This window comes from Salvelinus namaycush, chromosome 23 (assembly GCF_016432855.1).
Source record: "Salvelinus namaycush isolate Seneca chromosome 23, SaNama_1.0, whole genome shotgun sequence".
Taxonomy (NCBI): Eukaryota; Metazoa; Chordata; class Actinopteri; order Salmoniformes; family Salmonidae; genus Salvelinus; species Salvelinus namaycush.
Genome location: NC_052329.1, coordinates 22,984,942 through 23,107,128, shown reverse-complemented (window position 1 = coordinate 23,107,128; position 122,187 = coordinate 22,984,942). Strand labels below are relative to the sequence as shown.

Genomic DNA, 122,187 nt, shown 5'->3' with positions numbered 1-122,187 from the left:
TCCCTCCTTTTAGCCTATTTGGTTCCTAGTGAACCCATGCCTTTTACATTCAGCCCTGTGTGTACATGTCACACATGTGTCAATTACAAGCCCCCGCATACAGTACAAAGCAAATACTAAGTGGTTGAATTCATTAGTTCAATGTCTCAACATGCCTTCAAAACAACAGTGGCTTTCCCTGTCATTTTATGAAGACTATATGTAATTAGGGATTTGGAGGAATGCATAAAAGTTATGAAGATGCATATGTAGGATATAAAGCATGATGCTGTTGCAGACCCTGTGTAATGTGGGGATTTGATAGATAAATAGTTCAAGGGTATGGGCACTCAAACCTGAAACATACTTACAGATCTTGATCCATAGAACTTGAACTAAAGCACAACACCCCCACTCTCGTCCTCCTTTCATACAATAACCTTCACAAGGTGAAGGGGAAATTCCTGAATGGTATAAAATGCCAAGATTGTATACACAAGGCAGGCCTACATGGAAGCCCCAACCTTAAATACAATTGCACACACCTGCTGTTGACAGGGTGTGTGCAATTTCACTTGTATTGATAATGCTATTGTAGTTAAAACAGCCAGTGCCATTCTCTCTTAGACCCATTATGTTATCATTAGCCCTTACAATCTTGGAATTCAAGACCTTAGTACACTGGCACCCTAATTAAGCCAAAATGTGGTTGTGTCTAGTCTCCATGTTATTTTGGTATGTTGCTCATTCCCAGAGATTCAAAGTTCAACATGGACACATGAAAACTAAGTCTAGGGTTGAGTGGAGAAAATGTGACAATGAGTCCCTTAAACTAGGATTGAAACTAGGGTTGAATATTGACAGAAATAAATCTGCCACATATCAGTTTGCAAACAATGAATAAAAAAAAAAATGAGTTAAAAAAGCTGCATACAATCATGGTTTCTTTTTACTTTCTTGAGTAAGGCAGCTCCAAAATGCAGGTGTTTCAGCCTAGCTCAGCGCTTTCTGTGGTGGTGGGGCAGCCAGCGGAAAATACGGAGCGTAGCGGTTGGTAATGTTCTCTAGTTGTGCCGTGATTGGGTCAGTGTTCTGTCACTCACGAGGACACTAAGTCACTGCAAAATCTATGGGTAAAGCTTGAAAATCCAAGCCCCTTGGGGGCTGCCATAGAGTTACATTAGAAGTGCCCATCCAAGAAGGCTCAAGGTCATTGGCCACAGATAAAATGACGTTAAATCCCGTTATATCTACCGTAGCTTTGATTGGACTGATCATGCCAACATCATACTTTCAAAATCTTAGCTAGCAAGCTAGCAGTCATCATCATGAATCAAGTTGACAATCTACTTGCAAATCCTTTTCAATATGAAGAGAAATTAGATAAAAACGTATCGGTGCTCATCGGCCATTGGACATAAACATTACACAACAAGTTGGAAATCGCAAATTCAACTATGAGTGGTTTGGAAGGAATCAGCGTCTAACTGCAAGCGTTGCAAAGCAATCATTAACCTGCTATTCAGTGGAATGGGTGTGTGGTCCAAGTCTGGGTTTAAGGGTCTCTTTTCCAAGCTTAAAAGGATAAACATTCAACACGATGGGCCAGAAAAGGTTGAATACATTGGCCATGTTGTCAATCCAGCATGACTTCTGTCGTGTTCAAGACAACTGGGAACTCAGGAAAAAAAGAGCTACGACTGGGAAAATATGTTTTGAACAGTCATCAAACTCAGAATTCCAAGTCGGGAACTCGGGCCTCTTTAGAGCTCCTACCTGAAGATCACTGACGTCATGATTCAACATTGTTTTTTTCTCTCGAGTTCCCAGTTGCCTTGAAAGCACCATAAATACAGAGAATGCCAGACTTTGATGACAAAGTTAGATGACAAAATTTGCCGACGAAGGACTGAGGCGCCACCTTCCTGTTCAAGTGAGCACAGCACAACAAGGTGAGTCCAAAAATGTCTTGTATGCTGCTGCATAAATTATATACAGTGCATTTGGAAAGTAGATACAGTGCATTCGGAAAGTATTCAGCCCCTTGACTTTTTCCACATTATGTGACGTTACAGCATTATTCTAAAATGGATTAAATAAATACAAATCCTCATCAATCTACACACAATACCCCATAATGACAAAGTGAAAACAGGTTTTTAGAAATACCTTATTTACGTAAGTATTCAGACCCTGTGCTATGAGACTCGAAATTGAGCTCAGGTGCATCCCGTTTCCATTGATCATCCTTGAGATGTTTCTACAACTTGATTGGCGTCCACCTGTGGTAAATGAAATTGATTGGACATGATTTGGAAAGGCACATACCTGTCTATATAAGGTCCCACAGTTGACAGTGTTTGTCAGAGCAAAAACCAAGCCATGAGGTCGAAGGAATTGTTTTGTAGAGCGCCGAGACAGGATTGTGTCGAGGCACAGATCTGTGGAAGGGTACCAAAAAATGTCTGTAGCATTGAAGATCCCCAAGAACACAGTGGCCTCCACCATTCTTAAATTGAAGAAGTTTGGAACCACCAAGACTCTTCCTAGAGCTAGCCGCCCGGCCAAACTGAGCAATTGGGGGAGAAGGACCTTGGTCAGGGAGGTGACCAAAAACCCGATGGTAACTCTGACAGAGCTCCAGAGTTCCTCTGTGGAGATGGGAGAACCTTCCAGAAGGACAAACATCTCTGCAGCAATCCACCAATCAGGCCAGAAGCCACTCCTCAGTAAAAGGCACATGACAGCCAGCTTGGAGTTTGCCAAAAGGAACCTAAAGGCTCTCAGATCATGAGAAACAAGATTCTCTGGTCTGATGAAACCAAGATTGAACTCTTTAGCCTGAATGCCAAGTTTCACATCTGAAGGAAACCTGGCACCATCCCTACGGTGAAGCATGGTGGTGGCAGCATCATGCTGTGGGGATGTTTTCAATGGCAGGGACTGAGAGACTAGTCAGGATCAAGGGAAAGATGAAAGGAGCAAAGTACAGAGAGATCCTTTATGAAAACCTGCTCCAGAGCGCTCAGGACCTCAGACTGGGGCGAAGGTTCACCTTCCAACAGCACAACGACCCAAAGCACATAGCCAAGATAACTCATGAGTGGCTTTGGGACAGATCTCTGAATGTCCTTGAGTGGCCCAGCCAGAGTCCGCCTTGAACCTGATTGAACATCTCTGGAGAGACCTGAAAAAAGCTGTGCAGTGATGCTCCCCATCCAACCTGACAGAGCTTGAGAGGATCTGCAGAGAAGAATGGGAGATACTCCCCAAATACAGGTGTGCCAAGCTTGCAGCGTCATACCAAAGAAAAAACTTCAGGCTGTAATCGCTGCCAAAGGTGCTTCAACAAAGTATTGAGCAAAGGGTCTGAATACTTATGTAAATGTGATATTTCAGTTTTATTTTTAATACATTTGCAAACATTTCAAAAAAACTATTTTTGCTTTCTTGTTATGGGGTATTGTGTGTAGATGGATGAGGAAAAAAACAATGTAATCAATTTTAGAATAAGGCTGTAACGTAACAAAATGTGGAAAATACTGTAAGAACGGCTCATGTTCTGAATTCCGTCGCTGTTCATTTCAAATGTGCTGAACAAATAGTTATATTGACTACATCCGTCCTAGCTCGCTCACTAATGTCTTAATCAAAATTACGTATTGCCTCTTATCCGCGCGTCATCCCCTTATGCCATAGTTTGTACATCTCAATTGTCAGTAGAAACCACATTTGTTTAAACAAATCAGCCATAACAGCTATGTTTTTTTTAAAGGCTGTTTCGCTGTTAGACAAGGCTCTGCTGATAGCCAGGTGTAGCAGTGGTAAGGATTCACTGAAAAGAAAGCTCTGCTGTTGGGATAGCTTTATGTATCAAATCAAATCAAATGCTATTGGTCACATACACATATTTAGCAGATGTTATTGCGGGTGTAGCGAAATGCTTGTGTTTCTAGCTCCAACAGTGCAGCAGTATCTAGAAATGATTCACAACAATGCACACAAATCTAAAAGTAAAATAATGGAATTAAGAAAAGTATAAATATTAGATTGAGCAATGTTGGAGTGGCATTGACTAAAATACAGTAGAATAGAATACAGTACATACATATGAGATGAGTAATGCAAAATATGTAAACATTATTAAAGTGATTAGTGTTCCATTATTAAAGTGGCCAGTGATTCCAAGTCTATGTATATTGGGCAACAGCCTCTAAGGTGCAGGGTTGCGTAACCGGGTGGAAGTCAGCTATTGATGGCTATTTAACAGTCTGATGGCCTTAAGATAGAAGCCGTTTTTCAGTCTCTCTGTCCCAGCTTTGATGCACCTGTACTGACCTCACCTTCTGGATGATAGTGAACAGGCCATGGCTCGGGTGGTTGATGTCATTGATGATCTTTTTGGCCTTCCTGTAACATCGGGTGCTGTAGGTGTCCTGGAGGGCAGGTAGTGACGCGTTGGGCAGACCACACTATCCTCTGGAGAGCTCTGCGGTTGCGGGCAGTGCAGTAGCCATACCAGGCGGTGATACAGCCCGACAGGGTGCTCTCAATTGTGCATCTGTAAAAGTTTGTGAGGGTTTTAGGGGCCAAGCCAAATTTCTTCAGCCTCCTGAGTTTGAGGAGGCATGGGACTCGCAATCAGGGCCAGTTGTGATACAGCCTGGATTCGAACAAGGGTGTCTGTAGTGACGCCTCAAGCACTGAGATGCAATGCCTTAGACCGCTGCACCACTCGGGAGCCCAAAATGATCTAAGTCTTACCAAATGTTGCTTCTTTCTGAAGCTAGCGAAGCAGAGTGCTAGTTAGCAGGATCGGTTGCATTTTCTTTTTACTATACAAGTGGCTCTCGCCTAGCCACGCTAGCTTGCCCTCATGTGGGTGCTAACAAGCTAGCAAGTAAGCTAAGTAGTGCTAGCTATCAACAGCCATCGTAAGACAATCCAGTAAGGGCTGGAAGCTATTGTGAGCTTCGAATGGTCACTCATGTCGCTATATTATAGAGGATTTGCCTAAAGTTAATCTTTCCCCAACTTTCGTTCCGCCGTGTTCTGCCCCTGCCCACTCCGTTTCTCTTCGATTTCCTTCCATTGAATTTTAATTGCTTCCGATGTTTCACCGCACGATGCCGTGCTATATTAACACAAGCCGTTAGCTAAAGTTAGCGAATGATCGCAGCTAATACAAAGCAAATGGAATGTGTTGGCTAACATTTACAAACTATTTCCCTTGTTGAACGCACCTCTGCCCTAATTTTTAATACTGTAGGCCTACACAAGTTTAATATCGTTACGAAGCTTAGACTCTGTTCTTTATTCATTTTTAAAAATTAATTCTGATAATTTGTCTACTGTTTATCATTTTTTTCTAATAAAATAATGTTAGTGTGTGAGGAAAGAGCCGAAGCCCCTAGAGCTCAGAGGACCCTTGCCTCACGTGGCTTGCGGTGGCGTGTCCTACGCATCACAGAAACAAACATACACATTCACACACAGATACAGAAGCTGATGTATTCTGACTGGGCTGAGGCATCTCATGATGACAGAGTCCGATCACCGTTTACAGCAGGGCTCTTGCCTCCAGACACTATGCAATTTATCAGGCCTCAGAATAGCCTGAGAACTCCATTATAGCTCAGTCACAACTGAAAAGGAACATGAAAATTGATCTGTTCATCTTTGTTTTCAATCTTGTGTGTGTGTGTGTGTGTGTGTGTGTGTGTGTGTGTGTGTGTGTGTGTGTGTGTGTGTGTGTGTGTGTGTGTGTGTGTGTGTGATAGAGAAATCCAAGTTTACACCATTAGGACCTTAAAAATACATCATGTGAAGAATATTTAATTGAGATTAGTAGGCCGCACCGATACAGTTTAACATACGGTACCAGTAAAAGTTTGGAGACACCTACTCATTCAAGGGTTTTTTCTTTATTTTTACTATTTTCTACATTTTAGAATAATAGTGAAGACATCAAAACTATGAAATAACACATATGAAATCATGTAGTAACCAAAAAAAGTGTAATCTGATGCAGCACTCCATCACTTTCCTTCTTGGTCAAATAGCCCTTACACAGCTTGGAGGTGTGTTTTGTGTCATTGTCCTGTTGAAAACAAATTATAGTCCCACTAAGCGCAAACCATATGGGAAGGCGTATTGCTGCAGAATGCTGTGGTGGCCATGCTGGTTAAGTGTGCCTTGAATTCTAAATAAATCACAGACAGTGTCATCAGCAAAGCACCCCCACACCTCCTCCTTCATGCTTCACGGTGGGAACCACACATGCGGAGATCATCCGCTCACCTACTCTGCGTCTCACAAAGACATGGCGGTTGGAACCAAAAATCTAAAATTTGGACTCATCAGACCGAAGAACAGATTTCCACCGGTCTAATGTCCATTGCTCGTGTTTCTTGGCCCAAGCAAGTCTCTTCTTATTATTGGTATCCTTTTAGTAGTGGTTTCTTTGCAGCAATTCGACCATGAAGGCCTGACTCACGCAAACTCCTCTGAACAGTTGATGTTGAGATGTGTCTTTTACTTGAACTTTGTGAAGCATTTATTTGGGCTGCAAACCGAGGTGCAGTTAACACTAATGAACTTATCCTCTGCAGCGGAGGTAACTCTGGGTCTTCCATTCCTGTGGCGGTCCTCATGAAAGCCAGTTTCATCATAGCGCTTGAAGGTTTTTGCGAAAGCACTTAAAGAAATGTTCAAAGATCTTGAAATGACTGACCTTCATGTCTTAAAGTAATGATGCACTGTTGTTTCTCTTTGCTTATTTGAGCTGTTCTTGCCATAATATGGACTTTGGTCTTTTTACCAAATAGGGCTATCTTCTGTATACCACCCCAACCTTGTCACAACACAACTGATTGGCACCAAGGAGGGGGAGCGGCAGAAGGTGTGACAAATGGTATCTGTTGCTTTTAAACATGTCTTACTTGTCACGGCCGTCAAAAGAAGTCGACCAAAGTGCAGCGTGGTTTTCACTTTTATTTCAAATGTCGCCAACAAAACAACAAACGAAAGAAACAACCGTGAAGCTTACAGGGCTATTGTGCCACAAACAAAGTTAACTACCCACACTGAAAGGAGGGAAAAAGGGCTACCTAAGTATGATTCCCAATCAGAGACAACGATAGACAGCTGTCCCTGATTGAGAACCATACCCGGCCAAAACATAGAAATAAAGAAACATAGAAAACAAAACATAGAATGCCCACCCCAAATCACACCCGGACCAAACCAACTAGAGAGATAAAAAGGCTCTCTAAGGTCAGGGCGTGACAGTAACCCCCCAAAGGTGCGGACTCCGGCCGCAAAACCTGAACCTATAGGGGAGGGTCTGGGTGGGCATCTATACGAGGTGGCGGCTCAGATGCGGGACGCAGACCCCACTCCACCTCTGGCTCACCCCACTTTGGTGGCACCTCTGGTGCGGGGACCCTCATCGCCGACCCCGGACTGGGGACCCTCGTTGCGGGCCCCGGACTGGGGACCCTCGTTTCGGGCCCCGGACTGGGCACCCTCGCTGCGGGCCCCGGACTGGGCACCCTCGCTGCGGGCCCCGGACTGGGGACCGTCGCTGGAGGCTCCGGACTGGAGACCGTCGCTGGAGGCTCCGGACTGGGGACCGTCGCTGTACACTACGGACTGGAGACCGTCGCTGGAGACTCCGGACTGCGGACCCTCATTGCGGGCTTCGTGCCATTACTCCTCACTGGAGGCTTCGTGCCATGGATCATCACTGGAGGCTTCGTGCCATGGATCATCACTGGAGGCTTCTTGCCGTGGATCATCACTGGAGGCTTCGTGCCATGGATCATCACTGGAGGTTCTTGCCATGAATCATCACTGGAGGCTTCTTGCCATGGATCATCACTGGAGGCTTTGTGCCATGTATCATCACTGGAGTGAGGAGACGTATGGGCAGTCTGGTACGTGGAGCTGCCACAGGGCTCACCAGGCTGGGGAGACATACAGGAGGCCTGGTTCTGGCAGCAGGCAAAGGACTCACCAGGCTGGGGAGACATACTGGAGGCTTGGTTCTTGGCGGAGGCACCGGATACATTGGGCCGTGGAGGCGCACTGGAGGTCTCGAGCGTAGAGCTTGAACAACCCGTCCTGGCTGGATGGTTATCTTCACCCTGAAAATGCGGGGCACTGGCACAGGACGCACTGAGCTGTGCAGACGCACCGGAGACACAGTGCGCAGAGCCGGCGCAGGATATCCTGGGCCGAAGAGAAGCACTGGAGATCAGGCGTGCTGAGCCGGTACCATCCGTCCTGGCTGGATGCTCACCCTAGCCCGGCAGATGCGGGGAGCTGGGATGTAGTGCCGGGCTATGAGAGCGAACTGGAGACACCGTGCGCTTTACCGCATAACACGGTGCCCGACCAGTACCACGCTCCTTCCGATAAGCACGGGGAGTTGGCTCAGGTCTATACCCTGACTCAGCCACTCTCCCCGTGTGCCCCCCGCAAAAAAATTGGGGGCTGCCTCTCGTGCTTACTCCGCTGTGCCAATTCCTCTTAGCGTCGCCGCTCTGCTTTAGCTGCCTCCAGTTCCTCTTTAGGACGGCGATATTCACCAGCCTGTGCCCAGGGTCCCTTGCCTTCCAATATCTCCTCCCATGTCCATTCCTCCAGATAGCGCTGCTCCTCCCGGCCACGCTGCTTGGTCCCTTGGTGGTGGGTAGTTCTGTCACGGCCGTCAAAAGAAGTGGACCAAAGTGCAGCGTGGTGAGCGTACATTTTCACTTTTATTTCAAATGTCGCCAACAAAACAACAAACGAAAGAAACAACCGTGAAGCTTACAGGGCTATTGTGCCACAAACAAAGTTAACTACCCACACTGAAAGGAGGGAAAAAGGGCTACCTAAGTATGATTCCCAATCAGAGACAACGATAGACAGCTGTCCCTGATTGAGAACCATACCCGGCCAAAACATAGAAATAAAGAAACATAGAAAACAAAACGCCCACCCCAAATCACACCCTGACCAAACCAACTAGAGACATAAAAAGGCTCTCTAACGTCAGGGCGTGACATTACTACTCGAAAGTCGTCTTAATTCTTGCTCAAAAAACCCCTGTGGCTTATTTTTCTAATTGTATGTTTTGTTTCTAAATGTCTGCGCAAGAGTGAATGTTTCATCGACTTGTGAGATAGTACTTTTGCACATATAACATACCGTGGCTGAGGAAAGGCACTACTCCCAATATAAGTGAACCCCAAATCAATGTAGTTCTCATCATATTTCGTTGTCCTCTTCGATGGTCCAACGTCCCTGTCTGTTGTTCAGTGCTTTCCCAGGTAAGGGGGCAGTAGCTCTTCGGCTGCATCAGATTCACAACTGTCAGTATCCATGCTAGCTGGGCTAACAGCAAATGTAGAATTACTGATCCTACCATTGGACGTGCTCGTGGAAGAAGAACAACTTGTGTCATCGACAGGTGCAGATGTAGTACTGCTGGTAGTAGCAGGTACTGCTGGTACTGCTGGTACTAGCAGGTACTGCTGGTACTGCTGGTAGTAGCAGTACTACCAGTAGAGCTGGTATGTGTCTCCATGGACACGGACCTTACTTTTTTTAACCATTTATCAATTTTCGCGCAAACGGAATGAGCAGCAGCTATGTTTGGCTACATAGGGGCCGTTAGTGGAATTCCTGCGAGAGAGTAGCGGTTAATGTGATTGGATGTTAATTATTTGACTAGGCTACCTGTATTTGACATTGTGTTGTTATTTCACTGAACACTAGATGATTTCATTTTATTTTTGACAGTGAAACGAGGCTACTCAGGCGAGAAAAAAACCTCATCCAAATGTATAGCCCTGTTGGAAAATATAAATGGACTGTTTGAAAATGTGAAGATTTTTAATATTTTTAAAGCGTTTATTTATAATTTTTTTATGTGAATCACATTTTTATTTGGCGTACCCCCGAAGGCATTGCGTGTACCCCTGGTGGTACGCATACCCCAGTTCGGGAAAACCTGATGTAGACGATCCTAACTGCACAGCACACACTTTCCCAATATTGATGGATGTCCTTTGGGTGGTGGACACTTGTTGATACACACAGGAAACTGTTGAGCGTGAAAAACCCAGCAGTGTTGTAGTTCTAGACACAAACCGGTGCGCCTGGCACCGTACCCCGTTCAAAGGCACTTTAATATTTTGTCTTGCCCATTCACCTTCCGAATGGCAAGCATACACATTACACAATCTATGTCTCAAGGTTTAAAAGTCCTTCTTTAACCTGTCTCCCCCCCCTTCATCTACACTGATTGCAGTGGATTTAACAAGTGACATCAATAAGGGGCAGTGGTGGAAAAAGTACCCAATTGTCATACTTGAGTAAAAGTAAAGATACCTTAATAGAAAATTACTCAAGTAAAAGTGAAAGTCACCCAGTAAAATACTACTTGAGGTAAAGTAAAAAAATATTTGGTCAAAAGTAAATGTAATTGCGCAAGTGTACTTAAGTATCAAAAGTAAAAGTATAAATTATTAAAAATTCTTTATATTAAGCAAAGCAGCTGACAACATTTTCTAGTTTATTTATTTATTTATTTACGGATAGCAAGGGGCACGCTCCAACTCTGCATCATTTACAAATGAAGCATGTGTTTAGTGAGTCTGCCAGATCAGAGGCAGTAGGGATGACCAGGAATGTTCTCTAGACATGTGTGGGAATTAGACAATTGTCCTGTCTTGCTAAGCATTCAAAATGTAACTAGTAATTTTGGGTGTCAGGGAAAATGTATGGAGTAAAAAGTGCATAATTTTCTTTAAGAAAGTAAACGTTGTCAAAATTATTAATAGTAAAGTACAAATACCCCCAAAAACGACTTAAGTAGTACTTGAAAGTATTTTTACTTAAGTACTTTACATCACTGATAAGGGATCATAGCTTTCACCTGGATTCACCTGGTCTGTCTATGTCATGGAAAGAGCAGGTATTCTTAATGATTTGTATGCTCAGTGTACAAGCCTGCTGAGAGGTGAATAAAATGCTGATTCTTCTCAAATGTTCAACATCCTCATGTCACTGGAGCACAAGATAGGAGGAAGAACATTAGCATCCTCTGTGATAGGCCAGTCCTGGAGGAACACATTTACTAACATCAAAGTCTTACTCTGTGTGTGCATCAGGTCTGTGTGTGCACGTGCACGTGCCTATGAGGGAGAAAGAGTGTGTTAAAAGAGATGCCATTTTTTATGAAATGTTTCCATGTACACTCAGTACACCCAATTTATTAGGTACACCCATCAAGTACTGGGTTGGATCCCCCTTTGCCTCCATAACAGCCTGAATTATTTGGGGCATGGATACATTGCTCAAATGGTATCAAAGGACCTAACGTGTGCCAGAAAAACATTGTGTATGCGGACATATCTTCCCCGTCCTCCACTGAAACAGGCTTATTTTTGCTTGTCTAAGCGCTAAACCAACTCAATAGAGCCCTCACTTCACTGCTGTGAATAGTTACACCACCATGAACACGGCAGATAAGAGCCCTGCACCTCTATCATGTAGACAAAGCTGTAGATAAAGTAGATAAATCACACATTGTCTGGGTCAGCAAGTCAACCTCATTATAGAACTGAACCACTAACGAGGCCGGCACAGACTGAGTCCTAAATGGCACCCTATACCCTACATACTGCACTGCTTTTGTCCAGAGCTATGGCCCCTGGTCAAAAGTAGAACACTATATAGGGAATAGGGTGACATTTAGAACTTAACCCCTCTCTAGTTTCCACATCTAGTAACATATTTTTGATGTGATGTGACTCTGGCTTCCACCCATTGATTCCTGGCACTTTTTGGAAGTGTCTCAAATACAGTAATGTATAGTCTACAGTAATGTATAGTCTAGATCAGCATGTGGTGTTGGAAGATGTATCTGAGAATAAGCAGAAAATGGGCTGCTTCAAATGATGAAGGCTGTGATGTTTTGCCAATGTATTACAGACCTGACAAGGCGTTTGTTATTGCCCGCATTAGAGCAGAGATGGAAGCAGAAAGAACAGGAGCCAAGCTTGGCAGCTGCCTGCTTATCTCAGCCGAGGGGAAGGCACTCCATAATTACATGCCGTCTAGACACTGTTACCTGCAGTCGTACCTAGAACAGGAGAGATAGTGTGGAGATTAACCCTCTCATTTACACACACACAGTATTACTGACGACAAAATCTAATTTAGTAAAATGATATGAATGAGCATTCAATAATACCCTACAACAAAAAAGCCTTTGAGTAACCATTAAATTGCCCAAGAAAAACAGAAGAAGCTTGCTTTCAGATCCGCGTGCTTTTTGTCCCAAGTTCTTCCCTGTAGGAGCAGGGGAAGTGTTGCCTGGAGACGACTTTCGATTTTTTTTTTTTACAGCCTTGAGCAGAGGAGATGGAGAAGTATGAGAAAATCAAAGTGGTCGGAAGAGGAGCTTTTGGGTAAACCAAAAGTTATTAACTTTGAACTTCTTGATGAAACTACATCGCTAAGGCACGGTAGCCTTATTTATACTTTTTTGTGACGTTTTATTTATCTTACTGTCAAACTTAAGTTAAAGTTAAAAACTTCGCAGCTTGTCTATTTGCCAAAATACAAAACGCATGTAAATTGGTTCAGTCGAGTACCGGAACGGCGCGCGCATCTGTTATTAAAAGGCCCGCCTTCATACAATTAGAATTAAGCGCTCATTCTACTTCTATGGTCGCCCTAATCAAAATAGTATAATACTAGTACATGATGAGTGCAAAGCTACTGTGTTGACTTTTTAGTCATAAATGTAATGTGTTATGTTATTTGCCCATTATATAAATGGTAAAACTCTAGTTCTAAGATGTTTTTCTAATGCCCACATGCGTTACATAGCACCAATATCAGTGTCAATAATGTTCAAAAGTGTACAAGCAAATATGCCCACTGTAAGGGGATAGCCTACACCAGAATGCACTTTTCCAACTCTTCCCCACACTACTCATTCTCCACTTTCCCATGTCATGTGTGACAGGATAGTGCACCTGTGTCGCCGGCGCAGTGATGGGGCTTTTGTGATCCTGAAGGAGATCCCAGTAGAGCAGATGTCCCGTGATGAACGCCTTGCTGCCCAGAACGAGTGCCAGGTGCTGAAGCTGCTCAACCACCCCAACATCATAGAGTACTATGAGAACTTCCTGGAGGACAAGGCTCTGATGATTGCTATGGAATATGCACCAGGTACTATCACATTACCCCCCCATATCACATAAGGTACTGTTACAAATCCCTTTGGCTCTACAGTCTAGGGGGGATGGCAACAAGACCCGTAACATAACTCATGCAAATTATAACAGTGAAAAAGTAACAGCGAGAACAAATAACCACAGACAACTTAAAATCTACCGTCAAACACTCATGGTTTATTTGTAAACACACGGTAATGGGGAGCGGGAAAAGGGGCTGAGCTGGACCCAAGGAAAGAAATAATAAGCATTCAAAAACACCCCTAAGCTAGTCTACCTGCTTCAACAACAGCTAGCTAACTAACCAAAAATACAGATGTGGTGGTCCGCCCAGTTCTAACTAGTGTATTTAGACAAAGTTTACCTACGGGTAGTGTATGCCCATGGGCAACTTTTCTTGGTACCCCCTTTCCCACCATCAAACAAACACCATAACCAAAACTCACAGGGTAATGGACAAAGTGACATGTAGTTGCAAACACAAGCGCTCTACAGAGAGATTGCATGACAGAGAGATTGAGCTCTAGAGAAAACAACTGAATGGGGTTTTAAACCAGGGGAAAGGGGATGTGATTGGGTAATGGAAACAGGAGGAGGTGTGTCTTCTGATTGGTGACTGATTGGGGAATGATGATTGCCACCTGTGAGGGGAGAATGAGAGAAAAGAAACACACAGGATACACACACACAGAATACCTGTATCCGTAACAGGTACATAGAAAGTCTGACACTGTAACATAGGGTGTCAAATATGTTTTGCTTGTCAGACGTTCCCCATGAGATCTTATTCAGTCTCATCAGATGTCAGTCCCTGTTGGAGCGCTTCAGGAGATATATGATAAAGGGCACAGCATTATGTTACAAAACTCTGGGTGGCCTGAGAGCATGATCTATTCTACTGTAGCTGTATTATATTCCTGCTTTCTTACTGTAGGTGGAACCCTAGCCGACTACATTCAGAAGCGCTGTAACTCCCTGCTGGATGAGGACACCATCCTGCACTTCTTTGTCCAAATTCTGCTGGCCCTGTACCACGTGCACAATAAGCTCATCCTACACCGCGACCTGAAGACCCAGAACATTCTGCTTGACAAGCATCAAATGATCGTCAAAATAGGCGACTTTGGAATCTCCAAAATCCTAGTCAGCAAGAGCAAAGCCTACACTGTGAGTGGATATGACGTAGCATTGGTCACCTGACTACATAGTAATGGCCAAATGCGTACTCTGATGAAATGCATAGTCATAGGCAGCATTGGCAGTAGAGTTTATCTTTTGTTTTTGTTTTATTTCCATTCAGGTGGTGGGGACCCCATGCTACATCTCTCCAGAGCTGTGTGAGGGGAAGCCCTACAACCAGAAGAGTGATATCTGGGCCCTGGGCTGTGTTCTATATGAGCTAGCCAGCCTCAAGAGAGCTTTCGAGGCTGCTGTACACATTCTTTTCAAATACACTTCATACATTGTCATTCCAATTTCATAACCTGTTTTTGCACTTTGGAATTATGTGTCAATAGATCCAGAAATGATTAACTTGCAATGCTATATCTCACATTACTTTGAAGCTTTTATCTTTCTATCTCCATGCAAAATGTATTCCAATTTGTGGGATGATGCCTAAAGTTTACTGGTCCAAAAGTAAACCCATAAAAAATCAACACATTAGCATAGTTTGAAAATGTAACTCCTCTCCTTGGGCTTACTCACTCTTCATTCTTTTACAGAACCTACCTGCCCTAGTGTTGAAGATCATGAGCGGTACCTTTGCCCCAATCTCAGACCGGTACAGTACAGAACTCAGGCAGCTCATCATGAACATGCTCAATCTGGACCCGTCCAAACGCCCACAGCTCAATGAGATCATGGCCCACCCTGTTTGCATCAGACCCCTGCTAAACCTCTACACTGATATAGGCAACGTCAAAATGCGCAGGTAATGAATGCCACAAAAATTTGTATCGCAAATGGAACACTATTCCCTATACATTTCACTATATAGGGAATAGGGTGCCATTTTGGACACAACCAAAGCCTGAAGCTTCTAGTCACCAGACTCATCATAAGAAAACAACATTTATCTAATGTATACATACAGTTGAAGTCAGAAGTTTACATACACCTTAGCCAAATACATTTAAACTCAGTTTTCCACAACTCCTGACATTTAATCCCAGTAAAATTCCCTGTTTTAGGTCAGTTAGGATCACTACTTAATTTTAAGAATGTGAAATGTCAGAATAATAGTAGAGAGAATGATTTATTTCAGCTTTTATTTCTTTCATCACATTCCCAGTGGGTCAGAAGTTTACATACACTCAATTAGTATTTGGTAGCGTTGCCTTTAAATTGTTTAACTTGGGTCAAATGTTTCGAGTAGCCTTCCACAAGCTTCCCACAATAAATTGGGTGAATTTTGGCCCATTCCTCCTGACAGAGCTGGTGTAACTGAGTCAGATTCGTAGGCCTCCTTGCTCGCACACGCTTTTTCAGATCTGCCCACAAGTTTTCTATAGGATTGAGGTCAGGGCTTTGTGATGGCCACTCCAATACCTTGACTTTGTTGTACTTAAGCCATTTTTCCACAACTTTGGAAGTATTCCTGTGGTCATTGTCCATTTGGAAGACCCATTTGCGACCAAGCTTTAACTTCCTGACTGATGTCTTGAGATGTTTCCTCCCTCATGATGCCATCAATTTTGTGAAGTGCACCAGACCCTCCTGCAGCAAAGCACCCTCACAACATGATGCTGCCACCCCTGTGCTTCACGGTTGGGATGGTATTCTTTGGCTTGCAAGCCTCCCCCTTTTTCCTCCAAACAGAAGGATGGTCATTATGGCCAAACAGTTCTATTTTTGTTTCATCAGACCAGAGGACATTTCTCCAAAATGTATGATATTTTTCCCCATGTGCAGTTCCAAACCATAGTCTGGCTTTTTTTATGGCTGTTTTGGAGCAGTGGCTTCTTCCTTGCTGAGCGGCCTTTCAGGCTATGTCAATATAGGACTCGTTTTACTGTGGATATAGATACTTTTGTACCTGTTTCCTCCAGCATCTTCACAAGGTCCTTTGCTGCTGTTCTGGGATTGATTTGCACTTTTCGCACCTAAGTATGTTCATCTCTAGGAGACAGAACGCATCTCCTTCCTAAGCGGTATGACGGCTGTGTGGTCCCATGGTGTTTATACTTGCGCACTATTGTTTGTGCAGACGAACGTGGTACCTTCAGGCATTTGGAAATTGCTCCCAAAGATGAACCAGACTTGTGGAGGTCTACAATTTTTTTTCTGAGGTCTTGGCTGATTTCTTTTGATTTTCCCATGATGTCAAGCAAAGAGGCACTGAGTTTGAAGGTAGACCTTGAAATACATCCACAGGTACACCTCCAATTGACTCAAATGATGTCAATTAGCCTATCAGAAGCTTCTAAAGCCATGACATAATTTTCTGGAATTTTCCAAGCTGTTTAAAGGCACAGTCAACTAAGTGTATGTAAACTTCTGACCCACTGGAATTGTGATACAGTGAAATAATCTGTCTGTAAACAATTGTTGGAAAAATTACTTGTGTCATGCACAAAGTAGATGTCCTTACTGACTTGCCAAAACTATAGTTTGTTAACAAGAAATTTGTGGAGTGGTTGAAAAACGAGTTTTAATGACTCCAACCTAAGTGTATGTAAACCTCCGGCTTCAACTGTACATGTACATTACCATTGATGGAAATGTATGTATACAATATTCAAAAGACATTTTGATTTCTGGTCCAGAATTGAGAAACCACTGTCCACCGTACAGTCAGGGGGTCATGGTAGACAAGGAGGGCGAATGACCGGCACAAGGTCCTTCAGAGGTCAGTGACATTCCACCCACATCCATGATTGAACCAGTTCTGTAATAATTAACACCTTTCGTATAATGTTCTGTCTGTACTAGATGGACGGATGGGAACAGGAAAGTTGCACTCCTTCCCCCTGTCATCAGTGTACACATGGGGCAGTGGAATCTCTGCGCCTCTGCGTCTACCCATGCTCAACACAGAGGTGCTGCAGGTGGCCCTGGGACGTACACAGAAGATGGGTGTCACCAAGTCAGGCCGACTCATCACCTGGGAGGTCAGATTGGGTTTCTTGATCCCCTTATCCCTTCTCTGTCTGAATGAGGCTTGCCAACCTCAGTTATGGCTTCATATATCAATATTTACCTTAACCAACAAGCTACTAGCTGCCTCTTTAATATCTTCAGATTATGCATTAGAATGGTTAAAGGATGATAAGATAAAGGATTTGTTTTCAAAACAATATGAGAGTCTTATCTGTATAGTCTTTAATATCACCAGTATTCACACATTTCCTAACCACGTCCTAATGGTGCTGTGCCAGGCTCCGTCAGTAGGATCTGGTGAGCCCACTCTGCCTGGTGCAGTAGAACAGATGCAGCCACAGTTCATCTCTCGCTTCCTGGAGGGCCAGTCTGGAGTCACCATCAAGTCTGTGTCCTGTGGGGATCTCTTCACCACCTGTATGACAGGTACAGGCCATAATAATGTCTCAAATGGCACCCTATTCCATATATAGTGCCCAAATCTGGAGGGCTCTGGTCAAAAGTAGTGCACTATTTAAGCAATAAGGCACAAGGGGGTGTGGTATACGACCAATATACCACGGCTAAGGGCTGTTCTTAGGCACAATGCATCGCAGAGCCCTTAGCTATATATTGGCCATATACCACAAACCCCAGAGGTGCCTTATTGCTCTTATAAACTGGTTATCAACGTAATTAGAGCAGTAAAAATAAATGTTTTGTCATACCCGTGGTATATAACACGGCTGTCAGCCAATCAGCAGTCAGGGCTCTAACCACCCAGTTTATAAATAGAGAATATGGTGCCATTTGTGATGCAGACCATCTCTCATTGTGTTTCCTGCTGGGGACAACAGCATCCGTGTCAGGTCAGCCTCAGTAGGGGAGCTTCACTATAGGAAATCAATATTTATTCACTGTGTGTTTTTGCTGCTAAGCACACACTCTGACACACACACACACACACACACACACACACACTGCAGTATAGTACTATCATAAAGCACTGGAGCAGCATAGGAATGGAAGCTGCATTTGAACGTGTGGATGTAATCACCTCTTTCACTGCACTTCTGACAAGAGAACATTCATCAGTGTTTGTTCTCCCCTACAGAATGCAATCACCACACTGCTGGCTTGGCGTTTAGGAGGTACACTTTCTCCAACCGGGATACACCATTAGTCATAGTCTTGAGGGAGCTGTCATTAGTCTAATATCAAAAGCAGATGACACAGGATTAAAGAACCTCTGAGCCCAAGCTCTATTTCCTGCTCCCTCGTCACCATTTATCACCGTGGTGGAGCAAGTTAGCATTCCCTTGTTAGGGATTAAAACTCACACGGTTGGCCCAGACTGTGATATAACCACACCCATCAACTCATCGTACCTATAATCTCCTCTATTTATTTTCAATTTGCAGACCGAGGTATTATTATGACATTTGGAAGTGGAAGCAATGGCTGTCTCGGACATGGAAATTTTAATGACGTAACACAGGTAAATGTCAATGATTTTGAGGTTTGTTATAAACATTATTGTGGTCAGTCGTTCCGGTGAAAAAAACGTTATATTATTTCTCTATGTATTAATGCCCAGCCCAAGATTGTAGAGGCCTTACTCGGATACGAGCTGGTCCAGGTGTCATGTGGTGCTTCCCATGTGCTTGCTGTGACCAATGACAGAGAAGTATTCTCCTGGGGAAGAGGAGACAATGGTAAATGAGCAAGTTTATTTTTGGGGTCATCAGTCTCTCTGTGTTTCTTGGTTTATGTCAGCAGTGTCTGTGGGAGAGCTTGGCATTCTAACAGAATGTTCTGCTTTCTTCCCCCTCTGGCAGGTCGCCTGGGGCTGGGCACCCAGGACTCCCACAACTCTCCCCAGCAGGTGTGTGTGCCAGGGAAGTTTGAGGCCCACAGGGTGCTGTGTGGAGTGGATTGCTCCATGGTTATCAGCACCCAGAACAGCATTCTGGCCTGTGGCAGCAACAGGTAAAGTTACCTTCTTTTATAGACTACTAACAACATAATTAACATGATCAGTCATTTGCATGAAAGTGCTGTGAAATTGCACAGGCATTCCACAAAGGTTACTATTAATGTGAGTGATCCTTTTCATTAACAACTCACTAAAAAGCAGAGCTCACATTAAAGGTGAAACATGCCCTTGATTTCCACTGCACCAACACCCTGCTTGCTTAAGCACTGACATACTGTAGCTCTTCATGTACATGCTTTGTTGTGTTAAACTAATGCATGGATGTATAGAGGTGGTGTATGACATTATCTTCTGGGCCAATATCCAGTGAGGCAGCATTATCTTACAGTGACAAACACTCTCTGATAGTTAACCCATCCACCAGAAATCCTTGTGGGCAGGAAGCAGGGTTCTATTACAGCAAGGGTAAGGAGAATGAGCACAGTGCTATCAGACCTGGGTTCAAATACTATTTAAAATACTTGATCTGTGCTTGATTGAGTTTTCCTGGTTTAATGGAGCAATATAATATTCTCAAAACTGAAAACCTTGCCTATCTGCCACTACAGACAGGATAAAGCGAACGCTCATAGTATTTGAAAGATTTCAAATAGTATTTGAATCCAGGTCTGAGTGCTATAGCAGGGAAGTGTATTTGTATTTATTATGGATCCACATCAGCTACTCTTCCTGGGGTCCAGCAAAATTAAGGCAGTTATACATTTTAAAAACATGACATACTGTAAGGTTCTGCTTTTCCTTTCTTAGTCAACCTTGTGTTCTTTTTCTTTGTGTTCTTGAACATAGCCCTGTTTCTTTGTGTTTTGGAACGTAGCCCTGTCTTTCATTTTTGTTCATTGTTTTCAACTGTGTTCGTTTCTCACCTGGTCTCAACTCCCTATTTACTTCAGTTCTTTCTGTTTGTATGGTTGTGAGGTATTGTTTGTTTTTGACTGCCTACCTGTGTTTGACCATTGCCTGCGACCACGATTCCTGCCAACTGCGAAGGCTTAATAAACATCTTCTGTGCGTGAATCTGCACCTTTTTCTCCCTGAGTATTCTCACCTAAATATGGAATGGATTCAGCGGAGCTACAGCGGCGCCTAACCCAGCAAGAGGAGCTTATGGAGGAAATGTTCCATCTTCTCTTCCAGCCTATCCCTACACCTCCGACACCAGGTATCGTAACCCATAGCCCTCCTTCGTTCATACCCATGCCTGGAAAATATGACGGTTCACCTGGGAAATGTCAGGGATTTCTGATGCAATGCAGAAATTACATTGAGCACAACCCCACTAACTTCGCCAATGACAAGAGCAGGGTGGATTTTGTTGTCTCTACTCACAGGCAAAGCCTTGGATTGGGCCACCGCCATATGGACTGCCAACAGCACAGAACTCGGATCCGAGACCCATTTCCACACCTTCAAAGAGGTATTCAATCACTCTCCCTCCGGTCGTCCTATAGGAGACCTCCTCATAGAACTTCAACAAGGACGCAATTCAGCTGCCGAGTATGTCCTCGAAGTTCCGCACCATGGCTGCAACGAGTGGATGTAATGAGGCTGCTTTACTTACTGTCTACCGAAGAGGGCTCAACAGGTAACATCAGGTGGAGCTGGCCTGTAGAGGTGACCTTCAGGATTTAAATCAATATATTCGTATCTCCATCGACCACCTCATCGCCGACCGCCGAAGAACTCTACCACCCAGAAACCCGAAATCTTCTCTTTCCATGATTCCGTCATCCCGTCCGAGTCTTCCAGAGCCCATGCAGTTGGGCCATGCTCCTCTCCCGTGTATCAAACGTCAAAAGCGAATCCAAGAAGGGCTCTGCCTATACTGTGGAGGGAAAGATCATCTACTCAGCCATTGACCTGTTCGCCCCCTCACGGAGAGATCCGGTTCCCCCCGCTGCCATGCAGGTAGGCATGTCCTTATTTCTAAATATCTCCCAGAAGCAATTCTCCGTCCCAGTATTGATAACCGTGAAGTGGGTTACCAAGTATGTAGAAGGCTTGATAGATTCGGGAGCAGCAGGTAATTTGATCGATCACCAGCTAGTTCAAGAGCTTGACATTGATCTAACACCTGTCACCCCTCCCTTAAGGATTAACACCCTGGACGGGGAGCCATTGGGCACAGGCTTCATCACGCACCTGACACAGAGCGTCACCCTCCACACCGAAACCATTCAACTCATGGCACTCTCATCCCCCAAACATCCACTCATTCTCGGAGACCCCTGGCTTTGTCGTCACGACCCTGCCATCTCGTGGCAACAAGGTGAACTACTGTCCTGGTCTTTTACCTGCTTCTCCAGTTGTCTCCGCCTACCCTGCAGAGCCATCACCATTGAGGACTCTGCCTTGGCAGTGCCACCCACCATACCATCTGAATACGGCCAGTACAGCAATGTCTTCAGCAAAATCAAGGCCTCCACTCTGCCACCATATCGCCCAGGAGACTGTGCTATTGACTTACTCCCTGGAGTGTCCCCACCGAAGGGCCGTGTTTACCCCCTATCTGATGAGGCAACGGAGAACTACATTGATGAATCACTCAAACGGTTTCATCCGTCCTTCTTCCCCGGCTGCATCCAGCTTCTTCTTCGTTGGAAAAAAGGATGGTGGTCTCCATCCGTGTATTGATTATCGTTCCCTGAATGACGCACGGTCAAGAACCGTTTCCCTCTTCCTCTGATCCCAGCGACCCTTGAACAAGTCGACCTGCGAAGTGCATATAACCTTGTCCGTATACGTGAAGGCGACGACTGGAAGACGACCTTTATCACCGCTAGAGGGCACTACGAATACCTGGTCGTGCTCTACGGCCTTACGAACGCCCCCGCCATCTTCCAATCCTTTATGAACAAGGTTTTCCAGGATACGATCAACCGCTTTCTCATCGTCTACATTGATGACATCCTGATTTACTACCTGAAGGAACACATACAGCATGTGCAAAAGGCTCCTTGAACATAACCTTTATGTGAAGACAAGAGTGCCTTCCATGTAACCCCTGTAAACATCCTCGGCTTTGTACTGACACCTGGAAGGGTCAGCATGGATGAGAACAAGGTCACCGCCGTCAATAACTGGCCCAAACCCACCACCGTTAAGGAACTCCAACGTTTCATTGGGTTCTCCAACTTCTATCGCCGGTTCATTCGGAACTTCAGTTCTACGGACGCTCCCATCACTGCCCTTACCAGGTAAGGTTCTGCTTTTCTTTTCTTAGTCAACCTTGTGTATTTTCTTTGTGTTCTGGAACGTAGCCCTGTCTTTCATTGTTTTCACCGGTGTTCGTTTCTCACCTGGTCTCATCAGCTCCCTATTTTCTTCAGTTCTTTCTGTTTGTATGGTTGTGAGGTATTGTTTGTTTTTTGACTGCCTACCTGTGTTTGACCATTGCCTGCGACCACGATTCCTGCCTTCTGCGAAGGCTTAATAAACATCTTCTGTGCGTGAATCCACACCTTTTTCTCAGAGTATTCATTACACATATATTCATAACAGATCTCACAACATATTAAGTGAGTTCCCTCAAGCCTCTACTCTACTAACACATGTCTACAACACAAAATCTGTGTGTATAATGCGTATGTTATTGTGTGTTTTGTATGCATGTGTTTGTGTTGCTTCACAGTCCCCACTGTTCCATAAGGTGTATTTTAATCTGTTTTTTAAAAACCGAATTTTACTACTGGCACAAGTTACTTGATGTGGAATAGAGTTCCATGTAGTCTTGGCTTTATGTAGTACTGTGCGCCTCCCATAGTCTGTTCTGGACTTGGGAACTGTGAAGAGACCTCTGACATGGTTTGTGGGGTATGCATGGGTGTCCGAGCTGGGGGCTATTAGTTCAATCAATCAATCAAGTTTATTTTATATAGCCCTTCGTACATCAGCTAATATCTCGAAGTGCTGTACAGAAACCCAGCCTAAAACCCCAAACAGCTAGTAATGCAGGTGTAGAAGCAAGGTGGCTAGGAAAAACTCCCTAGTTTAGTTCAGATCAATTAAAAAAAAAAAAAATGTCACTTGGGAACTGTGAAGAGACCTCTGACATGGTTTGTGGGGTATGCATGGGTGTCCGAGCTGGGGGCTCGGAGGGGCTCGGACACCCACACATGGTTAGCAGATGTTAATGTGTGTCACGCCCTGACCTTAGTATTCTATGTTTTCTGTATTATTTTGGTCAGGGTGTGACGAGGGTGGATATGATTGTTTTGTATTGTCTAGGTGTGTGTGTGTGTGTGTGTGTGTGTAGTCTAGGCATATGTAGGTCTATGGTGGCCTAGATTGGTTCCCAATCAGAGGCAGCTGTTTATCGTTGTCTCTGATTGGGGATCCTATTTAGGTTGCCATTTTCCAGTTTGGTTTGTGGGTTATTGTCTATGTGATGTTGCATGTCTGCACTCGTGTCATTTAGCGTTCACGTTCGTTTTGTTATTTTGTATAGTTTGTTCAGTCTTCTTCGTTATTAAAAAGAAGATTTATTATCATCACGCTGCGCCTTGGTCTCCTCACTACGACGATCGTGACAATGCGAGTGTAGCGAAATGCTTGTGCTTCATTCAGTAATATCTAACAATTTCATAACAATTACCTTATACACACAAGTGTAAAGGAATATGTACATAAAAATATATGGATGAGCGATGGCCGAACACCATAGGCAAGATGCAGTAGATGGTATCGAGTACAGTATATACAGTGTACATATGAGATGACTAATGTAGGGTATGTAAACATTATTTAAAGTGGCTAGTGATACATTTATTACATCCAATTTTTAATTATTAAAGTGGCTAGAGATGACCTCGCCTTCTTGATGATAGCGGGGTGAACAGGCAGTGGCTCGGGTGGTTGTCCTTGATGATCTTTTTGTCCTTCCTTTGACATCGGGTGGTGCAGGTCTCCTGGAGGGCAGGTAGTTTGCCCCCGGTGATGCATTGTGCAGACCTCACTACCCTCTGGAGAGCCTTACGGTTGTGGGCAGAGCAGTTGCCATACCAAGTGGTGATACAGCCCGACAGGATGCTCTCGATTGTGCATCTGTAAAAGTTTGAGTTTTTGGTGACAAGCTGAATTTCTTCAGCCTCCTGAGGTTGAAGAGGCGCTGCTGCACCTTCTTCACCACGCTGTCTGTGTGGGTGAACCATTTCAGTTTGTTCGTGATGTGTATGCCGAGGAACTTAACTTTCCACCTTCTCCATTACTGTCCCATCGATGTGGATAGGGGGCTGCTCCCTCTGCTGTTTCCTGAAGTCCACGATCATCTCCTTTGTTTTGTTGACATTGAGTGTGAGGTTATTTTCCTGACACTACACTCCGAGGGCCCTCACCTCCCTGTAGACCATCTCGTCGTTGTTGGTAATCAAGCCTACCACTGTAGTGTTGTCTGCAAACTTGATGATTGAGTTGGAGCCCTGCACCCTTGTGGGGCCCCAGTGTTGAGGATCAGCGGGGTGGAGATGTTGTTTCCAACCCTCACCACCTGGGGGCGGCCCGTCAGGAAGTCCAGGACCCAGTTGCACAGGGCGGGGTCGAGACCCAGAGTCTCGAGCTTATTGACGAGTTTAGAGGGTACTATGGTGTTAAATGCTGAGCTGTAGTCGATGAACAGCATTCTTACATAGGTATTCCTCTTGTCCAGATGGGTTAGGGCAGTGTGATTGCGTGGTCTGTGGACCTATTGGGGCGGTAAGCAAATTGGAGTGGGTCTAGGGTGTCAGGTAGGGTGGAGGTGATATGGTCCTTGACTAGTCTCTCAAAGCACTTCATGATGACGGAAGTGAGTGCTACGGGGCGATAGTCATTTAGCTCAGTTACCTTAGCTTTCTTGGGAACAGGAACAATGGTGGCCCTCTTGAAGCATGTGGGAACAGCAGACTGGGATAAGGATTGATTGAATATGTCCGTAAACACACCAGCAAACTGGTCTGCGCATGCTTTGAGGATGTGGCTGGTGATGCCGTCTGGGCCGGCACGTTTAAATGTTTTATTCACATTGGCTACAGTTAAGGAGGGCCCGCAGGTTTTGGTAGCGGGCCGTGTCAGTGGCACTGTTTTGTCCTCAAAGCGAGCAAAGAAGTTGTTTAGTTTGTCTGGGAGCAAGACATCGTGGTCCGCGATGGGGCTAGTCTTCTTTTTGTAGTCTGTGATTGACTGTAGACCAGGGGTGTCAAAGTCAAATGGACGGAGGGCCAAATAAAAAATTTAGCTACAAGCCGAGGGCCGGACTGTTCGAATGTTCATTGAAAAATTTTTAAATGACGCATATAGTCTAGTGAACCTAATTGAACCTACTGAAAACCTAACAAATATATTCCAATATGATCAGATAAATAAAGCAATATTTTCTTATGGCTCTGTCAGTAATCTTTAATTTTCAACAGACACAAAAGACAAATTTCCTTTATATAAAAATCCCCATAACATGAACATTAAATGAAAGAAACCGGTATTCAAGGCACCATCAGTAGCCTATATTTTCTATTTTAGCAAAAGTGGGCTAAATTTACTTCAAAGAAAAAAACAATAATAGCAATTTTCTATCATCCACTCAACTGAAATATTTTTAAAATATAATTGGATTGAAATACAATAAAATAAAGTGCAAAAATCTATTAATCAAAAACAACACTTTGTTTAAGGAGAAGTAACATGCAGTGAAAACAAATATTAAACTTTAACTTTTAAACTTGAACTGAGTAAAAACTCTAAATATGTGATTGCACAGTAATGTTCACTTGTTTGAGGTTGAGGGTGATACTTGGTGGTGTCCCATCTTTTCCACAAGTTCATCAATGTTCGGGGTAAGGCTCTGAGCTGAGGAAATCCTCAGAATTGAGTGGAGGTGTTCAGCAGTAAGTCGACTTCTGTGTGATGTTTTGTTCAGGTTCATCAAAGAAAACAGTTGTTCACACAGGTATGTGCTGCCAAACATAGACAACGTTTGAGCAGCCTGGATGCGCAGCTGGGGCATTGTGTCGGGGAGGAAACGGGCGAACTCCGCAGCACCCACTGCCGCATATTTTGCCCTCAGTGCATCATTGCATTGGAGGTCAATCAACTCCATTTGGAGGTTTGGTGGTGAGCTTTCCACGTCAACAGCAAATGGGTTACCGAGCAGTTCCAACCTGCTTTTTTGTGCTTCAAAGTCAGCAAATCGGCGTCGAAAGTCAGCGGCAAGCATACCTATTTTATCAGCCAACTGTGCGCTCGGGAACGCACTGGTAGAGAGCTTCTCTTTCATGGTCTGGCAGCTGGGAAAGTGGCTCAAATTTTCTTTCCGCATCTGCGTCTCCCACAGAGTCAGTTTGGTTTTAAATGCCTTCACTGTACTGTACATATCAGAGATGACATGATCCCGACCCTGCAGCTGCAAGTTCATTGCATTCAGATGACTCGTAATGTCACACAGAAAAGCCATTTCACACAGAAACATTTCGTCTCGGAGTTGTGTTGTCTTTCCCTTTGCTGTCCAAGAACAGACAAATCTCCTCACGAAGCTCGAAACATCTTTGAAGCACCTTTCCCTGGCTTAGCCATCGCACCTCTGTGTGATAAGGCAAATCACCATGCTCCGTTTCTAACTCCGTCAGAAATGCCTTGAACTGGCGGTGATTCAAACCTTTGGCTCTGATAAAGTTAACTGTGCGCGTGATGATGCTCATTACATGCTCCATTTTCAAGGCTTTACCGCACAACGCTTCCTGGTGTATGATACAATGATAAGCTGTCAGCTCACCTGTCGCGTTTTCCTCTTGCATCTTTTCCCGTATCTTCGCCACCAGTCCGCTCCTGTGTCCACACATCGCAGGTGCTCCGTCGGTTGTCAAACCCACGAGTTTTTCCCAAGGCAGCTCCATCTCATTTACACATCTTGACACCTCTTCATACAAATCATGCCCCGTAGTTGTGCCATGCATAGGACGTAAAGCCAAAAACTCCTCTGTCACGCTTAGGCTGGAGTCCACTCCGCGGATGAAAATTGACAACTGGGCAATGTCAGAAATGTCGGTGCTCTCATCCACAGCCAAGGAATATGCAATGAAATCTTTTCCCTTTTTCACAAGCTGCTCTTTTAGATTGATGGACAACTGGTCTACTCTCTCGGCAATGGTGTTTCTGCTCAGACTCACATTTAAAAAGAGTTGCCTTTTTTCTGGGCAAACTTCGTCACAAACTTTAATCATGCAGTTTTTGATGAAATCCCCCTCCGTAAATGGCCGGGCTGATTTAGCGATCTCTTCTGCCAAAATAAAACTGGCCTTGACAGCAGCCTGGCCTTGTGATTTGGCTTTTTTGAACAGAGCCTGTCGAGATTTGAGGCCTCGTTTTAATTCCTCTGCCTTTTGTAGCCTTTGTTCCATGTCCATATTCTTGTTTTTGTCCGCGTGTTTCGTTTCATAATGTCGTCTCAGATTATACTCTTTCAGTACCGCCACACTTTCTCCACACAGAAGACACACAGGTTTTCCAGCTACCTCCGTGAACATATACTCCGACTCCCACCTTGTTTGAAACCCCCGGTTCTCAGTGTCCACCTTCCGTTTTGCCATTTTTGATGGGTATCTGAAAGTTAATTTTACTGTGATGCTGACGACTGCTGTGCCAATAAATATTGAAATGAAGCAGCCTACTGCTCGGTGCGTCACCGTTGCATTGTGGGAAATGTAGTATTGGTGCGTGTAAAAGATCTGCGGGCTGCCGGCTTGCTGCGGTCTGCGGGCCGGTTCTAATAATAAATCAAGATCATCCCAGGGGCCGTAAAAAACCTTCTCGCGGGCCGGATGTGGCCCGCGGGCCTTGACTCTGACATATGTGCTGTAGACCCTGCCACATACAGTGGGGCAAAAAAGTATTTAGTCAGCCACCAATTGTGCAAGTTCTCCCACTTAAAAAGATGAGAGAGGCCTGTCGTTTTCATCATAGGTACACTTCAACTATGACAGACAAAATGAGAAAATAAAATCCAGAAAATCACATTGTAGGATTTTTTATTAATTTATTTGCAAATTATGGTGGAAAATAAGTATTTGGTCACCTACAAACAAGCAAGATTTCTGGCTCTCACAGACCTGTAACTTCTTCTTTAAGAGGCTCCTCTGTCCTCCACTCGTTACCTGTATTAATGGCACCTGTTTGAACTTGTTATCAGTATAAAAGACACCTGTCCACAACCTCAAACAGTCACACTCCAAACTCCACTATGGCCAAGACCAAAGAGCTGTCAAAGGACACCAGAAACAAAATTGTAGACCTGCACCAGGCTGGGAAGACTGAATCTGCAATAGGTAAGCAGCTTGGTTTGAAGAAATCAACTGTGGGAGCAATTATTAGGAAATGGAAGACATACAAGACCACTGATAATCTCCCTCGAACTGGGGCTCCACGCAAGATCTCACCCCGTGGGGTCAAAATGATCACAAGAACGGTGAGCAAAATCCCAGAACCACACGGGGGGACCTAGTGAATGACCTGCAGAGAGCTGGGACCAAAGTAACAAAGCCTACCATCAGTAACACACTACGCCGCCAGGGACTCAAATCCTGCAGTGCCAGACGTGTCCCCCTGCTTAAGCCAGTACATGTCCAGGCCCGTCTGAAGTTTGCTAGAGAGCATTTGGATGATCCAGAAGAAGATTGGGAGAATGTCATATGGTCAGATGAAACCAAAATAGAATTTTTTGGTAAAAACTCAACTCGTCGTGTTTGGAGGACAAAGAATGCTGAGTTGCATCCAAAGAACACCATACCTACTGTGAAGCATGGGGGTGGAAACATCATGCTTTGGGGCTGTTTTTCGGCAAAGGGACCAGTACGACTGATCCGTGTAAAGGAAAGAATGAATGGGGCCATGTATCGTGAGATTTTGAGTGAAAACCTTCTTCCATCAGCAAGGGCATTGAAGATGAAATGTGGCTGGGTCTTTCAGCATGACAATGATCCCAAACACACCGCCCGGGCAACGAAGGAGTGGCTTCGTAAGAAGCATTTCAAGGTCCTGGAGTGGCCTAGCCAGTCTCCAGATCTGAACCCCATAGAAAATCTTTGGAGGGAGTTGAAAGTCCGTGTTGCCCAGCAACAGCCCCAAAACATCACTGCTCTAGAGTATATCTGCATGGAGTAATGGGCCAAAATACCAGCAACAGTGTGTGAAAACCTTGTGAAGACTTACAGAAAACAGTTGACCTCTATCATTGCCAACAAAGGGTATATAACAAAGTATTGAGATGAACTTTTGTTATTGACCAAATACTTATTTTCCACCATAATTTGCAAATAAATTCATTAAAAATCCTACAATGTGATTTTCTGGATTTTTTTTTCTCATTTTGTCTGTCATAGTTGAAGTGTACCTATGATGAAAATTACAGGCCTCTCTCATCTTTTTAAGTGGGAGAACTTGCACAATTGGTGGCTGACTAAATACTTTTTTGCCCCACTGTACCTCTTGTGTCTGAGCCATTGAATTGTGACTCTACTTTGTCTCTATACTGACGCTTAGCTTGTTTGATTGCCTTGCGGAGGGAATAGCTACACTGTTTGTATTCGGTCATGTTTTCGGTCGCCTTGCCCTGATTAAAACTGTAGTTCGCGCCTTCAGTTTTGCGCGAATGCTGCCATCATTCCAAGGTTTCTGGTTGGGGAAGGTTTTAATAGTCGCTGTGGGTGCAACATCACCGATGCACTTGCTAATAAACTCGCTCACCAAATCAGCGTATTCATCAATGTTATTGTCCTACGCTATGCAGAACATATCTCAGTCCACGTGATCGAAGCAATCTTGAAGCGTGGAATCCGATTGGTCGGACCAGCGTTGAACAGACCTGAGCATGGGCGTTTCCTGTTTTAGTTTCTGTCTATAGGCTGGGAGAAACAAAATGGAGTCGTGGTCAGATTTTCCGAAAGTAGGGCGGGGGAGGGCTTTGTATGGGTCGCGGAAGTTAGAAGAACAATGATCCAGGGTTTTGCCAGCCCGGGTCGCGCATTCGATATGCTGATAACATTTAGGGAGCCTTGTTTTCAGATTAGCCCCCAGCTATAATAAATGCAGCCTAAGGATATGTGGTTTCCAGTTTACATAGAGTCCAATGAAGTTCTTTCAGGGCCGTCTGTGTCTGCTTGGGGTTTAATGTGATTATAATCGAAGGGAATTCTCTTGGTAGATAATGCGGTCGGCATTTGATTGTAAGGAATTCTAGTTCAGGTGAACAAAAGGACTTGAGTTCCTGTATGTTGTTATGATCACCACGTCTCGTTAGTCATAAGGCATACACCCCCGCCCTTCTTCTTACCAGAGAGATGTTTGTTTCTGTCGGCGCGATGCGTGAAGAAACCAGGTGGCTATACCGACTCTGATAAAGTATCCCGAGTGAACCATGTTTCCGTGAAACAAAGAACGTTACAATCTCTAATGTCTCACTGGAAGGCAACCTTTGCTCGGATTTCGTCTACCTTGTTGTCAAGAGACTGGCCATTGGCGAGTAGTATACTCGGTAGCGGTGCGCGATGTGCCCGTCTACGGAGCCTGACCAGACCTCTCCGTCTGCCCCTTCTGCGGCGCCGTTGTTTTGGGTCGCCGGCTGGGATCCGATCCATTGTCCTGGGTTGTGGACCAAACAGAGGATCCACTTCGGGAAAGTCGTATTCCTGGTCGTAATGTTGGTGAGTTGACGTTGCTGTTATATCTAATAGTTCCTCCCGGCTGTATGTAATGAAACTTAAGATTTCCTGGGGTAACAATGTAAGAAATAATACATAAAAAAACTAAATACTGCATAGTTTCCTAGGAACGCGAAGCGAGGCGGCCATCTCTGTCGGCGCCTTGCAGATTGTTCAGACAGCTTGTGCATTCAACATGTCAATACCTCTGACAAACAAGTAGTGATGAAGTTAATCTCTCCTCCACTTTGAGCCAGGACAGATTGACATGCATATTATTAATGTTAGCTCTCTTTGTACATCCAAGGGCCAGCCGTGCTGCCTTGTTCTAAGCCAATTGCAATTTTCCTAAGTCCCTCTTTATGGCACTTGACCACACGACTGAACACTAGTCCAGGTGCAACAAAACTAGGGCATGTAGGACCTGCCTTGTTGATAGTGCTGTTATTAAGAATGCAGAGCAGCGCTTTATTATAGACAGACTTCTCCCCATCCTAGCTACTGTTGTATCAATATGTTTTGACCATGACTGTTTACAATCCAGGGTTACTCCAAGCAGTTTAGTCTCAACTTGATTCATTACATGATTTGAATGATTTGTCCCAAATACAATGCTTTTAGTTTTTGAAATGTTTAGGACTAACTTATTCCTTGCCACCCATTCTGAAACTAACTGCAGCTCTTTGTTAAGTGTTGAAGTAATTTCAGTCACTGTGGTAGCTGACGTGTATAGTGTTGAGTCATCCGACTACATAGACACACTGGCTTTACTCAAAGCACGTCGTTAGTAAAAAAAAAAAAGTAAGGGGCCTAGACATCTGCCCTGGAGAATTCCTGATCTACCTGGATTTTATTGGCGAGGCTTCCATTAAATAACACCCTCTGTCTTCTGTTAGACAGGTAATTTTTTATCCACAATATAGTAGGGGGTGTAAAGCCATAACACATACGTTTTTCCAGCAACAGACTATGATCGATAATGTCAAAAGCCGCACTGAAGTCTAACAAAACAAGCCACACAATCTTTTTATCATCCATTTCCCTCAGCCAGTCATTTCTATCAGTGTGCTGAAAGTCTGTCAATTTGTTTATTGTAAAATAGCATTGTATCTGGTCAAACACCATTTTTTGGTTGGTAACAGGCTGATTGGTTGGCTATTTGAGCCAGTAAAGGGGGCTTTACTATTCTTAGGTAGGGGAATAGCTTTTGCTTCCCTCCAGACCCAAGGGCATACACTTTCTAGTAGGCTTAAATTGAAGATATGCCAAATTGGAGTGGCAATATCGTCCACTATTATCCTCTGTAATTTTCCATCCAAGTTGTCAGACCCAAGTTGTCAGACCTAAGTTGTCTATCATTGTTGATAGACAATTTTTTTCACCTCTTCCATACTTACTTTACGGAATTCAAAATTACAATGCTTGTCTTTCATAATTTGGTCACATATACTTGGATGTGTAGTGTCAGCGTTTGTTGCTGGCATGTCATGCCTAAGTTTGCTAATCTTGCCAATGAAAAAAATCAAGTAGTGGGCAATATCAGCGGGTTTTCAATTCAATTTCATGAATGTGTCAAGTGCTGCGTCTGGTTGCTCGCCATTACACACCACAGACCAAGAAATATTCTTCACATCAACAACATAGGAATCACTACAAAACTTATTGTATGATCTCTTATACACAATAAGAGATCGCATTGCCCAGACACATGTGGTTTAGCTACTTCCTGCCCTCTCTCTCTCTCTTACTCACTCCATACGGAATATTTATCTGCCTTGAACACAGAACAAGAAACTCCCCTTCAATTAATTCTTACAGAACATGACACAGCATTTCTTAACTTTTCTCCTTACAATTTTGTAGTGTGATATTGTATAAAACACACTTTAGCTGATAAGGTCAACTGGATCTACTTTACTTTTAAGTTATCAATGTTTCCCTTTTGATACGATTCAAACTTCCTTTAATTAAATGGCCAGAGTAGGAGATTGGCATTTTCTTATATGGCTGTGTTTACACAGGCAGCCCACTTTTGATAGTTTTCCAATAATTGGGTTTGGACCAATCAGATCTTTTGCATGCCAATAATTGGGCAAAAGATCAGAATTAGGCTGCCTGTGTAAATGCAGCACCTTTATCAATTACATTTAAGCCTATACATGTGCTGCCATGAAAACAATTGCGATTCCTATAAATGTGCTTGGTTAGGTTCAACAAGCTGGGGTTGGATAAGATTAATGCTGCAGAGGAGCCAGCCCCCTGTGACCAGATTGAAGAAGTCTACTTATTCAGTCCTGTCCAATCAGCACCTCTGAATGTGGACAAGGTTGTTTACATTGACATTGGAACAGCCCACTCTGTTGCTGTCACAGGTGAAATTATATTTTGTCTTCACCTCGTATGCCTGACATGTCACCATGCAGTTCCTGAACCCATCGTAACTAGAAACCCAAAGTTCCTATAAGCTGCAAGGACGTGACATCCCTGTGTCATGCTTACACAGTAAAACATGTAACTGTATTGTAATACCATTATGTGCTTCTATGTGTCCTGTGACAATACACAATAACAATCTTCACACATTTAATCCCCCTGTTCCATGTGTCCAGAGAAGGGTCAGTGTTTCACATTTGGCAGTAACCAGCATGGTCAGCTGGGCTGTAGCTCCCGCCGGACCAGTCGTGTGCCATACCCGGTGCCGGGCCTTCAGGGCATCACCATGGCAGCCTGTGGGGATGCATTCACTCTGGCAATTGGATCAGGTGAGTAAGAGGCATTGGCAATCAGGGAAGATGCTTTAAGCAGACATTTTCAGTTTATATAAAATATTGGAGAAACGTGATGTCCTCAGTAAACTTAGATAACGCACTTTATTAGAAGAGCTAATTGAACACTGTACCAATCTGTTTCTGTAATGTCTTTTGTAATTGTGCTTTCAGCGACTGCTTTAAGGTCCTTAATATGTTGTAACAGAGGTCTGTTAGACATTTTCCAAAGGGTAGAGTTGTGGAGAATGACACAATACATGTCAGAATGTGTCAATGATCAGCTCGACGTCCCATAGGGAGTTGGCAGGCACAGTCACCTCATTGTTCAGGGCTGTCTTTGATCAGATCTGCTCTCCCAGGGATAGATAGAGCCATTGTGCAGTCAGGAGAGGAGAGGGATAGATGGGAGGAGAAGAGAGGGCTGTCTGTTAAGGATTGTGCAGATTCATGAATCCTGGGGTGTGCTGAAGAATGTAACTATTCTGTTCTCTCTATCTTGGTGTAGAAGGGGAGGTGTATACCTGGGGAAAGGGGGCCCGTGGCCGCCTCGGAAGAAAAGAGGAGGATTCTGGGATACCGAAGGCAGTGCAGCTCGACGAGAGTCACCCGTTCACGGTGACGTCAGTGGCATGTTGTCATGGCAACACTCTGCTGGCAGTGAAACGTAATATTTTACCTACTACCTTTTTTTTAAAGAAAATTATGTGAAATTGCCAGTAGCACATACTGTATGTGGTGAAGTCAAACAGCAATCACTGGGATGAAAGTAAGGTAAAACTTGAAACAAGCTTCTTTAGATGTGGCTGACAGAGATCCATGTTTTTTCCTTGTAGAACAGAAGGTCTGAAAGAGCCTATTTGTTAATAGCTTGGTAATTAGCTAACCCCACAATGCAGATTTTCCCGTGGCTTTCTCCCAGTCAGTCAAATCAGAAGTGAACACCAAGCCCCATGTTTGGCTTTTTGTGTCTCCATTGCCTCAGGGTCTGTAGTAACAGAGGCTCATTAACGGTGGTTGAGGCAATCAGTTGTGCCTTGCTCTCCACAAGCAATAAAATGAACAACAGGGGCCTGCCTCCCTGTCATGCTTAGCTCGTTAGTCATTGGGGAGATGAGCTGGGGTTAGCTCCTTCTATAAACCTGAATGTAACAAACCAGTGTATCTGATAATAGGCATCCTCTGTGCCATGTCCACTAAACCAGGCAGAGGGTTGATTAGGTTGTATGTCTCTATTTACACCAGTAATAATTTAATCACATTTCACTATTACCTTACACTGTACATTCATAATTATTGATTTCAGGTTGTTGCATGCAGTTTATGGATCTTCATGTAATGTGAATAGTTCCCCAACCTCAATAAGATAATGTATTATCCAGCCTGTGATGAATGGTCCCTCATCAGGAATAGAGGACAAGCCAGCAATTCCTCTGCTTTAAAACAATGATGGTTTCCCAAATGGCACCCTATTCGCTTTGTAGTGCACTACTATTGACCAGAACCCAATGGGCTTTGATCAAAAGTACTGCACTATATTGGGAATAGGGTGCCAATTGTGACATAACCAATATCTATTAAAATGACGCATGGAATAAACTAAAGCAACCCTCCCATTACAAATAGATGCAGATTTAGGAAAGATTAAATTGCACTTAAAAATCTCGTCAGTAAGTAAGAGAGACGTCTCTAATCTTTGGAAGAGACCCAAGTCCTGTTGCAGTGTAACTCTGACCTGGCTATGTGGTAGTGACCTGAAATGCAAACACAGCAGCCAGAGTGCCCTCCCACAGGTCATTTCACCCACATTTGACTTCCTTTGGTTTTGTTATTTTATCAATGTATGAGTAGTACATTAATCCAGATACAGTATGACTAAATGCATGGTAGACAATGGCTGTGTGTGGGCATAAGAAACTTTATTGTGTCACCACACCTACTGCATTGTGTCTAAGTGAAGTAATCAAGATGAAAATGTGGGTGTATCGATATCTAAAATACAAGAGTGAAATAATTCAATACCTGTCCTGAAACCTTTTACAAGACTCAGGCCCCTTATAGTATGTAACTGTACACATGCATGCATTGTGTAAGATGGTATATTCTTGCCTGTCTTTAGTGCTAATGTAAGTGATACGTTGATGGCTTCTGATTACTCTTTCTCTTTCTCAGCTTTGCTTGAGGAGCCAGTCCCCAGATGATACAGCTCTGAAAACCATCCCACCACCGTCCACCCCTTCAGTAGCTGTCAGGAGAGAAACAGTGGCACAAGGTGAAGGACTGCTAGCCTCCTCTGAATAACCTCTTCCAGTGGCCTGTCGTTTACTAAGTTGTTGGAGGATTCCTGCACATCTTAGTTTCAGTTGCCCTGTCTCAAGTCAGTTTATATTTTTTAAATATTATGTTTTTCATACAGTATTATGTAAATGGTGGGGCTTTATTAATGGCACAATTTATGGAACAAATGCAAAACAATCCTATTTAGCTTCCTGAGCTTATGTAGCTGGTAGCTAATAGAATGCTTTACCAAAAGTATTGGAGTGAAATTGCAGGAATTGGGGAGCTGTCCTGCTGTAAAGTTTTGTCCTCTCTCAACAGTGAGGTTAGCATAATAAAATACACAGTTCGAGGATGTCTAACTGGTTTGGTAGCTTTATTTACCCAGTATTGAGGTAGATAAAACAATGTGTGTAAAGAAGGAAGGCTGCTCGTTTAGGACTGCCACTACCGTGTGAGCCTACTAACTGAATTGTCAGTCAAATGAAGCAAGCGAGTACGGCACTTCAAATCTTGAGCACGTTATCTGTGTGCTTTTAGGATTAGTCCTTATCAATTGGTTTAGAAAGTTTTTCATTCACAATAACAGATTGTGTGTTTAGTATCATAGTAAGGTACTTTTAGACAACACATGAACAGTGACATTTTCTTTAAGACGGTTGACTATTGTAAATGCATTTCAAGTCACATAGACCTTTCAACCCTCAAGAGTTCAAAGATTGTTTAAGATGTTGTATGTATAAGTGCCACTAACAGCATGGTACAGGTGTGAGAGACACATTAAGAGTCAATATTGGCTCTTCAGCTGTGTGTGTGTCGTAGGCATGAGCCAGTTTGATATGATGTGCTTAATTAGAACCCTTGATGCATCCCAAATGGCACCCTATTCTCTACATAGTGCACTACTTATGGGCCCTGATCAAAAATAGTGCACTATATAGGGAAAAGGGTGCTATTTGGGACGCATACACTAGTTTGATCCTACTCTGGAAAGCCTCCAAACAGGCTGGGATGGTAAGTGCTCCAGACAGAGGAAATCAATGTTATTGGCCTGCTCCTTACTATCTCTCTGTCACCCACTCTAGTATCAGTGATGTAGTGGTAAAAAATAGGTGGTTAAACTGATCACCGGTCACAGTGAAAAAGGTAACGCTCCATATACTTTCAATGCATTTTCCACCAAAATGTGGGTAAACTGTAGTGCAAAAAAAGGTGCATCACTGTCTGGTATCCAAGATGATTTCGAAGCAGATTTTTTTGTTTTCCATTTTTGGAAGAAATGTGAACATGATTCATGTTAGTGCTTTGCCTGCAGTGTTGCCAATTTGTCAGAACAATCCTCTTCATTTACCTTGTGTGGTACCACTGACACACAATTTTTTGTGAGAAAAAAAACTATCTTATTTCCCAATCATTATGTAACAAATAACAATTTATATTTGTGCTGTTATTACATAGTTACTGCCTTTGTTGTTGGTATATGAATATGCCATTTTATAAATTCTGTCAAATAAGAAGGAATGGTCTTTTCTTGTATTGTACATAATGTACCAGATAATTGATAAACACTGTATAGTATGCCTATTGTATGTAATACAATGTCCACTTTTCTTTAATATCAACCAAATTAGAAATTAATAAGGGACAAGAAATTTGAAATCGATGTTCTTTGTTTTGGTCGCTATTTCATGTCAGATTACTTTAGTCAAAACTGAGTTAAATAATTTGTAATGATTGTGAAAACAGTTTATGGAGAATTGAGGTAGCAATAAATCAGGAGTTAGAAAAAGTTGAAAACATGTATTGGTTTGTTCATGATATCTATAGCTCTACTGTGTGTGTGGTGGGTGTGTGTGTTTTATATATATATATATATATACGCAGTGCCTTCAAAGTATTCAGATCCCTTGACTTTTTCCACATTTTGTTATGTTATAGCCTTTTTCTAAAATGGATTAAATAAATAAAAAAAGTCCTCATCAATCTACACCCAATACCCCATAATGACAAAGCGAAAACAGGTTGTTATTTACATAAGTATTCAGACCCTTTGGTATGAGACTTGAAGTTGGATTCAGGTGCATCTAGTTTCCATTGATCATCCTTGAGATGTTTCTACAACTTGATTGGAGTCCACCTGTGGTAAATTCAATTGATTGGACATCATTTGGAAAGGCACACACCTGCACACATGTTTGGAACAACCAAGACTCTTCCTAGAGCTGGCCGCCTGGCCAAACTGAGCAAATGGGGGAGAAGGGCCTTGGTCAGGGAGGTGACCAAGAACCCGATTCTCACTCGGACAAAGCTCTAGAGTTCCTCTTTGGAGATTGGCGCACCTTCAAGAAGGACGACCATCTCTGCACCACTCCACCAATCAGGCCTTTATGGCAGAGTGGCTAGACGGAAGACACTCTAAAGTAAAAGGCACATGACAGCCTGCTTGGAGTTGGCAAAAGGCACCTAAAGACTCTCAGACCATGAGAAACAAGTCTCTGGTCTGATGAAACCCATATTGAACTCTTTGGCCTGAATGCCAAGCATCACGCCTGGAAGAAACCTGGTACCATCCCTACGGTGAAGTATGGCTGTGGCAGCATCATGCTGTGGGGATGTTTTTCTGTGACTGGGAGACTAGTCAGGATCGAGGGGAAAGATGAACGGAGCAAAGTACAGAGAGATCCTTGATGAAAACCTGCTCCAGAGCGCTCAGAACATCAGACTGGGGAGAAGGTTCACCTTCCAACAGGACAACGACCCTAAGCACACAGCCAACACAACGCATGAGTGTCTTCTCTAAATGTCCTTGAGTGGCCCAGCCAGAGACCGGACTTGAACCCGATTGAACATCTCTTGAGGGCCATGAAAATAGCTGTGCAGCGACACTCCCCATTCATCCTGACAGAGCTTGAGAGGATCTGCAGAGAAGAATGGGAGGAACTCCCAAAATACAGGTGTGCCATGTAGCAAATCAAATCAAGTTTATTTTATATAGCCCTTCGTACATCAGCTAATATCTCGAAGTGCTGTACAGAAACCCAGCCTAAAACCCCAAACAGCAAGCAATGCAGGTGTAGAAGCAATACATTTATTAATTTATTAATTTAGCTGACATTGGGTAGTTAATTCAGAGATTCTTACCTTTGCCTCGAGTCGGCAGTCTTGTCCAGATCATCATGACATTTGTAGTTCTTTATGATATCCACATTAGCAGCTAATTAGCATTTCATTTTGGGGGGGGTAAATACAGGCAAATTATTGATAAAAGTCACCTTGTCCTAGGGCCTCCCAGAGTGGCGCAGCGGTCTAAGGCACTACAGACCCGGGTTCGATGAGTCCCATAGGGTGGCGCACAATTGGCCCAGCATCGTCAGGGTTAGGGGAGGGTTTGGCTGGGGGGGCTTTACTTGGCTCATTGCGCTCTAGCGACTCCTTGTGGCGGGCTGGGTGCCTGCAGGCTGAACTCAGTTGTCAGTTGAACAGTGTTTTCTCTGACACATTGGTGAGGCTGGCTTCCGGGTTAAGCGGCGGGTGTTAAGAAGTGTGGTTTGGTGGGTCATGTTTCGGAGGATGCATGACTCGACCTTCGCCTCCTTAGCCCATTGGGGAGTTGCAGCATTGAGACAAGATTGGAAAAGGGGGTAAAATACAAAAAAAGTAACTTTGATTTACAGGTTATCCAAATGTAAGCCTACACAAAACACAGCCCTTATTTGAAGTGTTTCTAAAATCCCCTATGGAAAATTTTTATGGTGGAACCATTTCCCTCTGACTTGTAGGTTTTATGGGTATTATGATTCATACTGTGGTACTCTATTGATGACAGGGTCTATGATTTAGTAATACCACAATGCTGTGGCGGGTTTTTGCCATTTATTTGAAGAAAGCGCACGTGACTGCCTGTGTAATGATGTAATCCTGAAGCAACAAGGTTGGTGATGACAACCTATAGCTATTGAATAATTGTAAATGGACACAATTGTAAAGATTTTTAAGACAAGTTATTGTCCAGCCATTTTAAACCACTTCCGACAATTATCGAAGTTAATGTTTCATATCGATTATCATATTTATCTGCAACACCATGAATATCAGGCTCTTCTTTGTCAGTTTCACCACCAGAGGGCAGCTCTTCCTAATGAGTAATTAATGTGTCTACTTAGGGTCAATTCATCAATACATCTTGTTTTTTGAGCAGGCTTTAGGATATGCAAAACAATGATTTAACTTTTTTATTGAACATTAGACATATGTACCTTTAAAAAAAAAAAAATGAACATACTCCTTTCAAACGACTTATTTCAAGCCAATTAATTTGCAGGTGAAACCCTACCTTATTTCCATTCATTTTAGATTGATATCATTCAACTCATAAAAAGAGACTTGAATTAAATAGCTGACAAATAAAACAAATCAGAGGAGATATCATTGACCCAGACCATAGAAAAGCAAATAGGCTATGTTGATTTCACGTTCGACTCCTCCCGCAAGAAAAATAGTAGGCGGGGCTTTGTACCTAAACAGATGGGATGAGAGCATTGTCTTCAATCTGTCAATGTTACCTCTGCTGAGAGACATATGCCGAAGATTTTCCTGCATTTCTAGACGCAGAGGAAGATTGTCAGAAGAAGACATCGTCAGGTTTTTATGCAAAAACGTTTGTACTGTCGAGGATTCCCTTTGTTTCCATGCACTCGGTCACCCTGTTGCTGGAGAGACGGCGGAACTGAATCGGTCTATACTCGTCTCGTAAACCGATTTGTCACTGGCTGGCGAAGGGGACATGAATATCGGTGAATTTCTCTGTTGACGGCCATCAAAAGAGAGACACTGGTGACATCATACCCCAAATCACGCAGGAGGACCGGACACAGAGGCGAAGGGAGAGACATTATTCTGTAGTGTATTTCTACTAATCCTGCAGCAATGCCGGGGTTTGATTACAAGTTTCTGGAGAAACCGAAGAGACGTTTTCAATGTCCATTATGCAGTAAAGCCATGCGCGAGCCTGTTCAAGTTTCTACGTGTGGCCACCGATTTTGTGACACCTGTCTACAAGAATTCTTAAGGTAAGCTGTGTGTGTGTTCCAGATCAAACGCTATTAGCCTATTGGATTGCAATAATGAATTTGCATTTTAATGTGTTCTGTATACACAGCCTAAAAGAACACTGAAAAAACGTGTTTTCAAACTTCTCCCTGTATCGCTCTCGCTCTCTCTGTGTGTGTGTGTGTGTGTGTGGGCTGCATGTGTCTTGTCTATGGGTCACACTATAGGAACTAACCAGAAATAACAAGTTTCAGTTGGAAAGTATATATGTAAACAGACCCTGTAGGCGTGTCCTTCCTTTGTAAGGCCTTTGTACTCACAGGTGCGGCAGGGTAGCCTGGTGGTTAGAGCGTTGAACTAGTAACCGAAAGGTTCAAATCCCCGAGCTGACAAGGTACAAATCTGTCGTTCTGCCCCTGAACAGGCAGTTAACCCACTGTTCCTAGGCCGTCAGTGAAAATAAGAATTGGTTCTTAACTGACTTGCCTAGTAAAATTTAAAAAAAAATAAACAGGTGAAGCAAAATTATAGGTAAAGGAAGTGGTGGTGACTTAAATCCTTAACAAAAAATTAATAGGACATATTATTATATGGGACAATATACAAACGTTTTTGATAAAGATCATTTAAATATTTTTTATTGTATTTATTGGTTCCTTTTCATTTTGATAAGAAATTAAAAACATGAATTGAATTTGTTGATGTTGTAAAAATCGATATGTACCGGTTTTAAGGTTGTCATATTTGGGGTAGGGTGGGGTCACAATATATTATTTCCCCCAAAAAATGGAGTAGAAATTTGGTCCCCTGCTGAAAAAGGTTGAATACCACTGCCTCACCTACCCAGCCTATGGTATTGAAAATGTTTATAACATATTTCACTCATGTCAACTTTATTCCTCTAGATTAGCCAAATGTATTTATTTTGATCCAAATATGATTGTATATTTCTGAATGTAATATCCTCCGGGTAGATATGTGTGGTATATTATGATACAGTATGATGACACAACAGCCATTGGGGGTGTTGTTTATACATGCAAATCTTTCATGAATTCAGTTGCTTTATTTCCCATAACTGAATTCAAATTGGCCCAACTGGCAGAAGTCTGGCAGCTACCAATGAGAACTCAAGCTCTAAAAGGTCATAAAACAGAAGAGAAAACAATTGCTTGCTTGCATCATCATTTGGCACAATGCAATTGTATTATTGTGCATATAGGTTTCAGATAATAAGGAACAGTCAAAGATTCAATGCTGTGATGAGGAAGAAATGTTTCAGTAGTTGTTGGTTTTGCAGACTTTGCTGCCATTCTAGCTGTAGTCGCCTACCATGACACATGTAAACAATTATCTAATGTTAAGTCCTCAGGATCAGGGACAGACAGAGAGGGGAGAGGCAAGTTTGAGGTTGTCTGTTTGTGTGTGTGAGCCTGCATGGAAATATAGCTGTGTGTGTGTGCCTGTTTGTTAATGTGTGTGTGTTTTCATCCGGGCAGGCATAGGGGACCCTGGCCTATCCTCCCATCCTGTCTGTCTGTCTTTTTGCCCTGAGGCTATGCGCCTGCCTGGCTGGGTTTTGGGTCAGGGGGAGGGGGCAGGGTGGTAGGGGTGCTGGGGAAGTCAGCAGTGGCGCTGCCTTGGATGAGGGGGGGATTAGACAGATTCCTTTATTGGATTAAGGGCACAAGTGTGGTGAGAAACTGGCGGCGCATTCACTCGGAGGTCATCAAATCCAAATCACTTTAGAATCATTTTATTTGTCACATGGTTCGTAAACAGCCGGTGTAGACTGACAGTGACATGCTTATAGGCCCTTACCAACAATGCAGAGAGAAAAATAGAGAAATAATCACACAAGGAATAAATATACAATGAGCCATGTCTGAGCCCGAGAGAGGTTATGTCCCAAATGGCACTCTATCGCCTATATAGTGTACTACTTTTGACAAGGGCCGATATGGCTCTGGTCAGAAGTAGTGCACTTCAGTATATAGGGGATGTCATGGTCACATACAGTGTAAAATAGCTGCCAAAATTAAGATTTAGTTTTGAGCCACTTGAGTTCCTCATACCCCTTCACCACTACCACATCACCCCACCCCTCATTGAAAGATGACTGAAATACTTGGGGGTCTTACTTTATGTACAGTACCAGTCAACATTTTGGACACCTACTCATTCAAGGGTTTTTATTTATTTTTAAAATGTTCTACATTGTAGAATAATAGGGAAGACATCACAACTATGCAATTACACATATGGAATCATGTAGTAACCCACAAAAGTGTTAAACAAATCAAAATGTATTTGATTTCTTCAAAGTGGCCACCCTTGATGACAGCTTTGCACACTCTTGGCATTCTCTCAACCAGCTTCACCTGGAATGCTTTTCAACAGTCTTGAAGGAGTCAATTTTTGGACCAAATAAACTCAGCAAAAAAAGAAACATCCTCTCACTGTCAACTGCGTTTATTTTCAGCAAACTTAACATGTGTAAATAGTTGTATGAACATAACAAGATTCAACAACTGAGACATAAACTGAACAAGTTCCACAGACATGTGACTAACAGAAATGGAATAATGTGCCCCTGAACAAAGGGGGGGGGGGGGGGGGGTAAAAATTAAAAGTAACAGTCAGTATCTGGTGTGGCCACCAACTGCATTAAGTACTTCAGTGTATCTCCTCCTCATGGACTGCACCAGATTGGCCAGTTCTTGCTGTGAGATGTTACCCCACTCTTCCACCAAGGCACCTGCAAGTTCCTGGAAATTTCTGGGGGGAATGACCCTAGCCCTCACCCTCCGATCCAACAGGTCCCAGACGTGCTCAATGGGATTGAGATCCGGGCTCTTCGCTGGCCATGGCAGAACACTGACATTCCTGTCTTGCAGGAAATCACGCACAGAACGAGCAGTATGGCTGGTGGCATTGTCATACTGGAGGGTCATATCAGGATGAGCCTGCAGGAAGGGTACCACTTGAGGGAGGAGGATGTCTTCCCTGTAACACACAGCGTTGAGATTGCCTTTAATGACAACAAGCTAAGTCCGATGATTCTGTGACACACCTCCCCAGACCTTGACGGACCCTCCACCTCCAAATCGATTCCGCTCCAGAGTACAGGCCTCGGTGTAACGCTCATTCCTTCGACGATAAATGTGAATCCGACCATCACCCCTGGTGAGACAACCGCGACTTGTCAGTGAAGAGCACTTTTTGCCAGTCCTGTCTGGTCCAGCGACGGTGGGTTTGTGCCCATAGGCAACGTTGTTGCCGTTGATGTCTGGTGAGGACCTGCCTTACAACAGGCCTACAAGCCCTCAGTCCAGCCTCTCTCAGCCTATTGCGGACAGTCTGAGCACTGATGGAGGGAGTGTGCGTTCCTGGTGTAACTCGGGCAGTTGTTGTTGCCATCCTGTACCTGTCCCGCAGGTGTGATGTTCAGATGTACCGATCCTGTGCAGGTGTTACACATGGTCTGCCACTGCGAGGACGATCAGCTGTCCGTCCTGTCTCCCTGTAGCGCTGTCTTAGGCGTCTCACAGTACGGACATTGCGATTTATTGCCCTGGCCACATCTGCAGTTCTCATGCCTCCTTGCAACATGCCTAAGGCACGTTCACGCAGATGAGCAGGGACCCTGGGCATCTTTCTTTTGGTGTTTTTCAGAGTCGGTAGAAAGGCGTCTTTAGTGTCTTAAGTTTTCATAACTGTGACCATAATTGCTTACCGTCTGTAAGCTGTTAGTGTCTTAACGACTGTTCCACAGGTGCATGTTCATTAATTGTTTATGGTTCATCGAACAAGTATGAAAAACAGTGTTTAAACCCTTTACAATGAAGCTCTGTGAAGTTATTTGGATTTTTACGAATTATCTTTGAAATACAGGGTCCTGAAAAAGGGACGTTTCTTTTAGAGTTTAGATAGGTGTGTGCCTTTCCAATTCATGCCCAATCAGTTGCATTTACTACAGGTGGACTCAAATAAAGTTGTAGAAAAATATCAAAGATGATTAATGGAAATGCACCTGAACTCAATTTCGAGTTTCCTAGCCAAGAGTCTGAATACTGAGAGTTGAAGTCAGAAGTTTACATACACCTTAGCCAAATACATTTAAACTCAGTTTTTCACAATTCCTGACATTTGATCCTAGTAAAAAAAGCCCTGTCTTAGGTCAGTTAGGATCACCACTTTTTATTTTAAGGATGTGAAATTTCAGAATAATAGTAGAGATTTATTTCAGTTTTATTTCTTTCATCACATTCCCAGTGGGTCAGAAGTTTACATACACTCAATTAGTATTTGGTAGCATTGCCTTTAAAATGTTTAACTTGGGTAAAACGTTTCGGGTAGCCTTCCACAAGCTTCCCACAATAAGTTGGGTGAATTTTGGCCCATTCCTCCTGACAGAGCTGGTGTAACTGAGTCAGGTTTGTAGGCCTCCTTGCTCGCACACACTTTTTCAGTTCTGCCCACAAATTTTCTATAGGATTGAGGTCAGGGCTTTGTGATGGCCACTCCAATACCTTGACTTTGTTGTCCTTAAGCCAATTTGCCACAACTTTGGAAGTATGCTTGGGGTCATTGTCCATTTGGAAGACCCATTTGCAACCAAGCTTTAACTTCCTCACTGATGTCTTGAGATGTTGCTTCAATATATCCACATACTTGTTGTTCCTCATGATGCCATCTATTTTGTGATGTGCACCAGACCCTCCTGCAGCAAAGCACCCCCACAACATGATGCTGCCACCCCTGTGCTTCATGGTTGGGATGGTGTTCTTCGGCTTTCAAGCCTCCCCCTTTTTCCTCCAAACATAACGGTGGTCATTATGGCCAGTTCTATTTTTGTTTCATCAGACTAGAGAACGTTTCTCCAAAAAGTACAATCTTTGTCCCCATGTGAAGTTGCAAACCGTAGTCTGGCTTTTTTATGGCGGTTTTGAAGCAGTGGCTTCTTCCTTGCTGAGCGGCCTTTCAGGTTATGTCAATATAGGACTTGTTTTACTGTGTATATACACTGCTCAAAAAAATAAAGGGAACACTAAAATAACACATCCTAGATCTGAATTAATTAAATATTCATATTAAATACTTTTTTCTTTACATAGTTGAATGTGCTGACAACAAAATCACACACAAATTATCAATGGAAATCAAATTTATCAACCCATGGAGGTCTGGATTTGGAGTCACACTCAAAATTAAAGTGGAAATCCACACTACAGGCTGATCCAACTTTGATGTAATGTCCTTAAAACAAGTCAAAATCAGGCTCAGTAGTGTGTGTGGCCTCCACGTGCCTGTATGACCTCCCTACAACGCCTGGGCATGCTCCTGATGAGGTGGCGGATGGTCTCCTGAGGGATCTCCTCCCAGACCTGGACTAAAGCATCCACCAACTCCTGGACAGTCTGTGGTGCAACGTGGTGTTGGTGGATGGAGCGAGACATGATGTCCCAGATGTGCTCAATTGGATTCAGGTCTGGGGAACGGGCGGGCCAGTCCATAGCATCAATGCCTTCCTCTTGCAGGAACTGCTGACACACTCCAGCCACATGAGGTCTAGCATTGTCTTGCATTAGGAGGAACCCAGGGCCAACCGCACCAGCATATGGTCTCACAAGGGGTCTGAGGATCTCATCTTGGTACCTAATGGCAGTCAGGCTACCTCTGGCGAGCACATGGAGGGCTGTGCGGCCCCCCAAAGAAATGCTACCCCACACCATGACTGACCCACCGCCAAACCGGTCATGTTGGAGGATGTTGCAGGCAGCAGAACGTTGTCCACGGCGTCTCCAGACTCTGTCACGTCTGTCACATGTGCTCATGTGCTCAGTGTGAACCTGCTTTCATCTGTGAAGAGCACAGGGCGCCAGTGGCGAATTTGCCAATCTTGGTGTTCTCTGACAAATGCCAAACGTCCTGCACGGTGTGGGGCTGTAAGCACAACCTCCACCTGTGGACGTCGGGCCCTCATACCACCCTCATGGAGTCTGTTTCTGACCGTTTGAGCAGACACATGCACATTTGTGGCCTGCTGGAGGTCATTTTGCAGGGCTCTGGCAGTGCTCCTCCTTGCACAAAGGCGGAGGTAGCGGTCCTGCTGCTGGGTTGTTGCCCTCCTACGGCCTCCTCCACGTCTCCTGATGTACTGGCCTGTCTCCTGGTAGCGCCTCCATGCTCTGGACACTACGCTGAAAGACACAGCAAACCTTCTTGCCACAGCTCGCATTGATGTGCCATCCTGGATGAGCTGCACTACCTGAGCCACTTGTGTGGGTTGTAGACTCCGTCTCATGCTACCACTAGAGTGAAAGCACCGCCAGCATTCAAAAATGACCAAAACATCAGCCAGGAAGCATAGGAACTGAGAAGTGGTCTGTGGTCACCACCTGCAGAACCACTCCTTTATTGGGGGTGTCTTGCTAATTGCCTATAATTTCCACCTGTTGTCTATTCCATTTGCACAACAGCATGTGAAATTTATTGTCAATCAGTGTTGCTTCCTAAGTGGACAGTTTGATTTCACAGAAGGGTGATTGACTTGGAGTTACATTGTGTTGTTTAAGTGTTCCCTTTATTTTTTTGAGCAGTGTATATACTTTTGTACCTGTTTCCTCCAGCATCTTCACAAGGTCCTTTGCTGTTGTTCTAGCATTGATTTGCACTTTTCGCACCAAAGCACGTTCATATGTAGGAGACAGAACACGTCTCCTTCCTCAGCGGTATGATGGCTGCGTGGTCCCATGGTGTTTATACTTGCGCACTATTGTTTGTGCAGACGAACGTGGTACCTTCAGGCGTTTGGGAATTGCTCCCAAAGATGAACCAGACTTGTGGAGGTCTACAATTCTTTTTCTGAGGTCTTGGCTGATTTCCTTTGATTTCCCCATGATGTCAAGCAAAGAGGCACTGAGTTTGAAGTTAAGCCTTGAAATACATCTACAGGTACACCTCCAATTGACTCAAATGATGTCAATTAGCCGATCAGAAGCTTCTAAAGCCATGACATCATTTTCTGGAGTTTTCCAAGCTGTTTAAAGGCACAGTCAACTAAGTGTATGTAAACTTCTGACCCACTGGAATTTTGATACAATGAATTATAAGTGAAATAATCTGTCTGTAAACAATTGTTGGAAAAATGACTTGTGTCATGCACAAAGTAGATGTCCTAACCGACTTGCCAAAACTATAGTTTGTTAACAAGAAATTTGTGGAGTGGTTGAAAAACGAGTTTTAATGACTCCAACATAAGTGTATGTAAACTTCCGACTTCAACTGTAGATGTACAAATTACCTCGACTAACCTGTACCTCCACACATTGACTCGGTACCCCCTGTATACAGCCTTGTTAGTGTTACTTTTTTTAATCAACTTTTGTTTATTTAGTAAATACTTTATTAACTATTTCTTGAACTGCATTGTTGGTTAAGGGCTTGTAAGTAAGCATTTCACAGTAAGGTCTACACCTGATGTATTAGGCGCATGTGACAAATATATAAGGTATTTCAGATTTTTTATTTTTAATACATTTGCAAAAAATTCTAAACCTGTTTTTGCTTTGGCATTATGGGGTATTGTGTGTAGATTGATGGAAAAAGGCAATTTAATCAATTTTATAATAAAGCTGTAATGGAACAAAATGTGAAAAAATGTAAGTGGTCTGAATACTTTACGAATGCAATGTATAGGGAATAGGGTGGCATTTGGGACGCATGCAATGTCAGTGACTTACAATGTGAGTGACATTATTGACTTGGTAAGCTTGTTAAACTGTAGTGCCAAACATAGCCAAGAGATCGGGGCCTCTGTTTTCATAACACATTGTTTTCTCAGCCTAGAAAACATCACACTTATTCTGACTGGTATTTTATCCTCTAAAACATTTTGATGCCTCATGAGGTCTGTCCACTCCTACTTTACTTCTTTCTTCATCTGTCAGGATCCTATTGGTCCAGCTGACAGGGGGTTTAGGCTATTTGACAGCCACTTCACCTCTCCATCGATCTCACACACTTTGATCTAGTCAATTGATTAACCCAGTAAAAATCCACACATAGCGGAGTTCACTGAGTGTGTTTCCATTGGCTTAGTTAGCACACTGTGAAAACCGAGGACACAGACCATTGCACACGAAGGGATTGCACAAGGTACAGGTGAGATCATTTTGGAGGAAGCACCAGTATACCAAAGCTCTCTGAGGTCATTTTGATACATTCTGTACAGAGTAGATCCCCCTCCCAGTGAGTCCCAGCTTTAGTGTACAGTATCTGAGATCAGTCCAGGCTTGCCAGCCTGCTTTCACTTTGACACTGATAGTTCTGACAGCGTCCCTGGGACCCACCTGGATTCACCACTCTTTTGCAACAGGCCAAAAAAACAGTTTTTTTTTATGTATTTTTTATTATAATTATTTAAAATGTTTTGCCCAACCACCAACCACCTCTTCAAGGACAAAAATAAATGTTGTTTTACAGCTTTTTCTTTTGTTGTTACATGTACATTTTACATACATGGCACTTTTTATTTTTTTTTCACAGTAGTTGCATAGCAAGAATAAAGTTATTTTGATATACATTACATCTGGATAGATAATACATATGACTGAAAACACGATGTATAACTATTATAGAACATGAGCTTTTAAAAAGAGATTATTACTTTAGAGCGTGAATCACCAAATTGACACTTCCACTTATAAGTGTAAATGATCTATGGCTACATATCTCTCCTTCCCCTCTAGCCAAGTTTCATCTTAAACTTTTCCTCATGGGATCCTTTGAAATAAGTGGCCTCCACACCCTTGCTTCAGGTTTGACACTTTTCATATGCTATCGTACAATAACATTTCCCTTTTCTCTTACAGACCCACTACTTTTGACTAATACAATAATAGCTTTATTTGCTGAATCATGTCTTTGTGATGAAAAGGTTTCACTTGCCTGTCAGTCTGTCAGCATGTGATGCTAATGGGCTGTGTTTCCACCCAGGGAGAGAGAGGGAGGGAGGAATGTTTAAATACAACAGGCCAACAGGCAGAAGCCCTGGAGGCTGCCTTGCCCAGCTCTGATGTAGAGTCATGGGGTAGTAGAGCAAGCACAGACCTGAGGCTGATCACTTCTGCAATCAACTGTGAATCACATGCCTGTACCACTGTGTATGCTGGTCTTGATCTGTGTCCCAAATGGCACCCTATTCCCTACTTTTGGTCAGGGCCCATAAGGCTATGGTGAAAAGTAGTGTATTGTATAGGGAATAAGGTAGAGGTCGACCGATTAATCGGAATGGCCGATTAATTAGGGCCGATTTCAAGTTTTCATAACAATCGGTAATTTTGGGCGCCGATTTAAAAAAAATAATAATAATAATAATTTGGGTCACTTCTCTTGCGTTCATTGCACGCAGAGTCAGGGTATATGCAACAGTTTGGGTCATTTCGCTCATTGCGAACTAATTTGCCAGAATTTTACGTAATTATGACATAACATTGAAGGTTGTGCAATGTAACAAGAATATTTAGACTTAGGGATGCCACCCATTAGATAAAATACCGAACGGTTCCGTATTTCACTGAAATAATAAACGTTTTGTTTTCGAAATTATAGTTTCCGGATTTGACCATATTAATGACCAAAGGCTCGTATTTCTGTGTGTTATTATGTTATAACTAAGTCTATGATTTGATAGAGCAGTCTGACTGAGCGATGGTAGGCAGCAGCAGGCTCGTAAGCATTCATTCAAACAGCACTTTCGTGCGTTTCAAACGTCACTCGCTCTGAGACTTGGAGTAGTTATTCCCCTTGCTCTGCAAGGGCCGCGGCTTTTGTGGAGCGATGGGTAACGCTGCTTCGAGTGTGGCTGTTGTTGAGGTGTTCCTGGTTCGAGCCCAGGTAGGGGCGAGGAGAGGGACGGAAGCTATACTGTTACACTGGCAATACTATAGTGCCTATAAGAACATCCAATAGTCAAAGGTATATGAAATACAAATGGTATAGAGAGAAATAGTCCTATAAATACTATATTAACTACAACCTAAAACCTCTTACCTTGGAATATTGAAGTCTCATGTTTAATGGAACCACCAACTTTCATATGTTCTCATGTTCTGAGCAAGGAACTCAAACGTTAGCTTTTTTACATGGCACATATTGCACTTTTACATCTCCAACACTTTGTTTTTGCATTATTTGTTTCATTATTTATTTGAGGCAAAATGTATTTTTATTGATGTATTATATTAAGTTAAAATAAGTGTTCATTCAGTATTGTTGTAATTGTCATTATTACAAATACATTTTTTTAAAATCGGCCGATTTAATCGGTATCGGCTTTTTTGGGTCCTCCAATAATTGGTATCGGCATTGAAAAATCATAATCGGTCGACCTCTAGAATAGGGTGCCATTTGGGACGCAGCCTTGTTTGGCGAAGGCAAAATCCTTATCATAGGCCTTGGCAATTAGCTCAATACCTCATGAGCAAAGGAGAATAAACACTCAAACGATACAAAAAAAACTATTATCCCCATGATATAGGGCAAGAGCAGCCTTACGTGCCTAACCCATCCCATACATGGAGTCATTTATCTTGCGTTAATGTGTGTGAACCAAGGCAGTGTCACACGCACGCTACTGTGTCGTCTCTGTGGGAATGATACAGTGCTCCGGCCTGGTCTTGACAGTTGCAGTTATTGGTTTGTTCTGCCCCATAACTTATTCCAGGATATGTTTCCTCAACACTATGGTAGCCTACTGTAACTTCTTCCTGGATGGGCCTCCTCAACACTATGGTAGCCTACTGTAACTTCTTCCTGGATGGGCCTCCCCAACACTATGGTAGCCTACTGTAACTTCTTCCTGGATGGGCCTCCCCAACACTATGGTAGCCTACTGTAACTTCTGATTTCCTCTGCTGTCCCGTGGACCTTACTGTCTAATTGGTGTGTCTCCCACATGACACCCTTTTCCCTGTTAAAGTGCACTACTTTTAACCAGGGCCTATAGGGATCTCATCAACAGTAGCATACTATGTAGGGAAGAGGGTGCAATTTGGGACGTGGTGATTGCTTTGTGCTGTTTTGCTGATGCAAGCTATAGGCCTACTCATCTCTTTTTCTCTGCTCCCTGACTTTCCTTTATGGCTTTCCAATCTCCCACACATGTAATAACACTGAAGTCCCTTTGATGCAGCATCACCAGTAGGGCTGACCCCATTTAGTCGACTGGTCGATTGTTTGGTCAATAAGCTGTTGGTCGACTAAGATTTCTTAAGTCGAGCAGTCGCAAAAAAAATTTGTTCATGGTTCACAAGACACCTTTCTGATTCGCGCCAGTCTCTGTGGGCTCATCCATTGCGGAGGCCATGGGGATGACACAGTCCATCATTCTAAGACATGCTGTGATACTAAAATTGTATATGGTTATAGTATGTAAAAATAATGGTGCAACACTAATAAATCTAATTATTTTATATAATGCGCTTTCTCCCGCATTGGATACGGTCACTGTCCACGTTTCTGAAACATAATCTTCAGTGCGCTGTAGAATTGGCACCTTTCCCTATGTTGCTATGTGCATATTGCGATTGAAAACAATGCGGGGGAGGCAGATGCAGCAGAGACGAGGACACAGAACATTTAATTTGGTTTATAATCAATAGCCGAACTGTTAAATGTGCCTGGCTTTATAAATTATCCATATCTACAGAAAGAAGAGAGATCTTGCTTTTTTGCCTGTTTCAGTTTTGTTTGTTAGCCTGCTGATTCCGTGAGCACCAAGCCTCATGCAAAGGCAAAATGTCGGATAAAGCAATTTCACAGATTCGGCTGTTTTTAATCTTTACTATGCTGTAATAAAGGCCTGAATTTTTTCTCTCGTTAGAACAGTCTGGTATTGCTTAAAGTTGATTTAGTGCTGTTTACACTGTTTTAAACAGGCAGAAAAATTGCACATAAAATGCATGCAGCTCTCACTCCTATGCCCCCCTTTTTCTTGATCTCCTTATTTGTATTTTTACAATTATTATTAAGATCATCATTATAATAATCAGTGATGTCGTTATCATTAGTGGTCTTTGTATACTAGCCTTGTATAACCACCAGGCCTAAGAGTCCTGTTTACTCTTTATACCGTAACTTACTTTCAATATATAGGCTACTGTATCAATCAATAGATCATTCATTCATTCATTCATTCATGCCATTACACAGCATATGAGACATTCATGCTTTGAAATGAAATCAAGCATTTTAGTTTTTAAATTAAATAACAAAGGGCGCTTTGAATAATTAGCCTAAACAATAAATAAACTGCAATTCACAAATGTTTGCAACTGTTTTTAGTTGCTGTAATAAAGGCTTTATCTTATTTTTTTGTTAGAACACTCTTTGGTACACTTATTGAGTGTTTACACTGTTCCAAATGGACAGAAAAAATATAATATTGTAATCTAACTGCTACTCTTTGTCACACATAATACTCAGGCAACACTTGCTCCTATACCCTCCTTTTTCTAGATATCCAGTAGTCAAATGTCTTCCACAGATCTGACTTCCCCTATCCCTCCTGAGCAACCAGGAAACATTTTCCCGTTTCTAATTTATTTTTCACGTCCTCCGCATCCATTTAGCTGTCGACATTACTGTGTTGGGAGTTTGTTATAACCAATTTATTGATGTGATTATGATAGGCTATAGGTCAGGCCCTATTGGTCACATGCATGCGACACTTACATGTTTCCCGTAAAGAGAGAAAGGGTTGAGGGAATATGGAATGTTTTTCGTAGACAAATTGTGGATTTCGGTAACAGAACTTTTCAGTCAGAAACAAGTAAGAAACGAAATGGCTGAAATGATGTAGCATCTTCAGCACGGACAGCGCAACAAACACTTACTGTGGTGCCTTTTCGCTGCAGTAGGGAGTAGAGCGAAACAACGTGCGCAAATCACACAGGCACTCGCCGTAATTTCTTTTAACTGTGTGACCATCGGACTCTTGAGTCATTTGTGTCTAAATGATTTAATCAAACAGTGTGCTTAAAGTATCAGACAAGCTCTGTGCATATGTAGTTGATTTTATTCAAACACATATGGTGTGTCTGTCTATATATGGAAAAATAAGTCTAAACATTTCGATCAACTTATTGGTCAAAAGAACAGGATGACTCTTTTTTTTTTTAGTCTGGGACAGCCCTAATCACCAGCATTATCAGTGCCTCCGCTACCTCCTACTTCCCCTCTCCTTCCTCACATCCCGCTTCTTCCTTCCATCCCTTCCGCAGTCTGGGAAAGAGAGTTTGCAGCAAGGAAACAAAAAGCTTATTGCAGTGAGGAAAGCGTTTGGAGGGGGAAAAAAGGGGATACTTGATGTGGTCTGAGAGAGGGAGGGAATCTGGGTGAGCAACATTGGTCTCCATTAAAGCCAGATGAATTGACTTCTGTCCATTGTGTGTGCAGATTGATATGGGAACGCAGAATAGAGGCACTTTTGGCCAGGGAGTTATCTAGTGTCTCTTAAAGGACTAAATGGGGTCGGGGAGTACTGGTGCCCAGCTCTGTGTGTGTGAGCCAGGCCTGCTCTGGCAGCTGGGCCTTTGAAAAAGCGTGTGTGTTTGTTTGTGTGTGGGTTCAGCCGGACTAGTAATGAATGAGGATGTCCAGTCCCCAGCCCCACACGCATCCTCTAGTCGCTTCACAGAGGCCTTCATAGACCCTCACAGTTGTCCAAAGACATTTATGTATGTATGGAACACGAGGATACAGAAGGGGATGCGGAGTGAAAGGGAGTGCTTCGTCTATTGCTGAGCACAACGTACACAACGTAGTTCACTGTGCTTCGCTGAAGGGGGTTTAGTTAGCGGAGGGAAATCCCCCAGGCCTCTGCTCTGGTCTACTCTGCTCTACTCTGTTCTCTGGGTGGGTGGTGAAGACCTCTCAAAGCTGAATATTGCTGTTCCAGCTGATGAACTGGGAATGATGGAGTCTAGAATCCGGCTAGAAACACTGAGGCAGTAGTAGCCCATACAAAGGAGTGGCTCCTAGACACTGATCTTGGGTCAGTTTTGTATTTTCCTCCCACCAATGGTTCAGGTTAGGATTGATGGAGGGGAAGCTGATTTATTAGATCTGTGCCTAGGGGAAACTAGAGAAACTACCCCAGAGCTAGTACATAGAGGCAGTTCCTGATATACAGTAAAGGAGAGGCAGGGTGGACACACCCTGACATGGAAATATCCCAATGTAAGCTATCCCTATTGAGAGAAACTAAACCAGTACTTCCTCACACGTGCATGGACTTTGAAGTGATCCATTGTGTGAAAGTCCACTGATCTTTTCAAGTTTAACATGTCAGTTACACATACAGTATGAATTATAGCTATGCCCTTCAGAATGACTCCATGACCTATATGGTGCTCATTCACCCAAATCAACTGGTACAGTAGTCGTTACTGTACATGGACACACTGATTTGATGGCCTACACAGATATGGTCAATAAAAAAATACTTGGTCTGTATTCCATTAGGTTTTTCAGAATTAGGCTAACTCAGGTAACCTGGGGAATGCATTAATCCTTTGTTGTTTGTAATGGATGACCTCACTAAAACAACAAACCAACAAGGTTGTATTTTGTCAACCTGTATGGAACTTACACCACCAGGATATTTCTATTGCCCTGATAAGAGGTTTCTGTTGTGGGTGTGACTGTAAAACAACGTCTACACTTGCAAAGGTGATGATGTTTGCTTGTGTTTACGTGTGAGTGTGGCTGGGCGTGAGTGTATGTGGTTAAGAGAGTATTGTATACTCACTGAACATTTTGTGTGTCACTCACATGGCGTGATATACAGTGCATGCTGAAACCTGAAGTCACCCATCCATTTAACTTTAGGGCACCATCTTTTCTCATTCAGCTCCTTGGCAGAACATAAGCCTTACTGTTCTCCAAGCGTTTTCCCATAAGACCCCCTATACCATGAGAGGAGTGATATGGATGTGAGCCAGGACATTGCAGGATGATGACATTGTATGGGGTCTCATGGGAGGAAGCTGAGGGGCTTTAGACTTCCAGCTGTGAGGATGACATCGCTGAGAGAACGTTATCGGTCTGTTTCGCACAGCTGCAGAGTTCCTTCACACAGACTCTCTCCACATGGACTGGACGGCCCAGTTGCTATTGTCAAACTCCCTTAGTGGGAACTGGGCATAGAAAATAGTAATTTTCTATGCCTTGGTCACTGGCGTAAGGGCTTGGTGATGCTAATTGTTGGTCTAAGCTATGAAAATGTGAGTAAGTTCATGTACTTTTTTCAGGACAAAATTTCACACCTCTCAAAGAGGGAAAGTACTTAAAATTCTTGTCTAGCCTCTCCAAATGTGCTGACAACATTCCTGCATCAATGCTCTTATCTTCCCAGTTCTCTTTATCAACATTGTTGGTCTTATACAAAGTGTGCACGAAGCATCCCTAGAGCAGGTTTGGGACTTGCTGAGACTTGTCCATGGCTATAGGAGGTCTTATTCAAACAGCTCGGAATCTGGCAGCTCTTCAGGCCAAACAAAGGTGGTAGGCATTCCAGTTATGCAGCGGAGCACCTTGCCCCTCACACAGAGAGCATGCTGGGGCCAAGCTGCCAGTCCCAGCCCTGTCACTGGAGCCTGAGCAGTTGGCAGCCCTCCCAGCATGGCCAGTGCCTACATGTGCATGTAATGTGAAAGGGCTAATATAAGGTGTTTATTGTGAAACATACTAGCGCTCACGTCAGACTACGTCAGGATTAATGGACAATGTACAGCGGAGAGAGTCTGAGTTAAGATTGTGGGAACTGGGAAGTGATGAGGGCTGTTAGGAGGTGGATGGATAGGCAGATTACCCTAATGACCAATTCAAGGTTACACAGCGGACACGGGAGGGTCTGCTTGGCCATGGCACAGCTTGTGCTTAGCTGTTCGAACCCCATTCCACTCCTTGGCTACATCACCGCACTGCTCCCTGTTGAGCTAATTGACTTCCCCCAATCTATCTGTGTTGTGCAGAAGTTGCTGCACTGGCTGTAAAGCTGCCAGCCCCTCTGCAAATGAACACATGCACACACATGCTCAGACACCCACGTATATTAAGCTAGTATAATGCATTAATTAATGTATACAATTTCTTCCCCAAGAGAGGCTTCTGACTACTTTCTATTAAACCCAGTAGTCCTGAGAGCTATTGGAAGCGTGTCTGTGAGGGGTAGTTGATGTTGTGAGAGGCTCATTAGCGGCAGGCAGGCAGCTGACTGACTGACTGACTGACTGACCATTGGTTCTGGTTGCTGAGTGGACGCCCAGGCATGTGAGGAATCTGTGTCTGGGCTCTGAAAGGAGAGCAGCTGGCCAGTGGGACTGGAACGTGGGGAAGGCACCTGTCTCAGTGAAAGGGTCCACTGTAGACCAGAACAGGTGTTGGCATAGCAGTTAAGCTTTTCACTAAAAGCATACACACACATCCTGAATTATAGTCATTTATTCGGGAGAGGCCCCTTCAATGTTAAGGTCATTGCCATTCAACCCTAAGCCCTTCCGTTCAGCCCCCTCCCCCTGGCCAGTGAAAGGGCCGTTGTGATGATGGCTCCCTTCCTTCCTTCCTGCCCTACCTTAACATCAGCTAGCTGTACTTACTGTGTTGGACAACTAACTAAAACCCCAATGACCATCCACCACCACCACTCTCTGTCTGTGTGGCATCCTCCCTTCTCTCTCACAGCTCATTTCAGATATGTCAACAAGGCACAATGCACAGCCTCCTCCAATCCTCCCTTCTCCTCCCCCTGCACAGATGGGCTATTGATCCTATGAAAGAGCCGAGCGGAGTAAGTGACCAGCTCACGTTCGTGGCCAGATGCATCATTCACTACCGCTCTGTTTGGGATGAGAGAGCATTTGTCTCATTGCAGCCTCTCGTCTCGTTCATTTCTCAATTAATTTCCCATTTCATTTTGGCTTTTGTTCAGTGTCGCTCCTTTCAGTCATCATCCGGACCTGTAAATCAATACCGTTGAACAAGAGAAACCTGCTGAAATTTCTCTCTCTCTCGCTACCTTTAGCACTCTCTCCCTCTCTACAGTCATAGAAAGCAGGGACAGACTTATGTACACAAATAGTGTAACACTAAACTGGGCCATTGTGCTTTGTTTATGTTTAGTCAAATTCACATGGCTAATTGTTCTCCCTCGTCGCACTCTGTCTCTTATTCCAAAAGAAAATGCCTCAATGTTGTCATTCCTGGCAACAGGAGCAGCTTAAAGAATGCATACAACAGGAGCACTGCTTTCTAGGCGTTTCGACACAAAGGAGTATTTTTGACGTCACTGCCTCGCCTGGCCAAACAAAGAAAATACATCCTCGAAAAGAGGAGTGGACAGCAACTTGAGCTGCAGCTGAATGCTGGTTTCAAACATGTATGGCTCAAGGAGAAGGGAACAGAGTGAAAGAGATAAATCCAGTCATCTGGCAGGTTGTTTTTGTCTCTGTCTGAATGTTTGTGGGCTTCAGATTCAGGCTGATAAGGGAAACAGGAGCCACAGCATGTCCGGAGACAAGCTTTCTGGCCTTATCGTGTGTGTGTGTGTGTGTGTGTGTGTGTCGCCGGCTAGACCACAGACAGCAGCCCCCTGTCTGCTTACTGAGCTCTCTCTCACACAAAGAGCCTCACCTTCCCTCACTGTTACCATGGCCACAGCCAGCACAGGGCCCTCTCAAACTGTCACCAGCAGTGAGGTGCACAGCTCAGACACACTGACTTGAAATGAATTGGCTTACTGACAAAACAAGAAAAATAGCTTTTTCCTAAATGTCAGATAAATGGAAATGCAGGTAGAGCAGATATAAATGATTATTATGTAAGGCTGTTTTTGCTCTGAAGTGTCACCATAGAAAAGTGCCAGGGTAAGGCGTCCTTTTGATCACCTTTTGAAAGCAAACAGCATTTAGTGAGGGAGTTTGAAGAAGGCGAGGAAGAAAGTTTGGACAGTTTTGTGGCTGTGAGCGAGGAGGAAGCCTGTGATGAGTGACTCATGACAGACGAGGGAAGAGAAGACGCGTGGTTGAGTTCTGTGCCATCCGCCGCAATGATGACTTGTGTATCCCAAATGGCACCTTATGCCCTTCATAGGCCACTACTTTTGACAGGGGCCTATGGGCTCTGGTCAAAAGTAGTGCGCTATGTAGGGAATAAGGTGCCATTTGGGACTCAGACTATTACTCATGCAGAGGCAGGTCACACTGCCAGGCAGGCAGGCACAGGGTGAATCCACAATCATTAACTTCTCCACCTTGCACTCCTCCTCAGATGACCACGCCCTCACACAAGTTCCTCACAGCTTTACTTCTGTGGAGGAGTTGAACAGAACTGATAACATGGTGTTTACTTATCTACAAGTTATACCTTGAAGGCACGTTAGGACTTAAGGATCAGCAATTGGTGTTTATAGTTTTGTTTATTTATTTCTCATGGGGAATCTTTGTTGTTTTCCTGATTGAAACATCTCTCCTTCTCTTACCCAACCTGCTAATGAATGGGTTCAACAACACTAAAGGCGTGGCAGAATTTTTCCACAGATGTTCCGTTGGGATTGAGCTAAATTAAGCTCCGAGACACCACACGACACAGATGAAAGTAGTGTACACACAAATCCTGATATCTCACTCACCCACATAGGCTTACTGTACATTCAGAAAGTGAGATCAAGGGACAGAGAACAAACCCTCTGATCTCACTGTTGGTAAATCCATAAATAATAGACCAATCTCTATGGATAAAGCACTAAGCACAGTAGTTCACCTATATTCTATGTAAACCCTATCAAGGTGAAGAAAGGAGAGCAACTTGGAACTTGAAATTGGTGCTGTTCCTTTTTGTATCAGCAGCTCCTAAAAGGTGACAAGAAGGACATTCCTTTTGTCCATTGTTCTCTCCAGACACAAATACAGCTTGCAATGAACCACTCTGGTCTTAACAACCAACGAATGGCTTTATGTTTGTTGTGGGCATTGAGTATGAAACAAGAGCACAGTGGTGAATCACAGGTCAGATAGGTTAGACACAGAAAAAATATTGCTTTCATCAGTCCTCAATTTTATCTTATTTGTCTAACTTACTCCTCATCTATTGATGTGCCATAGAAGCAAGGTATGAATAGCTTGATGTTAATTAATTCACTGCATGGCTTGTCACCGAAGGGGCAGCAGGTAGCCTAGTTGTTAGAGAATTGGGCCAGTAACCGAAAGGTTGCTAGATTGAATCCCCAAGCTGACAAGGCAAAAATCTGTCGTTATGCCCCTGAACAAGGCAGTTAACCCACGTAGGCCGTCATTGTAAATAAGAATTTGTTCTTAACTGACTTGCCTAGTTAAATAAAGGGTAAAAAAATTTTGGAGCATTTTACTGCATTCTGCTGATATCTCACACAGTGAATGTTTTGAAGGCACTGAGTGGTGATGAAAGGTTATTATACAAAAATAAGTTTCACCAGTGCCATTTTTAGCCAACGCTAGCATATTGCTACATGTTGCATGTCTCTGTGCAGGCTTGAGAGCAGATGCAGACTAATCAAAAGATCTGTAGTCCATAAGATATTATTGGCAGCAGGGAGGGATTATGTGTCCAGCCCACCTGCTGTCCCTGGGGTTGTGTGCTGGGGAGAAGCAGTATGGAGTTGGTGAGGTAATCCGCCTTTAGCCACCAGCTCCCTGGATTAGCACAATGCTAATGTTGGCCTGCCACCATGTGATCCTGTAGGCAGGCCATTGTTGTTCTCCATAATTTGTGTCCGTTTTTTGTCATTGCCTAAACTTTTCAATGGACCAGTGTGACAAAAGCAGTTGACACGGGATTAGAGGGTCAGGACACTTCAGATCATGTTGTCTGCTTTCCTCTTTGTAGTCTCTCTCTTTCTGTAGGACCTCATTACATTTACATTTTAGTCATTTAGCAGACGCTCTTATCAAGAGTGACTTACAGTTAGTGTGTTCATCTTAAAATGGCTAGGGGAGACAACCACATATCACAGTCGGTGTAAGTAAAGTTTTCCTCAAAGTAGCTAACAGCAAAGTCTGTACTAGTAGAAAAAGAGAAGTGCAATTTTTATTTTTTATTTGTTTATGACTCATCCTTGCTCTGTGCGAGGAGTAGGAACAACAGTCACTGTTATGAGTGCTTTATTTCAGTGATGGACGAAGCACTGGTTTCTACTACACCATGGAGTAGATGGCTTGGCTGTCCAGGCAATCAAAGGGGCTCTGACTGCCTGACTCGCCTTATGCGAGTCAGTGAGCATAGAATAATGGTCACTAAGGAGTGTGCTCAACCAACAGAATGACTAAATGACAGTATAATGTGCTCTGTCATGTCAGGGAGCAGGTAAATCAAGATGAACTGGGCTGGAGGGTCGATGAACCGTCACTTGTCACAAGTGGCACTGACTGTAGTGTAGAGCCTTGGACTAGGAACATTTTCAAGGATGCCTAATTTAGAAACTAAACCGCTAAGTGGCTTGTGATAGATATATTACCTGTAGTTGGACAGCCGCCAGTAATACTTTATGGAGAGCACCTTTTGTCTCGGCTTGGGAGTAACTGATCTGTGTGGTTTTAAAACTGTTCACAAGCGCTCAGGGGGAAGATTACTCTTTGGGGATACATGCTGATGGAGGAAACTAACTAGCCATGGGCTTATTCATCACTCTCAGTACTCTGTGTCCCTGCTGTATTATCTCTGGGCCTGGTTTATAGCTATGGACTCAAGGCTTTGTATTTTGCCAAACACTCATTTCTGGAGGTTGATAGATGCTCTACTCACAGTACTCTTGCTGTGTTGTTTGGTGGTGGGATGCCTTCTGGGGGAAACCTCTACGGTATACTGTATGTGTCTGCTTATTACATCATACTTCAGTTTTGGTCATAAGTATCAAGGCAACTTTTGTAGTAAGTAGTGGAAAGTTCAATTTTAATCTTGGGCAGTCTTACAGCTTTTTGCCTTTGTTAGAATGTGCAGTGGATTGACTTACTCTCTCAGGGATGCTGTAGTCTTTTTCCCTAAAGTAGGCTGTCCCATGAGGTCTCAAATATACTTCATTTCCCAACGAGGAACCATTTCACCTCTGCATTAAGGAGCTGATACCTCCAGCTAATCACAGGCAGTGCTTTAAGAAGCAGTCCTTTATCCTCCAGGGATGGAATAGTAGTCTTCTGTTTCTCTCATCCCTCAGGATTAACACCAAATCTGCACTCTTCTCATTTGCCGGATATCCTGACAGTGAATACCTGAGATTAGTGAAGCGTTTGTAAGAGGAGTCTGAATACCTCCTGTGAGTTTGAGAGGGGGGAAGGGTGTCACCTTTACCTCTCAGATTTACTGTGTTGCTTTACTTTCAGGCTCCAGTAGCGGACTCAGGTTGGGCCCTGGTCAAAAGTAGTGCACTACATAAGGAATAGAATGCCAATTGGGACACATCCTCAGTGTTTGAGGAGTGATGGCAGGACAGTCTCTCAGTCCTATGCTATGTGTGTGTGATAAGATGAAGTGCCTCTTTTAATAAGCCAGTCAGCACCCGGGCTAGTCATAAACCAGTCTCTGAGCCCCTCTGCCCAGCGTTGGTTAGCATTCTTCAGGATTACTGTGGCGGCACCACAACAGCAGGCCTCGCTCATTGCAGATCACCCCCACAGCAGACATCTGCCCCCTGAAGCAACGCTACAATTAGATCTGTCATCAAAACGGCTCAAATTTGCATGTGTGAGGAAATTAATTTACTGTGCGTGTAACCTAATTTGAGTCCAATATGTGTAAACTGAAGATTCCACTCTTTCTTCTAGTGCCCTGGTTTACCAGAGTTGTGAGGGTAGTAAAGAGAGCAGGAACAGACAGTACTGACTAGAGTGTGGTGTTTCACACCTCTAATACCTTGATAGGAGCTCTTAGCACTTCTTCAGAGGCTAGTGGCTCCTTCTCACATGTGTGCCATGCCAAACCCAGGACCTTCATTGGCCCCTGGTGGTAGCCAAGCCCTGTGAGAAGCTCAGCCCACCCCACTCCACTACCTCTACACCCTGGGTGCATCTCAAATGTTACCCTATTCCCTATATAGGGCCCATAGGGCTCTGGTCAAATGTAGTGTACTATATTGGGAATAGGGTGCCATTTGGGATGCATAGGGCTCTGGTCAAATGTAGTGTACTATATTGGGAATAGGGTCCCATTTGGGATGCAACTCAAACTAAAGTTCAAAGACAAGCCTCTAATTTGTATGCCCTCATCAAGCCCCCATTCTTAGATGGGTTCTCATTGACTCAACTGAACTGCTTCAGAGCAGTGATACTGCTGGTCCTGCATGGTGGTGTGTGTACAGTGTGTGTCTCTAAGGGGTTTCTTGGCTGTGTATACTTTGTCTATGCTGTGAGTGTGTTGAGTATGAGGGCGGCTGCAGTCATGCGTGGTGTGCAGCCAGAGCACAGCTAGCTCTCAGTAGGATTGATGGGACCGTTCTCCATCTCAACCCCCACCCTGGACCCAGATCAGCAGGAGTTAATGAAATTGAATTGATTTCCTTGTACCTCTTGCATGCAGGCAGCATATAATCCTGGGAAGAATTCGGGTGGGGAAATGATCTGGGAAGGCATTCAAGGCTCTAAAGTTTGACCAATTTGGCCGCATATCCAACCAAATATTTTCCTGTGCGACCAGGAGTTATATTTTGGGACAACTGTGAGACTATGAAAAACATTTCTCAGATAGTAATTGTTGTAATGATAAGTAGAGGTCGACCGATTTTATGATTTTTCAACGCCGATACCGATTATTGGAGGACAAAAAAAGCTGATACTGATTAATCGGACGATTTATAAAAATAAATAAAAATGTTTTGATATATATATCATACACACACACACACACACACACACACACACACACATTTTTTGTAATAATGACAATTGCAACAATATTGAATGAACAATGAACACTTATTTTAACTTAATATAATACATAAATACACACACACACACACACACACACACACAGCTCTGAAGTGACAATGATACTGAAGAGTCTGCTTAGGAGACAAATACTCTCAACTGTTTGAATAAAAATAGAGTTTAAGTTACCTGTGATGAATGTTGAAAACAAAAACTGTCATTTCTATATGCAGGAAATCCTATTTTAATAATGGGCATGGTAAGAATTGACGACCAAAGTGTGAGTCATAATTCCCATGACACCTTCTAGCAAAATCTGAAAAGCGGTTCCTTCATTTATTCCATAGGATATTTTAGATTCACTTAAAATAAGGTCTGTGTTTCGTGTAGGCTTACACCACCTTGCCAATTTTATAACTGTGTAGATATCCATAGGACAAGGTAACTCTGATCAATATTGGCTAAATATAAGCGAAGATCATTTTTTTTGTAGAGTGGATTTATGAAAATATGTTGACAAACGTTACCTTATCCTAGTGAGATTTACACGGGTATCAAAACGTCGAGGCGGTTTAAGCCTGCACGAAACACAGACCTTATTTGAAGTAGATCAAGACATTCTCTATGGAAGACATGAACGGTAAAATAACGAAGGAACCCCTTTCAAGTTCAGCCGCAAGTTATTACAGGAATTATAACGCGTCGACTATTTCTCTCTAAACCATATACCTTTGACTAATCCGGAAACTATCACCTCGAAAACAAAACGTTTATTCCGTTCCGTATTTTATCTAACGGGTGGCATCCATGGGTCTAAATATTCCTGTTACATTGCACAACCTTCAATATTATGTCATAATTACGTAAAATTCTGGCAAATTAGTTCGCAAAGAGCCAGGCGGCCCAAACTGTTGCATATACCCTGACTCTGCGTGCAATGAACGCAAGAGAAATGACACAATTTCACCTGGTTAATATTGCCTGCTAACCTGGATTTCTTTTAGCTAAATATGCAAGTTTAAAAATATATACTTGTGTATTGATTTTAAGAAAGGCATTGATGTTTATGGTTAAGTACACATTGGAGCAATGACAGTCATTGATTGATTGTTTTTTATAAGATAAGTTTAATGCTAGCTAGCAATTTACTTTAGCTTACTGCATTCGTGTAACAGGCAGGCTCCTCATGGAGTGCACTGTAATCAGGTGTTAGAGCATTGGACTAGTTAACTGTAAGGTTGCAAGATTGGATCCCCCGAGCCGACAAGGTTAAAAATCTGTCGTTCTGCAGAACGAGGCAGAACGTTCCTAGGCCGTCATTGAAAATAAGAATGTGTTCTTAACTGACTTGCCTAGTTAAATAAAGATTAAATAAAGGTGTAAAAAAAAAAAAAAAAAAAAAAAAAAAAAAAAAATGCAAATCGTTGCCCAAAAATACCGATTTCCGATTGTTTTGAAAACTTGAAATCGGCCCCGATTAATCGGCCATTCCGATTAATCGGTCGACCCCTAATGATAAGGCTTTGCTGCACCATTGTTTGAGTGCCCTAGAGAAACAAGCGAGTGCAGATTCGTTAGCGTCATGGTTGCACCCTTACTACAGAGAAAACAGCATGTCAAAAGATCTGACCCATATTACCGGCACAAAATGTTTATCTTCCTATAGTGCAGGGTTTCCCAAACTCGTTCCTGGGGACCCCCTGGGTGCATGTTTTTACATAGCTGATTCAGATGAGTTGGTTATGAATCAGGTGTGTAGTGCTAGGGCAAAAACAAAACAAAGATAAACCAAGATAGACCACAGCTTGACGTTTCCAATGGGAACAAATGAGTCATAGTGGTCAGAACAAGCAAGGAGGTGGGAAGAGCCAAGCACACGTTAGCAATATCCTATTGGCGCGTTCTGGTATACATCTGCATATTTCCGTTAGGAAATGCCTACTACTCTGTTGTGTGCATGAGCAATAACTAAATTCGCCATTGCGCTCCTAAACAGCGTTATTTAAAAAAAGCTTTTGCAAAGGGTAAAGTCTACAAAACTTAGTCCACTCTGTTCACAACATATTTTTAGTTTTGGGAACCAAAAACTGTATTGAGATCAACTGTATTGAGATCAAATTGAAATCAATGACAAAATTTGCAGAATGTCTGCTAAAATCCATCTCGTTCCATTTTCTCCCACTGCCCGCTAGTAGGCTATTATTTGGTAGTGAGTGGACATGCCAACCAGATGCTTCACATTTATACATCCAGTGAAATATCTGTCTCATTGTTCTATCTGTGACCAAAATGTGCACCCAGGGGGAGGGCCCCAGGACCGAGTTTGGGAAACCCTGCTATAGCGGATCGCTGGGACAAAACTTTACATTCATAAACCATGTCGTGGGTCATCCTACAACTACTTGTGTGTCATTAACCATTTGTTTACACTTTGTTCAGTCATGTTACCGCATTGGCTGGCTAACTATCTCGTAACTTTACCACTATATCCAAACATTTGGGGCCCCAGAAAGAAAGGAAAAGGGATTGCTTCTTCAGGAATTCAATAGAGCGAAATAGTAATGGTGTCTTTTTGTTGGCACCAACTCTGCCATGGTTTGTTGGACAAAGCCTATGGGGAAAATGACTGGAGTTTTTGGATAGACGCCGAAGATGAGGTCTGTGGTAAACACAGGCTTGGGAGATCTTATACGTTTTGTTCTATGAGATAATCTTCATCAGCTAATGTCACTTATTTTGAAGAATTTATGTAATAAAAAACTCCATATAAAACACAAAGGCTTCATAATTCATAAAGGTCATGTTACCTGACTGATATTATCTCATAGAACATATAATATCTCCTAAGTCTGTGTTGACCTCAGACCTTATTTTTGACATTTATTCCAAAACCCTATTCTTTCCCTATCCATTTTTTCCATAGGGATGGCTGAACGATCCAGAGGTAATTCATTTCCGGGTTTTACGACTACAAACTGGCAAGCTCTATGATCATAGCAGAAAAGTGGAGGAAGAAAGAGGCCCAACTCGGCAAAAAATTGGTCTACCGCCAGCATGTGCTGTTTATTTTCATTGTTTTGCACACCAAGCAAGTTTTTTGCTACGTGAGGTTTATTTGATCTAATAGAAGTTTCGTAATGCTTAAGTTGTTACGAGTGTACTGATATAAGTACGGTAGGACACGTGACATCCCGGCATCTTTGAGAAAAAACACTTTATATCAGAGTTGTCTCAAGATGGTAGTGCTGAGCGATTTAATTTAGGTTATTTTTTGTTGACCAACGTCGGTTCAATTATTAGAATTTCATTTCGTTCGTTTTTTTTTCTGTGAGCTCATCTCTAGAGATATATCAGATCCAGCCTGAACTGTGCAATGTAGTAGGGAGTTGTAGTTTCCAGCAGGCCAATATTCTACATAGTTTAGCGCATAGAACGTGGTAATTAACTACAATGACCATAATCCATTGCGCATCTACTTATCAGGTCTCTTTTACATCTGCTACAGAAGACACAGAACAATGCACGATCATGAGGGGATATAGAGAGCAGCTATTAGTTTGTGTGGTATCTCTACCAGAAAATACATGATCTAAGTGATTGATAGTTGGTATTCAGCAGTCATAAAAGTATGCCATATTTACTTTGAAGAACTACTAAAATAGTGATTTTGTCAGACAGCATAGGCAGCAGCTCTACAGAGATGAGATGATGACTTGAAATGAAATAATAAAGTCATCAAATAAAACAAATGTAATATACACAACTGAAATATTGTATTAAAGTTATGTTAAGTGATAAGCAGTAATGGGCAGTCACTACCATCATGGGACTTTTATTAATTGTTTTATTCTGTGTTACCATGATTATTTTTTAAATAATTGAACCGACCTCAATACGCACTAACCGCTCAGTACTACGAGATGGCTATGCATATTCATGGCATGAGGCTAGTAGCATAGCATCTCTCCATTGAATACAGGTGGTTCACGTCAAAAACCCTCATCGAATATTCAAAAAATTATTACAATAATGAGATGTATCCACCAATCAAAAGAAAGGATAGGCAGGAGCTAGACAGACCGCCATGCCGCTTTGTGGACAACGACTCCCATTGTTAGGGCGGAGAGACATGTATCTTGTCAGTATATCCATCATCTTTGATCATGGCAATAAATTAATGACAGTTCTCTTGCATGTCATCATCAAAAACCTGACGTTTTTAAAGAGACAGTGTACAATTTTCAATGTAATGCATCTCAATAGGAAAATAGTGCTTCTACACAATGTAGAAATCTAATATTCCACAAATGACTTAGTAATTTCAATGACAGGTATTTGTATCAACATTTTAGCTTTTATAATAAACTGTGTTTGCGGTGTTACATATTAGTTTCTAGGGCACAACATGTGCTTCAAAAGTAGCTAGAATTCATACAGGCCCAATATATCCTGTATCTCAATCAATGTAAAAAAATATATGTTTTTCTGTTGCTCCTAAATTTCATGTGGTGCTCCTAACATTGTTAAGTTGGTAGCAATTACTTTTTTTTAATTTAGAGCCCTGAATACATTACATTTGCTAATTTATTTATCTAATTCAAGTACCATCCATGTACATGTAGGCTAAACAGTACAGTTAAATCCAGCCTTGTATGCAGTCCTTCCCATTGGAAGACGATTCATTACAAACCAAATGAAGCACATAACCCTGCCAGCTGAGCTATAGATCCCGAGTCAAGGTTAGCCAGTTCAAGGAAACCATCAAACAAATCAGTTGACAGTATTTTCAAACGATTGACTATTACAAAAATACAAAGTCGACAAGAAAGGGTTTCGTATCGCGAGGTCTGCTGAGAAGTGCTGGGTTGGCAGTTGTGGCTACGTGAAGATTCTGAGGCCCTGGTTCCCCTGATGAAGACCCCATGTCTATAGCGCAGTCACATTGATGGAAGGAGATGGCAACAGGGATTGTGAGGGAGTGTAAACTTCGTCTCCCCTCCTCTCAGACTTAACCATGGATTATGGCGTCTCAGAGACTTGAGCCCAATTTGCAGATGGCTGCATCACTCCCTCCCTCTCGCCCTCCCTCCTTCCGTTCCCCCTCTGATCTGTGCTCTGGCAGGTGGCCGGATGCTTTTGGGAGTCAGTGTTTTCTGTTACGCCGGAACACAGTCGACTTGCATCAGAGCTGTGCCACTATGAGTCACAGTGTATCCTAACGGTGTAGAGCAGACGCTCCTGGATTCAAACCGATCAGCCACCTCAAATCCCCCTCTGAACAGTGTGCAGATCCTATTCCATTATGTATTCTCGGGGAACTGCCTGTGGCTCAGAACAGACTTCTGATATCATAAAAGTCAAAGAACTAGCCGTCTGTTCCTTTTCTTACAAGGATGTCAGCGAACATAGCTTTGCCCATTTTTGTTTTCAGTTTTGAAGTGCTAGCTTGTTCCCCTAAGCTCTACTCGGGGAAAAGAGTTGCTGCCATGCATGCAATTCACAGCAGGATCCAAAAGCTTGATTATGACAATATTGCAATTCTTAAACCCTTGAAAAATATACCTTAACACAGTATTACCCTTGAACAACTGCCTGCGTTAGTGCTGCTAAACAAAGATGGCATTTGAAAAACAAATTGATATTTTGCTAACCTTTGAACGTGCCAGGACTGTGTGAATTAGCTGACAGATGACTTGTGCTCACAAATGTCAGCACACTGAGTGTTTGGAGAACTGCAAAGAAAAATGAATGTCGTTACGTAAGCGGCGTGAACTCGTGCCGTCACTTGCATCTAAACAACTTCCATCTTTGTGCATTTTTCTACAGAGCTGTCCCATGATCAATACCTGCGTCTGAAATGGCACCATTTCCCATATATAGTGGTATACTTTTGACCAGGGCCTGTAACGCTCTATATGGGAATAGGGTGCCATTTCAGACACAGCGAGGCTTACCTCAGCCCGCTTCTTTGTCCCTGGGAGAAGAAACTACCTCCACTTTCTCTATGCATGAATAACATCACCGACATCACTGACACACATGCATAGAGAAAGTGGAGGTAGTTTCTTCTCCCAGGGACAAAGAAGCGGGCTGAGGTAAGCCTCGCTGTGTCTGAAATGGGAAGCTTTCATTAAACACAACATTGTATCCTTACCAATACTGTTTATGAATCAAAGTATTGTATATTTCTGAGACACATCCACCTTGTGTGGAATAAAGAACTGCCTTGGTATAGGCCTAGCTCATCTCTTGGGTGGGGATGCTCACTGTCTGAATGCTATGTCTGTCTGTAGGCTATTTAATCAGTCGTTTTCCCTATGGGTTTCTTCTACCTTAGTCAACGCCTTTCATCCTAGTGAGGAGAGAGGGTGCCATTTGTGACACAACCAATCTCCTTTATAGTGCACAGGGCCCATAGAGCTCTGTGCACTATATAGGGAATAGGGTGTCAGTTGGGAATAGGGTGTCATTTGGGACACATACAGTATGTTGAAGGGAGAGCAGGAGGAGCAAGAGAGCCATGGAAACGTTACCAGACAACTACCCACACATTTGTCGTTGTAGTATGAGGCCTAGTCGGCTTTCCTCCACTTGCATCATTTGTGCTATTGTTGCTAAGAACAACAGTAGAAAGACTCATGAAAATGTCTTAAGAGTGTCTGTCTGTTTTTAGAGTAGATACAGAAAACGTAGTGTGTGGATCCAAACTGGATCTTGAGGAACTAGGCCTAATACCTATAAGGCTGAACCAACTCTTGTTGATGTCCGTGACCTTCAGATATACAGACATGGTCAGTTCACATTAAGCTGTCACTGACTGGACATGGACATTGCAAACACCAATGATGTGAGTCAGATATGATTTTACAAATTACATTTGCTGTACAAGCATGTCCTCTATGCATCAGTCAATCAAACCCTGATTAAAGAAAGTCCAAAAATAACCAGATGTATGTACTCAACTAAATGAAACCAAAATAAACTTTGCAGCATGTTGATTCAAACATGCTTCCTTGCTGCACGTGAAGTACTGTAGCCTACTGTGTGTTTGGATTTATCCCCAAAACCCTAAGGATATGATTGGCCTATCAAAGGTCATTGGTTTCTGCACAACATAATCCAATTGAACTCTGTTTAACTCCTCTCTGATTCATTTTCAGCAGTGTGAAATTTCCCACAAGTCGTCATGCTACAGTAAACTAAACTCCGGAATTCTCTGAACCAGTCAGGTAGTGAGGAGTTAACCGGTGATGTCATTCATGCATAGAGAAAGTGGAGGTGGTTCCTTCTCCTCCCAGGGACAAAGAAGAAGGCTGATGTGAGCCTCACTGTGTCCCAAGTGGCACCCTATTCCCATATGGGTCCAGGTCAAAAGTAGTGCACTATGTAGGGAATAGGCAGCCATTTGGGATGCAACCCCTGCCTTTGTCCAGGCTGTAAACTGAGTCAGCATTTAGCGGGAGCAGGGAACATTACCCTCCCATCGTATCGGGTTCCATAGACAGAAACACCTGCTTCACCCCGTGTCCCCCACCTCCTTCCTCATCCAGGAGATCCCTCTGATTGCGTCAAAACAAATTGCACCCTTTGCCCTATATCGTGCACTTTATTTTGACCAGGGTTTATAGGCCTCTAGCCAAAAATAGGACACTAATGGGAATAACTAGCCAAAAATAGTGCACTATAGGGAATAGGGTGCCATTTGGGAAGCACATTCTGACTCTTCTTTGGCTAGGGGGCATTCCTTCACCCGGTCACTGCCTAATGACTTTCCCTCCATCTCTCCCTCCACTGTCCTACAAACCTCTTCACTCATGTGGATATGGACTGTACTTCGGATCACTTCTCTAATCTCATTTGCCTCTTCTATAAATAAAAATATATTATATTTAGTAAAATGTGTTGGAGGCTCTTTTTCTTTGCATGAGAGTCCTTTAATTATCTCTAAATGCTACTACTGGGCATCGTATAAACAACAGAACATGTAGTTGACGACCGGTCATTTCATTTAACTGGCAAGTGTTAAAATGTTCTCCCCTTCAGCATTGCATAGGATAGGTTTATTGTGTATATATTATATTGTCCAAGACAGAATGGCCTTTAGGGTTGTGTTTCTGTAGCGTGAGGCAGCTTGATGTACAAGTACACCTCCTGGACAGGAGGCTAGTCTGTCAACGGGCTTATAAAGGGCAGTTATAATGACAATCTCATTACTGTTGGAAACTACAGGCTGATAATTTGATGTGAGTTGTAACACACACATACACATTCATATACACATATACACATACAAAAAACTGTTGGATTTGGGAGATTAGGGGAACTCCTGCTGAGATGAAACAAGAGTCCTGTTTTCTCCCAACATTCTGGCAGCAGAAGCATGGAATTGGGATCAGCTGGGAGACTGAAAACCAGGAAGCCTGAATAAAGGGAACTGATGGCATTTTAAGATCTTGTTTGTGTAGCATAGTTAATCTACTTCTTTACTTGAAAAGAAAATGATTTGGCATGAAGATGAACATAAAACCTCAGAGTAAGCTTCCAGGGAAGACCAGCAAGCCAGGCCTGATACAGTTACTAGCCAGAAGACCCAGTAAATTTTCTTGATGAGATCTCTGAGTTTGAAAAGACCTCTTCTGAGTCCCAAATGACCTATGGGTCCTGGTCAAAAGTAGTGCACTATTTAGTTAATAATGTACCATTTGGGATGCATACAACCTCTCACGGTAATAGTAAAACTCTTTTGGACGTTAATGTGTCGTAGACGTCCTGCTTTCCAGAACTCTCAAACTCCTCCGAGAGGCGTTTGTTTAGCTCTCCACAGCCATGCCCTCTATTGTAAACATAGGGTCAGGGGTCTCCCTGGTAGTCAAGAGATCAGGCTTCAGGGTCATTCTTAGGCCTCAGTCGGTGAGGTAGCAGCCATCAGGAGCCATCTCCTCTTTCTCTGTGTGTGATGGCTGTACTGTACTGTCCCTGACAGGCCGTTTGCAGTCTTCTGCAGGCCAACCAAACCTGGGGGCTTTGTCTTGTTTTTCTCAGTGGCCGTCTGCCTATCAGGAGGCATATGGAGGGTGACCTTCAGTCCTCATCACTATCACTGGGCTCAATGGATGGCTGTTTAATCTGCTCTCAGGGCCTACAAGAGATTTTGAGGGCAAGAGAGGGGGTGCAATTAGGGTCTGAGGAGTGGGGGATGGTCCAGGGAAATACTAGGGTGATGCTGGGGGGGGACTTTCACTCATGGACGGGAATTGGGAAATGCCCCTAATTAGAGCTGGGGAGAAGGCTGTTGTCTAACCAGATAAGTGGGGTGATTTTGAACATGTAATTAGCTGTGGGGCATACTCATCTGGCCTTCTGCTGTTTTGGTCCAGGGGCCTGCTGGATCTGATGTTGGCCTCCCTGTGCTGCAGCACAACAGCTGTGGAGCCTAGGCTACTCTCACAGTATGAGAGACAGGGGAAGGATGGGAACCCATTGACATTTTAATGTGCTGATTATATTAAACACACTATTTGTATTTATTATGGGGTCCAGCAAAATGAAGGCAGTTATACAATTCTAAAAGCATTACAACACTAAGTGTGTGCCCTCAGGCTCCTACTCCACTACCACATACAGTGGGGCAAAAAAGTATTTAGTCAGCCACCAATTGTGCAAGTTCTCCCACTTAAAAAGATGAGAGAGGCCTGTAATTTTCATCATAGGTACACTTCAACTATGACAGACAAAATGAGAAAAAAAAATCCAGAAAATCACATTGTAGGATTTTTAATGAATTTATTTGCAAATTATGGTGGAAAATAAGTATTTGGTCACCTACAAACAAGCAAGATTTCTGGCTCTCACAGACCTGTAACTTCTTCTTTAAGAGGCTCCTCTGTCCTCCACTCGTTACCTGTATTAATGGCACCTGTTTGAACTTATTATCAGTATAAAAGATACCTGTCCACAACCTCAAACAGTCACACTCCAAACTCCACTATAGCCAAGACCAAAGAGCTGTCAAAGGACACCAGAAACACAATTGTAGACCTGCACCAGGCTGGGAAGACTGAATCTGCAATAGGTAAGCAGCTTGGTTTGAAGAAATCAACTGTGGGAGCAATTATTAGGAAATGGAAGACATACAAGACCACTGATAATCTCCCTCGATCTGGGGCTCCACGCAAGATCTCACCCCGTGGGGTCAAAATGATCACAAGAACGGTGAGCAAAAATCCCAGAACCACACGGGGGGACCTAGTGAATGACCTGCAGAGAGCTGGGACCAAAGTAACAAAGCCTACCATCAGTAACACACTACGCCGCCAGCGACTCAAATCCTGCAGTGCCAGACGTGTCCCCCTGCTTAAGCCAGTACATGTCCAGGCCCGTCTGAAGTTTGCTAGAGAGCATTTGGATGATCCAGAAGAAGATTGGGAGAATGTCATATGGTCAGATGAAACCAAAATAGAACTTTTTGGTAAAAACTCAACTCGTCGTGTTTGGAGGACAAAGAATGCTGAGTTGCATCCAAAGAACACCATACCTACTGTGAAGCATGGGGGTGGAAACATCATGCTTTGGGGCTGTTTTTCTGCAAAGGTACCAGTACGACTGATCCGTGTAAAGGAAAGAATGAATGGGGCCATGTATCGTGAGATTTTGAGTGAAAACCTCCTTCCATCAGCAAGGGCATTGAAGATGAAACGTGGCTGGGTCTTTCAGCATGACAATGATCCCAAACACACCGCCCGGGCGAAGGAGTGGCTTCGTAAGAAGCATTTCAAGGTCCTGGAGTGGCCTAGCCAGCCTCCAGATCTCAACCCCATAGAAAATCTTTGGAGGGAGTTGAAAGTCCGTGTTGCCCAGCAACAGCCCCAAAACATCACTGCTCTAGAGGAGATCTGCATGGAGGAATGGGCCAAAATACCAGCAACAGTGTGTGAAAACCTTGTGAAGACTTACAGAAAACGTTTGACCTCTGTCATTGCCAACAAAGGGTATATAACAAAGTATTGAGATAAACTTTTGTTATTGACCAAATACTTATTTTCCACCATAATTTGCAAATAAATTGATTAAAAATCCTACAATGTGATTTTCTGGATTTTTTTCTCTCATTTTGTCTGTCATAGTTGAAGTGGGTTAGGGTTATTATGATAATTACAGGCCTCTCATCTTTTTAAGTGGGAGAACTTGCACAATTGGTGGCTGACTAAATACTTTTTTGCCCCACTGTATCTACAACACAAAATCCATGTGTACAAGTGTGTAAAGTGGTGTATTATATCGTGTGTGTGTGCCTGTGTTTGTGCTGCTTCACAGTCCCCGCTGCTCCATAAGGTGTATTTGTATCTATTTTTTTTAATTCTAATTTTACTGCTTGCATGAGTTACTTGATGTGGAATAGAGTTCCATGTATGTGGTTACTGAGCTTTTCTGTCTTCAGTACTTTCCCAACATGAGTGATTGGTTAGTTTGTTGTTAATCAGCCTCTCACCCTGTATAATCATTGACTTGTACAAGACAGGCACTGTTATCTCTGCCCTGTGTATCCTAGTAAGGAAAAATATTTTTCACCCATGAAACTGTGTCCTAGTTGTAGTGAAGCTGTTGGTATCAGTAGTGTTGTTGGTTTGTGAGTCAAGTGGACAGGGTGCAAGGACCCTGCGGGTGACCGGGCTGTACTGTATGTATGCAAAGGACTTTTCTCTTTTTTCAGTGTTACAATATTGTTAATCCTCTAACAGCCAAACAGTGCTGAGTGATTGGAGGTGGGCATTGAAGTAGTCAAGGGCATTGAACGGTAATTAGTGCAATCTTACTCCACTGTAAGGAGGCCTTCAAGTAGTCATAGAAATGGTTTGTCAAGAGAAGGGGAAGACTTGTATAGAAGCTATTATTATTCCAATGCCCCCACCTCTCTCTGCTAATGTGCATTTACAAAGCGGCAGTGAGCTCCACAAACAAGCTGGCTGGAGAGTCGGGTAACATTATGAACAGCGGGCCAAGCAGATGAATGTGTGGCTGCAGGTCTTTCTCTGCGAAGCAGGGAGGGAATCATCCTGACAGCCTGTGACGATGCTCTTTTCGCCTGTCTGCCTCTGTGTCAGGTAGAGCAGAGGAGGCGGCTGGGTAGGTCCTTTAGCTGTAAACCCTGCTTTCCTGCACTGCTTACATCTCCCCTGTCTAGTCCAGCAAGGAGCACCTTTCTCTCTGTTCCTATTTCCTTCCTCTATACGGGGAAACAGTTACTACACATCCCCACGTCCCAAATGGCCGCCTATTCCCTATACAGTGCACTACTTTTGTGGGCCCTGGTAAAAAATAGTGCAGTATGTAGGGTGTTGTTTGGGATGTAGCCCACAGCTCTGCGTCATGCAGTCTGACCCTGTGGCTCTAAAACTTATCATCAACATCAAATAGATGAGGCTCGAATGACGGAGATGAGTAAATGATTTCACAGTACATAGGAGATGTTCTGCTGACTGGGCTCTCTCCCCTGGTGATCAATAATGTTTTTTTTAAAGCCGCATTGTTGTTTATTAATTGCTCTCCGGCTCCCTGCTGACAGAGTGACCCTAATGGACTGGAATTACTGCTGTCTCGTAATGCATTAAACTCACCTCTATCTCCCCGTCATCCCTCTGGTCTGTTGTTCTGTGTGCAGCTGATTCCACAGCAGCTGGGGAGACAGGCCAGGCATTCCAGCCAGGGCAAAGTGCAGGGTGATCATTGATTATGTGTCCCAACATCACATGGCCCTGGGTCTTTGGTCCACTCCCATTGGCCTCAGGCTCTGTCAGGTGACATTGAGGCCAACTAGACTACAGGGTAACAAGGGCCCTGGTCAATAGGCACATTGAATGCATCCCAAATGGCAACCTATTCCCTAAATAGTGCAAAAGTAGTGCACTACATAGGGGATAGGGTGCAATTTGGGAAGAACCCATTGTAGGACCCTGGGAGCAGAGACCACTGCCCTCCCTGCCCCCTTCGGGCTGTTTGTTTTCCCATTAATCTATTAATTTACTTTAGAGAATGGAGAGGTCAGGAGAAGTTTGTTCATTAAAAGATGTCTTTCTGTTGTTTACCTCGTACATGGTAGTAGGACAGATGGAGCTTCAGGGCCTTGTTGCTTTAACCCAAAACACTGAGGTTATTTTAGTCTCTCTCACACCTGTGGGAATTGAAAATGTATGCAAAGCAAAGGAGCATTTCACCATTCGTGTTACAGTACCTCTATCAATATGGCCATTGTTGCAACAAGATGTCTGTCTGGCTGCGGCCTATGATAATGACATTGCGATCTCATGTATGTGCACTGGGCCACAGGGAAAGGGATGTACATCCTCATGTCACTGACTGACTGACCCTCTTGATCCCAGACACCCCTATGGCTCAGCAGGGGGCCTGCAGCCAAGCAGCCCACCACTACACTACCGACACATCTCTTTAAAGGGTGCACACATCGCACCGAATGTGGATTTCCCGTTCGTCTATCGATCGTTCAGCGCGCTGTTGACATCTGACTGGCGACATTGTCACGCGATTCTACATGTAAAATCAGTTTGCAGTCAGTTTGCGAGTACTCTCGGCAGGCAAACGCTATTGGTATGTTCGAGCCCTAATGCATCTCAGGGGATCAGCCACTGATGGCCTTTTAAAGTTGCTCTTTGTGTCACTGATTGACTGGCTTTGCTGTACAGTAGATCTATGGGCTCAGCACGCAGTGAGCCCACTGCCTGCCTGACTGCCTATAGTACTACAGTGACGTCATCTCCGTTATTTACCAGAGTGAATATTTCATGGTGACATCAGGACTGGGGACGTGCTGCGTTGTTACCTGAGGGCCACCGCCACCCATCTCATCTGGCCCCTTGGTAAAAGGCCTCTAAATCAGGGCAGGGAATGAGTTTTTTTGTGGCACTGCCTGTGTGATAAACCCAGAGATCTTATTTTGGGTTTTATTGCCGCTGGAGGAAGGGAGGAACAAAGAGAGGCAGCAGCTAGTCGCCCAGACAAGCCACCAGCCTCACTGGCAAACCAGTGAGTGTACAAAGACCAGGCTTTACCGCCCTCTTCAGCCGCTTCACACACGCTCAGTTTGTCATCCCCCTGCCTTCAAAAATAGGGGTAAAAATGAACACCTTTGACATGAGAGGGGCGGGGGCGAGCGAGAGAAGCCCTTAATGTATTATGGATAGACAGTTCAGGTTCTAATGTGTTCTCTTTTCCTCTCCAGTAATACAACTGAATTTGTGGAAATAAATCCCTAGAGGGAGGGAAGATGAAAGGGCAACTACATAAAAGCCAGTGGCTCAGAAACTCATCTGCCTTTATTGTACAGTGCAGTGTGGTTGGGATGGGTGTGTGAGAGCAGAGATGGGGGTGGTGATCCTTTTGAAGGCAACTAACGTGTCTTTTCCTTCTTGTGTCTTACAGTGAGGGGGTCTTCAAGTGCCCAGAGGACCAGCTGCCCCTGGACTATGCCAAGGTACGGTTAAAACCCTCTTACCCACTTTCTCACATGCGTATTCAAGTTTGAATACGATCTGTGTTCCAGTTAAGCAATACTTTAGCCTACAACCATAGTTAAGCCTACAACCATGCCCCAATCAACATAATTCACCCTCACTTTCTGATGTCTCTGGGCTACCCAGTAACTTACCCATACAACACACTGATTATGAATGTCCTGGTCAGGCTGAGATGAGGCCTTATTTTAAATGTGAATCTGAAGGGACCCAAATGGTACTATATTCCCTATATAGTGCACTATTTAGACCAAAAGTAGTGGACTATATAGGGAATAGGGTCCCATTTGAGACACCGCATGGACACGTGAGTCACCATGTCCCTTGCCCCAGACCCTTAGACCAACAGACAGACAGAGGGCTCAGGCAGCTAGCTAGTCATCCTAGTATAGGCCCACTAATTGTGCTAATGAAGGACCACAGGCTACTCATTCCCCTTGGAATGTCAGGTTTGATGGCGGTCCGTTTCTCAATGCACAAAACTCTCGCACACTACTGTCGACATGGAAGTTTTAGAGTTTAATACAGTACCCATGAAAAACAAATGAGCAGACATTATTACACAACCAGAGAGCGGCTGGGGAGTGGTAAAAACACTCTCCAGCCTAGCAGCCAAAGTCAAAGGTTGTGTTTAAATGTTTTAAGTATTGCATTGCTTGAGAAAAGCAGGGTATTGGGTTGATCTGTTAGAAAAGGGAGGCAAAAACCTTCAAATCACTAAAACATTAGCTCTCCTAGACCTCTTCATCCGGGTTCCACTGAAAGAATACCACATCTAAATCTCTTTTATTCAACTTTTGGCTTCTTACTCCATCTTTTCTTTTAAGCATTTAATCAGATTGTACTGGGGGGAAAAGATGGTGGCAGTCTCTATTCATAATGAAAGAATCACTCTCTTATCAACTTGATTTCTCCATTTTGCCACAGTGTGTAGCGAAAGGATAAGGACTTAATTCTGCTCTGTGCATGAGAGGACGCCAAGCTTAACACTTAACAAAGCAATAAAAACACCATTGGTCACTAATTCATCATCTCAGTTACTGTACAGTCTCACTGGCTAGTTTTCCCATGAATACAATAATTGCTCATACAGTAGGCCCATCCTGCTCTATACTAGAACATTAGCATGCTAAAGTGTGTTAGGAGTTCAGAGGCAGCAATCCAGTGAGGTGGTGAGTGTGAGGTCAGTGGGTGCTGAGCTGCGACTGCTAGTGAAGCACTTAAGGAGACTATAGTCACGACAGAGAAGCAGTACATGGGTCCCCACAGTGAGGACGTGCTCATTGTACATCTGTCAGACACTGTTATTTACTGATGCCTTCATAGCGTTCCAGTCACCTGTAAATTACCCCCTGCAGGTGACTAGGGATACATCCCAATTGGCACCCTACTCCCTATATAGTGCACTTCTGTTGACCAGAACTCTGTGAGCCCTGATCAAAACTAGTGCAGTATATAGGGAATAGGGTGCCATTTGGGACAAAGTCCAGCTCCCTGGGTACAGCTCATTACGCTATTTCCCTGTCCTTGCCCTCCCCTGAACATAGCTCAATTATAATAATGCTCTCATTTCACCCAGGCAGTGCAACATCTCATTCAAATATGTCCCTGTTGTCAGAGAGGAAGCAGAATGTCAGTAAAGGGATGGGTTCTGCTGAGACTGCAGCTGACTGACTCTTCCAAAACGCAGACAGACAGAGTCGAAGTTGGCACTCCAAAGAGCTTTAGTTCCCTGATCCGCCAGGGCCTATGTTATTAAAAGGTCTTTATTGCAGTCCCCCGCAGACTCCCAGGCAGGAACAATGAGGGAACGTTAAGGTTTACTTTAGAGGATTTGGTTTCTTTGTCATCTTGGCTCAGCACATGTGATTTCCAGTAGGAAATAGTATTGCGGTTATCTGCTTCAATCACTCACCATGCATTATTATGCTGCGGTACATGCTGCAGTAGATTGTAAGAGACAGTGCTGTTCTGTAGCACAATAGTTGCTTTATTGGTCCATTTGCACAGATAGCCTATTCTTTATTTGTTGCTGTCATAGTACCCAACCTGAAACACAACACACACATCACAGGCTGCTCACACACCAACACACACACCAATTATCTGCCATAGTACTGTGCTCTTTTCAGATGGCAAGACTCTTCTCTGCTATGTATTTTGGGGATTTGAAGGCAGTGTTCATTACAGCATGGTTAATGTAATATATAATTCATCCTCACTAGTTAAACTACTGTAGCACACAGCTTTTATTTGCGATGACATAACAGTTAATGGAAGTTAATGGACCAATAAAGGCTGCCAAGTCAGAGTGAAAAGTTTTACCTCAGATCTACTTTTGGTTCTAATGTATTGTAATGAAACAGCAGGGAGCAGGTCTCGAACCCTCGACCTTCTAGCCCGAGGTCCGGCGCGCTATCGACTGTGCCGCAAAAGCATGCTCGTGCGGTAGAGTCGATTTCCACGCTTATAAACCCAGGGTCGTTACACTACTCCCTCCTTTCAAAGAGCGCGTCCTCGCGCTAGCTTGCGGCTCTACGTCTTACAGGAACGCGCTCACCGGCCAAGCACACGCACTGTCGTGGATGCAAGGTCCGATCACTTCTGACACCAATGTAATGAAACAGCAGGGAGCAGGTCTCGAACCCTCAACCTTCTAGCCCGAAGTCCGGCGCGCTATCGACTGTGCCGCAAAAGCATGCTCGTGCGGCAGAGTCGATTTCCACGCTTATAAACCCAGGGTCGTTATAGTATTATTCACTGGACCCTTTTTAATTCCACTGCACATTTACCTTTTACAATTCTGACTTTTACAGTTCTAATAGGGTACCAAGACCATAAACATTTACAGTGTACTTATTTATGTATAAATCATATTTAGGCTATGGTAAAACCATAGTATCTCGATGTTTTGATTCATAGCCTATAGAGAAAGAGACCGCCTCTTGTGTGACTACAGTTGAGCTGTTATTTGTTTTAGGGACAGCTTTGACATTTTGAGGAAGTTCCTTTTCTCCTCATGTGACAAAGGCAGCCTGGGCACCATAGGGACGGAGATGCATGCAGTGCTGCCTCACATGGGTTGTGTGTGGCCTAAATCTGTAAATCCAGAGGATACTGTCCTGTAGGGAGCGGATTTGGCTTGATTGGATAGAGAAGGACCTCATCCTTCTTGATCAGTGACTATGGGGTGTTCTGTCTCTCTCTCCCTCACTCTAATTCTCTCTCTGATGTTTTCAACATTTCATGAACTATAATTCCATAAACATTGCAGTATATATTCTTGTGTTCACAGAAATTTAATTGTTATTCCTAATATTCCTGTGGGACTGATTCATTCGTCATTCATGTCACATGTCCATGACTAGTACTTTGAACATCCTCTTCTGCTGTTTGGCTGCTGGTCACTCTGACCCTCTTTGTCAAGGCTTCATTGTATTAGTAATACACTTAGTTGGGCATCAACATGATAATCATTACTAGACTGCTGGAAACACCCTTTGTCTTACTCGGTCACACACTATATTAGTTTGGGTGTTGCCATCGGTGCGGCCACTATTCCCCCACTCTGTCCCCATAGCATAACCACACCATCCAGGGTTTATACTGCAGTTAACCCAGTGTGACCCGATGCCTCTGCTTTGCAATCAGCATTAAGGAGATGTATTGGGGCCCAGCGACAGACTAGCTTCCTGTCCAAGGGGTGTACTTGTACATCAACCTGCCTCATGCTACAGAAACAGGAGATAGGCTGGACAAGACGTATCTATCCCAGTGTGAGCCAGTGCTGATCATGTCCTCATGGTTGTGTCATGGCTACAGATCTACCCTGACCCAGAGCTAGAGCAGCAGATCCTGGCTCTGCCCATCCGCTGCATCCACAGTGAGGAGGGCTGTCGCTGGACCGGACAGATGATGCAGCTCCAGGTCAGTAGCTGCCTGCCTGGCTTTCTAACCTTTTTTTTGTTTGTTTTACCTTTCTATCTCTCTACAGTATCTCATCCTCTCCCTTGCTCCTCCTGTCTAAGCCACCTCCTTTGTGACCAGAGCCCTGTGTCTCCTGCCTCCAGTGTGTCGTGTTGTGTTATCTGCTAGCTGAAGCCTGGCTAAATGCTAAATGCAGCGTGTCTGGCTGCTGACACATTCCTCTCTCCCCCCTCCCTCCGTCACCCTCAGGGCCACTTCTCCACCTGCGCCTTCAATGTGATCCCCTGCCCGAACCGCTGCTCCATCAAGCTGACGCGCCGTGACCTGCCCGACCACCTGCAGCACGACTGCCCCAAGCGCAAGGTCAAGTGCGAGTTCTGCGGCAGCGAGTTCACCGGGGAGGCCTATGAGGTAAACAACAACAATAAGCAGAGACTTACTTTTTTTTTAAATGTATATTTTTACAGGGTAGCACTTACAAATAAACAACCTGGTGAATAGCAATCTTTGTAGTGTATACACCAGAATGCAATTATAAATTACGCTCGCTTTCGAAGGTGGCAGTGTATTCAGAAAGAATGTGTGTTGGCGTGAGGGGAGAGAGGTAGAACTGTGCACATTTCATACCGTGTGTTTTTCTCTCAGTCCAGGAGAAGTAGTGCCTCAGGGTTAAAGTTAGCCTCTCTCCCTCTAACTAACACCTCTGTTACTGTTTACAGGCTGACCCTCCTCTGTTTATACAGGCCCAATGTGGCCTTTCTGTTTTATACAGGCCCAATGTGGCCTTTCTGTTTTATACAGGCCCAATGTGGCCTTTCTGTTTTATACAGGCCCAATGTGGCCTTTCCACTATGGCTCAAGCTTTTTATAGGATAATTATTTGTTCATTTTCAGTGGCAATGGGATCATAAAATTGATGCATACCAATTACTTTTTTTTATCTGACCAATTGTGACCCACCACCTCGATTCGGTCTTATGTAGCAAAATTTGAAATTTAGTTTTTTACATTGTATAAAAGTAGACACTGCGAACTAGTAAATGGTATATCATACACTGCAGTTGAGGAACAATGGGAAAGTAATTCTGCTTTGAAAGTTGATTAACTTGTAACACCACTTTTATAGAAAATGGCCCTTGAATGTTTTGGGACACCTACTGGAGAGCTCTTTTTTGTCTACACCCATTCAGCATCGTTTACACCCTCTTAAGCCTTAGCCACACTCATAGCTGGCCACCATGTATGAATCTGCAGGTAGCTACAGCTAACCAACTAGGTTCAATGTTAGCTAGCTTGCAATCATACAGTACTCTGCTTCCATCGGGCATTACACTGATTTCAAAACTCGGTCAATTTCTTCCGTGACAACAACACTGTTGATCACCGTTTCTTCTCCATCACTGTCATCAGAAGACTCTGTAATGTCTGGTTTAATGAAAAATGTTTTACCAAAATCAGGGATTTCCTCATCGTCAGAGAGAGTCAGCATGGCATGATCATCCTCCAGAAAGTAGTCCATCACAACTTCTTCCCACTGATCTTTGTCGATAGCTCCTGTTAAATTCAGGGAAGCAATATTGAGAGCAGTAGCAACACTTTTGCAGTTCTCCATGATATCTTTTAAAAAATCCACAGTATCAAGGATTTTCTACACATACTGAGCAGCTCATGTTATAGACAGAAGCATGCTACATGGCAGACCAATACAAACTAATCTCTCGGCATGTCCAGCCCATCCATTATCTCAGCTAATCATGGCTAGCAGGAAGGTTCATGACTTTTTCTGTGGCTAAACCAACTAGGCTCGTAATTTAACAATTGTATTCATATTTACAGATGGCATACAAGTTTGTTATTAAGGCACATGAAAGTTCACATGTTCCAGAAGGCATTTCTGACAATAAAACACATTTTCATAAAATGTTTCAAAATACATTAAAATGCCTCTCTTGTGAAGTAGGGACGTGCGACATACACCTAGCTTCTTGAAACGAGTCACCATTATGATGATCTGCGCTGAAAGCTTGGTCGTTTTGCTGGTAGTTTTGCGGGTTGTGATGTCACTGCTGTGTTGTGACCTGTTTGTGTGTCCTGTCTTTTCTCCCAGAACCACCAGGGTATTTGTCCCCAGGAGAGTGTGTACTGTGAGAATAAGTGTGGTGCGCGGATGATGCGTCGGCTCCTGTCCCAGCACAGTCTGGCTGAGTGTCCCAAACGCACGCAGCCCTGCAAGTACTGTGGCAAGGAGTTTGTCTTCGACACCATCCAGGTTAGTCAACAACACCAACACACCTCCTCTGACCGAACAAGCTCTAGGACTTCTTCCTTCCCTACATTCTCCTGCGTGTCTTGTTTTACAATCACATTTGTCATCACGTGATTGATGGGAAAGAAAATGTACCCATTAATGTAGTATTTGTATTGGAAGGCTAGACTTAAATTAGTGCCCAAACTCAGACCTGTGAGAATGAAGTGTTTTGAAGGTATATTCTGGAGGGTTGTTATGAGTCCTTCCCCTATTTCACTGTGTGTGATGGAAGAACAGTGCAGTCTGTCGTGGATGAAGGAGGGTTCTCAGTCTCTGTAGAGCAGGATGGCACTGGGCCCATGGCTGCATGAACACTGGCTTTCATGGTGCTCACTTCTGTGCCAGCCCGCAGTGTGTGCCGCTGCTGTTTGTGCTGGCTGCGCCCACCCCCGGCAGCACCTGTCTCTGCACACATCCTGTCCTCAGGCCCAGCGGCCGGCCAGCCACTCCCACTCCTCTTCTCTCATACCCACAGTTTATTCATCATGTCTCCCTCTCAGAGCACATGCTTTATGATGCAGACATCAGCTCCATAATCAACTTGTTTATCCCATTCATACATTTTAATAGACAGTCATTTGTTCAATATGATACACAACAATGTTTAATCACTCACAGTGATTCTGCTGTGTAAAGTACATAATGTAATAAATTAAATAATAAATATATCTTTTTTTTCTGCCCTACAGAACCATCAGTACCACTGCCCTCGGTTTCCAGTTGCGTGCCCAAACCAGTGTGGGACCCCTAACATTGCCCGGGAGGACTTGGCCAATCATGTGAAGGAGAACTGTGGCAGTGCCCTCATCCTCTGCCCCTTCAAAGATGCTGGCTGCAAACACAGGGTAAGGCTGACCTGCTGCGATCTAGCTGCTTTTTATTACTTCAGACCCTCAAAGAGAAGAACTTTGATTCTAGCTTCTTGCAAGAGGCATAGTTAGATTTTTCATTACTGCACACTGCTTTATTGACGTCAGGTTTTATCATTTTTCCACTCTCGGGTTGTTTTTTGTGCATGTTTCCAAAATTATATTTGGATTATTATGCTTCATGCTCTGGTGGCGTTGAAACCCAGTAACTTATGTCCAAAGCGATGATTGTCTCCAACATACATCACTGTCTGCCCGTCCGTGCCTCTAGGCTCTATTTTAATGAGAGTCACACTTCTCCTCCGCTCTGACAGCGTATTTTAGTCTATTTTTGAAACTGACGTCAATCTGAGAAAATGTGGGGAGCTCCCAGAGTCAGAGAAAACAGGCTTCATGCTGTTGTCAGCTTCTGTCCTTCAGTTTGAAATGGGAGCGAGTTTGGAAAGCTCAGTGCAAAGCAATGCACATGGTCTGACAAATGCATAAATGACTCTCTCCCTGACCACGAAGGCATCAGGCGAGAGAGTACAACCAAGAGTGCAAATGTTCAGTACACCAAACACAAATGTGTATGGCAGGGCTCCCAAAAGAGCAGCTGATCAGCAGACAGAAAACATTCACTTACTGTAGGAGGCTTGAATGTGAAACTCAAACAGACAAAACAATCTAGTGTGATGTGCATACTGTACCACATTATTAAACACAACACATTTCTATACAGAGTTTGTACTATATAGAGTTTCACCCTCCTTGCTACACACAGTGACCTCTCCCTAACCAGTCTCTCCTCTCTCCTTGCAGTGCCCAAAACTAGCGATCGGTCGTCACCTGGAGGACACGACCAAGTCCCACCTGACCATGATGTGCAGCCTGGTGGGGCGCCAGCGGCAGGAGATCCTGGAGCTGCGGAGGGAGATGGAGGAGCTGTCAGTCAGCAACGATGGAGTGCTCATCTGGAAGCTCAGCGACTACTCCCGGAAACTCCAGGAGGCCAAGCTCCGGAACAACCATGAGTTCTTCAGCCCGCCCTTCTATACCCATCGCTATGGCTACAAGTTGCAGGTTTCTGCGTTTCTCAATGGTAATGGCAGTGGGGAGGGCTCGCACCTGTCCATCTACATCCGGGTACTGCCAGGGGAGTACGACAACCTGCTTGAGTGGCCCTTCTCCTACAAGGTGACCTTCTCCATCATGGACCAGAGCGACCCGTCGCTGTCCAAGTCCCAACACATTACAGAGACCTTCAATCCTGACCCCAACTGGAAGAACTTCCAGAAACCATGCAGCACCCGCAACTCGCTGGACGAGAGCACCCTGGGCTTTGGCTACCCCAAGTTCATCTCCCACGAAGAGATCAAGAAGAGGAACTATGTCAGAGACAACTCCATTTTCCTCAAGGCTTCCATAGAGATCCCCCAGAAAATTATGGCCTGAGGGAGAGCTGGTTTTGGTTTATTGGAAGGGAAGGCAGGGTGAAAGGCAGGCTTGAGACTGATATGACACTTACCTTGAGAACTTCACCACACTTATCCTTTAGACACTGACTAACTGTCCAAATCCATACAGCCACTCCACTGCAGGACTTAGAGCTGCTAATCTGCTGGGTTGTGTTGGAGGACTAGACTGGAGGACCCCGCTATGTTTAAATGGAGGAGAATTCTAAGTGTTTGGTCTGCAGAAACCATCACTTTCTGATTCTTATTTTTAAGTGTTTGTTTTCTAACATTTTCCTTCTCTATCTGCAACAAAAAGCCTTGGAAATCAACAGTGCCTAGAGTTTATTTTAAGTTGTATTTTGTTGTTTTTCTGCAGCACAGGTAAATATTAAGGATGGATAGAGCGATGTTCTGGAGGTGGAAAGCGTCCTTAAGCCTTGTGTGTTCGGCTCTGGTTTGAACCATCGTATCTGATCACGAGCGGTCTAAAGAATAGAGCAAACCTCAGGCTATTGGAAGGAGCTCATCACACTCTCAAACCCAACTGCCTTCTGTTTACATGCTCTAACAATATCTCCCACTGATACCTTAACAAATGCAAAGCTCTTGGTTAGCGAATTTGAGATTGCTGTTAAGCTTATTGTCAGCAAACAATATTACAGCTGTGAATTAAGTTTGTTTCTTCTTGTCATTGTTCCATCACTCACTGTCTACAGTTCGTCATTTGGACATTCTATAATGCTTAGAATGAGAGGATCATGATCTTTAGACAAAAAACAACAATCATTTGTAACAGGCAGATTTATAGGCCTCTGAAAGACATCTCCTGTGGGGTCCTGAGAAGATAGATACAGTAGATGGGTTCCTGTGCGTTGTTGGTCAAAGGTGCTAATGTATGACGGTCTTTGAATGTGTAGAACTGAATCGAATCCACTCAGTCTTTTCAAGAGGTGAAATGGTACATGTGTACTTAAGTGTGAAGGGAAAGCCATGAGGGCTGGGTCTTAGTTGGTAGGTAGGCAGGTAGGCACGTAGGTAGGGGAGAGATGAGCTCGAAGACATCAACAGAAAAACATGCATGTTTCAATGCGAGTCAACGTGGACCACATTTTTGTACTGTAACCTGTATTCTTGAAATCTTCTCCCCCGATACTGGGGGCTTTTTTGCAGTGGAGGACCTGTTAAATGGAACCAAATTCTTTTTATATTTGCAAAATGTGAGCAACATTTGTTGATATTATGTCATAGACAGAAAGACATTGGAGTGAATTAGCTTAACGGAGGTCTGTGAACTGAAGTGCATTGTTTTTAAGTCAGCCCAGGCGGAAATGGGGGCTGTTTAAAATATGGTTTATGCCTTGGTTCCCACCTGAGAATGACGTGTGGGTGCCTCAGGACAGACTGCATCTCAATGGTGTGGCGCTGCTGGTTACCATGGCCACCAGTGTGCATCTTCACCTCAGCACATAAGCTGGTCACGAAGAGAGGTTGAAGAGGAGCAGCCATGTGCAATACACCAGTCAGAGGCTCCATCAGGCCAGTAACACCTGCAGTAGAGGACTTGATCAAACATTCATGACATATGTGAATAATACTGATGTAAAAAATGCAGAAGCCCATTCTGTCGTTTTTATTCTACATTAATATTCCTGGTTTCTTGCTATAATACCAGCCAATATTTTACAGTGATTTTAAAGAAGTAAAAAAAAAAGAACATTTTGTAAGGTTATGTATTTTGCGAAGTACTTAAATGTTTTATACAACTTTTTGTTGGCGAGTCGGGGTTGAGGTTAGGAATTTTATGGACACTTTTTTAAAGTTAAGTATCTTCTGAATCTGAATAATTGTTTTGTTTGGTTTGGATCTCATATTCTGTCTGTATTACTTTGTCTTTAAAATGTATTATTTTAAAGAGCATCACGTAAGCTTGATTGACTAGATGGCAAAAATGTTTTAATATGTTGAGTGCTTCTCAATTTCTCTTTTAAAATAAAATACTATCTATTACATCTTGCTTCACTATGCTGCTAATTTACTCTTTATGTCGTTGTACAGTATGTCTGAGTGTTTGAATCACCTACTGACTTCTCAGCTTTCATCTACATGAATATTGTCAGGCAGTGTGGCCTCAGCTGAGCCTTTCCCCACCAGAAAATGTGTTACTGATCACATTGATGATTCTGCTCCTCTTGTAACACATACAGTAAACCACGCTAGATACAGTGCCTGGCTCAGCTGTCTCGTAGGCAGACAACTTGTCTTAAACTACAGCAAATGTTACCTTAACTCTTGCTTCCTTGATGAAAAGGTGCAATTTCTGTCTGAAATTCCTGCCTTTTTCAGCACTTCAAGTTTATCAATAAAATCTCTTGTCCCACTGTGTTTCACTTGTTTTAGTTAGTCCAATACTGAGCACCCACTCCAAGCATCTAGTCTGAATTGAATTTCCACAGTAGTGTTGTCTGAGGAGCAAGCCCCATCTGATTACAACACATAAAGCCCTCCCCCTGGTCGATTCCCTCCCTCCCTCTCTGGTCCAACACATCCAGAGATGGAGGGAACGGAGGAAAGGGGGCAGAGAGAGAGGAAGCGAGGCAGACACTTGCCCTGCTTTGATGTGATGCCAGGAGTTTGCTGTAGCTCTCAGCTTGAATGATGTTGAATGTGGAGTTTAGGGAAGGGGAAAATGAGCTTTTACCTCCATTAACTCAAATATCCCTTAGGAAGGAAACTCTTTCTTCACTTGTTTTAGAATAGTTTGGGGAACTCTTTTCTCCAAAGTAAAATTTATGAAGTTACACAAAGGGTGATGTGGAATGGCACATACACTGCACTGTCAATTATCCAGGATATTTGGGCATAGTCCTACTTACATTTCTCTTTAAATGGCTACTTATTTATCATTATGGGAAAATTGTTCCCATGACAAAATATGTTTCCCTGCTGTGACCAATGTTTTCAGTGGTATGAATTTCACCACAAGGGGTTCTCTGGGTAGGACAATCCCCTCTGTCTGTCCCCAGACTAATGGCTTTCCACAGAGAGAATGGCTTCATTATGAGCTGCCTTATACAAAGTTAAGCATAATAACCAAAAGCCATACTGACAGCCTCAAACTTTCCTGGCGCTCGGAGTTCAAACAACAGCCTAGCTCGTGCTGCTCTGGGGCTGTACAGCAGCATTAAAATAGAAAAGGCTAATTACATGTTAGCTTCATGTTTCCCATGTCGACAGTAGTGGAGCAGTCACGTGTTATGCAGCCACTGCTCAATGTACTATACAGTACTGTCCTTTGGCTTCTCTCTCTCATGTGACTTTTCGCCTGGTAAATGAGCCCTCGGGTAGCCTACACCCAAGCTCTCACACTACAGTGTTGTTCCCTATAGGTTAGCTCACCCAGCCTTTGGTCAACGCCAACGTGAGGAACATGAGTGGAGTGTCAGAGCAGGTTGGGTTGAAAGGCTGAGTAAAGAGGGAGGACTCAGCACAGCCCATAAGGCTTTCCTCTGCCATAAAACACATCAAAGAGTTGTGGTGTGGGTTTGTGTAGCGATGCCATGCTGTCGTCTCCCTCATGTTGAAGTTAAACAATGACTGGTGTGGAGCAGGATAGAGGTTAAGTGGAGTGGTGTGTGGCTCGGCCCAGCTGTGTCCTTCAGCCGTGAGAAAACACATCCCCTGACTGATCAACATCTTAACTGAGAGGCTGAGGAAACAGCCCAGCGCCGCAGTGGTCTCCTCAGAACTCTGTCTGACAGATGCCTTGCTCCTTGGCTACAGGCAATATGGTTGAAGACCTAGCTGATCCAACAGAGGTTTTTCAACTGTTTTTATATACAGTACTGTACTATACCCACAATGTCAAGTGCTGGTGCTGGTAATTTAAAACAATCTGATTGTGGATATCATTCCACTTAACTGAAAATAAGCATACAGTAATTCATTCACTTTGACCTAAATTGATTCTTTCCTCCTCTGTCCCACATGTCAAATCTGTGATGTTCAGTGTTGTGGCTGACTGTCCTCATTAGCACACTGGCTCTTTTTCAGTTGCAGCTTTCAGGTAGATCAGATAACTGCCCCAGGTGCACAGAGAGCAGCCCTCTCACTCTCCATACTGTAGCTGAGCAGCGCTCCCAAGACCAGAGACCTCGGGACAGACACTGCTTTGATTCAGGGAGTTATTCAATTGAAACTGCAATATCTTCTTGTTTCATACAGCTCTACTGTTGTTGCTCAGTCGTATATATATATATTTTTCAAGACAACCACAATTGTTGCTGCTCTCCTTACTTCAATGTGAAATAGTAAAACTATGATGAGAGATGGGGATATTGATAACCATCCAGGTGCTTTCACTCAACGTTGCGCATGATCCCAAACAAACCAGACGACATGATGTTTATCTACAATGGATTTTTAAAAATTTTGTTTCACCTTTATTTAACCAGGTAGGCCTGTTGAGAACAAGTTCTCATTTACAACTGCGACCTGGCCAAGATAAAGCAAAGCATTGAGACACAAACAACAACACAGAGTTACACATAGAATAAACAAACAGACAGTCAATAACACAATAGAAAAGTGTATATACAGTGTGTGCAAATGAAGTAAGATTATGGAGGTAAGGCTATAAATAGGCCGTAGTGACGAAGTAATTACAATTTAGCAATTAAACACTGGAGTGATAGATGTGCAGAAGATGAATGTGCAAGTAGAGATACTGGGGTGCAAAGGAGAAAGAAAAAATAATAATAATATGGGGATGAGGTAGTTGGGTGGGCTATTTACAGGTGGGCTATGTACAGGTGCAATGATCTCTAAGCTGCGCTGACAGCTGATGCTTAAAGTTAGTGAGGGAGATATGAGTCTCTAGCTTAAGTGATTTTTGCAATTCGTTTCAGTCATTGGCAGCAGAGAACTGGAAGGAAAGGCGGCCAAAGGAGGAATTGGCATCGGGGGTGACCAGTGAAATATACCTGCTGGAGCGCATGCTTACGGGTGGGTGCTGCTATGGTGACCAGTGAGCTGAGATAAGGCGGGGCTTTACCTAGCAAAGACTTATAGGTGACCTGGAGCCAGTGGGTTTGGCGACGAATATGAAGCGAGGGCCAGCCAACGAGAGCATACAGGACACAGTGGTGGGTAGTATATGGGGCTTTGGTGACAAAACGGATGGCACTGTGATAGACTGCATCCAATTTGCTGAGTAGAGTGTTGGAGGCTATTTTGTAAATGGCATTGCCGAAGTCAAGGATTGGTAGGATAGTCAGTTTTACGAGGGTATGTTTGGCAGCATGAGTGAAGGATGCTTTGTTGCGAAATAGGAAACCAATTCTAGATTTAATTTTGGATTGGAGATGCTTATTGTGAGTCTGGAAGGAGAGTTTACAGTCTAACCAGACCCCTAGGTATTTGTAGTTGTCCACGTATTCTAAGTCAGAACCGTCCAGAGTAGTGATGCTGGACGGGCGGGCAGGTGCGGGCAGCGATCGGTTGAAGAGCATGCATTTAGTTTTACTTGCATTTAAGAGCAGTTAGAGGCCACGGAAGGAGAGTTGTGTGGCATTGAAGCTCGTCTGGAGGTTAGTTAACACAGTGTCCAAAGACATGGTAAAGGGCCACAAACCACACTGACCAAACTGATAACAACCATGGTCAATGGTCATGCCTCATGCCGCCATACTGGATGGCCACCTTTTTGCAAGCTTTGACCCAACTTTGGCATTTTGTGATTCTTCTGACGTTTATATTTACTTTATTTTCACAAAATGTACCCGTTATCATTTCTTATAACCGACAAGAACAGTTACCCCAATTCCGGCTTCAACTTCGACTCATCTGCCTTAGGCTCAGGTCAGTGGAAGTCTCGACCCATTGTTCACCCCTCTTGGAATACCTGATGCTCAAATGCTGACCCTTCTACCTCCCAATGGGAGTTTTCAGCTGTTATCATGACTGCTGTATACATTCCACCTCAGGACAAGAAAAATAACAAGCTGGCACTCAATGAACTGTATGAGGCTATAAACAGGCAGCAAACCTTACATCCATAGGCTGCTTTTCTTGTGGCAGGAAGTACCCGTGACTCGCGCCATTGAGAAATGGTCATCAGAATCAGAGATTATGCTACAGCAGGGTTTGTTGCTCAATATGCGATAATGTGACTAGAAAACGTTGTATACAACAGCCAACTTTCCGGGACATAGACATGTCTTATATGGGCAGAAAGCTAATCTAACTTCAGTGTCCAATTTACAGTAGCTATTGCAGAAACAAAATACCATGCTATTGTTTGAGAATAGTGCACAACAACAAAACACTTTTATCATGCCAACTGGTTTGATACATTCACCTCTGAAGGTAAATAATATTACATTCAGTAATCATGCTCTGACTTGTCATCCTGAGGGTCCCAGAGATAAAATGTAGCATAGCTTTGTTTGATAAAATCTATTTTTATATTCAAATGTAGGAGCTGGGTCCCCCCCCCAAACATCTAGATGTGTGGAGGTTAGTGTATTTTCTGTAGGGAAGCTAATGATCCATCATGTATGACATTCCTGGGAGTGTAGAAACTATAATTTTTTATTACCATAGCAATTTTGTATGTTCTCTATAGTTATGTACTTGAAAATGTATACATTTACCAATTCGGCACATTTGGGCAAACTCCTGGCAGACTTGATGCAAAATATCATGTAGTGAGGTAAGTCTTCACTGGATCCGTCTGAAAATTTGCACACGCACTGCTGCCATCTTGTGGATAAAATCTCAATTCTACCTAGGATCCTATGTTAATGTAAGGCCTTTCTCCTGCACTTCAAAGATGATGGAACAAAACAAAAAAATTAAAAGCGCATAGTTTTTTTGTTTGTATTATCTTTTACCTGATGTAATGTGTTATATTCTCCTACATTAATTTCACATTTCCACAAACTTCAAAGTGTTTCCTTTCAAATGGTATCAAGATTATGCATATGCTTGCTTCAGGTCCCGAGCTACAGGCAGTTAGATTTGGGTATGTCATTTTAGGTGAAAATTGTAAAAAAGAGTCTCATCCTTAAGAGGTTTTAAGCTAAAGGAGCCCTAAGGAGCCCCAACCCTAAGGCTACGGCTGAAGACAGGAACAAATACAAGAAGTCCCACTATGACCTCTGCAGAGTCATCAAACGAGCAAAGGGACAATATAGGAATAAGGTAGAATCATATTACACAGGTTCCGACACCCATCCCGTGTCAGGAGCTACAGTCCATTACAGATTACAAACGTGATCTGCCCAACAATGCCTCTCATATTATGCACGCTTCAACAATAACACCTTGCCGGGTGTGAGGGCCCCCACCGACCAGAGGACTGAGTGATCTCGCTCTCTGAAGAAAATATGATTAAGGTCTTTAATTAGGTCACTCGCAAGGCTGAAGGGCCTGACAGTATTCCTCAGAGCATGCGTAGAACAGCTGGCAGGCATATTCACGGTAAATTTCAACCTCTCCTTGACCCAATCTGTAATCCCCACATGTTTTAAGATGACCACCATCATTCCTGTTCCCAAGAACTCTAAGGCTTCATCCCACAATGACTACCGCCCTGTAGCAGTCACATCTGTAATCATGAAGTGCTTGAAAGGCTGGTCATGGCACACATCAACTCCATCATCCCAGACACCCTTGAACCACTCCAAATTGCATACCGCCCCAACGGATCCATAGATGACACAATCTCAATTGCACACCACACTGCCCTCACCCACCTAGATAAGAGGAATACCTATGTGAGAATGCTGTTCGATGACTACAGCTCAGCATACAACACCAGTGTCCCCTTCAAGCTTGTCACCAAGCATAGGAACCTGGGTCTGAACATCTCCCTCTGCAACTGGACCCTGGACTTCCTGACGGGCCGACCCCAGGTGGTAAGGGTAGGCAACATCACCACTGCTACGCTGGCCCTCAACACGGGTGCCCCACAGGGGTGTGTGCTTAGTCCCCTCCTGTACTCTCTGTTCACCCATCACTGTGTGGCTACGCATGACTCCAGCATCATCATCAAGTTTGCTTATGACCCGATGGTGGTAGGGCTGATCACCAGCAACGACAAGACAGTCTACAGGGAGGAGGTGCCGGAACAACAACCTCTCTGTCAACGTCAGTAAGATCAAGGAGCTGATCATGGACTACAGGAAATGGGGGTGTCGAGCACGCCCCCATCCACATTGATGGGGCTGCAGTGGAGCAGGTCGAGAGCTTCAAGTTCCTCTGTGTCCAAATCAGTAAGGACTTAAAATGGTCCACGGGTTTAGTTGTGAAGAAGGCATGACAGGGATTCTTCCCCCTGGGAGTCTGCCTGTAGATGGTAAATCATTTAAAGCCCTCTGTCCGAACGTGGGAGTTGGGAACGGTAGCCTGTAGCCTCTGATGTATTGATCTCCCTAGGCAGACTGCGATACATCCAGCCAATGAGTGGTTGACCTGCTATTTTCTACCTCTCAACAACCACCCGAGCAGGATCAGAGGCAGTGACCTGGAACCAGAGGCCACGTGTGCATCCCAAATGACATCCTTTTGTCAAAAGTAGTGCACTAAATAGGGAATAGGGGACACATTTGGGACACATCCCAGGGCCTCCCTGACGGCCTCTCCTCTCAGCAATGCCTGCCTGGATCAATGACTGACCCTTTTTACCCATTGGGGATGGGGCTGGGAGAGGAGGCTGTGAGAGGGAGGGGAGAGCTCTGAGGCCTCCCACTCCCTACCTCCCACTCCCTCCTGATTTTAATCAATACACTGCAAATTGTGTTCTGAGGTTTGGGTCTGCATGACAGATTAGGCGAGGGATTTGTGAAAATACACATGCAGTGGGTGCAGTGTGTGATTAGGATTTTAAAAAGCATTTGTTTGTGTTTTTATGTGCATAAAGCGGTGAATGATACTCTTCATTCATGGGTGGAACATGTTTTTTGGGCTCATTCTAAATTCCCTTGTACTTTGCAAATATCTGCATTAACAGCCATAGGGGCAAAATGTGCGGGGCAAGGCTGGGTGGTAGTCAATGTGTAAGCATCTCACATATATTACTTGTCCTCCCGACCTTACACAAAACTGTTAAAACTTGAAACTTATGTTAGAACTTACCTCTGTTCTTGCCCCAGTTGGAAACACTAAAACAGATTACTAAAGTTTTGTCCTCTCACTTGCCCTCTGTACAAAGGCAGCGCATACGTACAGAGGTCAGGAACTAGGTCACCTGCTCCTAGTCTGCTCCGGGTACTGGGTGGTCAATGGCAAACATTAGGGATAAAGGACATCCAGCTCAGGCCTTCCCTCCCACGCCTCACTGACAGTCCGGTGGATTGAAGGCCGTGAGAGGTGCTTGCTTTCTGTCTCCTGTATGTGGATCAGATTAACCAGTATCTAACACCTCTATGAGGATTCCCCAACGGCTTAGATGCAAACAAGCAGTGTGGTGTCTAACTGGAAAGAAGCCATTCAGCCCATCAGGTTTAGATATAGACATGACTGGTGAGAGCAGGGTAGATAGATATATACTGCATATGATTGGGAATACATTTGGAAACTATGTCATATCCTCATAATGCCCTGGTTGGTTAAACAATGTAATCAATAATGTTTTTGGATATGCATATTTAAGTGAGTCTCTTTGAGAGAGGGAACAAAATAATTGCATAACAAAAAACTAACAGAAAAACAACAACTTGGCATACATCAAGATCCATGCTACTACAGCTGCCTCATGATCCATCCTACTACAGCTGCATCATGATCCATGCTACTACAGCTGCATCATTATCCATCCTACTACAGCTGCCTCATGATCCATGCTACTACAGCTGCATCATTATCCATCCTACTACAGCTGCCTCATGATCCATGCTATTACAGCTGCCTCATGATCCATGCTACTACAGCTGCATCATGATCCATCCTACTACAGCTGCCTCATGATCCATGCTACTACAGCTGCATCATGATCCATGCTACTACAGCTGCCTCATGATCCATGCTACTACAGCTGCATCATGATCCATGCTACTACAGCTGCCTCATGATCCATGCTACTACAGCTGCATCATGATCCATGCTACTACAGCTGCATCATGATCCATCCTACTACAGCTGCATCATGATCCATCCTACTACAGCTGCCTCATGATCCATCCTACTACAGCTGCCTCATGATCCATCCTACTACAGCTGCATCATAATCCATCCTACTACAGCTGCATCATAATCCACCCGACTACAGCTGCATCATGATCCATCCGACTACAGCTGCATCATGATCCATCCTTCTACAGCTGCATCATGATCCATGCTGCTACAGCTGCATCATGATCCATGCTGCTACAGCTGCATCATGATCCATCCTACTACAGCTGCATCATAATCCACCCGACTACAGCTGCATCATGATCCATCCTACTACAGCTGCATCATGATCCATCCTTCTACAGCTGCATCATGATCCATGCTGCTACAGCTGCATCATGATCCATCCTACTACAGCTGCATCATGATCCATCCTACTACAGCTGCATCATGATCCATCCTTCTACAGCTGCATCATGATCCATGCTGCTACAGCTGCATCATGATCCATCCTACTACAGCTGCATCATGATCCATCCTTCTACAGCTGCATCATGATCCATGCTGCTACAGCTGCATCATGATCCATCCTACTACAGCTGCATCATGATCCATCCTTCTACAGCTGCATCATGATCCATCCTTCTACAGCTGCATCATGATCCATGCTGCTACAGCTGCATCATGATCCATCCTACTACAGCTGCATCATGATCCATGCTACTACAGCTGCATCATGATCCATCCTTCTACAGCTGCATCATGATCCATGCTGCTACAGCTGCATCATGATCCATCCTACTACAGCTGCATCATGATCCATCCTACTACAGCTGCATCATGATCCATCCTACTACAGCTGCATCATGATCCACCCGACTACAGCTGCATCATGATCCATCCTACTACAGCTGCATCATGATCCATCCTACTACAGCTGCATCATGATCCATCCTACTACAGCTGCATCATAATCCATCCTACTACAGCTGCATCATGATCCATCCTACTACAGCTGCATCATGATCCATCCTACTACAGCTGCATCATGATCCATCCTTCTACAGCTGCATCATGATCCATCCTACTACAGCTGCATCATGTTTTATTCACACCATAAACAATGAACAGTTACATACAGTACAGTACATTCTCTGCACATGCAAGAGAGTCCGTACCCCCCAGATATATAAAGACTGACTCTCTATCTCACAGTAATTAACACAGAAGCTAACGCCCCACAAAACTGACAATGGTGTGATTAAGGACCCCTCTGTGGAAGACAATAAGGCTGTGAATCGGAGGGGCTGGTGTGTGTGTGTGCTGAGATGACAGGCAGGTTCTGAGAGATCCTTACAGTAGGAGTGAGTGTCACTTTCAGAGGAGAGGGTGTCCCTGTCATAGTCAGGGAGGACTGACTGCATTATACTCCATAGAGAGAACACTTCATCTCAGTAGAGAGAGGGGTTGTTTCCCAAATGGCACCCTATTCCCTATACTGTATAGTGCACTACTTTGTATAGTGTATAGTGCACTATATAGCGCACTTCCATCCCCCCACCCCAAGTGCACTGCATGATAGAACCAATGGAGCTGGTGGAAAATAATCTCTCAGGGCCTCTGTGCTACCTGGCTAGCATGGTGATGAATGTTTTGCTCCATGTTAAACAGAAAGCTATTCCTTCTGAGCCAGGAAATGTTTGGTCAGGGACTACATGAGGGGTATGACATAAAAGGCACCCTATTCCTTAGTGACTTCAGAAAGTATTCACACCCCTTGTTGTGTCACAGCCTGAGTTAAAAAAAAACAGACATTGAATATCCCTTTGAGCATGGTGAAGTTATTAATTAATCATTGGATGGTATATCAATACACCCAGTCACTACAAAGATACAGGCGTCCTTCCTAACTCAGTTTCCGGAGAGGAAGGAAACTGCTCAGAGATTTCACCATGAGGTCAATGGTGACTTTAAAACAGTTACATGGCTGTGTTAGGAGAAAACTGAGGATGGATAAACGTTGTCGTTACTCCACAATACTAACCTAGACAACAGAGTGAAAAGAAGGAAGCCTTTGCAGAATAAAAATAATCCAAAACATGCATATTGTTTGCAGTAATGCACTAAAGTAAAACTGAGGCAAAGAAATTAACTTTATGCCCTGAATATAAAGAGTTATGTTCGGGGAAAATCCAACACAACACATCACTGAGTACCACTCTTTATATTTTCAAGCATGGTGGTGGCTGCATCATGTTATGGGTATGCTTGTCATCAGCAAGGACTAAGGAGTATTTTGGGGGATAAAAATAAATGGAATAGACCTAAGCACAGGAAAAATCCTAAAGGAAAACCTGGTTCAGTCTGCTTTCCAACAGACACCGGGAGACAAATTCACCTTTCAGCAGAACAATAACCTTAAACACAAGGCAAAATATACACTGGAGTTGCTTACCAAGACGACATTGAACATTCCTAAGTGGCCTAGTTACAGTTTTGACTTAAATCGGCTTGAAAATCTATGGTAAGACTGGAAAATGGCTGTCTAGCAATGATCAACAACCAACTTGACAGAGACTGAAGAATAAAAAAAATGATAACGTGCAAATATTGTACAATCCAGGTGTGCAAAGCTCTTAGCAACCTACCCAGAAAGACTCACAACTGTTATCGCTTTAAAAGGTGATTCTCAATCAATCAATCAATCAAATGTATTTATAAAGCCTTTTTTACATCAGCCGATGTCACAAAGTGCTATACAGAAACCCAGCCTAAAACCCCAAACAGCAAGCAATGCAGATGTAGACGCACAGTGGCTAGGAAAAACTTCCTAGAAAGGCAGGAACCTACGAAGAAACCTGGAGAGGAACCAGGCTATGAGGGGTGGCCAGTCTTCTTCTGGCTGTGCCGGGTGGAGATTATAACAGTACATGGCCAAGATCGTCAAACATTCATAGATGACCAGCAGGGTCAAATAATAACAATCATAGTGGTTGTAGAGGGTGCAAAAGGTCAGCACCTCAGGAGTAAATGTCAGTTGGCTTTTCATAGCTGATCATTCAGAGTTAGAGACAGCAGGTGCGGTAGAGAGAGAGAGTCGAAAACAGCAGGTCCGGGACAAGGTAGCACATCCGGTGAACAGGTCAGGGTTCCATAGCCGCAGGCAGAACAGTTGAAACTGGAGCAGCAGCAGGTGGACTGCAGTGGACTGGGGACAGCAGGTGGACTGGGGACAGCAAGGAGTCATCAGGCCAGGTAGTCCTGAGGCATGGTCCTAGAGCTCAGGTCCCCCGAGAGGAGAGAGAAAAGAGAGAGAGAAAGAGTAAGAGGGAGCATACTTAAATTCACACAGGACACCGGATAAGATAGGAGAAATACTCCAGATATAACAGACTGGGTAGGTATCCGACGATACCCCGGGACAGGGCCAACCAGGCAGGATTTAACCCCAGCCACTTTGCCAAAGCACAGCCCCCACGCCACTAGAGGGATATCTTCAAACAACTAACTTACTACCCTGAGACAAGGCCGAGTATAGCTCACGAAGATCTCCCCCACGGCACGAACCCGAGGGGGGCGCCAACCCGGACAGGAAGATCACGTCAGTGACTCAACCCACTCAAGTGACGCACCCCTCCTAGGGATGGCATGGAAGAGCACCAGTAAGCCAGTGACTCAGCCCCTGTAATAGGGTTAGAGGCAGAGAATCCCAGTGGAGAGAGGGGAACCGGCCAGGCAGAGACAGCAAGGGCGGTTCGTCGCTCCAGTGCCTTTCCGTTCACCTTCACACCCCGAGGCCAGACTACACTCAATCATAGGACCTACTGAAGAGATGAGTCTTCAATAAAGACTTAAAGGTTGAGACCGAGTCAGTGTCGCTCACATGGATAGGCTGACCATTCCATAAAAATTGAGCTCTATAGGAGAAAGCCCTGCCTCCAGCTGTTTGCTTAGAAATTCTAGGGAAAATAAGGAGGCCTGCGTCTTGTGACCGTAGCGTACGTGTAGGTAAGTATGGCAGGACCAAATCAGAAAGATAGGTAGGAGCAAGCCCATGTAATGCTTTGTAGGTTAGCAGTAAAACCTTGAAATCAGCCCTAGACTTAACAGGAAGCCAGTGTAGAGAGGCTAGCACTGGAGTAATATGATACATTTTTTTGGATCTAGTCAAGATTCTAGCAGCCGTGTTTAGCACAAACTGAAGTTTATTTAGTGCTTTATCCGGGTAGCCAGAAAGTAGAGCACTGCAGTAGTCTAATCTAGAAGTGACAAAAGCATGCATACATTTTTCTGCATCATTTTTGGACAGAAAGTTTCTGATTTTTGCAATGTTACGTAGATGGAAAAAAGCTGCCCTTGAAACAGTCTTGATATGTTCGTCAAATGAGAGATCAGGGTCCAGAGTTACGCCGAGGTCCTTTACAGTTTTATTTGAGACGACTGTACAACCATCAAGATTAATTGTCAGATCCAACAGAAGATCCCTTTGTTTCTTGGGATCTAGAACTAGCATCTCTGTTTTGTTTAAAGGTTTAAAAATTGCTCTATCCACTTCCTTATGTCTGAAACACAGGCTTCCAAGGAGGGCAATTTTGGGGCTTCACCATGTTTCATCGAAATATACAGCTGTGTATCGTCCGCATAGCAGTGAAAGTTAACATTATATTTCCGAATGACATCACCAAGAGGTAAAATATATAGTGAAAACAATAGTGGTCCTAAAACCGAACCTTGAGGAACGCCGAAATTTACAGTTGATTTGTCAGAGGACAAACCCTCCACAGAGACAAACTGATATCTTTCCAACAGATAAGATCTAAACCAGGCCAGAACTTGTCCGTGTAGACCAATTTGGGTTTCCAATCTCTCTAAAAGAATGTGGTGATCAATGGTATCAAAAGCAACACTAAGGTCTAGGAGCACGAGGACAGATGCAGAGCCTTGGTCTGAAGCCATTAAAAGGTAATTTACCACCTTCACGAGTGCAGTCTCAGTGCAATGATGGGGACTAAAACCAGACTGAAGCGTTTCGTATACATTGTTTGTCTTCAATACATTCTAACATGTATTGACTCAGTAGTGTGAATATTTATGTCAATTAGATATTTCATTTTCAATACAAAAAAACTAGATTAAAACATGTTTACACTTTGTCATTATGGGGTATTGTGTGTAGATGGGTGAGAAAAAATATATTTAATCCATTTTGAATTCAGACTGTAAAACAACAAAATGTGGAATAAGTCAAGGGACATGAATAATTTCCAAAGGCACTATAGTACACTACTTTTGACCAGGGCCATGTGGCCAGGTCAAAAGTAGTGCACTATGTAGGTAATTAAAGTGCCATTTGGGACACAGACGAGGTCGAAGGGGGGAAATTACCTTCAGTGCCCGTGTACCATGATGATGCATACAGTGGGGCAAAAAAGTATTTAGTCAGCCACCAATTGTGCAAGTTCTCCCACTTAAAAAGATGAGAGAGGCCTGTAATTTTCATCATAGGTACACTTCAACTATGACAGACAAAAAGAGAAAAAAAATCCAGAAAATCACATTGTAGGATTTTTTATGAATTTATTTGCAAATTATGGTGGAAAATAAGTATTTGGTCACCTACAAACAAGCAAGATTTCTGGCTCTCACAGACCTGTAACTTCTTCTTTAAGAGGCTCCTCTGTCCTCCATTCGTTACCTGTATTAATGGCACCTGTTTGAACTTGTTATCAGTATAAAAGACACCTGTCCACAACCTCAAACAGTCACACTCCAAACTCCACTATGGCCAAGACCAAAGAGCTGTCAAAGGACACCAGAAACAAAATTGTAGACCTGCACCAGGCTGAGAAGACCGAATCTGCAATAGGTAAGCAGCTTGGTTTGAAGAAATCAACTGTGGGAGCAATTATTAGGAAATGGAAGACATACAAGACCACTGATAATCTCCCTCGATCTGGGGCTCCACGCAAGATCTCACCCCGTGGGGTCAAAATGATCACAAGACGGTGAGCAAAAATCCCAGAACCACACGGGGGGGACCTAGTGAATGACCTGCAGAGAGCTGGGACCAAAGTAACAAAGCCTACCATCAGTAACACACTACGCCGCCAGGGACTCAAATCCTGCAGTGCCAGACGTGTCCCCCTGCTTAAGCCAGTACATGTCCAGGCCCATCTGAAGTTTGCTAGAGAGCATTTGGATGATCCAGAAGAAGATTGGGAGAATGTCAGATGAAACCAAAATAGAACTTTTTGTTAAAACTCAACTCGTCGTGTTTGGAGGACAAAGAATGCTGAGTTGCATCCAAAGAACACCATACCTACTGTGAAGCATGGGGGTGGAAACATCATGCTTTGGGGCTGTTTTTCTGCAAAGGGACCAGGACGACTGATCCGTGTAAAGGAAAGAATGAATGGGGCCATGTATCGTAAGATTTTGAGTGAAAACCTCCTTCCATCAGCAAGGGCATTGAAGATGAAATGTGGCTGGGTCTTTCAGCATGACAATGATCCCAAACACACCGCCCGGGCAACGAAGGAGTGGCTTCGTAAGAAGCATTTCAAGGTCCTGGAGTGGCCTAGCCAGTCTCCAGATCTCAACCCCATAGAAAATCTTTGGAGGGAGTTGAAAGTCCGTGTTGCCCAGCAACAGCCCCAAAACATCACTGCTCTAGAGGAGATCTGCATGGAGGAATGGGCCAAAATACCAGCAACAGTGTGTGAAGACCTTGTGAAGACTTACAGAAAACGTTTGACCTCTGTCATTGCCAACAAAGGGTATATAACAAAGTATTGAGATGAACTTTTGTTATTGACCAAATACTTATTTTCCACCATAATTTGCAAATAAATTCATTAAAAATCCTACAATGTGATTTTCTGGAGAAAAAAAATTCTCATTTTGTCTGTCATAGTTGAAATGTACCTATGATGAAAATTACAGGCCTCTCTCATCTTTTTAAGTGGGAGAACTTGCACAATTGGTGGCTGACTAAATACTTTTTTGCCCCACTGTACATGATTGTTTGACAGGGAGATGGGAGAAGAAGTGGAGGGTGGGGATGATGTTTACACAGTACTGTACAAGCAGCATCAAAACATAACATGACTGAGTAATGTTGTGTCTATTCCCCACTCGACTGCACACATCAATTCACAGTTGTCTGAAAGTGATATGCCCCCACTGTGTCCCTGTTCTGTTCACTCTACTAAGAAAGGCAGAAATGGCAATGAATATTGTTTGTTTAAATAGGCTGCCATTGAAACTAGCATTAGCCATTAACACTAAACTGTTACTCTGTAATATACCTGGGTTGGTTGATGGAGATTTAGGATGCATCCCAATTGGCACCCTATTCCCTATGGAGTGCACTACTTTTGACCAGGGCCCTTATGGCTCTGGTCAAAAGTAGTGCACTGTATAGCGAATATGATACCATTTGGGATGCACCCATAGGCTGTGAGAATCCTATGGTTTTGAGGTCATGAGTAACGACAGTAACAATATTCTCCAGTCTGTACACTCAGTACTGTACTGTCTATCTATTTATATATATGGTCTGCTACAGCATGACTGCATGGGATGCCCTTGAAATGCTTCTCATCCTGCATTAGCTCTTGTGTCTGTAATCTGCGTGTTTGGGTTTAACCATTGTCACTCTAGAATCCACAACACCAGTGTTGTGCCTGCTGTGTAGGATAAATCTCTTTGGGTGGAAGTCAGTCGTTTTACAGTCAGTTAATCTAGACTCTGGGCTTTAGCCTTTAAGTGACTGCTCTGTAGTTCTGACCAGGGCTGGCTATAGCCTTTTGGGGGCCCACCACTTCGCAAAAAAACATTATAGTGGCCCTCTTGACAGTGGAGAGAAAAGTACACGTTTAAAAGTTCATTTCCTGCAATTCTACACATTTTGCCATGGGTCGAAGTTAAAATGTTTCAGTTTTAAAGCAAGTTTCCTGAAATTCTGCACATTTTGCAATGGGGCGAAGAGGAAACTTTTATAACAAATTTCATGCAATTCTACTGATTTTGCAATGGGGCAGCAAGAACAAATGTGCAGTTTTACAGTTGATTTCCTGTGAATTTACCCATTTTGCCATGGGGTGGATAGACATTTTTCATGCAATTCTACACATTTTGTAAGGACTTATGACATGTTAATATGATATCTGAGTGAGAATGACTAGCAAGATCAACGGTGGCCCTCTGGAGGTCAGGGCCCCTGGACACATGCCCTGCGTGTCAGTATTCGGCCATGATTAATACAAGTTTAGATAGCTGGCTAGACTAACTACCAATCTAAAAAATGGCTAATTGAGTGACTGTCAGCGACTGACATAACAAGAGAAAACTGCTGATGCACAACCACATTTCAAAATTGCATCTTGTGTATTCTACTATTAATTCTCTCAATAGTAAGTTGAGTGCCTGACTGAGTTCTCCCCCAATTTTTTTTTTTGGGGGGGGGGGGCCTTAAGTGACCACTTATGCCTGGAACTGCCCCTGTTCTGACCTCACAACCCATAATCTGGCATTATGGGGAAGGCAGAGCAGCATGAGGACACAGAGAACAAAGACACACAGCAGATATTTTACAACTCAAGATAAGCAGCAGCTAGCAGTAGCATGATATTGATGCATAGTGTTCACTCCAGACAAGATAGAACTATGTCCCATATGGCACCCTATATCCTACATAGTGTACTACATTTGACCAGGGCCCATAGTGCTCTGGCCAAAAGTAGTGCGCTACATAGGGAAATGTGATGCCATTTGGGATGCAACTTTGAGATGCTCTAAAGCCTCTATTGTAGCTGTCTCTATACCAGATTATGTTTTGTCTCATTGTTTCTCTTTCAAAAAGCCTAAAATGACAGGATGAATTATTCAGGCCCTATTTGTTAAAGGTGCAATTTCCCGGTTGCGAAAATTCTAATAGTTTGCTTAATTTCAGTTTATGTGATAAAAAAAATAATTGTGCTGTGAAATATATTTTTAATAACCAAAAAGTAAAATTTGTTTGAAGCTGGTGTACAAAACCAAAAGAAGCAAAAATGTAAATTAAGAACGGGAAGCATAAAAATAGCACACATAGAACAGATCTACCACTTTTTAGACTTGCTTTCAATAAAAATGACAGATCTATAACTCACATTTCTATGTGAATTTGGTCTCTCTCTCTCTCTCTCTCTCTCTCTCTCTCTCTCTCTCTCTCTCTCTCTGTCTCTCTCTCTCTATGCACACAAACACTCACTGACACCACAAAGCCTGTTCTATGCTAATTACCAGTGTTTTCATCCTCTTTGAGTTTATTACACTCCTGCTGTCAAGAGGAGGTTAATCCTATTACAGCCACTTTCATCATAACCATAACATCTACAGTAGATTTCCCTGTCTCTCCACACTGCACCTAAACACACACACACCCACACGTTTGTTTTACTATACTTGTGGGGACCAAACAATTGATTCCCATTCAAAATCCTATTTTCCTTAACCTAACTCTAACTCTAACCTTAACCGCAAATCCCTAACCCTAAAACTAAACCTAAACCCTAACCTTTACCCTAATTCTAACCCTAATTCTAACCTTAACCCTAAATCCTAAGCCTAAATAAGCTTTTTTCCTTGTAGAGACTGGCGAAATGTCCCAACTTGTCCAACTTTATTCACTATCCTTGTGAGGACTTCTGGTCCCCACAAGGATAGTGAAACCAAACCACACACACAACCGTCTGTGTGAAGTATTAGAGAGGAGCTATCTGTAACTAACCTATGACACTAATATGATATGATATCATAGTACAGTATACGTCTGGGACTCTCCGCCTACAGTCGGTAATCAAGCCAGCCAGTGGTGTGACATGTTCAGTATGCCACCAGTGGAACTGAGAGCTATCCAACCTGTTCTCCCACCCTGCCTGCCTCAATTACACTTTCAATTTCAACTGTCCCAAATGTTATAGTTGTTCTCCTGCAATGATAGGAAGAAGAGGTCAATCTCCGCGGGCACTTGAAATAGTTTCACAATTCTGTCAGTGATTACAAAAGGAACATTTGATTTTCATTTTGAAAAAAGGGAGGAAACCAGAAATACAGAGAAAATAGAAAATCTTGAGCAGATGGTCAGAGGAAGATTATCCACTGAACATGGCCTGCCTGGCTCTGAGCCCCTAATGGGAATACTGTCATTTAGAGCAGGGATGGGCAAACTTTGATGGGGGTGGGGGCCACAAAAAATCTGAACTAACAGTTTACGTACCCACATCCGCACTATTCTAACTCGCAACAGTATGCTGTGATCCCGACAGAGTTTTTTTCCCAAGGGCCTTCAAAAAGGGGGCCAGTTGCCCATCCCTGATTTAGAGTAATCAGTAGAGGAACAGGCAATACTATGTTGATATACAATAGATGAACAGCCCACTCCACCATTGCCAACAATGAAGAGATGGCACAGTGCATGTTATGTCTGTTTGTCTGTGTGTGTGTTTGGAACCATGTGTGGGATGTATGTGTGGGCGTATCTGTTGGAGTGCTTAGACCGTTGTGTGTGTGTACGTGTGGGAGCGTGTGTATGGTAAGGGAGGTGGTATATCAGAAAAGAGTGATTTGATGTTTTGATGTATTGAAACATGCAGCACCACCCATACTTGTCTTAAACAGTTTTCCTATATCTGTGCTGAGGCTAAAATGTCACAGCTTCCCCCGTGAGCATCTGCTACAGGCACTGAACCCACCCAGGCCTGTATGAATCTGCCTCACATCTCACACTATCCCACAGTATCAGTCTGAAGCCGAAAACAAAGTAATCAAAAGAATAATAGTGTGGATTATGTATAATGTAGTTTTCCGGCGGATGACATATAAAAAGATCCATCTTAACTGTAAATATACAGTCATACAATGTGGGGAAGAAAAAAAGCTTACATTTTCACAGGGGGGTGGGCTCTGCCATAGTTTTCATAAAAGGGTTCATTCAATGGTAAATACTGTATACTGCCCACTCTGCCACATAACCTGCCCTCCAGGGTCGCTATGCTATATGAATCCGTCTCCTGCTCCCTCCCCTGCCAGCTCTTCCTTCAGGGGGAAAGTCAGGTGGGTTTACCTGAGGAATGACCAGTTTTGGTTGGCCGGTGGGTGTTGATTTTGACCATCTGAAAGAGGGAGTGGACTGACTGACTGTGTGAGAAAAGAACACATCAGCTGGGAAAAGGTAGACTGGAGTGAGTGGTTGCCAGGGTGAGCATACTCTGTTCCACTAAACTGGCCTCTGATAGGCCAGAGCTGCCACTGAGAGAATGAAATCCAGCCAATTGAAAACAATTGTCCAAGCTGTCCCGACAAAAAGCTGACTTTTGTTGGCAACAGGACTGGCCTTCAGGTTAAAAAGGTGACACTTCAAAAACAACACTGGTCATTCAGCTCATTAGTTAACTCTGTGAGAAGCAGACAGCCTTTTCTCCACAGAAACTGCACAGTTACCTGTGTCATCTTCTTAGAATGGACTGGGCACCATTTACAACATCCCAGCAGCCAGCAGCCAATGTTAGTAGAAAAAGGAGATTGTGGATATTATTACTTATTTAACAAGAGCCTGATCAAATTCTAATTGAGTCGCTGCTTGTGAAAAGGATGTAGCTGGAGCTCCTTCAACCTCAGTGTGCTGTTCTTTGGCTCTATTTACATATTTTATTGAATCAGAGCCACTTCGCAGACAGACCTCCTTTCTCTCCTCATCTAGAAAATAATTAGATAACAATATCCCCCCTTTGATTTTCTGCCTTTTGAAGTCACAGGACTTTTCTTAGGGCGCTATTCAATCCGTATCGGGGAAGTTCAGCGTTACAGCCTGATTGAAATTGAAAGGCAATGTTCCCACGTTAGCGGACACTGCATTCACGCTAAATGCTACATATGTCGGCTCAATCGGAAATGACCATTACATTTCTAACGCGATACAGAGCGAACAGAGACCTTATTCTAGTCAGTGAGTGAATGCAATTGCAGTACACTGTGACATTGGGACTTGTACAAAGCAGGTGAAAAACAATACAGTTAGCACGTTCCTCTCTGAGCTTGGTATTGATCAGCATTTTTCAGTTTTGCTTCTATAAATGTCTCGCTGTCTCACCCAAAAACGGTTAAAGAGGATGCAATGACAGACTTTGATTTCCTTCTTGTGGTGAGAAACTCTAGAGAGAGTTTATTGTACGTAGCTTACTTCTGGGTGCAATCGCCAGTAGCTGTACTGTAGCACTGTTCAAATGCTCTATGCTACTCAACCATGTCACATTCTCATTACAGCGCGATGCTAGCTGACATTAGTAGAGAGAACATCAAAGCCAACCAACACCAAAGGGATCTCTGTCTCTCTCTCTCTCTCTGATAATGATCCTCAGTACACACATGACAACACCCAAATACATTACACTATCTCTCATGTAATTGACCTCCTGATAATGAGCAGTTGTATTTTAATGAATATATCGGCTAACGACCCTAATCTTAGTTTTTTGGGGGGCATTTTTTATGATTATGCAGATAAGACAGAACAGGTAGAAGGCAGAACACACACGGATCCCCTACAAAATCAAACCTACACCAACCCCCCCCCCATGCTCTAACAGATCCCCACCCCAAAACCAGACTTAAAATAGGCTTGATATACAATAACAAACCCTAATCTAACACGAGGTGGCAGTGCATCCTGATTTGTGCATCTCAAATAGCCAGACGTTAATTGTCAGCTGCGCATGAGTAATTGAATTGAGCGGGCACACTTAAACAATGGGCTTTAATTGCATTACTCTGTTGGGCCATGACAACAATGGGTAGGCTGAAACCTGCCCCCTCAGAAGTGCTAATTGAATATGTAAATCAGTAATATTTGGCCTTAACGAGGGGGGAGAATGAATGTCCTGTAGTCAGACTACTCTGATCCATGTAAAGCAGGATTGGGAAGCTTTCCTTTCACTGGCATTTAGTGTGAGACTGAGGCTGAGCCCCATCCAGTTCCAGCTATCATCTGTGGGGACTTGATCTGATTGCCACATACATCGCCACATGTTCAAAGAGCATGATGATATTATGGGCTCCATTTTGAATAATTTTGTGAACTAATCCAAACTTCCCAGGTTTTACTGGCTCACATGTCTGAGTAATGTGTTACGCTGGGTGGAGAGAGTGAGAGAGTGGAGGACCATGGGTAGTAAGAGGTCACAGCTCTCCATGAATTCCCCATAGGAGTTCAACCTCTCTCTCTTCCTTCTCCCTCATTTTTCCCATTCTCCTTCTCCTTTCAGCGCTGCTTGGAGCCAGCACCACATACACATACACACACGTCACATGACCCACAAGTCCCTGATGCTACATGGAGGTGACATTGACTGGTTGGGTTATCATCCAAAACATTATTACGTCCCAAATGGTACCCTGTTCCTTATGTAGTGCACTACTTTTGTAGGGAATATAGGGATATACAGTATATGGAATATGGTGCCATTTGGGACACCGCCATTGATTCTCAGTTTTAATATTCACCACTTTATTCATCATGCATGAAAACAGCAGTCTGGAACTGCTGTTTTTGGTCACACAAGGAGGAGCCATTTTCATTTGGCTTGAAAGGGCAATAAAGCACTGACTTACTCACTTGCTTCACCTAAACATACACTGAATGTACCCCTAAAAGCTTCTCTGATGAAAATGAACCTCAGCTAAGCAAGCCGATATAAACATTAAGAGAAGTACTATTCCTAGATCTTTTAGGCCAGTCCCACATGCATGTAAATTGTTCACAGCTTTTATAAACCACTCGTGTTCCACATATGGGTCTGGATCTGTTCTAGATTAAGATGCAGCCTCGTGTCTCTGGTGTAGTAGATACAGGATCTGCATCCCAAATGGCACCCTACTCCCTATAGTGTACTACCTTTGGCCAGAGCCTATAGGGAATATGGTGTGGGAGAGTCTTTGGCTTGTGGGATCCAACACCATTGTCTTGGTGGACTGCCTGTGTCACGCCCTGACTTTAGAGATCCCTGTTTATTCTCTATATTTTGGTTAGGTCAGGGTGTGACTAGGGTGGGTACTCTAGTTTTTGTATATCTATGTTTTCTTTTTCTTTGTTGGCCTAGTATGGTTCCCAATCAGAGGCAGCTGTCTATCGTTGTCTCTAATTGGGGATCATACTTAGGCAGCCCTTTTTCCCACCTTCAGTTGTGGGATCTTGTCTCTGTTTGGTTGCATGTATTTTGCACGACGAAGCTTTTCGTTCGTTGTGTTGTTTATTGTTTTTTTTTGCTGGTTCACATTTAAATAAAGTATGATGAACCCAAATCACGCTGCGCCTTGGTCTACCCTTAACGACGAACGTTACAGCCTGACTGAATCCTCCCTCCTTTCCACAGAGCTGTGATTACTGCTAATTCGCTGTACAGAAATAATACATGGTGAAGATCACTCTGTAATTAGCCCTGTGGAAAGATGGACGGAATTTTCCCTTTTCAAGAGAATACATTGGAAGTTGATAGTGCTTTTTATGGCACTTGCAGCTCTAGGCTTTCAGACACCTCCCGTAATCCTCAACGCCGTTTGGAAACTAAACATATTTGTCAGTTGAAATGTTAGTGTCCATGTCAGTCTGTGCCTTTGTTTATCAGCATTTAATTTGGAAGGCCATTAGAAACTAAAGAGAAGGGAAGATTGCATTCTGTGTTACGAAACAACAAAACTGCCATAGAGATGCGTCTCTGTGTCTCTGTGTCCCAGAAGCCTCTACAGAACCACAAATATATACCACTATATAGGAGTGCACTATATAGGGAATAGGTGTCATTTGGGAAGCAACCCCTGTGTTTATGGGTACAGGGTAGCGTAGTGGGTGCTAGAGGCTGGATCAGACAAGGCTGTGGGAGGACAGAGGGGGAGGGGGGATGGATACGGGGACAGGGCGGTTAAGCAGCGGCTAGCGGTTCTCAGGGCTGATGGGCCACCAGGGAGCCCTCCATCACTAACATGGCTCCCCATCCTGTTGTGCCTCAGCTCTCCCTCCCTCCCTCCCTCCCTCCCTCCCTCCCTCCCTCCCTCCCTCCCTCCCTCCCTCCCTCCCTCAGCGTCTGTGTGTGTCAGGTTTCAAGCACATGGAGTGCATTATCTGTGTGCCGCTAACAGGGCGTCCACTACACACACACTCACCGTGCCCTCTCTGAGCCCTGAGCCCGGGCCTCCCAGCGCCTGGTCTGACGACCCCCTGGGTGTGAGGATGTCCCTCTCTGTTTTCTCTACAAACACAGTGTAGATTTAAGACTTGTTGTTGCAGGACATGGCAGGTTTACTACCGCTCAAACCCGTGTTGTAAAAATCAATTAACCGGTTAATAAGGAATGTTACTGGAATGTGGAGACACTCGTTAATAATGGTCAACTGTTGCATTTGGAGTAAACATCTCTAATTGAGTACAGTTGTGATGGATATTTTCATAAAATACTCTGACCCTGAGGTCAGTTCATTTGGCTAACCAAATGTCAAAAGACAACCAAAACCACAGCTGTGGACAAAAGGGATGAGCTCAAAACTCCTCGTTGGATTCGCTTGTCAGTTTTATGTCATAACAGGGAAATCCCTTCTGATTCCTGTCGCATATCAGCCATGTTCATCTCACTGTATCAACAGGGACTGAAGCACCACTCCCTCTCCTTGGCTCCTTCCCAAGGAGCCCTGTGGGCCCTGGTCAAATGTAGTGCACTATATAGGGAATAGGGTGCCATTTGGGACGAATACCTTGACTCTAATGTAATTGAATAACTCTTCAATGTCCTCCCCCTTTTCCTGAAGAAGCTGCCGTCGCCACACTCAGTAAGCCAAGGGAGGAGAGCAAAGCACTGTAACATGTGGTCCACTCCTCAATTACTCTGTACATTACTCATATATTGATTTAGGATTTTATTAGTGGAGGGAAAAATACGAAGGTGTATCCATCTATCAAGTTGGATTGTTCCCAACATTCTCACTCTTTAGCTAATGACTTCACTGTCCTTCGTTGTATACGCTCACCTTGATTCACACATTCCATCTGCATAGACTCACACTTCATCAGCAGGAGAACAGTTAAACATTAAACAATGTTAAACTTAACAGGGCAAATCAGGGACTATTCTGCTCTTGTCAGCCACCCTGAACTTGATGGACACCTATTATCTCACATCATTACATCAGTGACCCTCTTCCTCTCTATTCAAATTGCTTGGCATGAACCTCAGGTCCCTCACTATTCTTGGCTCTGGTCAAAAGTAGTGTACTATATTGGGAATATGGCTGGCTGACTGGCATTTGGAACTCAGCTTGTACCTGTAGCTGAAAAAGCAGCAAGGTGCCCTTCCACTTTAGCAGGGCATTATGAAGTGGTTGAGACAGGAATATGAGAGCTCAGTCAGCTTACACAGGAGGTAACACCTGTTCCCCTGGTCTACAGCACTGAGAGAGGAGAGGGGTGGAGGGATGTGTGACTGTGAGAGAGAGGCCATTGTGTTCCAACCCAAAGCCTGCAGTGTAACGCTAGGTGTCCAATTTCATGCTGTAATCAGTGTGCAGCTGAACACAACCCGTCGCTGCCTTGAGAGTTAAACGAAGGGAGGAAGCGGTCTTATGAATGCTGTAAGGGATTTTACTCCAGTAATGTGTAAAAAGCACCATGAAGCCATCTTGTCATTAACAGAAGGGAGAGGAGGGTAGAATTCATAAGTGTAAGAAGGGGGACTAGACCTCGGCAAGTGACAAAGTACTGCAATTATATCAGCATCCTGCACATGTCCGACTGTGTCACGATCGTCGTAACTTTGAATAGAGGACCAAGGCGCAGCGTGATAGAAAGACATCTTCTTTTATTATGAAGACGAACAAACGAACAAAAACAACGAACAGACGACCGTGAAGCTATTCAAACAAAATAGTGCTGACACTAAACACTACACATAGACAATTACCCACAATAGCCTAATTCCTATGGCTGCCTTAAATATGGCTCCCAATCAGAGACAATGAATGACAGCTGTCTCTGATTGAGAACCATTCAGGCAACCATAGACTTACCTAGACACCTACACTCAACACAAACCCATACACTCTACCAAAACCCCCTATACCATACAACCACCCAAGAAGAGACAAATACACACAAACATCCCCCCTGTCACACCCTGACCTAACCAAAATATTACAGAAAACAAAGATAACTAAGGCCAGGGCGTGACAGTACCCCCCCCCCCCAAAGGTGCGGACTCCGGCCGCAAAACCTGACACAGAAGGGGAGGGTCCGGGTGGGCCTTCCTACGGCGGCGGCTCGGGTGCGGGACGTGGCCCCCACTCCACCATAGTTAATACCCGCTTTGGTGGCTCTGGCAGATCCTGGCTGACTGGCGGCTCTGGCAGATCCTGGCTGATTGGCGGCTCTGGCAGATCCTGGCTGACTGGCGGCTCTGGCAGATCCTGGCTGATTGGCGGCTCTGGCAGATCCTGGCTGGCTGGCGGCTCTGGCAGATCCTGGCTGGCTGGCGGCTCTGGCAGATCCTGGCTGGCTGGCGGCTCTGGCAGATCCTGGCTGGCTGGCGGCTCTGGCAGATCCTGGCTGGCTGGCGGCTCTGGCAGATCCTGCCTGGCTGGCGGCTCTGGCTGGTCATGGCTGGCTGACGGCTCTGGCTGGTCATGGCTGGCTGTGGCGGACGGCTCTGGCTGATCCTGTCTGGCGGACGGCTCTGGCTGATCCTGTCTGGCGGACGGCTCTGGCTGATCCTGTCTGGCGGACGGCTCTGGCTGATCCTGTCTGGCGGACGGCTCTGGCTGATCCTGTCTGGCGGACGGCTCTGGCTGCTCCTGTCTGGCGGACGGCTCTGGCTGATCCTGTCTGGCGGACGGCTCTGGCTGCTCCTGTCTGGCGGACGGCTCTGGCTGCTCCTGTCTGGCGGACGGCTCTGGCTGCTCCTGTCTGGCGGACGGCTCTGGCTGATCCTGTCTGGCGGACAGCTCTGACTGCTCCTGTCTGGCGGACGGCTCTGACTGCTCCTGTCTGGCGGACGGCTCTGACTGCTCCTGTCTGGCGGACGGCTCTGACTGCTCCTGTCTGGCGGACGGCTCTGACTGCTCCTGTCTGGCGGACGGCTCTGGCTGCTCCTGTCTGGCGGACGGCTCTGGCTGCTCCTGACTGGCGGACGGCTCTAGCGGCTCGGGACAGACGGGCAGCTCTGACGGCTCGGGACAGACGGGCAGCTCTGACGGCTCGGGACACAGACGGGCAGCTCTGACGGCTCGGGACAGACGGGCAGCTCTGACGGCTCGGGACAGACGGGCAGCTCTGACGGCTCGGGACAGACGGGCAGCTCTGACGGCTCGGGACAGACAGGCAGCTCTGACGGCTCGGGACAGACGGGCAGCTCTGACGGCTCGGGACAGACGGGCAGCTCTGACGGCTCTGGGCAGACGGATAGCGCAGGCGTCTCTGGACAGACGGGCAGTGCAGGCGGCACTGGGCAGACGGCAGACTCTGGCCGGCTGATGCGCACAGTAGGCCTGGTGCGTGGTACCGGAACTGGAGGTACCGGGCTAAGGACACGCACCTCAAGGCTAGTGCGGGGAGCAGCAACAGGACGCACAGGACTCTGGAGACGCACAGGAGGCTTGGTGCGTGGTGCCGGAACTGGTGGTACCGGGCTGGAGACACGCACCATAGGGCGAGTGCGTGGAGGAGGAACAGGGCTCTGGAGACACACTGGAAGCCTGGTGCGTGGTGTTGGCACTGGTGGTACTGGGCTGGGACGGGGAGGTGGCGCTGGATATACCGGATCATGCAGGCGTACTGGCTCCCTTGAGCACTGAGCCTGCCCAACCTTACCTGGTTGTATGCTCCCCGTAGCCCGACCAGTGCGGGGAGGTGGAATAACCCGCACTGGGCTGTGTAGGCGAACCGGGGACACCATGCGTAAGGCTGGTGCCATGTATGCCGGCCCGAGGAGACGCACTGGAGACCAGACTCGTTGAGCCGGCTTCATGGCACCTGGCTCAATACTCAATCTAGCCCTGCCAGTGCGGGGAGGTGGAATAACCCGCACCGGGCTATGCACACGTACAGGAGACACTGTGCGCTCTACCGCATAACACGGTGTCTGCCCGTACTCTCGCTCTCCACGGTAAGATCGGGAAGTTGGCGCAGGTCTCCTACCTGACTTCGCCACACTACCCTTTAGCCCCCCCCCCCCAATAATTTTTTGGGCTTGACTTACAGGCTTCCTACCGCGTCGTCGTGCTGCCTCCATTCGCCGGTATCCCTCCGCACATTGCTCCATCGAATCCCAGGCGGGCTCCGGCACTCTCCTTGGGTCGATCGCCCACCTGTCGATCTCCTCCCAGGTAGTATAGCCCAGATCCTTCTCCTGCTTCCGTGCTAGCTCCTCAAAACGCCGCCTCTCTGCTTTCGCTGCCTCCAGCTCAGCTTTGGGGCGGCAATATTCTCCTGGTTCTTCGCTGTCCAGAATTTCCTCCCAATTCCTGTAATCCTGCGTTTGCTGCTGCTGCCTTGAATCACGCTGCTTGGTCCTGTTCAGGTGGGTAATTCTGTCACGATCGTCGTAACTTTGAATAGAGGACCAAGGCGCAGCGTGATAGAAAGACATCTTCTTTTATTATGAAGACGAACAAACGAACAAAAACAACAAACAGACGACCTGTCACACCCTGACCTAACCAAAATATTACAGAAAACAAAGATAACTAAGGCCAGGGCGTGACAGACTGTTCCTGTTTAGCTGCCTGCCTGGCTGTAATCATTGTCATGGTAGAGGAAGACAGTGTGGTGATCTGATCTCACCTGAGAGGCAAACTGATCAGACTTCTCCTATTCTGCACCCTGGAGCGGAGAGCTGTGTCTCTGACACATTTCTTCCGCCTGCCTAGACAGATCCCTGTCTCTCTCTCCGTCTCCTGCCTGCCTCTCTCCTCTCCTCCGCATCTCCGCTGTAAATGCATAATCATAGAGTGGCTTATGCAGAGCCCGCTCAAAATAGATAATGATGTGTAATTTCTGTCGTGATGGGCACCTCAGCAACAATGTACATAATGATGCCAGTGCCTACGGGGGAACGTGGGTGAGGCTGGCTGACTGGCTATCTTCATGCATGTTCTTTTCCGTAAAGCTGCCTTTTTAGCTCTTCCCTTCTCCTAACAACGTCTCCTCCTATGTCACAGTGAAGGGCTGTAGGTGTGGAGGAGGACAGAGCTAATAAGGTTGGCGTGGGACATCGGGATTTGAATGACGCAGACAATGTTATCTTTAGTCTGACACGCAGTGCTGTGGGTGAGGTCACCATATATTCTCTCTCTCCTCATTTTCTAACACTTTCTTCTGCAACAATGAGTTTGTGTATGACTTTTGCTTGCCATGTGAGATATGGGGACTTACATTTGTTTTTCATTTCTTGGATTGATGATTAAGAAGTGCTGCAAGCATACATCATGAGGTTTGTTTTGTCAAGTGCTGAAAAAGTTCCAGTATTTTTCCAGGACAGAAACAAACTACCATGTTGCTTTCATACCAATTGTAACTGTGTTGTTCATGGGCCAATAATAGTTACTTGGAACTTAATCCAAAATTAGTAATACCAGGGTGTGCTATAACGTTGGTATCATCTTACAGCTAGTAAAACATAGTAGATTTTTAGGACCTCAAAGTGACAGTTAATGCCCACCACCCCATAACTATGGAGTGGAGAGACATGAGGGTCAGTGCAGGGCAGCAACCATCGAATTAAATCACCCTGCATATTTTTGGGAGGCAGTTGTTGTTAAATTTGATAGCTTTTCTTGGGTTAGTTGAACACAAGTTATAACAGACAAATCAAAGGGGATTAATCTAGCTATTATGCTTACTGCACTATGCTTTTTCAGATACCTCATAGTATATATTTTAAAGGTCCCATGGTTTCATTGTATTTCGCACTCAGATATTCGTATTCACAAAGCCAACTTGACAAGCAGTATTGTCTGAAAACTGTGCTATTTCAGCAATCAATATACAACCAGCAATACATTTCTATGCATTTCAATAGAAAAGGTTGGTGTCAGTAGAGAGAGATTGAGAGAAAGAGGAAGGGAACATGTTATGTACCGCTCTATTAACAGCTGCAGTCCCTGAGCCCTTTTCAATATAGCTACAGCTTTTCCTACTACCAAACCCACAGCTGAATTCAGTTGCATTTTTATTGATTTACAAAAGGCTGGATAAACTGTCAGGGAGGATCGTTATTATTGTGGAAGCTTCAATTACTCTGGGAGGAAATGCAATACCTTGACCTTTTATTTCTCACTGCCACCTCCCGTATGTTTCTCTCTCATGTCAACTTCCTGCTCGGTCTCTTTTCACACAGAGATAATCTATGTTCTCACTGTAATCACGATACAGGTAGCCTAGTGGTTAAGAGCTTTGGGCCAGTAACCGAGCCGACTAGGTGAAAAATCTGTCGGCGTGCTCCTGTAAGTCGCTCTAGATAAGACCGTCTGCTAAATGACTAAAATGTAAATACACCAGTCTCTCAGACATGGGCGCTCCATGATGATGAGACAAAGTTCTGAAGAATTTGAGAACGAGAGAGAAAGAGACAGACAGGGAGAGAGAAGAGAGAGAGAGAGTGGCTGGTTGAGGAAATAGACTTGTGTGGTCAAACAAAGAGAATGAGAATCCTCGAACGAGGTTAGAGAGAGGGAACATCGAGAGAAGTGCCCCCATGTGCTCACTTACTGCTGGGTGATCGACTCAATAAGTATTATGTCAAGAGGCAGTGAGAGATTGGACAATAATGGTGTAATGACCTTGAGTGGGCATAAATCTGAGGCAGCGAGGCCTCCTGCAGACAGCTGAGGATGAAGGAGCTGGGGTGGGGAGGTTGTGACCTGTCTCTATGAACCTGCTGGTGACAACTGGAATAAAGATGAATGAAGGCTACAGGAGGTGGTACCGTCCTCTGCCCCTCCCCCTATCCATCCTCTCCTCTGTCAGCGGCCCTACTACTCCCCCCACACAGATATAAAAGGAAAGGTACTACTCCCCCCACACAGATATAAAAGGAAAGGTACTACTCCCCCCACACAGATATAAAAGGAAAGGTACTACTCCCCCACACAGACACAATAGGAAAGGTACTACTCCCCCCACACAGATACAATAGGAAAGGTACTACTCCCCCCACACAGATATAATAGGAAAGGTATTACTTCCCCCACACAGATATAATAGGAAAGGTACTACTCCCCCCACACAGACACAATAGGAAAGGTACTACTCCCCCCACACAGATATAATAGGAAAGGTACTACTCCCCCCACACAGATACAATAGGAAAGGTATTACTCCCCCCACACAGATATAATAGGAATGTATTACTCCCCCCACACAGATATAATAGGAAAGGTACTACTCCCCCCACACAGATATAATAGGAAAGGTACTACTCCCCCCACACAGATATAATAGGAAAGGTATTACTCCCCCCACACAGATATAATAGGACATGTATTACTCCCCCACACAGATATAATAGGAAAGGTACTACTCCCCCCACACAGATATAATAGGAAAGGTATTACTCCCCCCCACACAGATATTAAAGGAAAGGTACTACTCCCCCCACACAGATACAATAGGACAGTTGATACTCCTCCCACACAAATACAATAGGACAGGTACTACTCCCCCCACACAGATACAATAGGACATGTGATACTATGCCCACACAAATACAATAAGACAAGGACTACTCCACCACACAGTAACAGTACAATCGAAGAGATATCAACAAGGCCTTCACTAGTTTTACAACAAACCAGGGGACTCTATCATGGCAACCCAATCTAGACATGCTCTCAATGATTTCCAAATGTCACACACTGAAACCACTTGTAACACCAACAACCAGCAACCTCCACCCAGGAGGATCTTCTCGTGGTAAAACTCATGGATGATCTCTCTCTGTGTCTTAGCCCCACTGGACAAAAACAGCAAACAGCAAACTGGGACAGAGCGGAAGCGTTGTGAAAACAGGGCCTCTTTCTCACCACCCACAAAGCTTGCACAGTAAACAAGCATCCATGTTTGAACTGCAGGAGCCAGAGAGGAGAGGAGGAGCTTGTCTGCGTAGTAGACAAGTGCACTATGAGCCCTAGTCAAACGTAGTGCACTATAAAAGGAAAAGGGTGCCATTTGGGATGCATCCCACGTCTGTAACGTGAGCTCCCTATACAGCCCTGCAGCCTGTTAGCAGATTGAGTTCAGCCTGCAGATGGACACAGTGCTCCGTCAACACAGACCGCTTTCCTCCCACCAGGCAGACAGGCAGGGAGTGCCCTAACCTTTCACCCCAGCAGGACGCCTCCATCCTGGGATGCTCTCCTGCCCCCAACCCCCTCTCCCCCTTCCTCCCCCTGCTGCTACCACACTGCTGTTTGGACAACATGAGGAACACCGGGAGAACGGCCATCTGTCTTCAAAATGTCCAGATCACACAGGAAATACCTAATGTCTTCATCAGCCGTCAGCTCGTCACAAGTTGCAGAACCCCCGCCCACCCACAGAACCTGCCTGGCTGGACACAATATTGATTATTCTGAGAGCTTCACGACATCTGTTAGATGTTGAATTAAATGTATGTATTGGCAGAGCGATGGGCTTGCATCCCAAATGGCACCAGAGGTCAAAAGTAGTGCACTATATAGGGAATAGGGTGTCATTTGGGATGCAAACATGGTCACAGGGGTGAGTTAACCCCCTCTGCCCTGGCATGTTGATGAATAAATCCAAGTGGATGATGTCTAATGGGTCCTTGTAATCCTCAGGTGAAATGTTGAACATTGTCATTGTGAGGATGGGATGGGGCAGGCAGATAATGACATTGTGAGGATGGGATGGGGCAGGCAGATAATGCCACTGTGAGTCATAATCTAATCCCCACCTGTAATGAATGCACTGGGATCTCAGTAATCCAGGCTCTGCTGTGCAAAAGCAGGTTCATACACGCAAATTATGGGAAAACTACTGAACAGGCTTCCAATAAAGGACAAAACACACCGTGCCAATAAAGGACTAAGCAGCGTGCCATGTTAGAGATCACCTGCTGGGTGTCAACGAACAGTGGCCATTCAACATGTAGAATCGTCGGGAAATTAACAGAAAATGATGGCCGATGTTCTAGTTAGAGGCGAAGGGACGGCCACCAGCAGCTTTTAACTGTTTGTTGACACAGTGTGTTTGGTCTTTAAGCCCTCATTCTGACCCATATAGTCATTGTCGAACAAGTCCCACAGCACTCTTTGAATGATTTACAGTCTAAATGAATGATCAGTGATTCATGGACTGGCTATGCCCTGGGAGAGAGTACTTTGATCATCTCTCTGTCGGTATTAGAGGGACTCTGGGATGACCGACTGCCTCACTGAATGGGGCATCACCACATGCACTTGGGAAAAGTGCTGAGTTCATGGAATAAAACCAGCCACAAACAGGAGAGACATTTTACTGTTAAGTTGCCGAAAGCAAGCTTTCACAAAACATCATGCAATAGTGGTAAACTACAATGTTTAACAAACTGCCTCATAAATATGGGAGGCCATGGCATCAGCATTTTTTTCTCCAAAATGATTTTGCTATACTAAAGTCATCAGCCAGCAGTGTTTGTTAATCATTTAAAGGTCCATGTTTTGTACAAGAAGGAGACAGCTTCCAATTGAACTGATACACAGATGCAGGCAGGTATAAAAGCACTGGTGAGGGTTGTCATCTCCTCATGAATAAAACACTGGTGCCATCAAATCAAATCAAATTTTATTTGTCACATACACATGGTTAGCAGATGTTAATGCGAGTGTAGCGAAATGCTTGTGCTTCTAGTTCCGACCATGCAGTAATATCTCACAAGTAATCTAACCTAACAATTCCACAACAACTACCATATACACACAAGTGTAAAGGAATGAATAAG

General features: G+C 44.1%; 2 protein-coding genes across 2 annotated transcripts; both read left to right on the top strand.

The window, feature by feature from the left end:
* The first annotated feature begins 12,995 nt into the window (after positions 1 to 12,995).
* On the top strand, positions 12,996 to 36,906 carry LOC120018542 (serine/threonine-protein kinase Nek8). Its single transcript, XM_038961762.1, has 14 exons — positions 12,996 to 13,212; positions 14,152 to 14,384; positions 14,518 to 14,649; positions 14,942 to 15,150; positions 16,985 to 17,067; positions 17,151 to 17,329; positions 17,597 to 17,744; positions 18,719 to 18,795; positions 18,895 to 19,012; positions 19,136 to 19,286; positions 33,159 to 33,322; positions 33,560 to 33,712; positions 34,224 to 34,382; positions 35,888 to 36,906. The coding sequence occupies exons 1-14, from the start codon at positions 12,996 to 12,998 to the stop codon at positions 35,914 to 35,916; spliced, it is 2,052 nt and encodes a 683-aa protein (XP_038817690.1). The 3' UTR covers positions 35,917 to 36,906.
* Positions 36,907 to 40,535: 3,629 nt separating this feature from the next.
* LOC120018197 (TNF receptor-associated factor 4-like) lies at positions 40,536 to 89,070 on the top strand. The gene is made up of 7 exons (XM_038961266.1): positions 40,536 to 41,061; positions 78,430 to 78,481; positions 82,344 to 82,448; positions 82,698 to 82,859; positions 84,556 to 84,717; positions 85,446 to 85,601; positions 86,427 to 89,070. The coding sequence occupies exons 1-7, from the start codon at positions 40,919 to 40,921 to the stop codon at positions 87,057 to 87,059; spliced, it is 1,413 nt and encodes a 470-aa protein (XP_038817194.1). The 5' UTR covers positions 40,536 to 40,918; the 3' UTR covers positions 87,060 to 89,070.
* Positions 89,071 to 122,187: the final 33,117 nt, after the last annotated feature.

Excerpts from the sequence above, each read along its gene's own strand:
- LOC120018542 (XM_038961762.1), top strand. The coding sequence starts at position 12,996 with ATGTGTGACAGGATAGTGCACCTGTGTCGCCGGCGCAGTGATGGGGCT. Across the intron at positions 13,213-14,151 it reads TGCTATGGAATATGCACCAG|GTGGAACCCTAGCCGACTAC; the intron begins GTACTATCACAT and ends TTCTTACTGTAG. Across the intron at positions 19,013-19,135 it reads CTGGGGAAGAGGAGACAATG|GTCGCCTGGGGCTGGGCACC; the intron begins GTAAATGAGCAA and ends CCCCTCTGGCAG.
- LOC120018197 (XM_038961266.1), top strand. The coding sequence starts at position 40,919 with ATGCCGGGGTTTGATTACAAGTTTCTGGAGAAACCGAAGAGACGTTTT. Across the intron at positions 78,482-82,343 it reads TGCCCCTGGACTATGCCAAG|ATCTACCCTGACCCAGAGCT; the intron begins GTACGGTTAAAA and ends TCATGGCTACAG. Across the intron at positions 85,602-86,426 it reads ATGCTGGCTGCAAACACAGG|TGCCCAAAACTAGCGATCGG; the intron begins GTAAGGCTGACC and ends CTCTCCTTGCAG.